Raw genomic sequence first — 144,179 nt, 5'->3', positions numbered from 1 at the left:
GAGCAAATCCTTTCTCTGCGACAAAGCCTGCCATTGTGTCTCCCATGCAGTCCCACTGATTTTTCCCAAAGGGCCTTTTAGAACATGTGCAACTTATTTCCATTCCCTGATGTGCTGAACGCAATAATAGCCAGAGAACCATGGTAACTTGCCTTCACCCCGGACTGGGACTCAGCACTCTCCAATGTTCCCTGAAAGCCATATCTGACAGCTGGACTCTGTGTATGTGTGTGTGTCTAGTGGGGGAGGGCAATCTCTGCTGCTTTTGTTGGAGGGTGAGGGAGGAATAAAGAGCTGAAGAAGTGACATGGTGTCAGTGTCCTCATTGACTCAGCTGTTCAGGAGCCTAATCCTGGCTCACAACTGGATGTCCAAGGGATTGAAAGAGAACTTTCCTCCTGGCTACCTTCCAAGTGTTTCCAAATGCACTTGAGAAAGTTCCATGTGATTTTTTTTTTCATGTAGCACCTGCTCTAACAATCCAAAAGCAACTTTTTTTCTCCTCTATTATACTTGTACATCTGTTATTTTGCTGACATGGAAGCTAACATAACAATCAGATTCATTACTTGCCCAATAAGTCGATTCCAACTAAGCTTAAAAGACCTCCGTGTATTCTTTGAGCATTTATCCAATGAGAGAACAAATTAAGAAATCCTGTCTTTAGAGGATTTTGGGGGTTAGATCAGTGACATATCATTCATACAAATTTGTATCATTTCGTGGTGGTATTGAGATGAAAGTAGAATGTCTGAATGATAAATAAGACAGTGAGAGATACCTGGAAATCTTTTTTTTTCACTTTTCCTTAAGAAAAAAACAAATTTTTGGAAAGAACTTTAAAAACTCCTAAACTTCCTGTCCGCAAAACAATTTTAACAGATGAAGACCTTAATGGAATGATAGTTCCTTTTTAAAAAAACTTATTCCTAATAATAAAAACAAAGAAATAGCTTCTTTTCTAGAGCTATTTTTTTCCCCTTAGAATTACAACACATACAACTTCACACCCTCAAAAAAGTAAGAAAAATAATTAAACAGAAAATCTACTTATATGTCCTTGGGTGGTGTGGGGGTGAGTGATGAAAAAAGGCAATTAAAAAACAACCTCCCCTGTTGAAGCACACGCCTTGGTTCAGCCCTAGACAACTCTCTTTGTGTGAGGCTGGGTGGTGCCTCACACTAAAGGGAAACATAAAATAAAGTTTCACTAAATAGATTATGTTTGGAGAGAAAGAGAGCAAATAAACTAGTTAGAAAGGGTGCTATGGCTGGACACACCAAGCTGGCTAAAGACATGCTGATGATGGAGTTGCAGATAGTTATCATTCCCAGCAGGAAAATTTAAATAAACAGGATAAACTTTATGTATGCTCACATACAGCCAGTTTATATAATGTGGACTTCATCTAAATGAGAAATGAATTCTGCTTTAAACGTTTGTTTCATGGTTAAAAAGAAAACTGGTGAAGCTTTTTTTTTTCCTTAGAAGTATTGCTCATCTTTTTTTTTTTTTTTTTTTTGAGATGGAGTCTTGCCCTGTCGCCCAGGCTGGAGTGCAGTGGCACATCTCGGCTCACTGCAAGCTCCGCCTCCCGGGGTTCATGCCATTCTCCTGGCTCAGCCTCCCACGTAGCTGGGACTACGGGCGCCCGCCACCACACCTGGCTAATTTTTTGTATTTTTAGTAGAGACGGATTTTCACCGTGTTAGCCAGTATGGTCTCGATCTCCTGACCTCGTGATCCGCCTGCCTCAGCCTCCCAAAGTGCTGGGATTACAGGCGTGAGCCACCGTGGCTGGCCTCTTTTTTTTTTTTTTTTTTTGAGATAGGGTCTCTTTCTTTTGCTCAGACTGGAGTGTCACTATACTCAGTGGAGTGATCACGGCTCACTGCAGCCTCAATTTTCCAGGCTCAAGCAATCCTCCCACCTCAGCCTCGTGAGTAGCTGTGACTACAGGCACAGACAACTATGTCTGTTATTGTTAATCTTAAATTCCATCCAGCAAACATAATTGAGTGCCTGTTATATAAAGAGTTGTGTTACAAGCTGCAGGGAATAAAAGCTGAATAAAACGTAACCCTCCTGAGGTGTTACAGGCTAATTGCAAAAAATGGAGGTAGGAAAGAATAGTAACATTTCTTAAACGTCTAGGAGTGGGAAAAATAAAATAAGTCACATAGTTACCATGTATTTTTAAAAAGGATTTGAGGGCTGGGCACAGCACTTTGGGAGGCTGAGGCGGTTGGATCACTTGAGCCCAGACGTTCAAGACCAGCCTGGACAACATGGCAAAACCCCACCTCTAAAAAAAACTAAAATAAAAACTAAAATAAAAATAGATAAAATAAAAAGGATTTGGAGCTTCAGCCAGTAAAGATACTGTTTGATTAAGGGTTCGGTATAATTTCTTTTTATTTTACTTTAAAAATATATTTTATTTATTTGTTTATTTATTATTATTATTTTTGAGACAGAGTCTCGCTCTGTCACCCAGGCTGGAGTGCAGTGGTGCGATCTCAGCTCACTGCAACCTCCACCTCCCTGGTTCAAGCGATTCTCCTGCCTCAGCCTCCCAAGTAGCTGAGATTACAAGCATGCACCACCACACCCAGCTAATTTTTTTTGTATTTTTAGTAGGGATGGAGTTTCACCATGTTGCCCAGGTTGGTCTTGAACTCCTGACCGCAGGTGATTCGCCCGCTTCAGCCTCCCAAAGTCCTGGGATTACAGGCATAAGCCACCACGCCTGGCTTATCATTAATTTTTTTTAGAGATGAGGCTTTGCTATGTTGCCCAGGCTGGTCCCTAACTCCTGGTTGAATTCCAACCCATAAGAAGAAGTATTCCAGGTCTAGTTAACAGGATGAGTTAAGGCTGCAAAGTTCAAGTTGTGTTCTTTTTTCCAACTAACCCACAGATATTTACCATATAACTGTAACAGTACAATTATGTATGTGTGTATACATATATATGTGTATGTATGTGCAGGTGATCTGCCTGCCTCAGCTTCCCAAAGTGCTGGGATTACAGGCATGAGCCACTGTGCCTGGCCAACAAATATCTATTGAGCACCTCTGATATAAGCCATGTCTAGGCACTGAGGAAACAACAGTGAAGAAAGCAAAATCTTCACAATCATGGAGCTAATGCTCTAATAGTAAGAAATGACAAAAAAAAAAAAAAAAGTAAATATGTATGTCCTATGCCAATAAAATCTATGGAGAAAACCTAATTAGGTAACGAGGAGAAGGCATACTTTATATAGGTGGTCAAAGAAGACATGACATTTGAATAGAGACTTGAAGTCAGTAAAGGAACAAGCCAAAGAAATATTTGGAGAAAGGACATTGCATGCAACTGGAACAGCAAGTGCAAAAGCCCTGAGGGAGATGTGTGCCTGGGAGTGTAAGAGGCAATGTGGAGACCAGACGGACTGGAGCAGAGTGAGCCAGAGGAGACCATTAGGAGTCAGAGGTGTGAGCACTTGGGGGATGGGAGTTGGACAGGCCTTCAAAGCCATCGTAAGCACTTTGGCTTTTAGTCTAAGTGCAGTAGAAACATTGGATGATTCTATACAGAAGAGTGACATGATCTGACTTATATTCATGTAGATGTGGGAGATGTGGGCCGAAGTGGCAGTGGCAGAGTAAGAAATGGGTATAATCTGGAATAATCTGAAGAAAGAGCTTTACCAATTAATTAGAAGTGGAGAGTGAGAGGAAAAGAAGAGTCAAGTACAACTTGAAAATTTTTGGGTTAAGCACCAGGAAGGAAGGCTGAAAGAAAGGGAACAATGGGGAAGCCATAAACCAAAGCTGAACCACAGTCTACAATGTTGACCCCAAAGTTTCCTAGATGCTCCGTGGGAAGTGACAGTTCTTTCAAGGAATGATGATGGCCCAACTCTACAGCACATGTCACTTGTGCAACTGCTGCACTACCATCCACGTGAGTGAAACCCACAGTTCCTAGAGAACAAAGACTGAAATGGCCTTCATACAAAGCTTTGCTCATAATGAAGGAGGCCAGATGCATTTTGGGTTTTCAGTTATTTCATACACTGTGGGTTAACAGCCCATAAAATTTTATTTATAGAAACCTTATTTTCCAATGGGGAAGAGAAAGATGATAAATAAGCAAGTAAATATATGATGTGTCAGGTGTTACATGGCCACTGGAGATCTTTGCCCAGCTAGCCCCATCTACTCTAAAATAAGAAAACATTCCTTTTTCATGACTGAACTAACATCTACACTAGATATCTAGATATAAATATATATAATGAAAGCCACAAGTATAAGCTACATACGCACTAAGGAGGAATAAGAAACAGGTGAAATTGGCCGGGCGCGGTGGCTCACGCTTGTAATCCCAGCACTTTGGGAGGCCGAGGTGGGCGGATCACGAGGTCAGGAGATCGAGACCATGGTGAAACCCCGTCTCTACTAAAAATACAAAAAATTAGCCGGGCGTGGTGGCGGGCGCCTGTAGTCCCAGCTACTCGGAGAGGCTGAGGCAGGAGAATGGCGTGAACCTGGGAGGCGGAGCTTGCAGTGAGCCGAGATGTGCCACTGCACTCCAGTCTGGGCGACAGAGCAAGACTCCGTCTCAAGAAAAAAAAAAAAAAAAAAAGAAACAGGTGAAATTAATTTTATTCATATATTTTATTTTACCCAATACACCCAAAATATTTTCATTTCAGCGTGTAATTAATATAAAAATTATTAAATGATATTTTACATATTATTTTTCATACTAAATCTTCAAAGTCCACTTGTATTTAATACTTAAAATGTGTATTTTATACTTATTCAGACAAATGGTCAGTAGCCAACTGTGGCTAATGGCTGCCATACTAAATAGAATAGATTTAGATAATTCACAGATTTGGGGCCATTTTTTCCACATTTAGGAACTACCAAAAATGATCCAGATGTTCTTGGATCTAAATAGGTTTTCTTCAGGTCATACATATATAAAACTATATAATCTGCCAAGTTTAAATATGTTTAAGATAGAACTACACACAGCATTCTATTGGCCTGTCAAAGGCATCATTCATTTGAAAATCACTAGAAAACAATCAAATGGAAAAAAAAAAAAAAGTTTTCTTTTCTCCGACTTACAGGAATATATCTTGCAAATGGAAGAGGATGGAGGAAGTCTCATTTTGTCATTTGTGTGTGTGTGTGTGTTAATGTGTGTACATGAGTGTGTGTCATGTGTCTATGTGTCTGGGTTCACTGAGAGATGGGTGGCCCTGTAGTTTAAGAGAAGTCATAGTGCCATGGAAGTAGCTGCAAAATTCCTGGCCCAAGGACATCGCAGGATGCAGCTTCCTGCCTGTCATTCCAGTGTGGAGGGACCAGGATAATTATCTACTTTTAAAAAAAGCCATATGGGGATAGATTCTTTCTGTCCCCATATAAGGACCTCTCAGATAAGGGATTTAGATTTCAGATAAGGGATACTCTGAGGCTCAGAAAGTTGAAGTAACTAGTGCAGGCTACATAATTTGAAAGTGGTAGAGTCAGTTTTCAAACAAAGGAGAGAATGAGTCTTGAATTCTGTAACTATAATCATTAGCTATAAAAAATTATTTCTGGCCAAGAATAAATTTATTTTGGGCACAGGGGATATTTAGTAAAAAGGAATTGTGAGTCTTAAAAACACACAAACTTGTAATCATTAGTTTGATTAGGTAAATGTGAAAATACAGAATCTAGGGGAGTGGGTGGAGTGAATGGGGAAGAAAAACGCAAATGTAGTCAAGCGCGGTGGCTCACGCCCTGTAATCCCAGCACTTTGGGAGGCCAAGGCAGATGGATCACTTGAGGTCGGGAGTTCAAGACCACCCTGGCCAATATGGTGAAACCCCATCTCTACTCAAAATACAAAAATTAGCTGGGCATGGTGGCGGGCGCCTGTAGTTTCACCTGCTCGAGGGGCTGAGGCAGGAGAATCGCTTGAACCCGGGAGGCAGAGATCACACCACTGTACTCTAGCCTGGGCTACAGAGCAAGACTCCTTCTCAAAAAAAAAAAAGAAACAAAAACGCAAATGCAAATGCAGGAAGGATAGCATGGATTCAGAGAGGGAAATGAGAGGACACAAAAGGCAAACTTACCTTCCTTTGCTATTTGGCCCAAGATCAACCCTATCCCAGTGTACGCTCCCCACGATCAGGGGGCCTACATCTCCTCAGCCTCTGCAAATGGATGGGTAAGAGGAAATGAGGATGAGCTTATTTCTCACACATTCCACCAACTAGCAAGTCAGGAATGATGGACATTCTTATTTTAGGACAACATACTGTAGTAAAGCTCATTAGTCTTGTTAATTGCACAATCAAACTTCCTGGGGGAAGGAGGAGAGCAGACATTTGGGGTCTACTCTGTACCAGGTACTTCACACATGCCATTTTAACTAATTGTCACTTACTTACATTTGTTTTGGAATGTTTTTAATTGCACATGCTCATTATAAAAAGCAATTATATATGACTCCAATTTACAGATGAAACCACTGAGATTCAAGGAGAGTGAGCAATTTGGTATGTGGTAGAAATTGGATTGGAAACTGAGCTTGACTTCTTTATCAGAAGAATCTCCTAAGTGACTTAGATAAGCTATGGATATTTTAACATAAGGTGAAAGGAAGGTGTGGAGTGAGAGCTCCTTTTGTAGAATGGGAATAATATGGGGCAGAGCAAAGGGCAGTGGAGGAATGGGGACCCCGTTGCCCTTAGTCCATGTGCTGATGGCCAGATGCTTCCATCTTCCTGCCTCTTGGCTTTCTTGTGTGTCTGTCCCAGTAACAATGCTTGATTGTTTTGTGGAGTCAAAGAGATAATAGAAAGGGCCTTTTAAAACTGTTAAGTAGGCCAGGAGCAGTGGCTCATGCCTGTAATCCCAGCACTTTGGGAGGCCAAAGTGGGCGGATCATGAGGTCAGGAGTTTGAGACCAGCCTGGCCAACATGGTGAAACCCCGTCTCTAGTCTCTACTAAAAATACAAAAATTAGCCAGGCGTGGTGGCGTGCACCTGTAATCCCAGCTACTTGGGAGGCTGAGGCAGGAGAATTGCTTGAACTTGGGAGGCAGAGGTTGCAGTGAACCGAGATAATGCAACTGCACTCCAGCCTGGGCGACAGAGCAAGACTCTGTCTTGGGAAAAACAAAACAAAACAAAAAAACCTGTAAATTAGTGTATGCTCATACTGCTAGTGATAATATATAGTGTTTGATGTGTTTAGAGTGCCTAGCAAAAGTGGAGGCTTTGGACACCTATTGGGCAGTATGCAATTGATATCTCAAGGGGAGAAAAAAAACCCTCAAAAAATAGAGCAGAGGCCAGGTGAGGGGGCTCACACTTGTAGTCCCAGCACTTTGGCAGGCCAAGATGAAAGAACTGCTTGAGGCCAAGTGTTTGAGACAAGCCTGGGCAGCATAGCAAGACCTCCAGAGTCTCTATAAAAAAAAAATTTATTTAATTAGCTGGGCATGGTGGTGCATACCTGTAATCCCAGCTATTTGGAAGGTTGAGGCAGGAGATTTTCTTGAGTTCAGGAGTTCGAGGCTGCAGTGAGCTATGATAGCACCACTGCACTCCAGCCTGGGCAACAGAGCAAAACCCTCTCTCTCTAAAACAAACAAACAAACAAACAAACAAACAAACAAACACAAACAAAAAATAAATCAAGCAGTACAATGAAGGGAGCTGGAAGTTGCCAAAGATTTGGATTCCCATACTTAACCGTGTTTCTCTAGTCCTGAATCATTTATCTTTCAATTTGTTCACCAGGTTTTGATGGGATGCTTCTGATGTCAGATGCTAAGTAGGCACTGGCAAGGTGGTACGAAGATCAACAATAGTGATCTCTATCTCAGGATTAGTGAGACAGCCTGCTGGCCAGGAAGGGGTTTTGTGCTTCCCAGGAAGATCTGGGAAGCAGGATCTGGGCCCGGTGGAGCAGGTACTGTAAAATCTTAATCACTGTAAAATCCAAACCAACCACAAAAATGAGTACGTGCAAATAATTCACACCAGGAAAACTCAGTAAGCTTTTAAAAAGACACAGATGATCCCTTTTAAAACAAAGCATTCTTATCCTCGAAAACTGAGATGAAAAAGAAAACAAAGCAACAAAACAAACACACAATGTGGAGCATGTAAGCAGAGCTTCCGAAAGAGTACAATAGGGGAGGAATTGTTTATCTTTGCTTTACTTAAAAGACTTCAACAGAGTTTCTTTGAATATGGAACTGTTTCAATGCTCTTAAACATATGTTCATAGATGAGGAACCACTTGATTGAGAGCATTGTGGGGAAACAGCTAACAATGAGGCACTAGGATTCACTATTAAAAGAAGATCAATCAGTCAAGAAGATAAAGGATTTCTGAGAAGACAATTGAAGTCAATGTGTAACAATACAGCTTTAGTCAAGTTTCAGTAGTTCATTCTTCATTGAAAATGAGTTTACTTGGCTCTGTATAGATGTGAGGGTACATATACAGCAAGCTGGAAGAATTTTCACAAAAATGTTAATATATGTAATTATGGTTTCCTCTAGTTTTAAATATACAACCACCTCTATAGAATTCTTCATATATTAAAAACCTTTCACATATTGCAACAGATATTTTTGATTCTTGGAATTTGAATTAGTCCCTCCAATTTAAATTACTGTCTCCTCTTTCCAGCCTTGTGTCTTTCCTTTATTTTTGAAGAAATATATCAGATTTCAAAACCTTGCCACTGGGTTGGGAAAGTCCCCATGGTCGAGTAGAAGGACACTCAATAGGACAATGTTGATCTTGTTCCAGCTCTACCACTATCCAGCTATTTTGGTAATTAATTTATCCTTCTTTCTCTCTCTCGCTCCCTCTTTTTTTTTTTTTTTTTTTTTTTTTTGAGACAGGGTTTCACTCTGTCATCCATGCTGGAGTGTAGTGGCACGATCTTGGCTCACTGCAACCTCCGCCTCCTGGGCTCAAGTGATCCTCCCACTTTAGCCTCCAGAGTAGCCGCAACTGCAGGCAGGTGCCACCACTCCTGGCTAATTTTTTGTATTTTTTGTAGAGATAGGGTTTCACCATTTGGCCCAGACTGGTCTCAAGCTCCTGAGCTCAAGCAATATGCCTGCCTAGGCCTCCCAAAGTGTTGGGATTACAGGCATGAGTGCCAGTGCCCGGCCCTTTTCCTCTTAATTAAAATGATAGTATAGGATTTCATAATTTCTAACGATCTAGGGTGTTCCAAAATTCTATTCAGTTTACTGTTTCTGTTTTAAAACATCTATGTCTAGGTATAAATATTAAGCAATTGTGAGTTTCTTAGTATTTATACCTAAGCATAGAACCCTCTTCTTCCAAACAAGTTTCCTAGGAAATACAAATTGAAATAGACAAATAGTAACAGAAGTGGAGTTTTAGGGCTTGCTTTTCTTCTCTTACATTGCTATTTTGCCTATTTTGATTTTTTAACTTCACTCTGCTTTCTTTGATGCAATGTTATTGTTTTTGCTGCCATGAAATACTTATCATGAATTCCTTCGTTATTTTACCGGAAAAAAAAAAAAAAAAAGTACTGAGTACTTGTGTGCCTTCCAAAACCTCTCTGACGGGACTCTAGAAATTTTACCCTGTTGTCCACGTTGCAAATGGTGCTGTTCAAGGTTCCAGATCTTCGTATGTACTGTTGCCTTTCCTGGATATTCTCTACAACACTCTTCATCCTTTAAAGTCAATGGCAAGTATCTCTTCTATAAAGCCTGTTGCTGAGAACTTCCACTTTTGCATTCATCACATTGCACTGTAGTTGTTTGTTTACACATCTGTTTCCTTAACTAGACATAGAGTTCCCTGAGGTCGGAATTCTTGTCTTGTTCAACTTTGCAGTTTCCTGCTGGCTGCGGAGAAGTCCAGAGCCAGAAAGGTGACCCACCCTAAGAAGTATGTAGGGGAGCTCAAGAGAAGGAGTTTCCTGCTCCACGTTTGCTCCTTCTTCTCCCTCTCTTGGCTTTATCTTTATCTACTTCTAATTCCTGTTATCTGGAAGCATTGTTTATATCTTTGTAAGTCATCTGAAAAAAATATTTAAACAACTTGGAGAGTTTAATAAGAAAAATATTCATCCATGTATTCCTGGGGCTTAACACAGTACTGGTACCTGGATGATATTAAGATATGAAATACATGAATGTTTAATAAATGATATGACAAATAGCAATATTTTAACACTACTCACTGTCCTATGCAGTTCATATGTATTAACTCATTTAACATTCCTAACTTAGAAGCAGACACTATTCTCATTTTCATTGTATGTACAGGTTGAATATTCCTGATCTGAAAACCCGAAATCTGAAATGCTCTAAATTCCAAAACCTTTTGAGCACCAACATGATGCTACCTGTGAAAAATTTCACACATAACTACTTTTTTTTTTTTTTTTTTGAGACAGAGTCTTGCTCTGTTGCCCAGGCTGGAGTGCGATGGCGCAATCTTGGCTCACTGGAATCTCTGCCTCCCGGGTTCAAGCAGGTCTGCCTCAGCCTCCCAAGTAGCTGGGATTACAGGCACTCACCACCAGGCCCAGCTAATTTTTTGTATTTGTGGTACAGACAAGGTTTTGCCATGTTGACCAGGCTGGTCTTGAACTCCTGACCTCAGGTGATCCTCCTGCCTCGGCCTCCCAAAGTTCTGGGAATACAGGTGTGAGCCACCACACCTGGCCATAACTACTTAATATAAACTTTGTTTCATGCACAAAATTACATAAAAATATTGTATGAAATTACTTTTGGGCTATGTATATAAGGTGTATATGAAACTTAAATGAATTTTGTGTTTGGGCTTGAGTCCTGGCTGGTAGCAGTGGCTTACACCTTTCACCCCAGCACTTTGGGAGGCTGAGGCAGGAGGATCATTTGAACCCAGGAGTTTGAGACCAGCCTGTGCAACATAACAAGACCCTTTCTCTACAAAAAATAATCATTTAAAAATTAGTTGGGCGTAGTGGAGTGTGCCTATAGTTCCAGTTACTTGGGAGGCTGAGGTGGGATGATTGCTTGAGTCCAGGAGGTCAAAGCTGCAGTGAGCCAGGATCACACCACTTCACTGCAGCCTGGGCGACACAGCAAGATTCTTTCTAACATAATAATAATAATAATAATAATAATAATAATGAGAATAAAGGCTTGGGTCCCATCCCCAAGGTATCACATTATGTATATGCAAATATTCCAAAATCCAAAACAATCCAAAATCAGAACTATTTCTGGTCCCAAGCATTTCAGATAAGGAATGCTCAATCTGTATAAGAAAACTGAGGCTCAGAAAGTTTAAGTAACTAGCACAGGTTACACAATTTGAAAGTGGTAGAATCAGCTTTCAAACAAAGGTAGTATGATGGGAAGAAGCAAATTTATTTCTCAGTTGAATCATTCCCAGGGTTTAATAGATTAAAGTTATCCTTGTTAACTTAATATTTAAGGACCATGGATCAGGTGCAATTTTGGTTTCACATACAAGTTGATGTGTGGTGTTTTCTTCTTTAATTTATAAATCTATTTTATGGGAGTTCATTTGGGAAAGTATCACCAAGGGCTGCTATATTCCTTATATCTCCACCTAATACTTACAGCAGGAGGCACATAACTATAACTGAACAGCACATGGCTCTGTCTCCTATGATAAATGTGCCAAAGGCAGCATCTGAAACTTTTTGATAATGAAAGAAAAATAAATGAATAAAAAGTAGAATCAGCCTCGAATTTCCTAATCTTCGTTTTAACTTGGGCTGTGAAATATAAAAGATGTTCCTCCCATAATTTCTTTCTTTTAAAAATTAAGATTTTTCATTGACAAATTAAAATTGTATATATTTATCATGTAGAAAATGAAGTTTTGAAATAAGGTATACATTGTGGAATGGCTGAATTGAGTTAATTAACATATACATTGCCTCTGGCCGGGCGCGGTGGCTCACGCTTGTAATCCCAGCACTTTGGGAGGCCGAGGTGGGTGGATCACGAGGTCAGGAGATCGAGACCACAGTGAAACCCCGTCTCTACTAAAAATACAAAAAAATTAGCCAGGCGTGGTGGCAGGCGCCTGTAGTCCCAGCTACTCGGAGAGGCTGAGGCAGGAGAATGGCGTGAACCCGGGAGGCGGAGCTTGCAGTGAGCCGAGATTGCGCCACTGCACTCCAGCCTGGGCAACAGAGCGAGACTCCGTCTCAAAAAAAAAAAAAAAAAAAAACATATACATTGCCTCACATGCTTATTTTTTATGATGAGAACAACCTCCAATTCTTTTTTTTTTTTTTCTTCACTTTTTAAATTAAGACAGGGTCTTATTCTCTTACCCAGGCTAGAGTTCAGTGGCATGATTACAGCTCACTGCAGCCTTCACCTCACCCTCCCAAGTAGTTGGGATTACAGGTGTGAGCCACCACACCTGGCTAATTTTTTTTTTTTTTTAAATTTTTTGTAGAGATCGGATCTTGTTATGTTGCCCAGGCTGGTCTTGAACTCCTGGGCTCAAGCGATCCTCCCACCTTGGCCTGCCAAAATGCTGAGATTACGGGTGAGCCACCTCATCTGGCTCCAATGACTTCTTAACTGAGTCTTTTCAAGAATACTATGAAGGCATAAAAAGGAATGAGATCATGTCCTTTGCAGGGATATGGGTGGAGTTGAAAGGCATTATCCTTAGCAAACTAACAGAGGAACAGAAAACCAAACACCACATGTAAGTGGGAGCTAAGTGATGAGAACACATGGACATATGGGGCGGGAACAACACACAGGGGCCTGTCGGAGAGGCATGAGTCAGGGGAGGAAGAGCATCAGGAAGAACAGCTAATGGACGCTGGGCTTAATACCTAGCTGATGGGATGATCTGTGCAGCAAACCACCATCACACACATTTGTTTACCTATGTAACAAATCTGCACATCCTGCACACGTATCCTTGAGCTTAAAATAAAAGTTGAAGAAAAAAGAAAAAAGAATCTTGAGTTCCAGGTCTTTAGGTAAAGTGGGCCTTTGCTGGAGGAAAAACAAGAGGAAGAAAGTGTCCTTCCCCTTTCTTGCTTTTTGGAATAGCTTCTTTAAGTATTTCTTGCTTTTCGCAGCCTCATCAACCCCTTCTTTCACTTCTAAATGCATACTCTTGTTTAAGCCAATATCACTAGACTGGCTCTTTGCTGCAGTTTCCTCCTCTGTAAAATGAGGGTAATAGTAACTACCTCACAAGGGAGAAATGGGGAGGCAGAGGGTGTAATGTAAACCATGCAGGTAGGAAGAGGCAACCACGGAAGACAGGACCAGATAGGGACACTAGCGGGGAAGCTCAGAAGATGAACATAAGTGAAGGAGATGATAGGTAGGGAAGGGGTGGCACAGAAGTAGGCTATTTGAAGTAAGGATCCTACTCAAAATGGAAAAAGGGTGGGCTAATTGCAAAGTTTATGCTCCTTATTAAGGAGCAAATGGAGGATGTGGCTCCTATGCTCCTGATGCAATCGGACCTTGCCAAGGTGGTGCTGGGGAAAGAGAACGTGGCCATGATCCCCATTCTCAGCTAACAACCAGATTGTTACCCCTTCTGCATAAATATTTTGGATGTGCTACTAATACAATGACATCATTATGTGATGTTATACAAGTTTGAATCATGCATTGGACATTTTTTTCTATGATGATCATAAGTTTTTTGTTTTTTTTTGAGATGGAGTTTCACTTTTGTTGCCCAGGCTGGAGTGCAATGGTGCGATCTCGGCTCGCTGCAACCTCCACCTCTCGGGTTCAAGAGATTCTCCTGCCTCAGCCTCCCGAGTAGCTGGGATTACAGGCATGTGCTACTACGCCTGGCTAATTTTGTATTTTTAGTAGAGATGGGGTTTCTCCATGTTGGTCAGGCTGGTCTCGAACTTCCAACCTCAGGTGATCCGCTCGCCTCTGCCTCCCAAAGTGCTGGGATTAGAGGCGAGAGCCACCACACCTGGCAGATCATAAGATTTTAGTCTGTGCCTTTGTATATTAAATGTTGTCCTCAGAAGAGAGACAATTGACCCTATCACTCCAGATAAAAACAGCAGAACGTCCCTGAGTCACCCTTAGGTGGGGCAATGTTGGCTAATTTGTCACTATTCTGATGAAACTTTCCCTGCAGTCAAATCCCTACAGTCATAAACCTAGGAGGGGCTTTAGAAGCCATATAACCTCTTTCTTTTAGCTTCTCAACCATCACAATCAGATAAGGAGATCAAGCCTTGGTACTAATTAAAGGATTTGAATAAGGAGAGTTAGTTTCCATTTCCGGCTCTGTTATTTGTTATTAGTTGACCAGTTAACCGTGGACAAGTCTCTTAACCTTGGAAACACTAAAGTGGTGCTTTCTGAGTTAAATGAATTTAAAAACTTTTAACCTCCTATCCTTGGTTTGTAAACAGTGAAGGATATGGACACAGGCTTTACAAAAGGCTTTGCTGTTTCTCCAGTGAGAGAAATTTTCTAAATGACCATCTTCAGGCCTATCAGGCGGTTTGTAGACAAGGTTGGATACATCATACATCGTCCATCTTGGTGGTGCCCTCATAAAATGAAACACTGAAACTCCAAAGGAAAGATAGATGGTGATGGCTTCAAACACAGACGTAGTTTACTGTGGTTACGTTTGAGGTAGATGGAAAATCCCATCTGAACAAAATTAATTTGGACAAATCCAGCCCCACCGCTACAGACCCTCCTGTCCCCAAGATTCATCCATTTGAATTAATGAGCAAACCTTTCCAAATAGGACCACCTCTGGGAATGTTAACTCATTGTAACCCTTCCAGTCCCTCATACCTTAGCGTGACATTGTTGAATGCAGGTAATGAGAACACCCTGACTGAGGTAAGTACTGAACTAACTGGGGAGACGACACAAAAGCTTTGTTCTCCTTCCCAGGAGCATCCCAAGAAAGACCCTTACTATTCCAGGGAAGAGAATGCAAGAGGAAGGGAAAAAAGAGATTGAAGAACAATGATGGTAAAATTGAGTTATTTCACTATTTTCTAAAAACAAAGGTAGGATTATTAAGCTAGATAGAAACACTTCATAATTATATATTTATTTTTAGTTTCTCCTTCTTCTCTCTTTTTTTTTTTTGAGAGAGTCTCACTTTGTAGCCCAGGCTGGAGTGTAGTGGTGTGATCTCAGCTCACTGCAACCTCTGCCTTCTGGGTTCAAGCAATTCTCCTGCTTCAGCCTCTCAAGGAGCTGGGATTACAGGCACCTGCCACCCCACCCGGCTAATTTTTGTATTTTTAGTAGAGATGGGGTTTTACCATCTTGGCCAGGCTGGTCTTGAACTCCTGACCTCAAGTGATCTGCCCACATTGGCCTCTCAAAGTGCTGGGATTGCAGGCGTGAGCCACAATGCCTGGTCTCTTCTCCTTAGGAGACCTAAATCGGTGTTTTCTAAAGAAAATCTGAGTCTCAATTGACCAAAGTTTTGCTTTGACTGAAAATACTTGTAGAGAAAGGAATGGGCTCTATCCACTAAGGATAAGGACGTTTGTTGTGACCCCTTTTGTGCAAATAGGATTAGAAATTTTTCCCTATTTTGAATGGAGAGTCTTTTACACGCTTTATTGAGATATAATTCACATACCATACAATGCAGCCATTTGAAGTATGCCTAGGCTAAATGCGGTGGCTCATGGCTGTAATCCTAGCACTTTGGGAGGCCGAGGTGGGCAGATTGCTTGAGTCCAGGAGTTCGAGATCAGCCTGGGCAACAGGGTGAAACCCTGTCTCTAATAAAAATACAAAAAAAATTAGTCAGGCATGGATGTGCGTGCCTGTGGTCCCAGCTACTCAGGAGTCTGAGGTGGGAGAATCACCTGAGTCCTGGAGGTCAAGGCTGCAGTGAGCCGAGATCATACCACTGCACTCCAGCCTGGACAACAGAGTGAGACCCGGTCTCAAAATAAAATAAAATAAAATAAAATAAAATAAAATAAAATAGTTTGTCACTATCTGGTTTAAAGAGTATTAAAAATAAAAAATAAATTAGATAAATAAAGTATGCCTCATTTTTGCTGGGTGTGGTGGCATGAGCTTGTGGTCCCAGCTACTTGGGAGGCTGAGGCAGGAGGATCCCTTGAGCCCAGGAGTTCGAGTCCAGCCTGGGCAACATAGCAAGATTCCTGTCTCTAAAAATTTTGTGTGAAAGTTTAATAAAAAGTACTTTGTTTTTGGTATATTACATTTTTAACTTTTAAAAATTGTGATTAAAAAAATTACCATTTTAACTGTTTTTAAGTGTACATTGAATAGAGTTTTTAAATAATTTAATTTTTAAATTTAATTTACTTAATTTTAAATAATGTTTCACGGGGAGCTCTCTGACTTACCTATTGATTATAAGTATGAATCTGAAAAAAATTAATGTATTGGAATATAATAGGTCAACTGAAAAGACCACAGAAATGGACACTTGTAAACCAGCAGCAACTCATTAATTGGTCTTAGGAGAATCTGTCAGCAGCCATGTGCCCTGTGACTCCAGACTCCCTCAGCATCATTCTTCCAGAAATACTGCTTCCAGGTCATTACCACAGAGTGATAACTTTTCAAAATAACTTTCCCTCAGGCAGGTTACCCAGCAAATTCTGGGTGTCAAGTACCTAGTAAGTTAAGTGCAATTAGAAGCAACAGAATGGAAGTTAGGAGCCAGGACAGCAAGGATCTAATCTATACTAAGATGAGTAGGAAGGGAGAGGTAGCAAAGTATTCCTCTCAGAGGTTTGGAGCTTCCAGTTGACCTAGCCAAGGTTCAAGAAAGAGCGGCATTTCTTAAATTGTGGCATGAAAATGGCACTGTTATTAGCCAAATATTTCAAATAAAGGGGCTCTTGCTGTTTTAAGACTTGGAGGACTCCACCTCTCCATCACCTGAATCTCCATCTCTTCTCCACCGCCTGAAATGTATCTCAAGGCCCCTGGGCTTCTCTCTTGCACTTGACCCTTCTGGGAGGGGATTTGGCCCCCTTTCCTTTCTGTCATGTTCTGCCAGGATATTAACATCATTACTTAGCTCTTTGTCATGTGTAGCAGTGGTATTGCTTTTTTTTTTTCTTTAACTTTTTATGTAAATGCCTTGGTCACCTGATAGGATCATGGACCCATCAATAGAAGGTACTCCTTTTGCAGTTTCAGTATCCTCACAGTTCTTAGCAGGGTGCCATGCTTATAATACTTGAGTAGTTCTTAACTGGGAGTTGTTTTTTTTTTTTTTTTTTGAGATGGAGTCTCGCTCTGTCACCCAGGCTGGAGTGCAATGGTGCAATCTTGGCTCACTGCAACCTCCACCTCCTGGGTTCAAGCAATTCTCCTGCCTTAGCCTCCAGAGTATCTGGGATTCTGCCACTATGTCTGGCTAATTTTTGTATTTTTACTAGAGACAGGGTTTCACCATGTTGGTGAGGCTGGGCTTGAACTCCCAACCTCAGGTGATCCTCCTGCCTCGGCCTCCCAAAGTGCTTGGAATACAGGCGTGAGCCTATGCACGTGGCTGAATTTTTTTTTTTTTTTTTTTTTTGACAGAATCTTGTTCTGTTGCCCAGGCTGGAGTGTAGTGGTGACATCTTGGCTCACTGCAACCTCTGTCTCCCAGGTTCAGGTGATTCTTATGCCTCAGTCTCCCGAGTAGCTGGGTTTACAGGCATGCGCCACGACACCCAGTTAATTTTTGTATTTTTAGTAGAGATGGGGTTTTGCCATGTTGGTCAGGCTGGTCTCGAACTCTTGGCCTCAAGTGATCCACCCAACTTGGCCTCCCAAAGTGCTGGGATTACAGGCATGAGCCACTGCGCCTGGCCAATATTTGAGTAGTTCTTAACCAGGAGTTTCTTTCTTTCGTTTTCTTTCTTTCTTCCTTTTCTTTCTTCTTTTTTTCGGGGGGAGGGGACAGAGTCTTGCTCTGTTACCCACGCTGGAGTACAGTGGTGACATCTCTGCTCACTGCAATCTCCATCTCCCAGGTTCAAGTGATTCTTATGCCTCAGCCTCCTGAGTAGCTAGGATTACAGGTGTGCGCCACCACACTCAGCTAATTTTTGTATTTTTAGTAGAGACGGGGTTTCATTGTGTTGGCCAGGCTGGTCTTGAACTCCTGACCTCAAGTGATCTGCCCGCCTCAGCCTCCCAAAGTGCTGGGGTTACAGGTGCGAGCCACCGCGCCCGGCTTAACCAGGAGTTTTTCATCAAAATTATGTGGTGAGCTTTTAAAAAAACATTTGTGCCCAGTCTGCATCACAAGGACTCTGGCTTAGAATGTTGTGAAAGCTCTCCAGTGATTCTGATGAGCGACGCTGGCTCAGAACCGCTCTGTTACTTGGCTCTAATGCTCAAGTCATTTAATGCTATTGAACAACCATTATCCAAGGCTTCCTTGGTTCAAGATTTCATAGTTGTATAATTTTTGTGTTTTATCCAAGTTGTTGGCTGAAAATAATAATAGCTAATAATTCCTGAGCACTTCCCAGGTGCTGTCTTAAGTGCTTAACATACATGATCTCTTGTAATTCCCACAACAAATCTAAGAGGAAGGTATCCTTCGCTTATATAGTGAGAGAAATGGAGCTTTCAAAATATTGATAACTAGATTGCCCAATGTCATACAGTTGGTGAGTAGCAAAGCCAGGACTCCAACCCAGGCATCAGCCACCTGGTTAGCTGAGATGGTGAGCTACGAGGGCAGATTTGAGCACCTCTAGTCATTCCACTTAAGCCCCTGCTGTGGGTCACTGACCTCAAGAGGTGTATTAATGAAGGTCTAAAGCAGATCAGCCCTGAAAGCCTGCATCCAGGGGAAGAGAGTAGCCTACTAACTATAACATAAGGTAGGCTCCAACAAGTTCCATAATAAAACTGCCAACTCCGGGAGTGGTGGCTCACACCTGTAATCCCAGCACTTTGGGAGTCAGAGGCGGGCAGATCACTTGAGGTCAGCAGTTCGAGACCAGGTGATCAACATGGTGAAACCCTATCTCTACTAAAAATACAAAAATTAGCCAGATGTGGGCGCATACCTGTAATCCTAGGTACTTGGGAGGCTAAAGCAGGACAGTTGCTTGAACCCAGGAGTCAGAGGTTGCAGTGAGCCAAGACCGTGCCACTGCACTCCAGCCTGGGCAACATAGTGAGCCTGTCTCTAAATAATAAAATAAATAAATAAATAAATAAATAAATAAAAATAAAACCCCTCAAAACACCAACAAAGAAATTTACCCAAGATTCCCTGAACTCAACTCTCATATTTTTAAGTAGCTTCCAATGATTCAGTAGTGTATTATAGATCTTTCTGTTGTCTTATTATAAAAAATGTGCTGGGATATCTGAAGTTCTGGGTAGCCATACTTCCCCCATGGCTATTCTTTGACCACATCCGAGGCTCCTAATCTTTCGGGTGCCATCATGCCAACCAGAGCTGGTAAGCTTAGGAATCCCTTTTCACAGCAATGCTTGTAAATGCATGAATAAAACACATAGGATTACCAAAGAAACTATATTGAGATGCTTTTTTTTTTTTTTTTTTTTTTGAGACAGTCTCACTCTGTCACCCAGGCTGGAGTGTAGTGGCCCGATTGCAGCTCACTGCAACCTCTGCCTCCCAGGTTCAAGCGATTCTCCTGCCTCAGCATCCTGAGTAGCTGGGATTACAGGCGTGGGCCACCATGCCTGGCTAATTTTTGTATTTTAGTGGAGACAGGGTTTCACCATGTTGGTCAGGCTGGTCTCGAACTCCAGACGTTGTGATCTGCCCACCTCAGCCTCCCAAAGTGCTGGGATTACAGGCGTGAGCTACCATGCCCAGCCTAAGATGCATTTATCATAAAATGTAATGTACTAATATCTACCTTTTCGATGATGTATTACATAATAATAATAGTCATTAAATAATAATGACTACTAACATTCCAAAGAAATGATGAGCGCCAGGCCCAGTGGCTCACGCCTGTAATCCCAGCACTTTGGGAGGCCGAGGCAGGCGGATCACAAGGTCAGGAAGGAGAATGAGACCATCCTGGCTAACATGGTGAAACCCCGTCTCTACTAAAAATACAAAAATTAACCGGGTGTGGTGGTACGCGCCTGTAGTCCCAGCTACTTGGGAGGCTGAGGCAGGAGAATCGCTTGAACCCAGGAGGTGGAGGTGGCAATGAGCCAAGATTGTGCCACTGCACTCCAGCCTAGTGACAGAGCTAGACTCCGTCAAAAAAAAAAAAAAAAGAAGTGATGAAGAAGTGATGAGCACAAATGAAGATGAGCATTATATCTTCAATAACTGATATATCCGTGATTTCTATTAATGAAATGATTTCTATTTCTATCATTGATATTGCTAGTAACACGGGTCTATTACCTACATTCAAAATAGAAGGAAATGCTAAATGTTAGTTAGAGGTTAGTAGAAATAAAGATGTGGGTTTTTTTTCCCCTCATCTGAGTTCCCAAGCTCCCTGAATTCTAACCCCAGGTTAAGATTTTCGTTCTAGAAAGCGATAGATGGTACAGTCATGTGAAAACTTCTGTTGCTTCCTAGTTCAAATATATTATGCCTAAGAAACTTCAGCTAAATATAATATGTGGCAGGGCAGCAGACTCACAAATGCTAGTCTTACTTGCTCTGGAATTATGTCAGGGGCCTGATTTCTTAGAGATAGTTTACCTCTCTGCCTTGCAGATGTGTGATGTCAGGCAGGTGTTGAATGGGAGAGCTGGACACCTTTCAGACAGCTTTTCCTCTGGACCACTTGTTTTCAAGATCCCTGAGACTTGGCTGGGTGAGGTGGCTCATGCCTGTAATCTCAACACTTTGCGAAGTCGGGGAGATAGCTTGTGCTCAGGAGTTTGAGACCAGCCTGGGCAACATGGCAAGATCCTGTTTCTATTAAAAAAAAATTAAAAAAATTATGATGGTGTGTGCCTGTAGTCCCAGTTACTCAGGAGGTTGAGACAGAAGAATCACTTGAGCCCAGGAATTCAAGGTTATAGGGGTTGGGGGTGGGGGGAACAATTTACCCCAATAGTGATCTTTCCAAACTCCTTTATATTATGTGGTCTTAGACAATCGCTCACATCTCCTAAAGGTATAGAAATCAATTCAATTCTGAAATTTTTCTACAAGGAAGCAGCCAGAGTATTGATTTCCAAGGTGCTAAAAGGACGTGGCCAGTCATTGGCAGCTCTTTGCAGTGACCGGACATACATATTCCTCACCCCACAAAGAGGTTAGAAAAATGTGACATTCTCCCTTGGGAAATCACAGAGCAGACAGGAGTCAGGAGCCATCACTGTTGAAGGCAAACTGAGAAAATCTTCCCTGTGACAAATCCAGTTCCAGGTTGGTTTAGACTTGCTGCGCATGGGGAGAGGCAGAAGGGTAAAGAGCAGTTTTCCCATCCGTGGGAGAGTCATGGTCCCACCTGACCCTTGCCCTTTCAGCCCCACCTTAAACATACACAGCCAAGTAATTCTCAGTTGTGGAGCCGACACTAGCTTTTACACACTTACCTCGGATTTTCTCAGTTAAATTGCTGGGTGTTTGTATAGTGTGTTATTTACTCTACAGCACTTTGTCTGTGTATATTGCATATAAACCATCTACTTAGTTTTCCTGCCAACTTCAGTGTGAGATAATTAAAATTTAAAAAAAGAAAAAAGGAAACCAAATGACAAAGTCTGAAATCTCATCCATAAAACAAAAAGGAAAAAAACACACACACACACAACCAATTGTATAAACTAAAACATGTTCTATCTGGTGTAGAATATTTCTCATTTTTTTTTTTTTTTTTTTAAGAAAAGGTCTTGCTCTGTCACCCAGGCTGGAGTGTGGCGGCACCATCATGGCTCACTGTAGCCTTGACCTCCCTGGGATCTAGTGATCCTCCCATCTCAGCCCCCCACTCCAGCTGAGACTACAGGTGTGAGCCACCATGCCCAACTAATTTTTTTTATTTTTTGTAGAGGTGGGGTCTCCCTATGTTGCCTAGTCTAAACATTTCTAAAATAGCTTTTGAAACAAAATCAGAACAAGAAAATATATTTTAATTACCAAGGAATTTTGCACAATTGATGGAACATAACTGCATAAAATCTTATGGTCATTTGATTTCATTAATGTTTCTTATTTATTTACCATATTACATTACACCACAATCTATGAACTTGAACAATTAACTGTGATCTAAGATTGTATTATAGTACAATTAGGTAAAAAGAAGTTTTAAATGTATTTGACTGGTGAATTTTCAACTTTTAAATTTTTACCATATAATCTATGTAAAACTCTTGTGTCGAGCATTCCATACTTCCCCTGCCCCTCCTACAAATAAGACCATGTCACTCTTCTACCTGACATGCTTCTTTAACTTACTTCTTTTTCCAAATTGCATTCCATGAGTTTGTTTTCATTTAAGCTCTGCACAATCGATAATCTGGCTTGATCTATTTTATTTCTTAGTTTTTTTCCTCGTGTCTGTTTTTGGGAATTTTTTCCTTTTTATATATTATTTTCTTCATGCTTTATTTTTATATTACTTCTATAAAAGATAGCTATAATTTGTATGTCCCGTGGTCTCTTTTTCAGATATTTCCAATGCTCATCCCCTCAAACAGTTTTCTGCAGCTCTGCTCTGCTTGCTAGACATTCTAGCTTTTGTCTGGCCTAGACTGTGTGAGCTCCTCAGGGCAGCGTTCTTGTCGCTTGGTGCTTTGTAATGTGTTCTAGGTACTTCTCACCAGATTTTGAATAATCATAACATGCAAACTGGTATAATCAGATTGTGAATGATAGTATATCCTGCAGATAACATTCTATAGCTAGGTTAGGGCGTGGTCACGTAGCACTGATGGCCTGAGGTAGAGAAAATAATTAAGCACAGGGAAAGTTAGAAATAAGTTTATTTGGCCGGGTGCAGTGGCTCATGCCTGTAATCCTAGCACTTGGGAGGCCAAGGTGGGCAGATTGCCTGAGCTTAGGAGTTTGAAAGCAGCCTGGGCAACATGGCAAAACCCTGTCTCTACTAAAAATACAAAAAACTATCTTGGCATGATGGCACATACCTGTAATCCCAGCTACTGGGGAGGCTGAGGCAGGAGAATTGCTTGAACCCAGTAGGTGGAGGTTGCAGTGAGCCAAGATGGTGCCACTTCACTCCAGTCTGGGTGACAAAGTGAGACTCTGTCTCAACCAACAACGAAACAAAAAAAAAAAAAAAAGAAAAGAAATAAATTTATTAAAAGGGTACAGGAACTCAAACCTCTTGCCATGGGCCTATTAGTGCCAAAGAGACGTTTCAGGCAAACTCTTGAGCCCTGGAGAAGACTTAACACTGTCAAATGTGTGCAGTATAGGCTAAACAAACAAAAAATAAATAACTAAGAAAGCCTCTTTCTGCTCATCTGGGCCTTGCTGGAAACTGTAAAAGAAAAACTATTCTGCCTGGCGTGGTGGCTCATGCCTGTAATCCCAGCACTTTGGGAGGCCGATGGGGGCGGATTACCTGAGGTCGGGAGTTCAAGACCAGCCTGACCAACATGGAGAAACCCAGTCTCTACCAAAAATACAAAATTAGCCTGGCGTGGTGGTGCATGCCTGTAATCTCAGCTACTCAGGAGGCTGAGGCAGGAGAATTGCTTGAACCCAGGAGGCGGAGGTTGTGGTGAGCCCAGATGGCACCATTGCACTTATGGGCAATAAGAGCAAAACTCTGTCTTAAAAAACAAAAACAAACAAACAAACAAAAAACAATGAAACAACAACAACAAAAAGAAAAGCTATTCCTTGGGTACAGAAAGTCAATGAATGTTGAAAAACACAGTGGTAGGCCGGGCGCGGCGGCTCACGCTTGTAATCCCAGCACTTTGGGAGGCCGAGGCGGGCGGATCACGAGGTCAGGAGATCGAGACCACGGTGAAACCCCGTCTCTACTAAAAATACAAAAAAAAAATTAGCCGGGCGCGGTGGCGGGCGCCTGTAGTCCCAGCTACTCGGAGAGGCTGAGGCAGGAGAATGGCGTGAACCCGGGAGGCGGAGCTAGCAGTGAGCCGAGATCGCGCCACTGCACTCCAGTTGGGTGACAGAGCGAGACTCCGTCTCAAAAAAAAAAAAAAAAAAAAAGAAAAACACAGTGGTAATACACTGCCCCACTTGGAAACTGATCTGACTATTCTGTGGTCCAAATGAACTTCTTTCTTGTCTCTTTACAGTTATGGCTATAATCGCCATGTCTACTAAGAGCATGGAACGTGACCAGTTAGAATCAGAAATTTGGAGACATTCCTCTTATCTAGTGTCAGGTCATTTCTGGTCACTTCCTCACAGGCTTTATTAAGTCTAGTGAACAGCTATCCCCCAAATCCTTATTAGGTATCTGGGGATCAATATTTGTAAATATCGAAAGAAGCCATCTTCATTCCCCCTCAAAACAACTAAGTAAGATGAATGAATACAAAATAGTCAAAATTTTAGCAAAATAAGGGAAGAAATTTAAAAATTAATAATGTTTATGGGAGGAAAAAAAGCTCTCCCATGGAGGTTGCTTGGGTGCAGAAGTTAGCGACACTCACAGAACAATGTGAACTCAGTGGGAGGGTGTTCGCAGCTCTGCCAAGGTGTGGAGAAGATGCCTCTCTGGAGGAAGTAAAGGTGGCAAAATGAAGGATGTTAACTTTTCAGCTTTCCTGGCAAGCTTTCTGAGGTGACAGGGTTAGACGAGATTCATCAGGACTGTCTGGCAAATCTCCATGATGCTAGTTCATGAAGGGCTTTGGTCCACTTTTCAATATAGCCTAAAATAAAATAACATAAAATAAAAACAATGGCCAGAACACTGTGGGAAAATGTTATACTTTTTGGTGGTTCAAGAAAAGGCAGGAAGCTAGCTTTAATATCTTTCAGGACAAAATGAGCATGTTTCAGTACAAACATTAAAATAAGGATTAAAACCAAGGAAACACTGATTTAATATCTTTCCTATTTATCGTCTTTGTATGAATCCTACCTTTTGTTTTGTTTTGTTTTGTTTTGTGGCCTTGCTCTGTCACCCAGGCTGGAGTGCAGTGGTGCAATCTTGGCTCACTGCAATCTCTGCCTCCCTGGTTCAAGCAATTCTCCTGTCTCAGCTTCTTGAATAGCTGGGATTACAATTACAGGCATGTGCCACCATGCGTGGCTAATTTTTGTATTTTTAGTAGAGAAGGGGTTTTGCCATATTGGGCAGACTGGTCTCAAACTCCTGGCCTCAAGTGATCTGCCTGCTTCGGCCTCCCAAACTGCTGGGATTACAGGTGTGAGTCACTGCACCCGGCCTTACCTATTGTTTAAAAAGATCTCTATAACAAACTATAGAAATGATCCCTGAGTTAATGGGTGCAGCACACCAACATGGCACATGTATATGTATGTAACAAACCTGCAGGTTGTGCACATGTACCCTAGAACTTAAAGTATTATATTTATATATATATTTATATATATATATTTATATATATTTATATATATTTATATATATATTTATATATATATACACATAAAATGCATCTATGACCCTAAACTAAAAAAAAAAATAAATAATAAAAAGGTCTCTATAAAAAAAAAGAAGGCCCTTAATAAACTAATCAGTGAATTCATGCTTTTAAAACATTACTTGGGATTAGTAATTCTGTCATTGTTTCTGACTGAATGATATATACGATAAGGAGAACATGAAGAGTGTCAGAAAAACAACAGTTTTCTCTCACTATAGTCTTTGTCCTCTCATATCAAATATTGCTAGTTTAAAAATTTTTTCATACTTACCTGGCAGGGGAGATACCATGATCACGAAGGTGGTTTTCCCAGGGCGAGGCTTATCCATTGCACTCCGGATGTGCTGACCCCTGCGATTTCCCCAAATGTGGGAAACTCGACTGCATAATTTGTGGTAGTGGGGGACTGCGTTCGCGCTTTCCCCTGGCTTTAAAAAAAAAAAAAAAAAAAAAAATTTTTTCTTGGTGGCTTTATATTATTGTTTGTTACATACCGTAATTTATTTCTTGTAAAACAAACCACAAAACGCATGACTAAGTTGCTATTACTTTATGTCTTTGAAGTGAAGTCTAAGCAATTGCATTTTAAAGTTCTGAAACATAAGTATTAAAATTGAGGTTAAAGCCACCGATCTTAAGTGACATTAGGTTTGAAGTGTTGAAGTGATACTTATGTGCAGGATTGTCACCTGTGAACTAAAGGTACATGTAGATGTTTATGTATACTGTATAAATGTACATATACATACACATGCAGTACCATACATTTTCTTCTTTATCTACTTAACTTTTTTTTGTTTTTTGAGGCAAGATCTCTGTTGCCCATTCTTGATGTTCTCCTTATCACATATATCACTGAGTCAGAAACAATGACAGAATTACTAATCCCACGTAATGTTTCAGAGCGTGAATTCACTGGTTAGTTTATTAAGGACCTTCTTTTTTTTTTTCTTTTTTTTTATAGAGACCTTTTTAAACGATAGCTAAGTCCGGGTGCAGTGACTCGCACCCATAATCCCAGAACTTTGGGAGGCCAAGTAGGCAGATCACTTGAGGCTGGAGTGCAGTGGTATGATCTCAGCTCGCTGTAACCTCCACCTCCCGGGTTCAAGTGATCCTCCTGCCTCAGCCTCCCAAGTAGCTGGGACCACAGGTGCGTGCCACAACACCCGGCTAATTTTTTTTTTTTTTTTTTTGTGGAGATAGGATTTTTCATGTTTCCGAGGCTGGTCTCAAACTCCTGGGCTCAAGCAATCCTCCTGCCTCGGCCTCCTAAATTGCTGGGATTACAGATGTGAGTCACTGTGCCAGCCCTCCATTTTTCTTAATTCTCTCCACACGCATGTTGTGAACCTGACCACATGTTCCTTTCTTGGGATTTCATGGAATATAAAGTGTGTAAGAATTGAGGAGGAAGATTTTTGGTCTTACAATTGATGATGGATCCTTGGGGAAAACCCAGTACTTTTGATATATTTGGAGTCCCTCAGTTGTACAGAACCAGCAAAATTCCCAGATTACCTTTAAAATTAATGTTAAGATTTTTTCTTCCCCTCTCAACTCAGCTTTTCCTAACTTGGGGAAGAACTGAGAAGAGAAGGCTTATGTCAAGATCTTACCTAGGGGTCAAGATCTTACCTAGGGGTCAAGATGCCATAAATCTATGCTTCCCCAGGCCTACTCCAGTAGGAAGCCTTCTTTGACTAGGTTCACCCCTTGACAATAACTTGTTCTTTTTCATCCCCTCAGCACATATAAACAGTTTCAACTTGGATTTGGCTTTTTTGACATGGTCATTTTTTAACCATCATGATATGGTTTTGTGGAGACCCACAACTCCCCTAAAATTGTTATTTTCATGGTTACAATCATCCATTTTCTTGTCAGTAAATCCAATAAACATCTGTCAGTCAATATCTTGTCTGTCCACAAGTCATCAGTATTGTTGATCACTCACTCAATCCCCTTGTCTCCTGTTTAACATTCAGTGTTTTTCACCTCTTATCCCCACGGGTTTTCCTCTTTCTTCAACTCTTCTATGTAAAGTGGCCTCCCAAACCTGCTCTATATTCAAAATTTGCTATCGTAATTAGCGACAGGCCCCATCTGCCCAGGAGGTATGATGTTATTGCCTGAAAGATAAGGTAATTAGACATAGTTACTTCCAAACTCTGTCTTTGCCATTTTGTGTGCTCTTATAAAAATGACTTCTCTGACTGTAAGCTTCTTCATCTACAGTTGAAGTAATAATAACTATGTCATGGGTTTATTATAAAGATTTAAAAAGTTTAGCCGGGCGCGGTGGCTCACGCCTGTAATCCCAGCACTTTGGGAGGCTGAGGCGGGTGGATCACGAGGTCAGGAGATTGAGACCACGGTGAAACCCCGTCTCTACTAAAAATACAAAAAAATTAGCCGGGCGTGGTGGCGGGCGCCTGTAGTCCCAGCTACTCGGAGAGGCTGAGGCAGGAGAATGGCGTGAACCCGGGAGGCGGAGCTTGCAGTGAGCCCAGATTGCGCCACTGCACTCCAGCCTGGGTGACAGAGCAAGACTCCGTCTCAAAAAAAAAAAAAAAAAAAAGATTTAAAAAGTTCATGAATATATACAATGAGCATAATGCCTAGTGCATAGGATGTATTTAATAAGTGTTGGGTTGCTTTGTCTTAATTTTTTCCCAGTTGCTTCAGCAAAGAGCTTGGAGTCATCCTAGGCTCTTCTGTAACTACCACTGAACTCATTGAGTTTCACAAAGTGTTCACAAAGTGCTGCTGATTCAACTTTGCAAAATGTTCTAAACGTCATGATATACCAATTCTCATGGTCTCATTATTCATTGACTGGATCATTGCCACCATTTTCCTGGTCCGGTTAAATAAGCCCCTACAGCCAGGCACGGTGGCTCACGCCTGTAATCCCAGCACTTTGGGAGGCCGAGGCAGGCAGATCACCTGAGGTCGGGAGTTCAAGACCAGCCTGACCAACATGGAGAAACCTCGTCTCTACTAACAATACAAAATCAGCCGGGCATGGTGGCGCATGCCTATAATCCCAGCTATTTGGGAGGCTGAGGCAGGAGAATCGCTTGAACCCGGGAGGCTGAGGTTGCAGTGAGCGGAGATTGCGCCAATGCACTCCATGCTGGGCAAGAAGAGCAAAACTCCATCTCAAAAAACAAATGAATAAATAAAATAAAATAAACCCCTACAATGCAGCTAAAATAAAGTTTAAAAAATGCAAATTTGGGCCAAGCGCGGTGGCTTATGCCTGTAATCCCAGCACCTCGGAAGGCCAAGGTGGGCGAATCCACTGATGTCGGGAGTTCAAGACCAGCCTGACCAACATGGAGAAACCCCGTCTCTACTGAAAATACAAAATTAGCCAGGCATGATGGCACATGCCTGTAGTCCCAGCTGCTTGGAAGGCTGAGGCAGAAGAATCGCTTGAACCCAGGAGGCAGAGGTTGCGGTGAGCCAAGATCGCGCCACTGCACTCCAGCCTGGGCAAGAAGAGCAAAACTCCATCTCAAAAAAAAAAAAAAAAAAAAAAAAGCAAATTTGATTTTGACTGAACCCAGTCTAGACACTTCAGTGGCTCCCTGCAGAGGTCACAGTTAAGTCTGTCTCCATAGCATGGTGGATGGAATACTTCCTGTCTGGGTTCTACACTGTATCTTCAGACTTAAATCCTGCTACTCTCCACCACTAATCATACCTGGATTTTCTTGAAAGACACTTACTATATATACCTTACCACATATGGTTCTCATGCCTTAAACTCTTCTTTCCATTCCCCTCTTCTGATTTAATTGCTTAACCCCTGGACTTCCTTCAATGTCAGCTCAGGCTTTGTCTCCTTGAGGGAGGTTTCCTGTTGAGCCAGCCTGGTTTAAATGCCCCTCCTTACTCTGTGCTTCCCATCACTATGTGAGTATTGTGCTCATAACATGGATTACATAATTTTTTTTTGCATTAATGATCTAGCTTTCCCACTAGACTGGAAGCCCCTTGGGAACATGTTATATCTTCTAGATATAACATGTATTTTATTTATACTATCTCTCAATGCATGTATGTTGAAGGAATGGAATGTTAAATAATTCATTAGAATGAAACGGATAATGTTCAAGAGCTGTGATTAACAAACAGAAGGAAAACCCAAATGTATTGAGATCAAAGTAATTGTTTCATCTGAGTGTCATTTTTGTCTTAGCTGAGATACTACTTCTTTTTTCTTTCTTTTCTTTCTTTCATTAAATCTTTGTTTCAAATCCTTTTTTTCTATCATATTAAAAGGAGGCTTCTAGACAAAGGCCTTCTTTGGGTGGTTACTGGCCTCACCCAGACAAGTTCCCACCTTATCTTTCATATTCCTTTTGTAGTATAGACAAATAAAACAGATGGAGAACAATGTTGTGAGCCAAAGAACACAGTGCGGTTGGAAATACTTGCCTCATGTAGCCAGAGCTGTGTTTACTGTTGTTCTAGATAACAGATGTGAATGCACTACAGAATGGAAGATAGGGTCCTCTGAACACACTGCCCTCTTTCTCACATCCACACCTTTGATCCTGCTGAGACTTCTGTGTGGACTACCCTTCCCCTTTCTCTGCTTTGTGAGCACCACTTCATTTTTAAAATTTTCACTCCTCTAGGAAACCCTTTTTTATTGGCCCCCACAAAGGAAGTTGCTTTCTCTTTTGAGGAGCACACTTTGGATATAACTCACAGAGGCACTCACCACCCTGCATAACAGCTGTTTCTTTGCTGTCTCATTAGGTTGTGAACTCAATAGCCTGTGATTATTTCACAACTGAATTCTCAGCACTAAGTTCAAGTTAAACCTGGCACACGTAGTTATTCAAATGTTTGTTGAATAAATATTGAATAAATGTGAAGATTTGTCCCTAGTCTGAGATAATGTAATATTTGTAATCATTGAGTCAGATGATAATGTCCTAAGCATGTCAATTTGGTAACATTAAGAAAAACGATAGGCCAGGCACGGTGGCTCACACCTGTAATCTCAGCACTTTGGGAGGCTGAGGTGGGCAGATCACAAGGTTGGGAGTTCGAGATCAGCCTGGCCAACACGGTGAAACCCTGTCTCTACCAAAAATACAAAAATTAGCAGACTTGGTGGCACACGCCTGTAATCCTAGCTACTCAGGAGGCTGAGGCAGGAGAATTGCTTGAACCCGGGAGGTAGAGGTTGCAGTGAGCTGAGATTGCACCACTGGACTCCAGCCTGGGGGATAGAATGAGACTCCATCTCAGGAAAAAAAGAAAAGAAAAGAAAGAGAAGAGAAGAGAAGAAAAAAGAAAAGAGAAGAGAAGAAAAAAGAAAAGAGAAGAGAAGAAAAAAGAAAAGAGAAGAGAAGAAAAAAGAAAAGAAAAGAAAAGAAAAGAAAAAAGAAAAGAGAAGAGAAGAAAAGAAAAAAGAAAAGAAAAGAAAAGAAAAGAAAAGAAAAGAAAAGAAAAAAAAGAAAAGAGAAGAAAAGAAAGAAAAGAAAAGAAAAGGAAAGAAAAATGGCTATGGCCGGGTGTGGTGTCTCATGCCTGTAATCCCAACACTTTGGGAGGCCAAGGTGGGTGGATCACTTGAGGACAGGACACACACACATCTATATATAGTTTGTTTCTTATAATTTCAACTTTTATTTTAGATTCAAGGGGTACGTGTCAGGTTTGTTACATGAGTGTATTATGTGATACTGAGGTTTGGAGTATGAATGACCTTGTCACCCAGTTAGTGAGCATAGTACCCAATAGGTAGTTTCTTCAGCCCATGCTCCCCTCCCATTCTCCCCCATCTAAGACACTCTTCCCAGTGTCTATTGTTCATGTCTTTATGTTCATGTGTACACCCCTGCCCCCCACCTTTTTTTGGAGATAGAGTCTCTCTATGTTGCTTAGGCCAGTTTCAAACTCTTGGGTTCAAGGAATTCTCCCATCTTAGCCTCCCGAGTAGCTGAAACTAGAGGCATGTGCCACTGCATCTGACATCCAAAGTGTATTGAATAGAATTGTTTAAAAGTCCGGATAAGCCAGATAAGCACTTTGATTGAAATGTGTTAGCTCTATAGAACAGGTTGGAGGTATGGAATGGTATAGTCGCTGAGGATGGGACCTTTGGAATCAATACTCCTGTATTCAAATTCTGTAATAGTTTTGTCACTTAGTGAGATTTGAACCTCTCTTGCCTACTTCTATAATCTGTAAAATGAGTACAATAATGCCTACCACACAGTTAATTAAAAAATCAGAATATGGGCCAGGCTCAGTGGCTCACGCCTGTAATCCTAGCACTTTGGGAGGTCAAGGCAGGCAGATCAGGAGGTCAGGAGTTTGAGACCAGCCTGGCCAATATGGTGAAACCCCGTCTCTACTAAAAATACAAAAATTAGCTGGGCATGGTGGTGCGCACCTGTAGTCCCAGCTACTCAGGAGGCTGAGGCAGAAGAATCACTTAAACCCGGGAGGCAGAGGTTGCATTGAGCCGAGATCACACCACTGCACTCCAGCTTGGGTAACAGAGTGAGACTCTGTTCCACCCCCTCCCCACCTAAAAAAATCAGAATATGTCAGCAAAACTCTCTGCAGATATTAAACAATAAATAAATAGTTCCCATTATTAGTAGGCCATGTGTTTCTGAAGTTCATCTTTGTTATGATACTGTAGTGTGATTTCGGTTTGAAAGTTTTGTTTTGTAATTTTCCCTAGTGTATCCCTGGTTTGTAGGTGCTGAGATCTGACCTTATTCTCTCTGACACGGAGCCCCACAGGGGCCATTTAAAATGAGAATACAATTGATATTTTAAAATCCAGGCTTTTTCACTATCTTCTTCCCTTTTAATCAACTTCTTTCCCTGCTTTCTTCCTATTGCAAGACTTTTATCACAATATTTGAAGTTGGGGACAGGAGAGTGAATAGATGATCATGTGTTCATATCCAAACTCTGTTCCAGATATTGGATTAGGCTTGTGTCCTAGGAGCTTTAACAGGAGAATCTCTGATGTGAAAATTGTCAGAATCAAAATGGAGTCACTTGTGTTAAAAATAACTGACAAATACAACTGGAGAAGCCCATGAAGGCAGAGTTCTCATGCATAAATGCTTGACAACGAAAACTATCACAAAGGACTGCAAAAAACACAACACTGCACAAAAGCCATTACAATCTTACATACACACACAAATATTTCTGTGTGAGGACATCTGCTCAGCAACTGCCTGTCCAACCTTGGACTAGTGTCACCTTTGTTATTGATTCTTGTAGTCAAAGATAATGATCTCAAAAGCAATTATGTAACCCTCCTCACTTTTCCTTTACAAACCTTTGTCTTCCATTACCTCCCTAATATACACATAGCTGACTATGGCGCACACATTCCCATTGAAAAGCCCTATTCCTAAACATTTTTTTGTGTGTGTATATATATATACATATATACATACATATATATATAATATATATATATTTATTTAGAATTCCTCTCTGTTATTTATATTGACAATGGCATAGTATATAGAGAAGAAGTTGATATAGAAAACTAGGTAGACAGTTGAACCAGAATATCAATTCAAAGGCATTCAGCGTAGGAGCAGAATTATCTGAAGTAACATGATAAAAACTGGGAAAGGCAGAGCTGAGAAATAAGGTTAAAGGAGAACAGAATTGTGTGTCTGGAGAGATTCCCTAATCCATGGGTCAAAATCACAGGAAGGTAGCATGGAATAGTGGAAAGGGCAGAGGCTTTGAGACCAGACAGGGTGTATGATCCTGAAGCAACCGGTCTCACCCTTTTGAACCCCATTTGCTACAGCTATAAAACGAGGATACTAGTGATCACCTTATTGGTTTGTTCAGATGGTTGAGGAAGAAAATGTGCCTAAAGCATCCAGTGCTTCCTAAGTACCCAAGCTTCAACTTTGACTGTTAGGTAGCTAAACCCAACAGAGCTCAGGGTGAAAGCAGGCTTTTCATCTGCATAGTCTCTGGTCATTTCTTTTGACTCATGTTTGTTTTCAAGAGATAAAATGAAAAATCAGATGAAGCATTGTTAACGTTTTTTTTTTTTCATTTTATTATTATTATACTTTAAGTTTTAGGATACATGTGCACAACGTGCAGGTTTGTTACATATGTATACATGTGCCATGTTGGTGTGCTGCATTGTTAATGTTTAAGACAAAAAGTGTCAACGAGTTTAGAATTTGCATTTGTTAATAACCACTAAGAGAAGAATTGGTTCTGATTGGGTGCTGCTGATCTCATTCTCTGATCCAATTCCTGGTTCTAATTGAGGTCAGAAAAATGGCAACTATGGGGCTCTAGAGAAAACATTGCCTCGGGATACACCTGCACTTTCCTTAGAGGCCTTGTGTCCACTTTTTCTGATGCAGTGAGAAACTCTAGTTTGTCTGTTGTGAAGAAACCACAAAGTTTGCAATACTCACATTCCCTTCATGTGCAGGAATGACCACAGACACTTAGTCATGAGTATTTAATCAAAGCACACTGAACACATGTTGAGAATACGGTTGAGTAATTTGGATATGTAAATAAATAGCAATACTTGTATAAAATAGCATTATATCAATGATAATGTAAAATTCAGTTGTTACTGATTTTATTTAATGGCATATAACTCCTTTCTTGGAAATAAATTCAATTTGCTTCAACCTAATTGAGAGCACTTCATTGAGGTGCTTAAGTCTTGACTTACTTTAGTACTCAGCTAGGTGCATGCTGAAAAGGGCAAAATAAAACTGATAATAAACAGTAACTGCACTGTCTATACACGTGCATAAAGCAGAAATATCTTACTGCTTTTTCATTAGTCACTCATCTTTTTAACTGTAGGAAATACTGAGGACTACATGTAGAAAGAGGAAGTGGATATTGATAACTCAGAAATGATCTCAATTCTTGAGAAACAAATGTTTGCTTGCTTGTTTCTTGCTTGTATTTTTAGAGGCACTTACCAGACTATTAACTGGGGTCTTTATAGGAAGGGTCTTATATGAGAGAAACAATAAAATGGGAACAGTTAATGATCAAAATTCAGCAGAGTTCTTTTAATTTATTCTTTTTCATTGAGTCCTACAGAAGGCATGATAGTGAATCAAGGGAAAAATATTTTTAAAATGTGTTCCTCACACCTTTTCCTTAAACAAATGGTTGTTTTGGCTATTTTTGCACCTTGACTTTCTTCCCACTCTTCTCTAGTTTCGTATGTTTGAGTACTGAAAATCTGTCTGCTTTTTATTGTCTTTCTAGCATGATAGACTCTTCTAAGTTGGCTCTTCCAAGTCAACATTGTTTTTATCTGAAATAATTTACTTACATAAAAAATATTTGACGTAGTTATTAGAATAAACTGCTTTAACCCAGTTGTGGAGAGAATCTTAGACTATGAGTCTAAACACCTGTGCTGGAGTCTTGATTCAGCCTCTCATTTTGTGATCTTGGGAAACTGAGTTATCCTCTTTGAACCTCAGGTTTCATATTCATAAAATAAGATGATGACACTTCATAATGATGATGAGGACTAAATGAGATAATGCACAAAAGCAGAACTGCTTGCAAATCCAGTTGTAAAGGTTTTAGATTTTTTTCCTTCCAGAGTGCAGGGATAGTCTCAATAATCTTTTTAATCCTCAGCATCTAGCAATGAGCAGGTCCACAGTAGGCCCACAAAAATCTGTGTTGAAGAAGTTACTGATATTTTCACAGGTGCTTGTGTTTATATAAAGGCTTCCTAACCCATCTGTGAGCTCCTTAGGGCCCAAGGTTGAACTTGGATATTCCTCCCAAATCCTGACTCTGTGCCTGGCATATAGACAACAGTTGCCTCCTAAGAATTCCAGAATAAGCTGGGTGTGATGACTCATGCCTGTAATCCCAGCACTTTGGGAGGCCGAGGCAGGCAGATCCCGAGGTCAGGAGTTCGAGACCAGTCTGGCCAACATAGTGAAACCCTATCTCTATTAAAAATTAGCCAAGTGTGGTGGTGTGCACCTGTAATCCCAGCTACTCAGGAGGCTAAGGCAGGAGAATCGCGTGAACCTGGGAGGCAGAGGTTGCAGTGAGCCGAGGTTGCACCATTGCACTCCAGGCTGGCAAAAGTGTGAGACTCCATCTAAAAAAAAAAAAAAAAAATTCCAGAATGAAAAATTGTAAATTGTGGCCCATGTTGGCAGCATGCTCTGCTTCTGAGGGAAGTAAAAAAATCTGCTCTATCATATATATTTGGGAATTCTTGTTTGTAGCCAGGTCAGTGAACAGAGAGGTCTTTAAACTTCTTTAATGACATGGAAACCTAGACAAGCATTCATAATAAAAGAATCATGCATAACGTTGGGAATAATAAATACTCCCAAAGAGATCACAGATGTTCTTCAATAAATTTATAAAACTACATCCGGAATAAAACCATATTCTCTAACAGCAGTAATTAGAATTATTAAACACAAACAAAAAAAACAAATAATTGGAAGAGATCATTGATCGTGGATAAACACGCTAGTGGCATTTGCCTAGCTGCATTTTCCACAGTTTTGTAAAAGGCATATGAGCCAGGGTCATGGCACAAGAGAAAACTGTGTTGTATTCTTAAACCAAGCCCTGCACAGGTCACCTAATTAGTTTCTCTGTTGATCTAAAGTCCAGAGCAAGGGGATAGAGCTGCAGATTCTTAATTCTTTTTCTGCCAGCAATTTATAAAGTGAAAAAAAGCAAGTCATTAACCCCTGTAGTTTCCCAAACTCTAAATGGGTATTATAATGTTTGCCATACGTATCTCTCAGGGTGGCTGTAAGAATTAAATTAGGAGGAAATATATGAAAGTATTTGGAAAACTAACATAAAACTCTCTTTACCCAGACATTTTGCAATGACTCTGGATATAGCTATTGCCATTTACAAGCTGCTATGTATTCTTTCATAATCTTCGGTTAGGACATTCCAACAACTGACATGCCTTCAACTTCAGTTGCTACGTTTTCTTCCTTCATAACCACATTGTTTCAGTGGTAAAAGTCTGTTATGAAAACCACCTCTTTATTTCTTGTGAAAGTTGGAGCTTGGCTGTTGAAAACTATGGTAATAATGTTTATTTAGTTTTTATTTATTTATTTTTATTTTTATTTTTTTTGAGACAGAGTCTTGCAAGGCCCACAGAAATCTGTGTTGAAGGAATTAGGCTGTCACCAGGCTGGAATGCAGGGGCATAATCTCAGCTCAGTGCAACCTCCGCCTCCTGGGTTCAAGCGATTCTCCTGCCTCAGCCTCCAGAGTAGCTGTGACTACAGGCGCATGCCACCACGCCCAGCTAATTTTTGTATTTTTAGTAGAGACGGGGTTTCTCCATGTTGGCCAGGCTGGTTTTGATCTCTTGACCTCGTGATCTGCCCGCCTTAGCCTCCCAAAGTGTTGGGATTACAGGTGTGAGCCACCGTGCCCAGTCATTTTTTTTTTTTTTTTGGAGCCCTTATTTACAGTTTTGATTCTCCTAGTAAAGAAAGCATCTGTCTTGTTCATTACTTTTTTCTTATCTGCTATCACAGGGCTGCTCACATAACACATACCTAGTCAGTAGTTCTTAAACAAATGAATGAACAAACTCTATACTGTTAAGTGATTTTTCCAAAGGAGTTTAGTATTTGGAAGTTTCTTTGAAACTGCAAGTTTCTTTGGAAAGTCAACAGTTTAGAAGAAAAATGTTTTAGAGGATGTAATCCGGTCATGAGAGAAATATTCAAACTAGTAGGTTAAGAACATACACATGAATTGCTGATTTGACAGATACCACCTGAACTGACATTGCTGGTGGCTCTGTTGTAGGCAGGCCAACAAGGCCTGGAGTTGAAACTGAGATCAGATGGCACAATGGCTCATAAGTGAAGTTGTTTGGGGACATGTGAGCTCACTAAACTTACTGTTTTTTTTTTTTTCCTCTTTTCCTTTTTCCTTTCTAGTGAATGACATTTTCACAAGATTTTAAGAAATGTGGTTGTATGTTAAGTGGAGGCCTCCCAAAGTGCTGGGATTACAGGCATGAGTCACCACGCCCAGCTCATTCTGGAATTCTTAGGAGGCAACTGTTGTCTATATGCCAGGCACAGAGTCAGGATTTGGGAGGAATATCCAAGTTCAACCTTGGGCCCTAAGGAGCTCACAATGGGTTAGGAAGACTTTATATAAACGCAAGCACCTGTGAAAATATCAGTAACTCCTTTTGATGTATGAGTCTTCCTTTATTTAACAGTATTTGAGTGCCTCATGAATCAGGAGTCGGCTACATATTCATGGCCAAAGGTGACTGAGACATGCTTTCTGTCTTTGTTGTTTTATTGTAAACGTGTGATGCAGATAAATAGACAAAAAAATACCCTTCGTGACAAGGACAATGAGGACACATAATAGGGTCCTCTTATGGAGACTAGGATAAGAGAGAGTGTCAAAATAGGCCTTCTAGAGGAGAAAATGTCTAAGCAGAAAATGGAGAGAAAAGATTGCCAGGTGTCATGAAAAGTGAACAGTGAGGCTGGTTCATGCAGGGGTGTGGGGGTGGGTGGGGTAAGAATTATTCCTGTAGGAGTCACCTGGGCCAGGTCACACATGATCTTGAAAGCAGTATCGAAAGCAGTATCGCATTTCATTGGACTGGATTTCATTGGACAGCCAATGGCAAGCCTTTGTAGGAATTTAAGCAGGGAAGTGACACTATCAGATTTGGCTCTTTAAAGATTCTCTTTACAGGTAATATAGATAATGGATTAGAGGGTGAGACTAAAGAGAAGGCTGTTATAGTTATCTAGGAAGAAATGATGATGTTTGGAAATGGAGTATTGGCAGTGTTGACAAAGAGAAGCATAGGAATCTCAAAGATCTCAAGGGGTGGAATCTAAGGCTAGCCACAAATCCAGGCAAGGATCATGGCTGCAGCTGTAAGTACAGTGCAAGAAGGACCCTGGGATGAGGGTCTATGAGACCACACATACTAGCAAAAAGTAGACTGGGAGATCTTGGAGGACAGAGCCTCTGCAAGGCTGGCTTCATAGTTAGATATAGAGCCTGTGCAGTCACACAGAACCCTACACTTGCAAGGGCCCTGTATTTGGTTGAATGCTCTGTTGTAGCCATTTTGAAATTCTTAATAATTTTTGGACAAGGGATTCTGCATTTTCATTTGCACTGGGCCTTACAAATTATACACCCTGTCAGGACACTAGCACAGTAGTGAAAACATAGAAGGTGCTCATAAAAGTCAGTTGAATGAAGGCATTCTTCTACTTGTAGGAAACACTCTCAGTGGGCTTGGGAGTCATGGGGCAAGGAGGTGCTAACAGGCTCTGCAAGACAAGAAGTTCCTCAACAGCAGCAAAGTCTTCTGTGTTCTACTGGGTAGAATAGGATAGAGAGGCCTGGAAAGAGTGTGTTGGCAGCTAAAACTGAGCAGATGGACCTCAAGGATTTGTAAGCTGGGTTTGCCTAACCAACCAACTGATTGAGCTTCTCAGATGGTCTTTTTAATTACTTATAGACATCAGTCTTTATTTTTATTTTATTTTAGGGATGCGGTCTAAATAGGTTGCCCAGGCTGGTCTTGAACTCCTGGCCTCAAGTGATCCCCCCGCCTCAGAGTCTTTATTTAATACTTATTTAGATCATCCAGCAGCAATTTTTTTCCCTACCGTAGTGACTTCCAGTTTCGTTTATAGGTTACTCAGATCTTCTCCGAATTGATTTTCTTTTGTCCTCTTTTCCATGCTGAGTATTATCTCTCTACGTCCAATTGTCATGTTGTATAATTATTTTTAAATGAAATATACTTACTGCTATGATTCCTGGGGGCAAATTATGTACTATATATCTTGCGAGCCAGTTTTTAGACTTAGAAATTATAGAATTATGGTTAACAAAATTTAATGACTGTTTGTGTTAGCTCTTGAATTTTCCTCTTCCAGGTGACTTCTGCAGCCACTTTAATCATAACTTTTATTGACCTGTGTCCTTCTGAGGAGTCTTATTCCTTCTAGGTCCTTTCCATTTAAAACTTTGCTGCAGGCCAGTCACTGGATAAACATAGCAACCAAGAAGCCAAATAATGCCTTTGCCCTGCTTTTATTTGTATTTATTTATTTATTTACAAACTCATTCTGTCATCTAGGCTGGAGTGCAGTGGTACGATCATAGCTCAGCACAGTCTCAAACTTCTGGGTGCAAGTGATACTCTCGCCTCAGCCCTTAGCCTCCCAAGTAGCTGAGACTATAGACGTATGCCACCACACCTGCCCGCCTTCCCCTTGCTTTTAGAACCTGGGAGGTAGGTGCCCCAAATGGAAAGAGCTTGGACTTTGGAGTCACTGAAAACTTGATTTGAATTTCAGTTCTACCAGAATAAGCTGTGTGAATTTGGGCAAGTTATTTAATTTCTTTGACCCTCAGTCTCCTTATCTGCAAAAGAGGGGTAATAATGCCTATCTCACAGGGCAATTGAGAAGAGTGATATAAAAAATGACCAATACACACTAAGAACTCAGAAATGGCAGCTAAGCCAGGCACAGTGGCTCCCAGTCTGTGTGTAATTCCAGCACTTTGGGAGGCTTAGACGGGCAGATCACTTGAGGCCAGGAGTTCGAGGCCAGCCTGGCCAACATGGTGAAACCCTGTCTCTACAAAAAATACAAAAAAATCAGCCAGATGTGGCAGTGTGTGCCTGTGGTCCCAGCTATTTGGGAGGCTGAGGTGGGAGGATCTCTTGAGCCCAGGAGATGGAGGTTGCAGTGAGCCGTGTTCATACCTCTGCACTCCGTCCTAGGTAATAGAGTGAGACCCTGTCTTAAAACAAACAAACAAACAAAAGACTACTACTATTCTAAATATATTCTGCATTTTCTTTTTTTTTTTCTTGAGACGGAGTCTGGCTGTGTCGCCCAGGCTGGAGTGCAGTGGCGCAGTCTCGGCTCACTGCAAGCTCCGCCTCCCAGGTTCACGCCATTCTCCTGCCTCAGCCTCTCCGAGTAGCTGGGACTACAGGCGCCCGCCACCACGCCCGGCTAATTTTTTTTTGTATTTTTAGTAGAGACGGGGTTTCACCATGGTCTCGATCTTCTGACCTCGTGATCCGCCCGCCTCGGCCTCCCAAGGTGCTGGGATTACAAGCATGAGCCACCGTGCCCGGCTGCATTTTCTTTTTGAAATGTCTTTTTTATTTTTATTTTAAAACTTGTTATGGAGATGGAGTCTTGCTATATTGCCCAGGCTGGCCCTGAATTCCTGGCCTTGAGTGATCCTTCCTCTTCTACCTCCCAAAGTGCTGGGATTACAGTCATGAAACCCGCACCCTGGCTTAAATTTCCTGTAGAAAGCCTGTCCCTGACACATTTCTCTTAATCTTCCAAATAAAGGCTGTGCTTCTTCAGTATCTCTTTGCTTACTCACCATGCTCACCTGTATTTCCCGCCTCCATTCCTGATTCGAATGCCTTTCTTATTCCTCTTGTGGGAACTCTACCTCACCTTCAGATTTTTACCTCATCTCTGGACTTCCCTGAAGACATCAGGTGACACTTATATCAGCATTCTCTGAATTGTTGCTCCACCTCTTGTATAAATCATTTATTGAGCATTATCTTACGTTGTTATCTTCAAATTATCTTATATTATTCTTATGAAAGAAGATGTAGGCTCCATTTGGGCAAGGACAACACTTTGAGAGCATGATGGGTGCTTGACAAATATTTATTAATTGTATAATTTAATGAATTAAAGAGTATAAAAATATTAGTCAAGCACCCATTATTCTCTCAAGAGTAATTAATATAAATTTATTAATTTATTCCATTACAGCTGTGTGTGTCTGTGAGTAACAGTGACATTGTGCTGACTCTGTCTTTTAACTAATCCAGGTTTTGTCAATTAAAAAAATCAGTTTTTACAACTAACATATGCCCATCAGTTGCACTCACAGTTACCTAGTATCATTGGTTCGTTTTTGTCAAAATATACAGATTCACTATTTAAGTCAATATCAGGAGAAGCAGTTTCATTTAGGTAGAGGTTTCAAAGCCAGCTGGATGCTAGGTACCATGACATCGTTCAGGCTACTCTGTGGTTTGTATGATTCAGATGTTTAAGTAATTGAAATAACTGGATTGTCACATGGTTGGTTTTGTTATTTAAACTGTATTATTGTTTGACTTGTAGAGACAGTATACTCCCTCAACTGTTTTACTTCTGGAATTGATATTGTTTAAAGAATGAATTGATATTCTAATAAATTGAACTGGGCTAAATATACTGGGTCTGTTAACAGACATAAATTTCTCAAAATTGTAGATCTTCCATATGACACTGTTGTGTAGCTAGCCATCATACATTTCTTAAAACTTTTAATAAGACTTGCTTCCCTTTTTATGGACACTGGGGACATTTTAGCCTATTTATACAATATTTTTTAAATACCAAGAAAATGTTCAGTCTTCCCAGACAGCACAATTTGTATAGTCATAAAAAGATTCCATTTTGGCTACAAAACTTTGGTTACAATAACAGGAGGTGGTTTTCTTTAACTCAGTCTGTTTTTTTTTTGTTGTTGTTTTGTTTTTTGTTTGTTTATTTTATTTTATTTTTTGAGATGGAGTTTCACTCTTGTTGCCCAGGCTGGAGTGCAATGGCGTGACCTCAGCTCACCACAACCTCTACCTCCCGGTTCAAGCGATTCTCCTGCCTCAGCCTCCTGAGTAGCTGGGATAACAGGCATGCACCACCACACCCGGCTAATTTTGTATTTTTAGTACAGATGGGGTTTCTCCATGTTGGTCAGGCTGGTCTCGAACTTCCAACCTCAGGTGATCAGCCACCTCAGCCTCCCAAAGTGCTGGGATTACAGGCGTGAGCCACTGCGCCCAGCAACTCAGTCTGTTTTTAAGTATGCCCTTGAAGGGAGTTTGTTGTTTTTTTCCCCCAAGTTTTGATGTTCTTTTGATTGATGTATTTTCAGAAATCACAAATAAATTAGTTCCCAGAGGTTGAGGGAAGCCCTCTTAGCAGCATTCAGAGAATGCATGTCTTGCTTTCCACATGTCAGTGCTGTGGCAGGTGGATGTTTGAGTCACCAGGTGACATCCTTGGAGCCAGCACCTCCTAGCTGTAGATCTTAGTACACTCTTTTTTCTTTCTTTTGTTTTTTGAGATAGAGTATTGCTCTGTTGCCCAGGCTGGAGTGCAGTGGCTCGAGCTTGGCTCACTGCAACCTCTGCTTACTGGGTTCAAGTGATTCTCCTGCCTCAGTCTCCAGAGTAGCTGAGATTACAGGTGCACACCATCACACCTGGCTAATTTGTTTTATATTTTTAGCAGAGACGGGGTTTTGCCATGTTGACCAGGCTGGTCTCAAACTCCTGACGTCAGGTGATCCGCTTGCCTTGGCCTCCCAAAGTGCTGGGATTACAGGCGTGAGCCACCGTGCCTGGTCGACCTTACTGCACTCTTGCTCTCTGTATCGAGGAAGTCTGCAGTATTCTGCACACATGAAGCTGATATTGAAACATACAAATTGCATTTGACTTTTTTCCTACAACCACCTAAATTCAAATTCCACCAAATTTGGTTTAAAAAATAAAAGCAAACAAATATTATGGTTTTAAGCCAGTCAAGTTCATTAATTTTACCTAATGACAGTCACAAACAATTAGTTTGACTAAAGTTATCATGGTTCAACCAGTTTTTTTTCGTGAATCTCATCCTGTCGCCCAGGCTGGAGTGCAATGACACAATCTTGGCTCACTACAACCTCTGCCTCCCAAGTTCAAGCAATTCTCCTGCCTCAGCCTCCCGAATAGCTGGGATTACAGGCGCACACCACCACGCCCTGCTAATTTTTGTATTTTTAGTAGAGACAAGGTTTCACCATGTGGGCCAGGCTGGTCTCAAACGCTTGACCTCAGGTGATCCACCCGCCTTGACCTCCCATAATGCTGGGATTACAGGCGTGAGTCACCACGCCCGGCCTTTTTTTTTTTTTTTTGAGACAGAGTCTCGCACTGTCGCCCATGCTGGAGTGCAGTGGCTTGAGCTTGGCTCACTGCAACCTCTGCCTCCCAGCTTCAAGCAATTCTTGTGTCTCAGCCTCCCAAGTAGCTGGGATTACAGGCATGTGCCACCATGCCTGGCTATTTTTTGTACTTTTAGTAAAGACGTGGTTTCACCATGTTGGCCAGGATGGTCTTGAACTCCTGGTCTCAAGTTATCCTCCCACTTGGCTTCCCAAAGTGTTGGGATTATAGGCGTGAGTCACCGCGCCTGGCTGTGACTTCACTTTCATGTTGATGTCAATACCAGGAAGTAATAAGGTTGCATTTGCATACCTCTTGGGGACTTAGTTTCCATGCTGAAGACTGTTGTTGTAACACTTAAATTGTGGTGAGCAGTTTAAATTATGTGAGCAGTTTAGCTTTTAAAAATTCCCTAAAATGCTTTGGTATGGAACTTAGACTCAAATAAGACATACTGGGCAGAGAGAAAATTGGAATACTTGAAATTTAAAATAATCAAAATTTACTGAACAAATATACTTTAATATAAGGTGAAATAACAGAAGAAAGGTAATACTTTATTTTCTTAGTGATTATTTGAAAATTATTCATTTCTTCTTTCCCTTGCCATCCTTTGCCTTTTCTAAATCACCTTCAGTGAAAAAAGTAATTTACTTCTTAGAACAATCAATTATGTATGCTTTTTCAGCTAAGGATTAAAATATGGGCATTCTTACACCAAAATTTTTTTTTTTCTTTTCTTTTGCCTACCTGTCTCAAGTCATCCAAGCCGTAATGCAGTGGTACAATCTCAGCTCACTGCAACCCCCGCCTCCCGGGTTCAAGTGATTCTCCTGCCTCAGTCTCTTCAGTAGCTGGGATTACAGGCATGCACCACCACGCCCAGCTGATTTTTGTATTTTTAGTAGAGACATGGTTTCACTATGTTGGCCAGGCTGGTCTCCAACTTCTGACCTCAAGTGATCCGCCCGCCATGACCTCCCAAAGTGCTGGGGTTACAGGCGTGAGTCACAGTGCCTGGCCTTTTTTTTTTTTTTGAGATGGAGTTTCGCTCTTGTTGCCTAGGCTGGAGTGCAATGGCACAATCTCGCCTCACCACAACCTCTGCCTCCCAGGTTCAAGCAATTCTCCTGCCTCAGCCTCCCGAGTACCTGGGATTACAGGCATGTGCCTCCATGCCCAGCTAATTTTGTATTTTTAGTAGAGACAGGGTTTCTTCATGTACATCAGACTATTCTCAAACTCTCGGCCTCAGGTGATCCGCCTGTCTTGGCCTCCCAAAGTGCTGGGATTACAGGTGTGAGCCGCTGCGCCTGGCCCCTTCCAAACATTTTCATTCTTATTTCCATAATTTTGGGTTTTTCTCACTCAATCCCCCTCCCTATTTGACAATAGTCTATCCATATATTTTTCATTATCTTTATCATTATCTACATCTTCATAACCACTTACTGATACCTATGTACCAGGCATGGTTTTAGGCTCTCTTTCTGTGGCATGTGTGATTCTTACAGCAGCCTACAAAGTTTCACAGACTAGGAAATCGAAGCTAAGATAGGATGGTAGGGAGAATGATGGCCCCCAAAGATAGTCACACTCTACTCTCCAAAACCTGTGAATATGTTAGCTTACCTGGCAAAAAGGACTTTGCAGATGTGATTGATGTTCAAACTTTGAGACAAGGAGATTGTCCTGGATTATTTGGGTGGGCCCAGTCTAATCACATTAGTCCTTAAATGGAGAGAGTATTTCCTGGCTAAGTTATAGTGCAATGTGAAAATGAAGGAAGATGGCTGGCTTTGAAGCCAGAGGAAGTGGCCACAGCAAAAATGCAAGCAGCCTCTAGAAGCTGTAAAAGGCAAGGGAACATGGCCAGGTACAGCAGCTCATGCCTGTAATCCCAGGGTTGGAGGCCCTGGATTGGAGTTCAAAATCAGCCTAGGCAAAATGGTGAGACCGTTGTCTCTACAAAAGCATTTAATAATAGCTAGGTGTGGTGGCATGTGCCTGTAGCCCCATCTACCTGGGGGATTGAGACGAGAGGATTGCTTGAGACCAGGAGTTCCAGGCTGCAGTGAACTGTGATCACACCACTGAACTCCAGCCCTGTCCCTAAAAAAGACATAGAAACAAAAAGAATTTGAGCCAAAATGTCATTTGCTGATTGAATTATGTGGCTTTCTTCTATGCCATGCTGCATTCTTAGTAGTATCTAGAAGAGAATTGATGTTTCTCTCAGCACGTCAATGAATCTAAGCAAATTCTCTTTCTTGATTCTTCTTTCCAGTCTCTGGGCTACTAATTCATCTTTGCTCTGTATCTATATCTAGCACAGTGTGTCTGCTTCTCCATAGAGCCCACATTATGAATGACAGTGGCAAAATTCTCAGTCTATGTGAATGTCGTGTAGTCCTCCATTAACAGTGAGTTTGAGAAGCAAAAGATGCAAACTGAAAAACGTAAGCAGATCCTATGACACCTATGTGGTATTTGCTAATTATAAAAAGCCGTTTGGTTCCATGTAGTTACAAGGAAAGACATATTCCATTCTATTATGACCAGCTTGAGGTTAAAATGCAAGTTAAATTAGTATCCAATTTATTTCACAAGGCTGTAGCTAAATTTCATACCCACGCACCATCTACCACTCTTATCGTTTCACTGTCTCTCTCTATTGTTCTATTTACAGAACAAAAACAAAGAAGGTGATTTGTAAATATTGACTAAACAAAGGACATTTTAGAAAGGATTCCAAGAACTCTCTGTACTTTCATTACCCTTACACTGAAGTTATCTTCTAAAGAAGCAAATAGCGTAGCTGAAAACATTCCCTCAGCATATATGCCTTGAGAGATTGGGTTGCTATAAGTTGAAATTCAATACAGAAAATGAAGTAGTGGAAGGCAGAAAAGGATTAGATGACTGAAATTATTGTTAAAATAGTACTGAACATCTTGTTTTGCACAAATATTTATGGAATAAAATATCTTCTTTTCCACTATAGGCATCCCTGAAAATTATATATGAAGGCTGAATAAATGCTTTGAGGTAAAGGGTTAACAGAGACATAAATATCAAATAGTTTTTCTTCTCTAAGAAAAAAGATTGCTAAATACTGGGATGGAATACTTAAGGAAATTATGAACTACCTCTTTACTTAAGTGTTCTTTTAAAACAAAATATGTTCCTTAATCATCAGTGATTATTAAAATGAGGCCGATTCTGAATTTTGGAGAATGGCCTGGTTGAGTCCTCAAGATTTTATTTCTGTATCATTATTCCATGATCACTTGTGGGATACTACAATTGGATAAGGAGCTATCTTGACCTTGAGAACTAAGAAGGTTGTCTTCTTCATATATAAAGGCATCTTTCTATCAGCATAAGCCTTTAAAAAGAGCAACTTTTTTCTTAAAGTCAACTAATTTATTAAAAAAAAAAGTCTGGTCCCAATAATTCATTACATAAAACCTGTCATCTAAACTTTTCTGATGTTAGCTGCTCACTTTTTCCAATCTATTGTATCAACACACAAAACATGATGCCAGGCAAGAGATTTGCCATGGTTTTCAGGTGAGAGTGGAGGTTACAGTAGTGGGGATGATTATCTTCTCTTGGTTTTGCCAACCTTTATAAACACTGTGGCAAAAGTTTAGACTTAAGATTGACCTGAGGACTCTTTAACCCTTGATCCATTTGTAATTTAACATTTTACAGCTGGAGCAAAGAGAAAGCAACATAGAAGTAAACATCTGGATTAGTCCGAAACCTTCTTTACTCTCAAATAACTCTGAATGAATTTATTTACCTTGAATAAATGCCTGTTGTCATTATGTATTTTAACTTGAAAATAATTATTTATTATATGTTTTTAAATCAAACTACATATCTTCTTTCCTATACAAGGTTGAGGTTTGGGTGTCTTTGCTTTCTTTCTATCTATAATTAGCTTTAATAAATATAGTATATGCTCAGAGAAAAATGTATTCTATTTCTGGGCACTTGAATGGCAGCAACTTCCTCTTTTAAAACAAAAGAATTGATTTCTTTTCAAAACACTTCATGGTGCCAGTTCCACTGCGTTCCCATTGTGCTGACTTTTTGCTCCTAGGGTTGATAAGCCAATCAATGATGCATCTATGCAGATCAGGCTGACTAACATGTTCTACTACTGCTCTCTTCTCACCCGTTGAGTAGGACCACCTTGGGGTATATATGTCCCATTTTGGCTTCCGTGTTTACATTCTTCTTTCTTCTGCTAGCCACATCCTGATTATTCTTTGGATAGTCACCCTTGTCCTAAATGGTGTTGTTCACATAGAGCAAATTTCACTTCCTAGTGTCAGAAAGAATCTATGTCTCAGATGGGGACATAATGTGTGGTTCATCTGCCTGGATGTAGTGATTGTTCCAGCAAGTTACATGACCCAAGATATCCAATATGTCTGCTCTAAGCTATTTGCTGCTATAATTGGAATAAAAGACATCTCTCTTGCTGGTTGCTAAGCAAGCAGGACCTAAGCGTACAACCTCTGAGAATAATCGTACTACAACAAAGATGATACTGCTATAAAATAAAGCCCCAAGTCTATCAGAGCTGAGGATGAAGGTAATTCCTAATGAAACTATCAGAGACCATGGATGCAGACATTCTATGTGAACCAAAACTTGTCTTATTTCCTGTGTCTCTTGGAGTAGCATTTCTCTCACTTGCAACTGAGTCAAGTCTTATTTGATGATTACAAGGATAATGAATCACAGAGGCATTTTAGGTGTATCACAAAGATCCCAAAGCAGATCAGGAATCAAACAATTTCCTTGTTTATTTCAGGAAATAGGCTGGGCACGGTGGCTCATACCTGTAATCCCAGTATTTTGGGAGGCCAAAGAGGGGGGGTGTATCACCTGAAGTAAGGAGTTCGAGACCAGCCTGACCAATATGGTGAAACCCCATCTCTACTAAAATTACCAAAAAAAAAAAAAAAAAAAAAAAAAAAAAATTGCCGGGCATGGTGGCCTGTGCCTATAGTCCCAGCTACTCGGGAGGCTGAGACAGGAAAATTGTTTGAACCCAGGAGGTGGAGGCTGCAGTGAGCCGAGATCGTGCCACTGCACTCCAGCCTGGGTGACAGAGTGAGATCCCATCTCAAAAAAAAAAAAAATTTCAGGAAATAAGCTCTGGTATAGCGTCAAGAATATTATACCACTCTTGTACCCACAGGAGACATCGCTAATCAGTTGAGCTCTGCTCTGAGTCCGGCATGGAGCCTCATCATCATGATTCAAGAAGTTGGAACAGCATATAAAATGATGCCATCGTGGTTCTAGTGCCTTCTCGGTCAGAAAGACAGAGGCACAACTTAGGAAACAGTCGCCTGTACCACTAAGGTGCCACTTGTTTGCACCAAGTGGTCAACACAGTCTGATGTCACGGACTGTGGAAGATCCTAACACCTAAATCAGGGCTTACATTCATTGTCTTTGCATCTCAATGGCTGTTTATAATACATGCATAGAGCTTTTTTGTTTCTTTGGCAGGAAACATGAGAAGCCGTGGCTTCCTTTGGGGGAAAAGGTCTAGAGAAAATGAAATGGTTAGCTTTTATTTCTCATTTTGTCATTTTTCTTAGGTTGAACTTACTAAATACACTAAAATTAAAGTGTAATAAGTTGAATTTTTTTTTTTTTTTTTGAGATGGAGTCTCACTCTGTCACCCAGGCTGGAGTGCAGTGGTGTGATCTTGGCTCACTGCAGGCTTCGCCTCTCAGGTTCAAGCGATTCTCTGCCTCAGCCTCCTGAGTAGCTGGGATTCCAGGTGTGCCACCACACCTGCCTAATTTTTGTGTTTTTTAGTAGAGATACGGTTTTGCCATGTTGGCCAGGCTGGTTTCAAACTCCTGTCCTCGAGTGATCTGCCCGCCTCTGCCTCTCAAAGTGCTGGGATTACAGTTATGAGTCACCGCGCCAGACCAATAAGTTGAATTTTTAAGCTTTATGAATGAGGTCTTTGAATGAGGTCTTTTTTGCCAGCTTTGTTAAGGTATAATTGACAAACAAAAACCGTATATATTTAAGATGTGCAAAATGACATTTCAATATACATGCACATTTTGAAATGATTACCTAAGTAACATATCCATCAGTTTACATAGCTTTTTGTATGTGTGCTGAAAACATTTAATATGTACACTCTTAGCAATCTTAAGTGTACAATATAGTATTACAACTATAGCAATACAACTATATAGTAATACAACTATAGTCACCATACTTCGTATTAGATCTCCAGAACTTACTCATCCTGCATAACTGAAGTGTTGTACTCTTTAACCAAGATCGCCCCACTTTCTTCACCTTTCAGACTGTGACAATTACCATTCTACTCTCTGCTTCTGTGAATTTGACTGTTTTAGGTTTCTTTTCTTTTCTTTTTTTTCTTTTTTTTTTTAAGAGGGAGTCTTGCTCTGTCACCCAGGCTGGAGTGCAGTGGTATGATTTTGGCTCACCGCAACCTCCGCCTCCCTGGGTTCAGCGATTCTCCTGCCTCAGCCTCCCAAGTGGCTGGGATTACAGGCACACATCACCATGCCTGGCTAATTTTTGTATTTTTAGTAGAAACGGGGTTTCACCATATTGGCTAGGCTGGTCTCAAACTCCTGACCTTGTGATCCGCCTGCCTTGGCCTCCCAAAGTGCTGGGATTACAGGCATGAGCCACCACGCCTGGCCTAGATTTCATATACAAGTGAATCATGCAGTATTTGTCTTTTTGTGCCTGGCTTATTTCACTTAGCATAATGTCTTCCGGGTTCATCCACATTGTTGCAAATAACAGGATTTCCTTCTTTTTTTAAGGTGGATAAGATTTCACTACACACATACATGCACACACTTTATTTATTAATTGGTAAACACTTGAGTTAATTGCATATCTTATCTATTGTGAATAATGCTGCAATGAACATGGGAGTGTACATATCTCCTTGCGATACTAATTTAGCTTTCTTTGGGTATATATCCCTAAGTGGAATTGCTGGATTATATAGTAGCGTTATTTTCAATGTGTTAAGGAAACTTCATACTATTTTCTGTAGCGGCGGTACCAATTTATACTCCTGCCAAAGGTGTACAAGGGTTTTCTTTTTTTCCACATCCTTACCAACATTTGGTATCTTTTGTCTTTTTGATAACAGCCATTCTAACAGGCGTGAAGTATAGATATCTCATTGTGGTTTTAATTTGCATTTCCTTGATGATTGGTGATGCTGAGCATTTCTCCACATATTTGTTTCCTATTTGTATGTCTTCTTTTGAGAAATACCTATTCAGATCGTTTGCCCACTTAAAAATTGGGTTATTTGTTTTTTTTTTTGCTATCAAATTGTTTGAATTCCTTATATATTTCAGATGTTGACCCTTCACCAGATGTATCCTCTGCAAATACTTTTTCCCATTCCATAGGTTGTCTCTTCATTCTGTTGATGGTTTCCCTTGCTGTGGAGAAGCTTTTTAGTTTGATGCAATCACATTTGTCTATTTTTTTTTTCTGTTGCCTGAATTTTGGGGGCTATGGCCAAAAAAATCATTGCCCAGACCAATGTCAAGAAGATTTTCCTGCAGGTTTTTGTCTGGTAGTTTTACAGTTTCAGGTCTTATGTTTAGTCTTTAATCCATTTTGAGTTGATTTTTGTATATGGTGTGAGATAAGGATTCAGTTTTACTCTTCTGCATGTGGATACACAATTTTCCCAGCACCATTTATTGAAGAGACTATCCTTTCCCTATTGTGAGTTCTTGGCACCTTTGTCAAAGATTAACTGACCATAAATATGTAGATTTATTTCTGAGCTCTCTATTCTGTTCTGTCTGTTCTGGTCTTTGTTATCTTCTTCCTTCTGTTCACTTTGGGCTTAGTTCATTCTTCTTTTTCTACGTCCTTGAGTTGTCAAGTTAGATTATTTATTTGAAACCATTTTTTTCTTAATGTAAGCCTTTATCACCATAAACTTCCATCTTAGAACTGCTTTTGCTGAATTCCATAAATTTTGGCATGTTGTGTTTCCATTTATTTGTCTCAAGATATTTCTTGCTTTCTTCTTTTTCTTGCTTCCTTTTGATTTCTTCTTTGATCCATTGGTTGTTCATGAGTGTGCTGTTTAATTTCCACGTATTTGTGAATTTTTCAAGTTTCCTTCTGATATTAATTTCTAGTTCCATACCATTGTGCACTGTGGGCAGAAAAGATACTTGATATTATTTCAATTTTCTTAAATTTGTTAACATTTGTTTTGAAGCCAAGCATATGATCTCTACGGGAAAATGTTCTACGTGCACTTAAAAAGAATGTGTATTCTAGGCCAGTAGCAGTGGCTCATGCCTGTAATGCCTGTAATCCCACCACTTTGGGAGGACAAGGAGGGCAGATTGCTTGAGCTTGGGAGTTGGAGACCAGCTTGGGAACTATGGTGAAACCCCATCTCTACAAAAAAATAAAAATAAAAAAATTAGCTGGGCATGGTGACATGTGCCTGTAGTCCCAGCTGCTCCGGAGATTGCAGTGGGAAGATTGCTTGAGCCCAGGAGGTCAAGGCTGCAGTGAGCCAAGATCTGCTACTTCACTTCAGCCTGGGTGACAGAGTGAGACCCTGTCTCAAAAAAAAAAAAAAAAAAAAAGTGTATTCTGCTACTGTTAGATTTGTTAGATGGAATGTTCTATACATGTCTGTTAGGTCCATTTGGTCTGTAACGTTCAAGTCTGCTGTTTTCTCATTGATTTTCTGCCTGTATCATCTACCTATTGTTGAAAGTCAGGTATTAAAGTCTACTACTATTACTGTAATGCTATTTCTTCTTTCAGTTCTGTTAATATTTACTTTACATTTAGGTGCTCCCATGAGTTTTTTTTTAAATTAAAAAAAGACAAGTAGATAATCTGTGTTCTTATTTGTATATCTTTGTAATAAAAAGCCTAATACATTGCCAGGCACAGTGGCTCATGCTTGTAATCCCAGAACTTTGGGAGATTGAGGTGGGAGGATTGCTTGAGCTAGGAGTTTGAGACCAGCCTGGGCAACATGGTGAAATCCCATCTCTACAAAAAAAAAAAAAAAAGCCTAATAAATATTTTAGTTTCTATATGCATATAATATACTCATTCATTTATTTTTATTTTTTATTTTTTCAGAAACAGCAAAACAGTGTTTCCCTTTGTTGCCTAGGCTGGAGTGCAGTGGTGCAGTGGTAGCTCACCACAGCCTTGAACTCCTGGGCTCCAGTGATCCTCCCGCCTTGGCCTCCCAAAGCACTGGGATTATAAGTGTGAGCCATTGCACCTGGCCTCATTCATTTATTCAACAAGTATTTGAGCCTGTACTTCATACTGGGCCCCGTTCCAGGTTATAAGGCACAGCCATAAGCGTGGCAGTCTCTGTGTTCAAGTGGCTTACATGCCAATGTCTATACTCTAGAGCTTTTCTAAGAATGTCACCTAGATTTTCTCATTTTATCTTTGCCACATGCTTAGAAGATGTTTTTATTTTACTAATGTGGAAGCTGTCAATGTCGAGGTGCTAAGTCCTTTGCCCCAGTCACATGGTAGTAAGTGGAAGAGGTGGAATTTGAGTAGTGGCAGTCTGACTCTAGAGCTTACAGATGGCATCAGGACACAAATGTCTTACAGTATCTGGGACAAAAAATCTCATTAATACTTGTTAATGCATAAATGTCTTTGGGAAAAGCATAGTTACAGTTGTTATTCAATCACTTGAATTTGGCCAAAGAATGTGAGAGAGGATTTTTCTTTTTTTTCCTTGAGACAGAGTCTCACTCTGTCGCCCAGGCTAGAGTGCAGTGGTGTGATCTCTGCTTACTGCAACCTCTGCCTCCTGGGTTCAAGCGATTCTCATGCCTCAGCCTCCCAAGTAGCTGGGACTACAGGTGCCCACCACCATGCCTGGCTAATTTTTGTATCTTTTGGTAGAGACAGGATTTCGCCATGTTGGCCAGGCTGGTCTTGAACTCCTGACCTTAGGTGATCCGCCCGCCTTGTCTTCCCAAAGTGCTGGGATTACAGGTGTGAGCCACTGTGCTTGGCCAGAGAGCAGATTTTTCTGAGCATAAAAAGCAAAGAGCAAGAGGACTAGAACCAGGGTGGTGGTGACTGGCGGAGGGAAGAGGGAGGAGGATGAAGCAGCCACCTCACTGAAGGGAATGGTGATGTAACCAACACTGGTTCAGCACCTTTTTGGTGTCTGCTACCTTGGCCATTGGCACGAAACACATTATATAGTTTAATCTTCACCACAGCTCAGTCTGGCTCCAAAGCCCACATTCTTGGAGCTTACCTCCAGCTCCATCACAATTTTGTCTGAACTTACTTCAGGGTAAACCATTCTAGCAGGCCCCAAAGTGAGAATATGAGAATTCAGAGGCTTAAAATCCAGAGAGTCCGTGCCCTCAAATAAAAAGGATATCTGCTTTGAAACTTTAATTATTTATTTATTATTTTTTTGAGACAGGGTCTCACTCTGTAATCTAGGCTGGAGTGCGGTGGTGCAATCATGGCTCACTACAGCCTTGACCTCCCTGGCTCAAGCAATACTCCCGCCTTAACCTCCTGAGTAGCTGGGACTACAGGTGCACGACACCCATGCCCAGCTCATTTTGAAATCTTTTTTTGTAGAGATGAGGTCTCGTTATGTTGCCCAGGCTGATCTCAAACTCCTGGCCTCAAGCAGTCCTCCCACCTCAGCCTCCCAAAGTGCTAAGACTACAGTCATGAGCCACCATGCTCAGCCTGAAACTTTAGTATTATTTGGTGATGACGTTCTGGGTGCAAAATTGTGGTGAGCTCCAAGTCTGGATTCTGTCTTTTCTCTATGACAATAGCAGAGAATTAGGTCTGCTGCCTGAAAAAGTACCTGCTAATTAGAGAGGCTAATGGGAAATAGAGGAGGACTCCCTTGAATCAAGGCTTCCTGGACACGCTCAGCCTTTAGAAGTCAAAAGCAGTTTTTTGGTCGTTTCTGATTTAACGCTGGGTATAAGCGTGTGTGTGTGTGTGTGTGTGTGTGCACGTGCGCACGCACACATGTGTGAACTATATGGTATTTCAGGGAAATTGTTCCCCAGGGAAGTATTAGTTCCCTCCTGGGCTGAAAAGCCTGTTGCCAAGCTGTTTCTTAGACAGTAGCATGAGGAACCAGACAAACTCTGTTTAAACAGTTGTTTTCTCCTGATCTCAGGTTAGCTATAGAAAAGTTCTTCTGCAACTATTTTTGAATTACCAGGACAAGAATTCCAGGCATATCCAGGCCATCCTTAAAAGCCTAATTCCACTTTATAGTTATGATATTTGCCTATGAGACCAAACATGACCTCACTTAACTACTAATTCTATCAGAAAGGAATCTAGTGTCCACGATGATTATTTTCAAGTGGATTACTTTAGAAATTGGGTTTTTATGGATTTTTAGCAGGAAATATACAACCTTTTGTCTGAACCACAAATTATAGCTCTGTATTAATTATCTACTACTATAACAAATCACTCCCAAAACCTTAGAGGTTAAAGCAATTCACATTTATTATTTCAATGGTCTGTGTCGGGAATCCAGGAGTAGCTTCTCTGGGTGATTCTGGCTCCAGGACTCTCACGGTCTGTGACTGAGGTCCTGGCCAGGGCTACAGTCATGTCAAGGCTCAGCTGGTTGAAGGATCTCCTTTCCAGCTCATTTCTGTAGCTGTTGAGAGGCTTTAGGAGGTCTGCTTCCAAGTTCACTGACATGGGTCTCTCAACAGGGAGGCCTTAAGAAGGACAACTGGCTTCCCCCAGATCCTAGAGAGAGCAAGGGAGAGCCCTGAGACAGAAGCAGCAGACATTTTACAACCTGCTCCGAGAAGTGGCACTCCATTAATTCTACCATATTCTAGAAGCAAGTTTCTAGGCCCAGCCTGCACTGAAGGGGATGGACTGCCCAAGGGGTGAATACCAGGAGAGACCAGGGGAGACCATCTTAGGGTCTGCCTACCACAAGCCCCTTACAGAAATCTTCCTATCTGTGGCTATTCTTGTTCACCAAATACAGGCATTTAGGTTCATTCCATTAAATAGTTGGTGAGGGCTGGGCACGGTGGCTCAAGCTTGTAATCCCAGCAGTTTGGGAAGCTGACGGGGGTGTATCACTTGAGGCCAGGGGTTTGAGACCAGCCTGGCCAACATGACGAAACCCTGTTTCTACTAAAAGTACAAAAAATTAGCCAGGCGTGGTGGCACATGCTTGTAATCCTAGCTACTCGGGAGGATGAGGCATGAGAATCTTTTGAACCCAAGAGGCAGAGGTTGCAGTGAGCCAAGATTATGCCACTGTACTCCAGCCTGGGCAACAAAGCAAGACCCTATCTCAAAAAAAAAAAAGTTGGTGAGACTGAAAAAATGCTGTTAGTAATGTAAAGCAGAGCTAACTTGTATTGTTACTAAGCAGACAAAAGTAAACAACGGGAGGTGTGTGTGAGAGACCCAAATTCTGAGAAATTTGCTTTTGAGAACATAAAGATAACAGGGCCAGTTCAATTAAATCAGCACTTTTTGATACCTACCATCTTAGTTCGTTTGGATGTGATAACAAAACACCTTACACTGCGTAATGTATAAACAACGGAAACTTATTGCTCACAGGCTGGAGGCTGGGAAGTCAAGTACCGGGATGCCAGCAGATTTCGTGTCTGGTGAGGGCCTGTTCTTCACAGATGGTGCCTTCCCTGGGTTTTTAAATGGCAAAAGGGGCAAACAAGCTTCCTCAGGCCTCTTTTCTAAGGGAATTTACCCATTCGTGAGGGTGAAGCCCTCAGGACCTTTTCACTTCCCAAAAGGCTCCTCCTGTTACATTGAGGATTACATTTTAACATATGAATTTTGAGGAGCACAAACATTCAGACGACACTACAGCTAATTCCATGTGTACTGCAGGCTCTGCCCTGTCTGAAGTCTTCTGATCTCCCCTCACAAAAAAGTGCATTGTCTTATTAGGAAAACAAGGCATATAGGAAATGAAATAATAGTATAAACCTTTACATTAATATAAAGCACTCTTGATAGTATGAAGGCATAGTGCTCTAGAATGGAGCCAGCAAACTTCTACTGATTTTTTTTTTTTTTTTTTTTTTTTGAGACGGAGTCTCACTGCTGTTGGCCCGGGCTGGAGTGCAACGGTGTGATCTCTCAGCTCATTGCAACCTCCGCCTCCCAGGTTCCAGCAATTCTCCTGCCTCAGCCTCCTGAGTTGCTGAGGTTACACGCCACCATGCCTGGCTAATTTTTATATTTTTAGTAGAGATGGGATTTCACCATATTGGCCAGGCTGGTCTTGAACTCCTGACCTCAGATGATCTACCCACCTCAGTCTCCCAAAGTGCTGGGATTACAGGCATGAGCCACTGCGCCCGGCCGTTTTTTTTTTTTTTTTAAAGATAGGATCTTGCTCTGTCACCCAGGTTGGAATTCAGTGGTGTGACCACAGCTCACTGCAGCCTTGGCCTCCTGGGCTCAAGTGCTCTTCTCACCTTAGCCTCCCGAGTAGCTAGTACCACATGTGTACACCACCATGCCAGGCCAGTTTTTTTTTTTTTTTTTTTTAAGAGATGGAGTCTCACTATATTGCCCAAGTTGGTCTTGAACTCCTGGGCTCAAGTGATCCTCCTGCCTCAGCCTCCCAAAGTGCTGGGAATACAGGCATAAGCCACTATGAGCAGCCAAACATTTTCTGTAAAGGTGGAAGCCACATAGGATATATGTTGTGTGGCCACACATGTTCTCTGTTACATATTATTCAATTTTTTTACTTGTACAACTTTTTGAAAGTGTAAAAACCATGACAGCGCGTGGCCTAGTACTCTTCTGCAGACTATTCTTTAGGTAGCGCAGCTCTAGGAAGTCAGATAGACCCTGAGAAATAGCCATGTGTTGTCTTACAGAGAAGCTCAGACTGAGATGGCACGTGGGTGTGAGCACATGCACACGCTTGTGTGTGAAACTGATGTTCTGGAGTCAAGTGCTTATTTAGGGAGTTATTGAAATAAGGTGAGTTAGGTTAAACAGTGAACTCTTTTCAATAAAAAGGGAGGAGTTTGGGTTGGGTGTGGTGGCTCATGCCCATGATACTAGCCCTTTGGGAGGCCAAGGCAGGAAGATCTCTTCAGCCCAGGAGTTTGAGAGCAGCCTGGGCAATATAATGAGACTCCATCTCAAAAACAATTTAAGAAATTGAATTTCTGTTTTTAAAAAGAGAGAGGGGTTGACTTTAAATCTGTAGGCCGTGAGGGATCACTGTATGTTTTTGAGCAAGGTAGTTATCAACAAGATGAAAACAGTGTTGTTTTAGGAATATCAATCAGAGGCAATGCATAGGGTTTCTAGGTTGATTGGTGTAGCATTCTTGGGCATCGGGTGGGTGGGTAGTGAGCGAGGACACTGGAAATGTAGAGGGTGGCTATATCATGAAGCTAAGGAGTTATAAAAAGTTTTTTTAAAGTAGAGCCTATCTTGACCCATTAAGATCAATGAAAAGGATTTTAATCCAGGCATAGCGCAATAATGAGGACCCGGACTGGGCTGGCAGCCAGGGCTCTATTCGTGTTGTTTAGTCAGGACTGGCTTAATAAATAATTAAATGGCTCCAAATGGTGATAAATGAATACTTCAGACCTGGAGATAGTTGAGTGTCTTGTCTTAGACTGGCTTGCGTCTGAGTAATAATGCATATTCGTAAGTTGTATATTATATACATGATAGTGTTTAAGGCTGATAATCTTTATATATCAGCCCCAAAGATATAAAACATTTTTTATATCTTCTGATATTCAAAAGGGCCCCCTGGACAATCCTCTTTTGGTGCTTAGATCTATTATGCAAATGCCATTATATAACTAGATTTTATCCCATTGATTAACAGACTGCCTCCTAAACTAGTTAGAATCTATAGGCCTCAAGATATGAACTAGATGATGTAATTTAGTTATGATCCAGAAATTCAAATTTATTTGAAAATGTTTGAAATACAAGATTATGATTGACTTGTGTAATATAATTTGGAAAAAATGCTCCATAACTTGTGTTTGGAAAACTGGCTCCTTTCTCTTCCAATAACCATTACAGAAGTTTCTGAGTTCTCCTTTCCAGTCTGTGTGGTACCTAATACACTGGAGCCCACTGGCAGCAATGCTCAGACATGGCCTTCCCAGCTCCTCCAGGGGCCCCTCCTTCCACTAGGTTCTCTATCCATCTTTCCTGGATTCGTGGGAGCTGTCATTTCCTATTCTTTGCTGGAGAGGGAACAGTCCATTCTCTTTCTCTTCTTCTGAGTTTAAGAGTGCCTGGGCTGGTGCATTAAAGCCAACTTTTTCTGTGCACACCTGCTGAGTTTTTGCACTCAGCACGGCAGCCAATTTGTTTAGAACAGTAGTTCTCAAAGTGTGGTTCCCAGACCAGTAGCATCAACATTACCTGAGGACTTGCGAGCGATGCAAATTCCGGGGCCCCATACCAGATCAACCAAATCAGAAGCTGTGGGTGTGGGGCTCAGCTATCTGTGTTTTAACAAGCTTTCCTGATGATTTTTATGCCTGCTAGTTTGATCATCATGAGCTAGAGGAACTCTTCCTTCTGAGTGTTCCATCTTTGAACCTGAGATTTACTCTTAAACCAGATCTCTGCATTTGTTGTAGCAAGAAATAAAGCAATGCAATCATAAAGGAGTCAGTTACAAGCAATGTCTAAGAGAGATTGAAAGGATGATTGGGTATAATAATGAGGGAATCTGCTTACTGGGAATTCCTACTCAAAGCTGTTTGGGGATACTTCCAAAATAAGCTTTTGCATGCCATACGGGAGTATTTTGCACATTGGAAAAGAATGCGCATCTGATAAGCAATAATGTGTTTACTTATCAACAAACACAATCTGTGGGTCCCAAGGTGCATGCAGTCAGCTGTAGCTGGTCAGCCTTGCCTGTCTAGGGACACCAAGAGGAGGAGTGCCTGTACCTGAATGGGCTGGCCTGGCAGGAAGCCCTGGGCACCCTAGTGGGCCCATGTTTGTTTTGGTTTGCTGATGGCACTCCTCCTTCCCCTTCCTATGTCGTAGTGCTTTTGAGAATAGGCTGTTTAAAATGAGATATTGGCCAAATCCAAATGCAGGGAGAAAAAAATATCTTGCCTCTTTCTCCAAAAAAATGTTATTGAGGCAGATTTTCCCAGGATCTAAGCTGTTCTTTGGCTGCAAATGTACCTTTGGAAGATGCACAGTGGGGTCTCCAGGCACAGAAAGTAAACCAGCTGGGTGTGCTCCACACAACAGACAGATTTCCACCGCTTGAAAAATCATACTTTTGTAAATCAAATTGCATTTTAAATTCAGCAGAGAAATTGCCATTTAAAAGGAATTACCCGGCAGATCTTTTGCCAAGAATGTAATTATTTCATTTTTTATTTCTTAAAAAAAAAAAAAAAAGATTTCCATGTGCAATAAAATTCAGTTAAGTAGAAATTTCCAGGAATTGGGGGCTTCTTGTTATTTATCTTACTATCTCCCTCCCTCCCTTCCTTCCTCCCTTCCTTCCTCCCTTCCTTCCTTCCTTCCTTCCTTCCTTCCTTCCTTCCTTCATTCCTTCTTTCCTCCCTCCCTTCCTTTGTCCTTCTTTCCTTTTCTTTCTCTCTTGACAAAGGCCTAGCTGAAAACCCATCCTGTTCCCAATGCATAAAATTGGTTTTTAAAAGTAGTGGGCAGTGGAAATTATCACATTGTTCTTGATGATTACAGATTTTGCAGCACGTTTATATCAGCTGGATAATGATAAACAGAGATTAGGTTGAATTTGTGCTGAAGCTAAAAGGAGACATTGAAGATGTATAATTACTGAAATATTAAACTCCTAGTTTTAGTTGTTTTCACTTAGTATTTTACTTAAAAACTCAGCAGAGAAGAATATTGCTTTACTTAGAAACTTTTGCTGGTTGGGTCCTGCAAAGTTTAACTCCAACGGGTTTACCTAATGAGAGTATATTTATATTTAGAAACACTAATAAATAGGAAGTGAACTGAGTTAAAACATCTGTAGGTTTAACATGCAATCATATTTTCACTACAAAAGCAAACATACAAACAAACAAACAAAAAACAGCTCTTTAAGCCAGATTGCCTTTTCTTTAACATTTTATGTTGTTTAGATAAAAGGAAAAGTGGCTCACAAGCAGACTCTGTTCAAACATGTGACTCAGGGCAGACCTCTGTGGATGGATGGGATGGAAAGGAAAGACAAGTTCAGAGCTTGGTTCACTTACTTACACTGGGATCAGTTGAAATTCAGCAAAGTTTATTATACACTTACTGTAACTATGAATCCCTAACTGGTGGTGCCACTGAGGATACAAAAATAAACAAGAGACAACCTGAGCCTTCAGAGAGCTCACAGTGTAAGGTGGGAAAACTCCTCTGAGATACTTGGGTGGGGTAGACATGTGTGGAGTCCAACCAAGAGAGAGTTAGTTCAGGAATCCTCAAAGCTGTGTAGGTGGTAGAGGGTGTTGTTGATGCTACTGAGGAACACTATGAGATGCTGATATATTTTATTTCACCACAAAAAGTAGACTTGATCTTACAAACAGAAAGTAGGACTGCTTAAATATATATTGTACTGTAAAATCACAACTGTGAACACCCAGGCCAAAAAATAACTCCTCGCTGTTGAGCTAAACAAGATCAACTGTTTCTCCATTTTCCTGCTAATGTTAATACACCACTAGTTAATTCATTTTGTCATCTGCTAGCATGTGTTACCAGACAAGCAGTAACAGGTGCCAAAAGTCTAAGGAAAATGAAGACTTTAGAAAATTCTATTCATTAATTTAATTTAAAAATGTGATTTGGGAAACGATGTTTCCACAATTTCTATAGCAGTTTAGTGACCCCAAGAGTTCTGTTGGAAGGGTGTGGGAGCATCTGGGGTGGAGAGGGAGCAAGCATTGATGTCCAGAAAGACTTATTGCCATTCCAGTCAAAGCTGGAAGCCCCTCCAGCAAACCCCCCCTCTGCTCTTTGGGGTGGGGCAGGGATAGAAGTTCCTACATGGTAGAGACTGCACCTGCTTAGCTTTATACCTGCCCTTGGCATTATTAATATTGCTTTAGAAAGTAGCCACTCAGTGGCCAGGCATGGTGGCTCACACCTGTAATCCTGGCACTTTGGGAGGCCAAGGCAGGTGGATCACTTGAGGCCAGGAGTTTGAGACCAGTCTGGCCAACATGGCGAAACCCTCTCTCTACTGAAAATATAAAAATCAGCCAGGCCTGGTGGTGCATACTTGTAGTCCCAGCTACTCAGGAGGCTGAGGCAGGAGAATCGCTTCAGCCTGGGAGGCAGAAGCTACAGTGAGCCGAGATCTCGCCACTGCACTCCAGCCTGGGGGACAGAGCAAGACTCCATCTCAGAAAAAAAAAAAAAAAGAAAAAAAAAAAGAAAATAGCTGCTCAAGCTAGAAGCTACAGTTGGGAACAGATTTCTCTCTAAAAACAATGTTATAATGACTATTAGGCTTAAATGAGGTAGTGTTAAAATAATAACTAAAAAAGATAAGAACGGGTTAAATAGGTTTTTGGGTTTATCTTGGAAGTTCTCCCCCTATTTATGACATTATTTATATGGAGTAGTGCTTTCTTACTTTTACGAATTCAATAAGCAAATATTTCTCACCAGAGCACTTTCTAGACACTCTGGGTTTCAGTTTCCTCTTCTGCTAAATGGGGATAAAAAGTGTTCTTAATTCAATAGCGTTGTTATGAAGATTAAATGATTCATAATACATCAACTGCTTTGATGGGTGCCTGACATATAGAAAGTGCTTAATAAATATTAGCTAATCATTCTGAGTATTATTGTACACCAATATGACACAGACACAAACACAAACAACTTTCTAGAACAGAATATGCTGGTAGCCTGGACCGCGTTGTTTGGGTTTCTTGGTGTTCTGGTCTTTAAGGGAGCAGCCGCTATCCTGCAGTTGGGGCTGGAGTACTTGATGAGCAGTTGTTATTTGTCATTGTGGTTTGTCTGGTAAGCAGAGCCTTTTCCACTTTTTCCGAGGCTGGAAGACAGCAGAGCAGGGAAGTGGTAGAGACCCGTGGCTGCTTCTGGAAACTCTCACCAGTGGCCTTGCCTCCTGGGAATTTGCAACCCCAGCCCCCTGCATGTTTACTTTAGGAGCTAGGGAAGGGCTGCAGCCCAAAGATGTGAGGGCTCCTGGCCTGTGCACCCATTTTCAAGGGCTCCTACTTTGTGAACAGGTGGGTCTCTTACCTCCTGGGCAAACCTAGCAAAGGCAAAGACTGACAATTTGATATAAAGACTTTCTGGCCTAATCCAGAGGAAGCAGGGAAGAGGAAACTTTTGACTTCTTTCCTTTTCAAAAATATGTTAAAGTCTTGCAGTTAGCTTCTTCATTTATGAAGTTCCAGAATTGTTAGATATCCGAAAGTAAACACACCAGCTTCCGAAGCTGCCAAAAATTGGGATGAAATTTTTACATGCTTCCTGCTACTAAGCCCTGCATTGCTCAAATTAGTCCCAAGTGGATTGAGGGGCAAAAGAACTACACTTTCATGCTGTTGAAAATTTTGGTAAAATAAAGCTTATTAATGCCTAAGTAAACAGTGAGGTACACAGCTCTGAAATGTTTATGACAACTGTGACCAGGGTAAATAGAAACTGTCCTTTGTACAAAAAAATGGGGGGCCATCCTCTACAAGTGATATTTGCTCCACCAGTTGGAGGCCACTCTTACCTTATTTGTCATATGAAAGACAAATATGAAAATAATGAAATGAGCCCCTCACCTTTCCGGGGCCCTGTGTTCATTTTGGATGGGGTTTCCCTATATGCCCACTGTTTGTCTTACCTCATGGTAGAATGATTTGTATCCATTCAACAACCTCTATATGTTTTCACTTTTCCTTAGTTTACTTTACCCATAAGAACTGGCAAAGAGAAAGTGTAGGGGAAAAAAGAGTATTGAACTTAACTGCTGAGATCACGCTTTCTGTATTAGTTCTGTTTCAGTGTCAAACATCTCAAAAGACTATAGGATGAAAATAGAGAACTTTGATGCCTCGGTGGCAGCAGAGTATTCATAGGGTTCTGGAGCCAGAATCTCAGTAGAAAAAGAAGAAGGCACATGGGGCACACTCCAGCGGAATCTTACTTCCACCAGCTAGATTCGGTGTTTAGCAAGAACAGGTCAGCTGTCATGGTAAAGTGACTATTGGGTATATTTGGGTCATGGTGAAGTGACTATTGGGTATAAAGTGACTATTTGGTATATATATATTGGTATATACCCAATATATAAATATTGGATATGTTTGGGAGGTGCTTGAACTCTGTGAGATACTCAACTGAGCAGATTAAGGAAGAAGTCCTATTACCTCTACTCAAGATTGATGACCTTCATTCAATGAAGAAAAGTTTACCTGCCTTGAGTTGAAATGATTGAGAATGAGAGTGAGAGGCTGTATTGTGCCATGGATTCACTGTGCATTTGGGATCCGTCCCATTCTAATCCTAGCTGTGCAACACTGGGCAAGTTGCTTAACCTTTCTGACCTCATTTTCCTCACTGTACAATGAGGAAATATATATATATGCTGATACATATATAAGTGATAAATATATAAGCTGCTTGTAAAATAAAATGATGAACATGTAAGGCCTCACATCAGTGCATAGAACGTTTCAAATACTCAATAACTGTTGGTAATATTCTTCATAGTTTCACTGATATTTCAAAAATAAGAACAAACATGAAACAGCAATTTTTTTTTCTTTTTTGAGATGAAGTTTCGCTCTTGTAGCCCAGGCTGGAGTGCAATGGCACGATCTTGGCTCACTGCAACCTTCGCCTCCCTGGTTCACGCGATTCTCCTGCCTCAGCCTCCCGAGTAGCTGGGATTACAGGGGCGCACCACCACGCCCAGCTAATTTTGTACTTTTAGTAGAGATGGGGTTTCTCCATGTTGGCCAGGCTGGTCTCAAACTCCCAACCTCAGGTGGTCCGCCCACCTCAGCCTCCCAAAGTGCTGGGATTACAGGCGTGAGCCATAATGCCCAGTGAAACAGCAATTTTAACAACAGGGAAAGAAGGAAATAAGTACATTTTTCTCTATTAAGATGTAAAATTAAGATGACTAATAACATCGTGCATGTAAATCATTTAAGATTTTGATTGGTATCTTTTAAGGAAAATGCCTATTACTTTTACTTTCTTAAAATACAGTTTCATACATCAAAGTCGTTTTATTTTCAAGAGTCTAAGGAAATGAGGAAATTAGAAAGGAAATAGCATATGAGTGTGACTGTATTATAAAACAAGTAGCAATCATGAATGTGGGAATGCATTTACCTTCTTAGTTTTTGTGGATATATGAAGATTTTATGAATACAAAATAGAAAACTCAATAACCCTACTGTTTAAGTCTTTGATATAAAGAAAGATATTGTTATAATTAAGCTATAATTTTCAATGATGTTATATTCCTTTTTAAATGTTAAAGCTAGATGGCTAATTATGTTATAACATTTATTTTTTAACTCTAGCATTGGCAAGCTGCTTTTAAGATTTTTTGAAGCACTTTTATGAGCTCCAGAATAATTGATCCCCAGAATAATTTTGTAAGGTAGTCAGAGCAGGTATAGTACTATTTTTTACATTCTACAAGTGGCAAACAAGCAAATGAGGTTGAATGACACAGCAGGTGGGGGTTGGATTGACATTCAATAATCCTTATGTTTAGAACTTAAATTTCTTTGGTTATTTGCAGTTCAAATCAGATAGTTTAGATTGATCCACCCAGCAATCTTTCAGGGGAGACAGAATCTTTTTTTAAATCTCCATTTTACTCTTTAATCTCAATCAGTGGCTCTTCCCACTAAATCATAGTGCTATGTATACATCAGTATCGGTGTTATGTATACATTATATTTTTTTGAAAAATGATGTCTTAATCTTCAATTTGATTATGTGGCAACTGTATTTCTTTTTTCTTTCTTTCTTTCTTTCTTTCTTTTTTTTTCTTTCTTTTTCTTTCTTTCTTTCTTCTCCCTCCCTTCCTTCCTTCTTCCCTTCCTTCCTTCCTTATTTCTCTCTCCCTCTTTCTCTCTTCTTTCTTTCTTTCTTCTTTTTTTTTGACATAGTCTTGATGTGTTGCCCAGGCTCGATTGCAGTGGCGTGATCTCAGCTCACTGCGTCCTTTGCCTCCCAGGTTCAAGTGATTCTTGTGCCTCAGCTTCCCAAGTAGCTGGGATTACAGGCGCCCACTACCACGCCCAGCTAAATTTTATATTTTTGGTAGAGGTGGGGTTTCACCATGTTGGCCAGGCTGGTCTTGAACTCTTGACCTCAAGCTATCCACCTGCCTCAGCCTCCCAAGTGCTGGGATTACAAGCATGAGCCACCATGCCCGGCCAACTGTATACCGTTTCTAATAAATACTTCATACTGTCAAATTGAAGCCAGACCCCAGAAGTGTCAAATTTACTGACTAGTTGAGTAGATACTATAAACTTCAAACCCACATTTGAGTGAAAACTGAAAATTTCCGTCATCCAGGTATTTGTAAACACTAGATGGTAAAAATATATTTACTTTAATTTTTATCTAAACATATACTTTTATGCATATGTGATATGAGTGACAACAGTCTGGGAAATGTTTCTGAGTGCCCTATTGTGAGTCTGTTGGTTTTGGATGTTTTCCTATACTTAAGTTCCTTTTGAGGGAGCTTTCCTTTACTCTTCAGAGTCTGGCCATGCTTGGGACCTGCTGTAGGACATATCCATCTGCTGGCCCCTAGTGGGGTCCCAGCTGGCATGACTTTCACAGGTTCCTAGAGAGAACCCATCCACAGGATGTGTGGAAAACTGTGGTGGGAGAAAAAGTCCAAAATCAAGGCAGCAGCTTTCTTGCCCAAGGCAGACTGAAGATAAGCCCTTTAAAAAATATTCTTGTGGCTGGGCACGGTGGCCCACGCCTGTAATCCCAGCACTTTGGGAGGCCAAGGCAAGCGGATCACCTGATGTCAGGAGTTTGAGACCAGCCTGGCCAACATGGTGAAACTCCATCTCTACTAAAAATACAAAAATTAGCTGGGCATGGTGGCACGTGCTTGTAGTCCCAGCTACTCGGTAGTCTGAGACAGGAGAATCGCTTGAACCCGGGAGGCAGAGGTTGCAGTGAGCCGAGATTGCGCCATTGTACTCCAGCCTGGGTGACAGAGCAAGACTCCATCTCAAAAAAAAAAAAAAAAAAAAAAAAAAATTCTTGTAAGTTTGTCATTCAGAAATAAAGGGTAATCACCTGTTATATTTATACTACTTCAGAAATGCTCTTCTCCCTTCTTACCCCCATCTGGCCTAAATCTGTTGAGTTACTTAAGTGATGGAAATTAAATGTTGTGGAAACTGGAATAAACATTTAAAAGAGTTTGGGAGACCTTACAGCCTCCTTGACTCAAGGTAAATATGAAAACAGTCAGCTCTTCAGCCATTGGTGACGTCTGGCTTTTATGAACACCTGTAACTTTATGGCCTGTGACAATTACTTTGAGGTGGGTTACCTTGTATTGTGTCATTTCTGTGCTTATATTTTTTATGCACACGACTTACTTTCTGAATTATGTTGAGGAATAGGACACATTTTATAGTTGTCCATCTTTTTGGTTCTTACATATTTATCCTGGCAATTATGCAGAGGAGATACTCAACTCCGTAGTTATTGCTGATAATAATTGCAGATTCCCTCTTGGAGGTCCTAATACTTACCATCCCACAGGCTGGGAATGAGGGTGGCATATCACACTTCTAAAAAGACTGTATGATTTTAGTACACTGATACATGAGTGTATAAACATGGTTGAGTTGAAAAAGAGGAGTCAGAAATTATTTTTAAAAATCAATTCAAGTTAAATATCAAAGAGTTATATTGTTCCCCAGCTCGAGAGTTCCAGTGAGATTCATCAGTAACATACATCCCAAACTGGAAAGATAGTTGGATTTTTTTTTTCTTTGTTGTTAGTTCACTACATTTTGGCCAGATACTTAGAATAAGAAACTTTTTTGGGAATTAAGATAAATTGCATAGCTGTGGTATTTTTTCATTTGGAAAGAAAGATGGAGAGTTCTATTACTCAAAAGACCAAGAAGCACGGAGGCCAAGAGATCCACACAAACTTCACTCAGTAGCCTAAGTAAATAGTATCTTACTTATTCCTCAAAACAAGCCATACTTGTTTTGTATATAATCACATACACTTACCATGCTTGTGTGATAGTCACACATAGGAAGTTGCTTTAGCTACCAGCACTAAATACAGTACTTTTAGCAGCTTTTTACCTCCGCTTCTCTTGTGTCCCTCTCCAAATTCTGGATTTACCTCCATCTTTATGGAAGGGGCATCTTGACTTTTGTCAGCTAAAAGTTCACTGAAAGCAGCCATTCTGGGAAGCAGCAAGGGAGAAAGTCCTACAGAAAGTGGAGATTCTCCCTGCATGGGTTAAGCTTTGAATCAAGCTGCAACATTTCTTCTCTTTTTCCTTGCTCAGGCAAAGAGGGGGATTTGGCTGCATTAAATCTTTTGTGTGTGTGTGTATGTGTGTGTAGCATATGCAATCTGCAAAATAGCAGCACAGACAGTTCCAGGGATTTTTTTTTTTTAAGAGACAGGGTCTTGCTCTGTTGCCCAGGCTGAGTGCAGGGGTGTGATCGTGGCTCACTGCAGCCTCAGCCTCCTGAGCTCAAGAGATTTTCTTGCTTCAGCCTCCCAAGTAACTGGGACCGCATGCACATACCACCACGCCCAGCTTATTTTATAAAATTGTTTTTGTAGGGATAGGGTCTGGCTATGTTGCATGAGCTGGTCTTGAACTCATGGCCTTAAGTGATCTTCCTACCTTGGCCTCCCAAAATGCTGGGATTACAGGTGTGAGGCACTGTGCATGGCTAGTTCCAGGGATTTTTAAAGACTATAGCAATAAAGTGGCCAATGGGCTTAATTACTATATTTGGATAATATGGGCCAACTTTCTCTTGAACTGTATAGATAGTATAGATATATTTTTGAACAATTGTCTTATTTTGCCAAGGCAGCCTGTCTACACAATGCATACAATCTTAGCAAACCTAAGGAATGCTACATATCAGAATACTACCTGTTTCCCTGTTATGTTCATAATGGCATTTAGGGATAGTTATACGGATTTTGAATGTTGAGATATGTTTGCATACTCTACATACCCTGAAAACAACTTCACTACAGGTATAAACACACTGTGTTTTGAAGGACATTGGAATTTCTGCCTTTCCCAAAATATCTCTGCTAAACCACACATCACCTTGGGTGGAAATCCCTTTCATTAGTGACGAGTCTAATTCCTCAGATATCAATTTGCTAAGTGCACTGCTATATAATTTAAATGGTCCCAGACTCACTTCCTCATTTGTAAATTAAGGGGGTTGTATAGACCCTACTTTCTCTGGTCTGATTTTCTGTGGTCCCTCCCTTCTGTCTCCCAACTAGAGAAGTTTTGTGTTTAGTGTTTTCCTGTATTCAACTTGCAAAGTGTTACAGATAATTGTAATTATACTGCAATCAAAATGTCAACTTCTAATCTTAGGAAAACAGATTCTAATTGACTAGCATTGCTCCTAAGCACTTTCTTATCAAGAAATTGTTCTCTATGCAAATCTCTGATAACCTTTCTCCTGTTGTACACAGAAGTTCTTAGCCTCCACTTGAACTTCTTTTCTTCTTTTAGACCTTTACATCTTCATTACATTCTATGCTTCCACTAGGCAAGCTAAAGTCTACCAAAGTCTAGTTGACAGAGCAATGCATTTCTTCTCTCAAGAGAGCAGAAACTTGGCTGAAAAGTTTGGAAAGCAACAGCAGTATAAATTTATACAAGTGCTCAACTGATAGTTTTAAAGAGAGCATTGAGGTCTCATTGGAAATAACTACTGAATTAAGGATGGTACCTGACTTGGGATTAACTCAAAACCATCTGTTTCTAAATTGTCACTTCTAAAAGCGACAAGACTAAACTTGGCACTTTTTGCCTGGATTGTATACAGTCACACATTCTAAAAGTGAATCATATCTGCTCCTCACTCAGAGTCACTTTCCCTTAACCCGACAGACTTTATCTTCCCTTCCCTGTCCCTGCCACACCTCCGCCACAAAAAGTGAAGCACAAAGTGGAGAAGTTTTGATGATTTCTTGGACTCTGTAATATATATTTCATAATATATAGTTTCATTCTGATTAATAAAGAAAGTGCACAATTGGGAGGAGGGCTTCTTCTGGAAATTCCAACAGATTATACTAATATTTATAGCCATTATGAGGAAGGAAGTGGGAGTGGGAGAGGGACAAAGGGAGGAAATGTTCCTTTTTTTTGGCAATTATTTTCAATTTGGATAGTGATTTGAAGCTTTCTCTCTCCAAAGTCTTTGTCTGGGTGTCCGTTTTATTACTTTTCTAAGCTCATGCTTGAACTGATCAGAGCTTTCTCAAGGTTTACTTACCTTTCATTGAGCCTGGAATTTGTGGTATTTGTATGAACACCAAGTTCTAAGTAAACCTGAGGCTATTTAAAATTTCAGGTGGAAATTATGTGCTCTTCAAGACTGAACTTGGCACTTTTTGCCTGGCTTGCTACAGTCACACATTGCTTGACAGTGATACATTCTGAGAAATAAATCTTCATGTGAGTATCATAGAGTGAACTTACACAAACCTCGATGGTATGGTCTACTACACCCTAGCATATATGGCATGGCCTATTGCTTCTACACTATGAACCCACACAGCATGTTACTGGACTGAATTCTGCAGACAATTGTTACACAATGGTAAGGTTTGTGTATCTAAACATACAAAAGGTACAGTAAATGTATGGCATAAAGAAAAAAAATGGCCGGATGTGGTAACTCACACCTGTAATCCCAGCAGTTTGGGAGGCCAAGGTGAGAGGATCGATTGAGGCCAGGAATTCAAGACCAGCCTGGGCAACATAGCGATACCACATCTCTATAAATAAAAAACAAAAAAATATAAATACATTAATTAAAGATTAAAAAATGCTACATTTGTATAGGGCACTTACCATGAATGAAACTTGCAGAACTGGAGCAGCTCTGGATGAGTGAGTGAGTGAGTGTGAAAGCCAAGGACATCATAGCACACTACTATAGATTTTATAAACACTGTACACTTAGGCTACACTACATTTACCAAGAGAAGTATTTCTCCAAAACCAAATTAACCTCCCTTTACTGTAACTACTTTACTTTATAAATTTTTATTCTTTTTAACTTTTTGACTTTTGTGCCCACAGTGGTGGGCACGAAAGGTAGGCTTTTGCTAAAAAGCTTCCTCTAAAACTGAGTATCTCTCTCTTATATAAATATGTGCCTACCCGCTCAAGATAATATAAGAAAGCAGAAAATATATTACCATACCTTACAAAAGATTAGCCAGGCATGGTGAAAGGCACCTGTAATCCCAGGTACTCAGGAGGCAGGAGAATTGCTTGAACTGAGGAGGTGGAGGTTGCAGTGAGCAGAGGTTGCAGTGAGCAAAGGTTGCAGTGAGCAGTGCCATTACACTCCAGCCTGGGCAACAAGAGTGACATTTATTTTAAAAAAAAAAAAAAAAAAAAAAACGAAGGAAGGAAAGAAAGACAGACAGACGCAGACAGATAGACAGAAAGAAAATGTATTACCATACTCAATCTGCTCCAGCTTAAAAAAGAAGTGAGACCTGGGCCAGGCACCGTGGCTCATGCCTGTAATCCCAGCACTCTGGGAGGCCAAGGGGGGCGGATCACAAGATCAGGAGATGGAGACCATCCTGGCTAACACAGTGAAACCCCGTCTCTACTAAAATATACAAAAAATTATCTGGGCTTGGTGGCGGGCGCCTGTAGTCCCAGCTACTCAGGAGGCTGAGGCAGGAGAATGGCATGAACCTGGGAGGTGGAGCTTGCAGTGAGCCGAGATTGTGCCACTGCACTCCAGCCCTGGTGACAGGGTGAGACTCCATCTCAAAAAAAAAAAAAAAAAAAAAATGTGAGACCTGATAAAATTGAGGTCATCACTGTATGAACTACTGGTAGACTTTAGCTTGCCTAGTGGAAGCTTTGAGTGTAATGAAGATGTAAAGGCCTAAAAGAAGAAAGAAGTTTCTATCTAGTGATGGTTTCTCCTCTGCTTTCCACTAGAAGTGTAGTTGTGCATCTACTTGGTATTTTGCTAATTTGTTTCTCTTTACTATTTCTCCTGAATTTAGAAAACCATTGATAAGACCCTCAAGGGCGTATTAACAAATAAGACAGAGAGCTTTACACCAAAAGTCCATGTGTTGACCTCTTTCTACAGAGACTGAGGAAGAGGATAAGCTGGTTTTGGAGCTTATCACCACTTGCGACCTTTGGCTTAGACAGGTGATCTGTTGTGATTTCTAGATATCAGGGAAATAAAACTCAGATCCTTGTGACATTCTCGTTATTATTCTTAATTCCAATGGATGTTTGTAACATTGATTCAGTTGTTTCAGTTCAGCCTGTTACAGATATGTAGTTGATGTGCCCAGACAAACAGCAATAACCTGTATTTTCTGAGGCTGTAGAAATGTTATGTTTGCAGAAAGAAAACACATTCCTCCCAATTTTGTCCGCATGATCAAACACGGAAGATGTGTATCTGTGGAAAATTGTCCTGAGAAAATTGAGGATATTATCTTACCAACACTATTATTAAAAAGATGAGAAGAAGAAACAGAAAAGCTTTTCCTAGATTTTTTCAATCTCCTAAAAACAATAGAACTTTAAACTCCCCACAAATGACCATTTTAGCTACACTAATGACTTACAAAGATTACACAACTTTGAACAATTTCACTCACTGAGACAGTTGAAAAAATAAAATGAACTGGGTGATAGTAAGGTTGCAGTAATTAGCATTTGACTCAGTAGGACTTTGTGGTAAATGTATGATGTGTGTGTGTGTGTGTGTGTGTGTGTGTGTGAGAAAGAGAGAGAGAGAGGAAGAGAGAGAGGTGACTCTTGGGTTCAGACTTGAGCAATTGGCTGGGTGCGATGCTCTATATTGAGATAAACTCCAGAGTGAACCCATGTGGAAGAAGAGGGGGTGACTTCTGTTTGGGGTCTATATTGAGTTTGGGGTGCTTAGAGATATGGGTGTGAAGTCCACAGAAGAGATTGAGGTTAAAGATATGGGGAACTTTGGAATCCTAGGAATGAAGAAAATAATCCAGAGAAAGTATGTAAAGCAAGAAATGCTAATACTTACTCTCTAAAGGAGAAGGATAGGAAGGGAAACTTGTAAAGGACACTGCACAGGAACAATCAGAAAGGTGAGTAGTAAACCTGCAGACTGGGGAGCAAGAGAAACCACAAAAAGAGTATTTTAAAGAGTGACCTGCAGTGTCAAATGCTGAAGAAAAAGCCACTGAGAAAATGACTAAAAATACCCAATGCATTTAGTCTTTTATAGACTTTGGTGGTCTTCCTGCAAGAAATCCTGGTAGAATCATAACAGAGAAACCTCTAGACTATGATAGATTCAGGAGGATGACTGGGAAGTGAGGCAACAAAGTAGGTACAGTCAAGTTTTTCAAGAAGTTCAATTACGAAGAGTAGAAGTGCTATAGGGCATGAGACAGAAGGGATTTGGAAAAAAGGAGGTCCCCCCCCAGTTCCTCACCATTAGATTTGAGCTTGTTTAATTACTGATCAGAAGAAGTAAGAAAGAGAGAAAGTTGAATATATAGAGGGAGAGATTAATTAGAGATCTGTATCCCTGAGAACATTGGGACAGGAATTTATAGTACACATTGAGGGATTGGCTTTAGATAAAAATGAGGAATATTATTATTTTTTCCTTATGAGAAGAGAAAAGGAGAGTTGAAAAAGAAAGTAGATTTGGTACTCAGAAGTTGACAAGTTCCCTTATTATGACTTCCATTTCTTAGTGGAGTAGAAAGAAGGGTTATCTGATTAAAGTGCAAGGTAAAGTGTAGTTGTCAGAGACTTGAGGGGAGGGGAGAGAATTTAAAGCAATTGTGGAAAATGGGAGCATGCTAGGTAATCACGGTAAGAATTACAACTAGGTTGGAGAGTCCAGCTGAGACTACTAATCACAGATTTATGGTACCAAATTGCCCCATTTTTATTTCTCTCCTGCATCATGCAACACTGAACCAAACCTGATTAAGTTACATGGAAGAAGCAAAGGGGTTTATCTAGGGTTGGGGTTTTGCCATGTATATGCTATGTAAAGATAATGGGAAAGAGGAATTTAGAGTATTGCTAAAAGAGGAGTAAGAAGTTTCAACCATGAATCTAAGCAGCATAATTATGGAAGTGAAGATAGGAAGGAGCGATTGAGAAAAGAACAAATGAAAGAGGACTGGAGGCCCTGATAAAGTCCAAACACTCATTCTAGATATAATATGCTTTTGATAGACACTCATTTGATAGTGTGGATACATAGTTAACTAGTTCCAAGTTCAAACACCAAAGCTCACCGGTCCCCTGCCCACATATTCCATTCCTCCATTACCAACACCTGTATTCCAACTGAAAAGGTCAATGTATTAAATCTTTTGAAATATGCCACCCTACCTCTCTGCCTTGTGTCCCACTGATATCCTGTCTCAATGTTTATCCATTCTTTTTTTTTTTTTGCCTTTTCGAATGTTATCCATCATTTAAAGCTTAGTTCTCACCATATTCATGAAACTTCCAGCTGAAGAAAGCAAGGCGAATAAATCTCCTGAAATTTATTGAGTAGCTATTATGTGCCAGGAAATGTAAATGTACTTGTACTTTTCACATGCAGTTCTAATTCAATTCAGGTATTGAAGCTCTCATCTTCCTTTTAAATGTGAGGTATCTTTATTATCTTTAGTACTATGTAGCATTCCTTTTTGTTTACTTGTATTGGGAGATTTTTGTATCTATGTCTTAACCTCATACTCAATGGTAATTTTTGATGGCTTAATTATGCATTTTCCATAGCACCTTTCAGAATATATTAGACATGGTAGGCATAAATTCTTGGTTAATTATGAACATGGAAATTTAGATCGCAGAGTAAGGAATATGGAAAAAAGAAAAGAAATGTAAATGCCAACTATCATTTTTTGTAAATTCATGATAAGTGCTGAGGATCAGGAAAAATGGAGAAATATTGTCTCATGTCCCAAAATAATTAATATTCCTTTTAAAAGTAAATAGTTTGCTACTCAGATCTGATATACTTTTTTTGGTTGTTGTTTAAATTTCTTTTCTTTTTTTTTTTTTTTGAGACAGAGTCTTGCTCTGTCACCCAGGCTGGAGTGCAGTGGTGTGATCTCGGCTCACTGCAAGCTCCACCTCCTGGGTTCATGCCATTCTCCTGCCTCAGCCTCCTGAGTAGCTGGGACTACAGGCGCCCACCACCACGCCCGGCTAATTTTTTGTATTTTTTAGTAGAGACGGGGTTTCACTGTGTTAGCCAGGATGGTCTCGATCTCCTGACCTCGTGATCCGCCTGCCTCGGCCTCCCAAAGTGCTGGGATTACAGGTGTGAGCCACCGCGCCCGGCCCTTAAATTTCTTTTATTTATTTTAGAATGAGACACTGAGGCCAGGTATAGTGGTTCATGCCTGTAATTCTAGCACTTTGGGAGGTTGAGGCAAGTGAATCACTTGAGCTCAGGACTTCGAGACCAGCCTGGGCAACATGGTGAAACCCCATCTCTACAAAAAATACAAAAATTAGTCAGATGTGGTGGTGTGTGACTGTAGTCCCAGCTACTTGGGAGGCTGAGGCAGGAAGATCGCTTGAACCTGGGAGGTCAAGGCTGCAGTGAGCTGAGATCACACCACTGCACTTCAGCCTGGGTGACAAAGTGAGACCCTGTCTCAAAAATAAGTCAATAAATAGAATAAATAAAATGATACATGGTCTTGCTATATTGCCCAGGCTGGTCTTAAACTCCTGGGCTCAAGTGATCCTTCTGCCTTAGCCTCTCAAGTAGCTGGTTTTACAGGCAAATGTGATACAATGGTAATGAGTAGAGACAAAGATTGATTTTTATTTGTTGTGTTTCTATATATTTACATGTGCTGATAATTCAATAAAATATAATTCAGTATTTGGCTTAATTTTGAAAAATTAATACTATATATTTAGAGTAGCTTTATATTAGAAGTTTATGTATTATTTAGAAATATGATATTTAAATTAAAGTTAGCTACAAATTTCTTAAGAAGACTTGACCCAAATAAAAAATAGTGGTGTTTATGTCAGCCGTGAATGCCAGTAGTTTAAATTTTAGCAGCAGCAGCATAGTAATTTGTTGGAGTTAAAGCACTGGAATTGGCTCATTAAATAAGTTTTGTAGTATCTAATTAAGAAACAGCTAGGAAATTCTGTTCAATAAACCATCAAAGCGTGTTTCTCTTCCTTTTCCAAATTCTGCTCCTTCTCCATTTTTAAGAGGTTCATAAGAATTTTATGTACATACGTTAAATTTCATTTTAAGGCTTTGCCAACATGATGTTCACTTCATAGACAAATTAAATCAAGTCCAGACAAGCTATACATGTCTGAGGTACTGTAGATAGTTTCTGCTGGAACCAGTAACAGAGCTAGAGTTTCTTATTTGCAAATGTAGTAACTATTTGAGAACACTATATGACATATTTGTAGGTGAAAACTATCAAGCTTGTTATACAAAGATAAATGTATCTCTTTTACAATATTCATCACCCTCTGCATAGATATCATAATTTTCAACCTCAATTAAATTTACTAAAAGAATGTTCATTTTAATGAAGCTTTACAAACTATTTCAGCATTTAAATGTTTAGTAGTCTTTTGCCATGGAAAAAGGAGAAGCTTTCTCAATTTTTCAATCATAAATTTATAGTGACAAATATACCATTGAGACAACAAAGGCTAGGCCATTTCATAATTTACATGAATATATAATATCTAGATCCCTACATATGCCATAAGGGTAGTCTACAGAAGCTACCAGAACATAATAGTACCTCGTACTTGTAAAACAATTACTACAACATGTTTTCATGTAATGTATCTTACTTTTTATATGTAAATATATTTTTCTTTATTACAATAAAAATACCTACACAATATAAGAAAATTGGAAAACAGACACATAAATAGAAGAAAAATAAAACAACATTACTTTGAGTTAAACCTTTTGGACCTCTTGGTGAGTATAATTCCGTACTCCCACCCCTTCTCTCTCTAGGTAAGTGTGTGTGTGTGTGTGTGTGTGTGTGTGTGTGTGTGTGTCATTATGTATACACATTGTGATTTGTTTGTATATTTAATAACTACGTTTTGTACATCATGTAACAATAGCTATATTCTTTATTTTTACATTATTTTTATAGCTGTATAGTACTCTGCTATATAGGTATATTCTAATTTATTTACCCAAATTCTATTATTAGACACTTTATTATTTCTAATATTTGGTTATTACAAATAGCACATTGGTAAACATCCTTTTATATACATATTTCTGCACTTTCTTAATTATTTCCTGAGGCTAAATTTCCAGAAAAGGAATAACTAGGCCACAGGTCTGGACATTTTTAAGTTTAATAATTACTGCCAAAAAGTATTGTAATCTATACTCTGACTAATGGCATATGAGAATATCTCTTTTCCCTCACTAACAAAAATTAAATGATTAGTTTTCATTGTCTCATTCTGGTTCTTATAATAACTCTACGAGGTAGACAGAGCAGATTAGGAGAAATGCTAATGGTCACACCTCCAGAAAGTAACAAGACTGGGAGTCAAGTTTCCTGACTTGTCTTACTACATACTTTTTTATCACATACTTCTTGCCGTCATACTGTCAATGGTGGCAATTCCAAGTGAACTGTCAGGAAAGAACCTAGACCAGGAATTCTTACACAAGCCACGGCCTGACTCATGTCTGTGTTGTTGGCAGTGCCCTGGCCTCCAGCCATGGGACTGTGGGTGGCACAATTCTTGTATTCTGAGAAAAAGGCAGTGTTGGCACACTGCTTGTCCAGGCCAGTGCTTCAGCCAATGGAGAAGGGAGGAGGTAAGGAAGTTGGAGTCAAAGAGGCAGTCTTGGGTGAGCAAATTATAGACCTTGTAAGAACACGTCCTTAAAACTTTTCAATTCTTGCTCTGTATTATAAGTAAAATAATTCAGGCTATCTATCTTACTGAATATTTTAAAGATGAGTCTGTTTTTATTATTTTTTAATTGTTTGATTCATTTATATCATTTAATTGGTAGAATTCTGTTTTTATTTTTACTTATACAAAACACATAAAGAGTCAAGTTCCCCTAAGTCAAAACAGTAGAAAGAGTGAAGAAAAAATTCCCTTTTGAATAGAAAAACAAGAATTTTTTTTCTTTCTTTGCGTATTATATGGTTTAATAAATTTTATTCAAGTACTTAAACAATTGAAAAGAAATAACTTTGAGTGCAATCATGTAGGTGTTTGCAAAGTTCTGAAAACTATTTGGCTATAGTATTGTGTAAGAAAACTGTCATGCAAAAGTGAAAGCAATATTTTTTAAGGGTAAATAAACCAGGTATAGTAGCAGGCACCGTGGGTCACTAAGATGAAACAGTTACAGGTTCTGTTTTAGGAACATTCGTCTTGTAGAGGTAAGAGGACTGCTTCAAGAATCTTCCTGACCACTAACCTTGGCTGGAGCACTCTCTTCTCTGCTTGAACATCACAGTTTTCCCCCCTTCATTAAATCTGCTTCATAAATTGAAGTAATCCATTTATTCGTCTGTTGTACCCACTAGACCATAAACCCCTTGAAGGTAGGAATGATTCCCTACTCCTTACAAGAGACTGTGAAAGGCAGGACATAGAAACTTAACAGGCAAAGTATAATTATACTACAGGAAATTTGTCGCATTTTATCATTCAGGGGTACTGATATGGTTTGGTTCTTTGTCCCCACCCAATGTGGAATTTTAATCCCCATATGTCAGGGGAGGGACCTGGTGGGAGATGATTAGATCATGGAGGAGGATTTCCCCATGCTGTTCTCACGACAGTGAGTGAGTTCTCACGAGATCTGATGGTTTAAAAGTGTGGTGTTTCCCTTCTGTCTCTCTCTCTCTCCTGCCACCATGTAAGACATGCCTTGCTTCTCCTTCGCCTTCTGCCATGATTGTAAGTTTCCTGAGCCCTCCCCAGCCATGCAGAACTGTGAGTCAATTAATCCTATTTCTTGATAATTTACCCAGTCTCAGGCAGTTCTTTATAGCAGTGTGAAAATGGACTAATACAGGGAGAAATTATTTTTCAATTATTATATTCATTGTCTTTCAAAAATATTGGAATATACTTTTCAAATTGATTAAGGTAAGTTGATATAACATAATCAATTTCAGGATTTTATTAATTTTGTAAACTTAGGCAAATCACTTAATTTGTGGCTTCAATTTTTCTCATCTGTAAAGTAAGAGTGTTAGACCAGACCAATAATTCTCAACTGATATTGAGGAAACCTACCCTGATATTCAGGGATGGAATAGAATACATTAGAATCTTCATTAGAGTATTTGTGATTTGAAAAAATTTATTCAGTATAATTATACAATTTTACAGTTGGGAAGAAAAAAGAAAGGTACTATTTCTGTAATATTAAACAGTAGAAAGAAAGGACCAGGAAAATATTGGCTCTTTGGTTTCTCAGAGGTTGAAGGCTAAACCGTTCCAGGAGGTTGTGTAAAATCTTTGGGGTAGCTGTGGTAGGGACTCTGACTTATTCTCTTTTATGTTATTCATTGAACTAAATAAAGGTGAAAGACACTGCATTAATTCCCCTCCCATCACCTAACATTTTTTCATGGCTCACATATACCTTGTTTTTTTTTGGATATATTGGAGGGTTACTCAGTAACCCTTTTTTTTTTTTTTTTTTTTTTGAGATGGAGTTTTGCGCTTGTTGCCCAGGCTGGAGTGCAATGGCATGATCTCAGTTCACCGCAACCCCCACCTCCCAGGTTCAAGCTATTCTCCTGCCTCAGCCTCCCAAGTAACTGGGGTTACAGGCATGTGCCACCACCCCAGGCTAATTTTGTAATTTTAGTAGAGAGACGGGGTTTCTCCATGTTGGTCGGGCTGGTCTCGAACTCCTGACCTCACGTGATCTTCCTGCCTCAGCCTCCCAAAGTGCTGGGATTACAGGCATGAGCCACCGCGCCCGGCCTCAGTAATCTTTTTTTATCATTTCTTTAAATTTGTCTTATTTTGAAGAATGGCAAAATTATAAATCACATTAATATTAGGTTCAGAAATACCACGAAGCTAAGTAAACCAGACATTGTAAGTTATCCAGGTGTCTCCGTGTAGACCTGTTGTTACCTCATTTACCTGCTCACATGATCAAAGAGAGGCTGATAGTTTCGTTTAGGTGTGGCTTAGAAGATTCTGTGAAAGAAGTGAAACTCAGCCTAGCATGTTTGGGTGACTGAGTGCTCTATTTTTAAGGAACTAAGGAACTAGAGGCTTTGATCTCATGGAGCTTGGGGTCTTTATGTGAAGGAGATTTTTTAAAGGGTTAATTAACTATTTGCTGTTTGGCATCTCAAAGATTTCCCCATACAATAAAATGCTTCCAAGTCACAACCCTCATATTTACATACATTTCTGGTATGAATATCCACAAACACAACGAAAGTACAAAGTGGTTTGAAATACCCAATTAAAAATATATACATACATACATGTGTATATATATATATATATATTTGAGATGGATTCTTGCTCTATCCCCCAGGCTGGAGTTCAGTGGTGTGATCTCGGCTTATGGCAACCTCCGCCTCCTGGGTTCAAGTGATTCTCCTGCCTCAGCCTCCCAAGTAGCTGGGATTACAGGCATGTGCCACCACACCTGGCTAATTTCTGAATTTTTAGTAGAGACAGGGTTTTGCAATGTTGGCCAGGCTGGTCTCAAATCCCTGACCTCAGGTGATCTGCCAGCTTGGCCTCCCAAAGTGCTAGGATTACAGGCATGAGCCACTGCACCCGGCCAAAATACCAAATTAAAATTTTAAAAACAAGGTAACAATGGAAGTGTTAGTCCATTTCAGGAGTTGATGCACAAGTTAAATCTTGCCCTCTCCTCTTCTCTGTGGCTCTCCTCAGCTGGCTAGTGGCGGAGGCAGCTGTGTTATTTATATTCTGTGGCTGTCAGAGGCCTGCTCCGTGCTCCTCAACCCATGTGGTACCCCGATGACTTGGCCACAGTCCAGTTGTCACAGGATTCCACAGCAGCCTGATCCTCCTTGCGCCAGTGGCAGGCCAGCCTGGGCTCCTTTGCCCCTCCACTTTGCCTGTGTGTACCTCAGATGTGCAGAAGCAGAACCTATTTTTCCATCTTGTATTTTAAGCTCTAATTCTAAACTACTACACAGCTCAAGACTAAGTAGGGCATTGTTAAATTTTGGATAGTGGTCTACAGATTTTGAGCGGCATTTAAAAAATACACTTTTAGCCCTAAATCTTGAAGTATCTCTGTCAGTCTGGGTCCTTTAAAAAGGATCCGGTCAAAATGGGATTAGATGGGCAAGAGATTTATTTGGAAAAACGGGCAGGGAGCATGAGGAGTCTGGAATGGCCTTCAGCCCCTGATGTGGGTCTGAGAAAGGAGAGCAAGAAGGAAGAACGGAGTTGGGAGGAGCCTCAGACCACAGGGCAGTTCTAAGAATGTCTCTGCCAGGCCAGTGCGGATCCCTGGGCTCCAAGACCTGAAGCTTCTCATTAGAGGAGTTCTGTGTCAGGCAGAGGTGGCCTGGTCCTACTATCTCCACTGCACTATGCCATTATCTGGGAGCAGCCCGTGGAAAGTAGCACCTGGCTTGAACGCTGCAATCAGCTTAAAGGTGGGGCATCAGAAGGCTGTCAGTCAGCTCTCTTCCCTGCTGCGGGTCCTCTGGAAGGAAGATTTGAATGGGGCACCTCCATGGTCACCACAGTACCCACAGGTGTACCCTTATATCCTAGGACCCTTGGCCTCACTCCTTCTGTTCTTTACTCCCCTCTCTAGACCAACTCATGGCAAAGTGTAAAAGGAGGTGACTCATCCCCTTCCTAGATTCTCAGTCCCCACAGAGCAAGTTTGGATAGGGAAGTTACACCTCTGGAGGCTCACCTTTGTTTGCCACGATTTCCTAGCCAATAAAACCATTGCTTATTAAATCCTAATTTCACAGACATTTCAGTGCTGAAATTCCCAGCACTGAGTTAAACACAGAGGATGCAAGATAAATAAGACACCTAAATGGGGTCATATCTTATAGAGGGTTATGCACACTTTAGCAGAAATTTTAATAATGTGATAAGAAGAGAAATAGACTGGATCAGAAGAGGACTCTCCTGACCAGCCTGGGAAAAGTCTGAGCAGAGTCTGCAGGGGCAAATACAACTTACTCAGACGAAAAAGGCTGTCAGTGGCCAGTCTAGGCAGAAGCCAGGAGGAGTTAGGAACAGGCTATAAGAAATGGTTGGTCTGGAGGAAAAAGGGTAAAACTTATGAGGTAAGCAGTATACAAATTTATCCTTGGAAATTTCTTTTTTCTTTTTCCTTCCTATTCAAAGGTCAATGCTTGGAAACTTGCACTTAGTTTTGTCAATAGTGTCTCATGTGCATTTTCTGAGTGCGAAGAGGATTTGGGTAGGCAAGACTAGAGAACAGCAGGAAGCTATTGCCTATTAAATTTTTATTTCTAGCCACTCACTGATGTGTTGGTAAGAAGACAGGAGTCCTGGGGAAAGACTGCCTCATTTACACTCCAAAGACTTGGGTTCTGATCTCCATGCCATGGCTTATCATAGTGTAAGCTAGTTATGTAACTCTAGAAATGGAAGTTTCTGCTGTTTATAAACTGGAAATAATGATACATGTCCTGACTCCTATTGGGTTGTTGCAAAGGTATCAACTGAAATAAGACAAGACTTTCTGAAGGCACTTTGCCAACTTTCAGAACTGTAAAAATTAAGGGACTGCTACTATGTGCTGTTCAGGAAATAACAGGCACCTGGGAAAACCCATGAAGTAAGGTTTTGTAAGAAGTTGCTCTGCTCCCCGGGAGAAAATGCCGAGCTCAACACTGCCAAGAGGAACAAGTCTGGGAAATTACGACATGAGGTAAAGCAAATGGGGCTTTTCGTTTTGTTTTTGGATACCACAGTTTCTTACATGTCGTTCTTATTGTTTACCCTTCCTCACCATTGGTGGTTTTGGAATGAAAGGAGATTGGGTTAGAGAGTATTAATAATGCAAGGGAGATGGCGAAAATTTACTTGATGTAAAAATCAACCAAACCACTTTAGTGTGGGGAGAATCAAATACTACACATTCATTATGTGGAAAACAAATTCAGCTTTGTGGTGAATCAGAAAACTTTTCTACTTTCATGGAACACTATCAGCTCCCATCCTCTCACACTCCCTGGGAGAAGTAGTAGTACATGATCAGATAAATGTAACTTGCCCTAATGCTTCTCTGCTGAAAGATTTTACAAAATCCCTCTCTTATTAGCTTTACTTTGTTGATGGTTTGCTGGACTTTCTATGAGGAGACCACTGAGAATATTATCAATCTACTCAATACTGATGAGAACTCGAGGGCACAGGCATTCTTATCAACATGTGTGTAAGGTCATGGAAAGTCTCCATGTCAACAGTCCTGCTAAAGTGGCCACTCCTGGAGTAGCAGTAAACTCCTAAGTTGTCTATTCTCTAGGCAATTTTTAATAGAGAAATCAGCAGGAATATTTATGAGTTCACCCAACTGGTTGATGCATACAAGGAAATTCCTGGTAGCAATGTTAATTACTTTTTCTTGAATACTCATTCACAGGACAGGTTGATCTTTGCCATTTTACACGAAGAAAAAATGAAATGACATCTTTTTTTTTTGAGACGGAGTCTCGCTCTGTTGCCCAGGCTGGAGTGCAGTGGCGCGATCTCGGCTCACTGCAAGCTCCGCCTCCCGGGTTCACGCCATTCTCCTGCCTCAGCCTCTCCAAGTAGCTGGGACTACAGGCGCCCGCCACCACGCCCGGCTAATTTTTTGTGTTTTTAGTAGAGATGGGGTTTCACTGTGGTCTCGATCTCTTGACCTCGTGATCTGCCCGCCTCGGCCTCCCAAAGTGCTGGGATTACAAGCGTGAGCCACCATGCCTGGCCGAAATGACATCTTTTAGCCTATCATATAGCCTGTAAAAGATGTTTTGGAAAATAATTTTCAAATAAAGTGGGTGGATGACACTAGAGATTGACTCGCTTAATATAAGCAACAACTACTTCTGACTTGTCTTATTGAATTTTAGAGTATGGAAAGCTAACAATGTAATTCTCCCAAAGCTCTTGCAGTTTGAATTTGAGGAGTAAACTGGGCTCCGTCATGCAAAGGCAAATATTAGTTTTCTATTGCTGCATGCTCAGATTAAGCAACTTAAAATAACATCATTGTTTGGCTCACAGTTTCTGCAAATCAGGAGTGTGGGCATGGATTAGCCAATCCTCTGCTCAAGCTCTCACAAGGCTTAAATCAAGATATTGGCCAGGGATGGGCTGGGCGCAGTGGCTCATGCTTGTAATCCCAGCACTTTGGGAGGCCAAAGCAGGCGGATCACGAGGTCAGGAGGTCGAGACCAGCCTGGCCAACATGGCGAAAACCCGTCTCTACTAAAAATACAAAAAGTTAGCTGGGTGTGGTGGAGGGCACCTGTAATCCCAGCTACTTGGGAGGCTGAGGCAGGAGAATTGCTTGAACCCAGGAGGCAGAGGTTGCAGTGAGCTGAGATCACACCATTGCACTCCAGCCCAGGCAACAGTGTGAGACTCCATCTCAAAAAAAAAAAAAAAAAAAAAAATGTTGGCCAGGGCTACAATCTTATCAGTATCATTTTCAGGCTTTTTGGTTGTTGGCAGAATTCCGTTCCTGTGGTCGTAGGACTGAAGTCTGCTTTCTTGCTGGCTATCAATCAGGGATCATTCACAGCTCCTAGAGGCTTCTTGCCATTTTCTGCTACATGGCCCTACCCACAACATGGCAGTTGTCTCCTTCAAAGCCAACAGGAAAGTGGCTTTGGCTTTGAATCTCTATTTTGTTTTAACTGCTCACCTGATTAGGTCAGGCTCACCCTAATGTAATCTCACTCTTGATTAATTCACAGCCAACTAACTGGACACCTTAATTATATTTTCAAAACGCTTTTTTGCCATATAATAGAATGTGATTATGGGAGTGACATCCCATTGTATTCACATGTCCTGCTCACATTCAAGGAGAGAGTACTGTAAAGGGTGTGTACGTCAGGGAGCAGGAATCTTGGGGCGCATCTCAGAATTCTGCCTACCACAATGTGCTGCTTGGGGCAGAAGTAAGCAAGGTGAGGTAGCGTACACACACGGGGAAATTGTAGCTTTCAGCAAGTGCAATGGCATGGGTAGTACTTCCAGGGGCGCTTTAATGGAGTTTTCACTTCTGTTTCCTAGTGCCATATGAGCCAAAAAGTCAGCAGCAACAGCAGAGGTGTTTTTGGTAGGAAAACTGATGTGGTTGGGCATTTTTCCTGGGTTTTCCTTGGCAGCATTCAAGACTAGTTTTTTGGTCTTCAATTACATGGTATAAGCTACTGGTTATAATAAGTACCCTTCTGCTTAAACTATCTATAGTGAATATGTTTATATGCAATATAAATCCTTTAATGCTACAATAAGATCATCAACTGGACCTCTTTTTATATCTCCATTAAAGTGTGTAATTCTGCATTGTTTTTGTAAATTCATAGAACTTTAGAGCAGGAAGAAAACTTCTGCTTCTAGAAAGAGGTTTTTTTGAACTATATTCTATAGAAACTTATAGCTCAAGTTATAATAATAGGCTTTTATTGGGGTGGGGGAGTATTCAATAGTCACGCTAACTTGGGTTACATTATACATGCTTAGAACTTACAATAATACCCATTAGCATATTAAAGACTCAGAGATCCTACAGAGAAAAAAATAACAAAAAACTCAACTCAACTATCTAGGCTGGGTGCAGTGGCTCAAGCCTGTAATTCCAGCACTTTGGGAGGCCAAGGCAGGTGCGTCACTTGAGGTGATGAGTTCGAGACCAGCCTGGCCAACATGGTGAAACCCCCTGTCTCTACCAAAAATACAAATTTAGCTGAGCATGATAGCACATGCTTGTAATCCCAGCTACTCAGGAGGCTGAGGCAGGAGAATTGCTTGAACCTGGGAGGCAGAGGTTGCAGTGAGCCGAGATCATGCCATTGCACTCCAGCCTGGGCGACAGAGCAAGACTCTATCTCAAAAAAAAAAAAAAAAATATATATATATTAGACTTTTCTCATTCCAACCAAGGCTTCCCAAGCTAAAGTGCAGATAAGAAAATCTACTAGTGGGTTAGTGGTAGGGGGTGAAGTCTTTAAACCATGCTAACTAGACTTCCTGACTCCCAGGAACATAAAGCTTATTTGTTACTCCCTACATTTGCCTGAGAAGTAAGCTCCAGTGAATACAAACACAGCCTCAGGAGGAAGAACAATAGATTAATATAACTAGTTCTGGCAAATCTATCCATGATGTATCCATGAGACCTGTCTTATCTCTTTGAGGAGCTTGCAACCCCATATATGTTCACCCACACACCACTCAGCAGAAGATAACTGCCCAGAGAGTAGGCCAAGGGGGACGTTCTCATGTCTCAGTTACTCACATGAGCGCCCTTCCTAGGTACCAAGGCCAAGGGCCCCCTGACCACAGGAAAATGGGACTTGTGAAATTAGCCTCCAGGACATTTTGCTTACTGTAGTGCAATTATCTTCCATGTAGACATTCTAGGCTTAGGATTTGATAGAAAATAAATTGCTCTAAAATAAGTCCAAAATTAAAAAGAAAAAATGTATTAAGGTCAGCGCAGAAGGCAATACAAATGGAGTACATAATAGAAACCTGATTCCTGAATCAGAATGCTTGTGAGCACATGTCCCCCGCATTCCATAATGTAAATCACATCACACACATCAGACCAAGAGAGATGAGCTTCCAGGAGGTGCATATTTTCAGCATGAAAACAAGGAGTCATTCGTGTGATAAGCACAGTTTATGGTCAGCTGGCTGGCCTGACGCACCTCGGCTTTTATTGTTCCCCAAGGCCACATGGTTGCATCTTGCAGAGGCCAGGGGTGAATGTGGACGTGCCCAAGCAGCTTTAGACCTTGAGACCCCCTTTGCTGTTCTTGGAAGGAACTTCAACTGAATAAAGAATCTAGGCTCCACCACATTTTTATTACTGGGAAAAAAATTTCCCCTTCAGGGCAGAGAGGTACAATCACAAGTTAGACTTCTGCTGGTCTCCTCCCCGCTCTGCAGTTTTCTCATCCTTTCTTTGGGAGACGGATTTCTAAAAGGACTGGTACACTGGTCAGAAATGGAAACCAAAACCCCACAAACAGTCCTCACAGCAATGTTTTGTAGCCACTCAGACCCGTAAAAGAAATGAAATCTTGGTCAGGCACGGTGGCCCACACCTGTAAACCCAACACTTTGAGAGGCCGAGGTGGGCAGATCACCTAAGATCAGGAGTTCGAGACCAGCCTGACCAACAAGGTGAAACCTCGTTTCTACTAAAAATACAAAAATTAGCCTGACGTGGTAGCTGGTGCCTGATATCCTCAGGAGGCTGAGGCAGGGAGAATTGCTTGAACCAGGGAGGATTGCGCCACAGCATTCCAGCCTGGGCAACAGAGCAAGACTCCATCTCAAAAAAAAAAAAAGAAATGAAATCGTAAACAAATCAGCCACTACATTAGTCATAAAGGGACTTAAACCACAACACACACCTACTACAATTCTATGGGAAAAGTTTCCACATATGTGCAATTCTCTGAGGTTTGTGGTATTTCCCAGGGCCTTGACTGAGGAATGACTACAGCCATACACTATGAAAGGCTCTCAGGCTTTGTGGAGTTGCATTTACTGCTTTTAAATAGTTAGGAAAAGATAATTTAGGAGTTTTGGTAATGGCATAAAGCAGTTTTGTTTTATTCTTACATGCCTCAGTCTGTTGAATAGACCATTCTCTGGCTTTTTTGTTTCAGCTATTGAGCCTTGACTCAGAGGCTTTCAAAGCTATCAGGCCAGTTGAAGTTGGTTGTAGGGATACTCTTGAGGACCACGAAAAAAAAAAACAAAAAACCCTGCTTTTTTGAAAACTTGGTAATGTAAGCCTCCAAGAAATGGGACATATTTCAGCTTTTAACTATTCTGTGATATGTTTAGAGAGGAACAAAATAATTGGCAAAATACTTTCCAAGCCCTAAATATTGGCTTGTTAGTTATCAAAAAGTAAAATCAGATTGTAAATGATATTTTCCTTTATTATTAATCCTCAAAACTTGGCTGAAACTATATTTAGTCTATAATTGATGAAATGCTATGAATATTTAAAGCGCAAAGTTTTAAAACATAGTCAATTTCGCTTTGTTAGATTGTATACAACCAGTAGACACACGCTAGATTTGTAGACACATATTTTTCTGTTTAGGTGATATGTCTGATATGTACATCAGGAAAGCCCAGAAAACTCTGACAGTGTAAGTCGCCCACTGCCTGTATAATGCTTCTTTTTTCAGTATTACACAAAAATTCACCAGAGTAGGTCTGGTACCTACTCCTCATTCTAGCATGACATGAGGCTCCACTAGTTGCAACATTCTTTTTTTTTTTTTTTTTTTTGAGATAGAGTCTCTCTCTGTTGCCTAGGCTGGAGTGCAGTGGCATGATCTTGGCTCACTGCAAGCTGTGCCTCCCAGGTTCACGCCATTCTCCTACCTCAGCCTCTCGAGTAGCTGGGACTACTGGTACCTGCCACCATGCCCGGCTAATTTTTTGTATTTTTAGTAGAGACGGGGTTTCACCATGTTAGCCAGGACAGTCTCGATCTCCTGACGTCGTGATCTGCCTGCCTTGGCCTCCCAAAGTGCTGGGATTACAGGCGTGAGCCGCTGCGCCGGGCCTTACAATATTCTTTATTAGAAGAAATGTGGGTTTATTTTTCTTTATTAGAAGAATAAAGAAATAAAAAAATAAAAAAATAAAGAATAAATATTTTTCTTTATTAGAAGAAATGTGAGTTTATTTTTCCCTGGGAATCATTTGTGCTAAAAAAATGAATTTTTTTTTCAAGAGTAATGTTTCCAGACTTGGGGTAGTATAGGATGAGTACATTTCCACTCCTTCTCTTTCTTTCATCTAATGGCCTAAATTAATTTCAATCTACCAAAACCAAAATGAAATTACTCCCTTTAAAATCCTGATTCATAATGATCCAAGGAATGAAAGAAAGATGTGGTGGGGGTTCCCAGAAGAATGTCCGGGTATTTTCCGAGTTATTACTGCATACCAGGGTTTTCAGTTTAAATTCTGGGAAGGAAACAAGAGGTGTTGATGGTGTGGATAAGGGTCCTCAATTATTTTTCTTCTTTTGTCAGTCTGTCACTTTAAATGTCTTCCTGGACCAAAGCAGGAATGGCTGCTTAGGATTTCAAATGAGCACTCAAACAATTTTATCTGGCCCATTAATGGACATGTTTTTGATAAGTGAATGAAGAGAGCTGATATCTCCATTTCAAAGGAGCCGGCAGAAGGCCAAGAGAGTCAGCTCTTAGGAACTTCGAGGGAAACACTCATAAAGCTTGCTGCTAGCCCTCCATGGTTGCCTTGAGCCTGGACTTTGAACTCTTCACTGCTGTTCTAACAGGTAAAGCCCCAGATGCAAATATTTGGTTTGACTCTTTCTTACTGTAAACACTGCAGCCCTCAGGATGATGTGATCTATAGAATTTGCAGCTGTTTGCACAGACGTTATCAAAACAATTTCAAATTCTACTTCCTTGTTATTTTTCAAGAATTACTAGCTTAGCTGGTGTTTTGGGGAAGAGTTTTGGTAAGGATAGGTGAGCAAGGAGGTTAGGGAAGGAAAAATGACAACAATACATGGGGATCCCAGGACTCTGTATACACATTCAGAAACAAGGTCAAAGAGAGCGTGGAGCAATCATCCAATGAATCCAAATTCCGTATCAGCCCACGAAAGGTAAATATTAATGAGCTCAAGGAGGGAACATCAAAGCTCACCTCCATCCAACACAGGTCGTTCCTCTTCTTTGCTTTTTGTCCATGGCCATGGGTTATGTTTCTTGACCACCTTCCTTGTTGCATTTTATTGTATCCTATCTTGTGTTTGCTGGTTTCCTTTTTTAAGTCGACCTTTTTCTCCCTTATCAAGGTAAATCTTTCCTCCCCCTATGGATTTTCAGCATCTTCATGGTGGTTCCATTTGGCATGAGAGCAGAGTTCAGCAAGTAGAAAGCATGAACTGTGGAATCAGCCCAGCTGCTTTCAAATTCTGGGTCTTTCACTTAGTAGCTACGAGAATGTTGGAAAGTTAATTAACTTCTCCGAGTCTCTGTTTATCTCTCAGAGATAGTCATACCTACTTTACAGTTTTGTTTTAGACATTAAATGAGATAGTGCCTATGAGGCTCACAGCTCAGATCCAGTTCCTTAAATACGTTTCTTTCCTTTCATTTCTTTGATATTCCCTTACCCCGGAACTCTCTGCTCCCACTTAGTATATATACTTAGTTAAATATAAATCTATATGCTTTTAGCGAGTAGATTGGAAGGTTTAGAAATGATGTAGTATCAGCTTGCCTCATTTTGGAGAAACTCAGTGCTTAAAAAGCCCCAGCCATCTTCCCTGGATCAGGAAGTTGTGACTTCTTGCTGAATATTTCTCAAGATATTTGCTTTAGCTCCCCCCTTTTTTTTTTTTTTTTTTTTTTTTGAGACGGGATCTCGCCCTGTGGCCCATGCTGGAGTGCAATGACATGATCTCGGCTCACTGCAACCTCTGCCTCCTGGGTTCAAGCAATTCTCCTGCCTCAGCCTCCCGAGTAGCTGGGATTACAGGTGCCCACCACCACATCCAGCTAATTTTTTGTATCTTTAGTAGAGACAGGTTTCACCATGTTGGCCAGGCTGGTCTTGAACTCCTGAGCACGTGATCCACCCACCTCAGCCTCCCAAAGTGCTGAGATTACAGGCGTGAGCCACTGCACCTGGCCTTAGCTCCCCTCTTTATGGATATGTTTACATCTAGAAATAGGTTTGTTGAGAGACAATAGTAAAGTGAAGAGTGGAGAAAGAAGACAAAGAGGAAGACGCCAGGCAAAATATCAATGAAAATAGAAAGCAAAGCCCTAAAAAACACACCAAATGGAATACACTTAAATTAACAAAATTTCATTTAGCAATGAAAGATAGCATAGAACCAAGTTGGAAGACTTGGGCAAACATGATCAAGTCTAGTGCATGCTTGGGTGTTGAAGAATATCTGCAAATGTAGATTCCCAGTGATCAGAAAGCCGAGGGATAGGGCAGAAAGTTTAATAAATATTTTCAATTAATCCTGTGAACTAAAAATATGTACCGCATGGCTGAGTCAGGAGTGTAAAGGACTTGTTGAAACAGATTTTAATAAGCAGCATGGAGGAGCAGGGTTTTTTGAGTTAATGACTGAAATCTTGAGATATGGTCTTGTTTAGAAGATTTGTATATGATAGGTGTTTATATTCTGTATGTTTTAATAATGCTATGTATGTATATAGGTACCATAATCCTTTTTATCAGCTCTATATGTTACTCAGTTTTTATTTTTTTCAAAGATTTTTTTTTTTTCCAATTAAAACACCATAAATAGCCTTTTTTTTTTTTTTTTTTTTTTTTTTGAGATGGAGGCTTGCTCTTGTCACCCAGGCTGGAGTGCAATGGCGTGATCTCAGCTCACTGCAACCTCCACCTCCCGATTTTCCTGCCCCATTCTCCTGAGTAGCTGGAATTACAGGCGCCTACCATCATGCCCCACTAATTTTTTGTATTTTTTATTTTTAGTAGAGACAGGGTTTCACCATGTTAGTCAGGCTGGTCTCAAACTCTTGACCTCAGGTGATCCACCTGCCTTGGCCTCCCAAAGTGCTGGGATTTCAGGCGTGAGCCACTGCACCCAGCCCCTTTTTTTTATTTTTTATTTTTTTTAGAGATGGGGTCTCACTTTGTTGCCCAGGCTGGAATGCTGCAGTGGTGTGATCATAGCTCACTGCAACCTCCAATTCCTGGACTCAAGGAATCCTCACACCTCAGCCTCCTGAGTAGAACTACAGGTGCATGCCACCACACCCAGCTAATTTTTAACTTTTTTGTAGAGATGGGTTCTTGTTATGTTACCCAGACTAGTCTTGAACTCATGACCTCAAGTGATCCTCCTGCCTCAACCTCCCAAAGCCCTGCAATTACAGACATGAGCGACTGTGCCCAGCCTATAAACATCTTTTTATTAAAAAAAAAAACCAACAACTTTAATAGTTAATTTTCCTAAAAATTTGAGAAAAACGTTGGAAATATATCCAACCTGCTCACTGAAAACTCCCAAGGACTGAATTAATAAACTGCCCATTAGACAATTTTCCCTTCTCTTGTTCCCACTGGTCCTTGCTTACTAACCCTGTTAATTTTAAGTGTTGAGAATATAGAGTCAGAGATGGAAGGAAGGTGTATTAAGGTCCTTAAAAAAGAAGAAAAGACACAGGCCCATCAAACATGATAACAGCCAGGTGCCTGTTCCTATAGACTTTTGTCCCCAGAAATGGTTGCTAAGCTGCATTTCCAAGGAAGCCACAAGGTATTTTGGCTCACATTTATCTGGCCAAGGAATCAAGTGCTGGTTGCTCAGGTAGGAGACCAGGCAGACAACTCAGAGACGTCTACTAGGATCTACTTCTCAAGGATACTGTTTGTCAAATAACCGGCATGAATATTTCCCTCAGTGAAACCCTTCCTAACTATTCCACAATTTGGCATTTCCTCTTCTGTGATTATGTGCTTCCCAAGCAATTTGTATATTTGTGCATTGAAACACTTACTATATTGCAGTGATTACCTGTATAATGTCAGCTCCCTACAACACGATACCAGGCTCATATTAGGGAATTGACTAGGTGAGTAAATAATCTGAAGAAAATACCTTTTTGAGTAACCAACTTTGATTACCCTAGGATGTAAGAGATCTCCCAGTCAACCTAGGCTATCAATAGCAACTGGATGCTTATTGTTTACTCACTAGAACAAATCTATTGAGTGTTCCCAGTGTTAATTTGCTTTTGCTTTTTATGATTTGCCATTTTATCAAGGCTCTCTTGACCTTGAATTTCTCTAAAATGTAATTCATTAATGTGAGAAGAAATGAGATCATTGCCTACGAGGTCCTGACTTTTTAAGATAAATTTATGAAATGCAAATTTTGTACAATAAATTTATATTAGATGTAATATTTTGATACTTATGTCCCTAAAAATAGTAGTTGGAAAAGTATTTTTTAATAGTCTTTTAAGGCTGTTTAGATATCGATGGAACATAAGGAGAAGAAAATGCCATGCTAAACGCTTAGTAGTTGAGTATGCATTTTGCTTGTGTCCTAACTTAGACCATGCTATGGAACAAAATAGACAACTATTCTGTATTATTTAAATTTGGTTCCTATTTTAGTGTTTAAAGAATAGCTTTACATATGCATTTAAACTTTTTTTTTTTTTGGAAATGGAGCCTTGCTCTGTCACCCAGGCTGGAGTGCAGTGGCGCAATCTTGGCTCAATGCAATTCCTGCCTCCCAGATTCAAGTGATTCTCATGCTACAGCCTCCCAAGTAGCTGGAATTACAGGCATGCACCACCACACTCAGCTAATTTTTGTATTTTTAGTAGAGACAGGGTTTTTCCATGTTAGCCAGGATGGTCTTGAACTCTTGACCTCAGGTGATCTGCCTGCCTTGGCCTCCCAAAGTGGTGGGATTACAGGCGTGAGCCACCACATCAGGCCTTAAACTTTTTTTGTTATCAAAAAAATTCAACCCATCTTTATGTATTACTTCCTTTTTTTTTGAATTACAATATATGTAGTAAAAATTACACAATTTATGTCTTAATTATGTATTATATTTCAAAAATTTTATCCTAACTTTTAAATAATATCCTAAGCTCTTTGAAGAAAGGAATAAAATTGGACCTCTTTTGAATCCTATAAACTTTGCCTAGAACTTAATAAGTACTGTTTGACTGATAAGCAATGGCTTCCATTTACTGAGTCCCATGTTATGCACTGTGTGTGTATGTAAGAGTGTATGTGTTGTATGTATCATCTATAACTATATATATAACTATATATAGTGTATGTGTATATAGTAGGTGTTTGTATAATATCATTTAATCCCCATGACCACCTGATGAGAGTATATTCTGTCTTCATTTTACAGATCAGGAAAACAAGGCTTCTAGAGGAAATATAGCTCAGATAATCTATTTAAGAAGCAGCATTTGAACTCATGTCTATTTTGGGTTTGAAGTGTTAATTTTTCAGTACACAATCTCATAGTCCTCTCTTTCTTCTTTCTTAAGAATTAATTAGTTGCTGACTCTTTGGGGAAGGTAGAAGGAAGTTTAAAATGACATATAACATTTTGACCTGGTATGTTCTGGAAATTAGGACTAGAATGTGCCCCTTTAGAGGAGAACATATCAGATTGACATCTGTTTAATGGCTTGCAGGGAAAAGAGGTAGAGCTTGTTATAGTCCCATCTGTATTTCTATGCAGCTGAAATTAATCAGTACAAGTTCAAAAAATGTATTTATCCTGCAGGAAAGCAAATAGAAGGGATGGATCTAGAGATTCACACTGATGGATAGCCATGGGCCCTGCTCCTGAGCCTGCTCTCCTTATGGGCACTGGGAGTGTTTGAAAATAGCTCTTGTATCTGGATTAACCTGTAGTGACCACCCTAGCCTGGTTCTGCAGGGAGGTGATCATGGAAGCACTCCCCACCATCAGGAAATGTATTTTGATTATGGCATGAAAATGAATGCCAACAGTTGTCTTCTGTGTTTTTATTAGGAGCTCTGCCTAGGCACAGACTCTGAATAATAAGTGAATATTAAATAATATGCTTAACAAACTTTTGAATATTTAAGCACTTAAAAATCAGTGGCCAGACATTAAGAATCAGTAGTTGCCTGTCCAGGTTATAACATGGGTTAAAACAGAAGAGAAAAAAAAAAATTCTAAGCTGCTTTTACGGTAATTTGGGAAATAAAATTAAAAAGTCTAAAGATAGGTGCAATGGCACACCTGTAATCCCAGCTATTCTGGAGGCAGAGGCAGGAGGATCCCTTGGCCCTAGGAGTTTAAGAGCAGCCTGGACCTGGGCAACATAGTAAGAACCCGTCTCGGGCTGGGTGTGGTGGCTCACGCTTGTAATCCTGGCACTTTGGGAGGCCAAGGTGGGCGGATCAGTTGAGGTCAGGAGTTTGAGACCAGCCTGGCCAATACAGTGAAACCCCGTCTCTACTAAAAATACAAAAATTAACTGGGTGTGGTGGCAGGCACCTGTAATCCTAGCTACTTTGGAGGCTGAGGCAAGAGAATTGCTGGAACCTGGGAGGCAGAGGTTGTAGTGAGCTGAGATTGTGCCACTGCACTCCAGCCTGGGCAGCAAGAGCGAGACTCTGTGTCAAAAAAAAAAAAAAAAAAGAACCAGTCCAAAAAAAGAAAGAAAGAAAGTGAAAGGGAGAGAGAGAGAGAGACAGAGAGAGAGGAAAGAAAGAAAGAAAGAAAGAAGAAAGAAAGAAAGAAAGAAAGAAAGAAAGAAAGAAAGAAAGGAAGAAAGAAAGAAAGAAAGAAAGAGAAAGAGAAGAAAAAATGTCTATGCCCAAGGTTCATGTTTGTTTTTTCTTCCTGTGTCTTTTTTATCTTTAATCTAACAAATGACTAAATAGGTTTGTCTAGAGGCAATGACAAGGTGGGGAGTGAGAAAGAAGTGTAGAAAAGCTGGCAGGTAATCAACTAAAGGGAAAACAAAAAGGAAAGTCATAATAAACAAGCTGAACTACACACATGTAGAGCAATAAAACTGCATCGAAGTTATGTTAATATTGAAAGAACCAATGAAGTCAAAGTTGTAGATGAAACTTGTTTGCTTAAGTCTGGAAGCAAATGTACCATTAATTAAGATGCAAATGATCTGACATGCTTTCTGAACTCTAGCAAAACTCTTCTATTTTTATTTATTTAGTTTTTGAGACAGAGTCTCTCTGTGTTGCCCAGGCTGCAGTGTAGTGGGGTGATCGTAGCTCACTGCAGCCTTGAACTCCTGGGTTCAAGCTATCCTTCCACCTCAGCCTCCCATGTAGCTGGGATGACTGGTATGCACCATCACACCTGGCTAATTTTTAAACTGTTTTATAGAGACAGAGTCTTGTTATCTTTCCGTGTTGCCCAGGCTGGTGTCAAATTCCTGGCTTCAAGTGATCTTCTCACTTTGGCCTCCCTAAGTGCTGGGATTATAGGTGTGTGCCACTGTGCTCAGCCAGAACTGTTAATTTTGTATCCATTTTAGATCTAGTTTAGTTTAATAAACATTAGTTTAGCTCCTGCTGTTTTCCAGACATGGCCAGAGGCTGATGACCTCATGTAAGCTGTGGAAGAATTCCAGTGTGGCTGGGGAGATAATAAGTAAGCAGGTCCTTTCACTGTAATAAAACAGGATGCAATAAGATAAAATGTTATTACAGAAGTGATTTCTAATGTAAAAAAAAACTTGTTTAAAACCAATGAAAACTATGTAAATGGCCAGATGTAGGATGAGCTAGGATTCTGGAAACAGATATAGTTCTGAGTCCTGCCTCTGCCTTTGTGTGGCTGAGCAAATTACTTTATTTGTAAAAGACTCATGTATAAAATACAGGCACTAAAAATACATACATCATACAGTTATTGGAAACTCAGTCACTGTTACATGTTAATTATTATTATAGTTAGTTATTGGTTATTGAATTATTACTATTTTACCATGATTACACAAAGCCATGGAAAATAATTACATCCAGGAAGATCATAAAATGCCTTGACTTTATATACCGTGGTTTTATCAAACATATATTTAGTCTTCCAAAATATACAAATGTTTGGCCTTTGCAGAAAAAGATGCTTATTTTTCTTTTGCCATTCCAATGTTTTGACATCATATAGACTCTAATGTTTATGTTTTGTTGTCAAGATGCAATTAGAACCTTCCAAATTACCATCTAAGGTGTTCAAAGTTATTTATGCTCACATTAGGTTTGACATCACTCGTTTATTAGTCACTTCAGTGCTGTTATGATTTTTGTATGATACAAAATGTGATGCCAAAGCCTTTATAGCAGATGTGTTCAATAGGAAAAAACTTTACCAGAAATATTCATCTGTGTTAGTCTCCCATAAATGTACTTCTTCTTGGTACACTTAACCTCTGTCTCCTTCAGCCTCTACCATCAAAACACCTCTGGCAAGGTCATCTCTCCCGCCCCGGGACACTGCGCTACCCTGCTGATTCTGTAAGGAATTTGGTATTACGGTGTCTGGCCCTGTCCTCAGGCTAGCTGGTCACCTCTTCTCTCCAACTTTGGACCTGTCTTAGCATTCCTTAAATCCATCCGGGTCTGATTGGCTCTTCCTTGGTCCCAGCTGACTCAGTCCCAAGGTCCTTCCCCAACATTGCCTGTGGCCTCACAACCAGCATCTTTGCTCTTGCTTTTTTACTTCCAACCGGGCATTCTTCTTGCATCAGTCTTTGTTTCCAGGCATTTCTCATTTAGTGTTCCTTCTCATGTTCTGTGGGAAATACACCTATATCTTCCAAACTTGTTTACTCCATTTGGTTCTCTCCAATTTTGTAAAGACTCATTTTGTCTGAGAAAACCCTACAGTCTCCCTTGTCCCTTAGATATGATTCATCAATGGAATCTCCCTGCTTTTCCTTGTTTAAGTGCTAGAGTCTAATGTAACCTCACTGGGAATTTTCATAACTTCTTGTCAACTCTGAGGTTTACAAAACTGTTGAGCTCACTTCCTCATTTCAGTGATTGTGGAACTAACCCAACATAGAACCAAAATTTAGGGTGGCTCTCATTAGAATGATTTCTAAACAAAAGTGTGAATGATGTTGCTTTCCTGTCAGATAATTTATTCACCACTTTCCCCCACCCCAGCATTACCCCCTTAGAAATCAATAGGCTTCCAAACAGGTTTCTCCCTTTCATCCTTCCTTCTCTGCCACACCCCCATCACCAACATTTCAGATCCTCTTAGCACATTTATTAGTTCATGAGGCCTCTTCCTGAAGGTCACACTAAGTGTTAATAGTGGTTTAGTGAGTTTCCCCAACCCACTAGGAATCTTTAGAAAAGCAAACAAATACACTTTTAAATGGGAAGTGAATTGAGTGGGGAGTGTACGCTCTTCAAGTAGGGGAATTTTGTGATTTGGGGCATATAAGCGGAGAGTGAGTGTGAGAGGTTTAGTGCTCTCCTGTACCCATCTAACACCCGGACCCAGGCCCATGTTTCTTTCACTGATTGTGCCAGACGTTTTATGTGTTCTTCCAACAGTACCAGTACTATTACTCAGTACTGAGTAACAGTACTCAAGTTTACTCAGTACTAAGTAATAGTATTCAAGTTTATCTAGAAACTCGAGTTATCACCATGTCCAGGTAAAAGAACCATCATCTCTGTTCAGCCTTGTCTCTCTTCTGTGGAATCTTCCCCATGTTGCGTAACTATCTTGGAGGGAGACGTGTTCTCTTCCATTTATATAACCTTGTTCTCTTCTAGAGAAACAGCTCTGTGTTAAAGACTCTTGAGGGAAAATGACATTACTGAGGAGATGATATTTAGTTGTCCCTTCAAAGCCAATGGGCAGTGATTCAAAAACATTTAGGGAAATAGAAGTAACTCTTTGTAAGCTAACCAAACAGTGACCTGAACTCTTTTACCTTGTGATTTCTTATGAGTGATTAGTTTAGTTGCCTGAAGATCAATCTTGAAATTAGCAGGCTATTTTGGATTATAACTAGATTATTTAGAGACTCAAACATTCCAGAGTTCCTTTAGTAGATGAGTTCTATCATGACAAGCAAACTAAAAGGTCAGTGGTCCCAAAGTGGGGTGCACATGATCTATTGAGGTACAGAAAAAGGGAATAATAAAAATATATAATTGTATCATTATTAATAAATATCATCTTTAAAAAGATGTATTTTTATGAATGATTTATATTACTCACAATAAATTAATAAAAATTATGTCATTCATAAATAAAAACATAGATATATGGTGGTACATGCTCAAATTTTATTTAAACTAGTAAGAAGGTGGGATCAAATACAGTGAAAGCTTAATGATTAGGTAACACTTTGGCTGTAATACCCTCTTCCCTCTAATCAATGCAGTATAATAAAGACAGGTTCTAATATCTCCTCCTAAAACTGGGAGGAATTTTAAACATTCTCCCTTCTACATCATCAGAACAATGCAGTTTTACTTTCACTACCTTTAAAAACATTAAGGAAAGTAGAGAACAATATTCAGATTAGTTATAAGATCAATTTTCCTATCTCCTTCTATAAGTTTCTAGGATTTTGTATATTTGATGTGTAACATATTAACTATGTTGTATTTTTCTATGCTTTTAGTCACAAAAAGATCCTTGCTTAAAACAAACATTTTCTAAAGACATCAAAGGCCGTGTAGAAAAACATAATACAAAAAGTATTTGCGAGCTGGGTGTGGTAGCTTCCCACCCACCTACAGGTGGCTCCCATGTCTGTAATCCTAGCACTTTGGGAGGCAGAGGTGGGAGGATCGCTGCTCCTCACCCACCTACAGGTGGCTCCCATGCTTGTAATCCCAGCACATTGAGGCAGAGGTGTGAGGATCGCTGGAGCCCAGGAGTTTGAGACCAGCCTGAGTAACACAGCGAGACCCTGACTCAAAAATTAGCTGGGTATGGTGGCTCATGCCTGTAGTCCTAGCTATTTGGTCTTGAACTCCTGGCTTCAAGCAATCCTCCCACCTCAGACTCCCAAAGTGCTGGGATTACAGGCATAAGCCACCACATCTGGCCTATCCTACCTATTTGGGAGGCCAAGGTGGGAGGATTGCTTGAGCCTGAAAGGTCGAGGCTGCGGTGAACCATTATTGCGCCGCTGCACTCTAGCCTGCATGGCAGAGCAAGATCCTGTCTCAAAAAAAAAAAAAAAAAAAAAGAATTTACAGTTGTGTGTCATAGCTTATTAGCAACAGTAGAGAAATTATAGCACAATATTTGCTTATACCACAAGGGAACACATATTTGTGGTGTCTATCTTTCATGTGTTTTTATTTTAGGAAATGAATGCTGATGTTAGGCAACTTAACCCCTTCCTTGTGACTTTTGCTCCTATTTCCAAGCTGGGTATCTCTTACACAGGCATTAACAAGTAGGTTGACTGTCGGGACAAGCCCAGGGATGGCATTGTTTGTATTTGCTGATAAATGACTCTGGGGCTGTGAAGACTCAGACCCAAGGAGTGACTCAGAAAGTCAGGGGCCCATGTCATTCTGCTCTGGGCTCAGACATGCACTGCAGCAGCACCAGGACTTGACAGCCCTACGGCTCGATCAGCTTTCAGTTTTCATTGCCTTATGATGCCATGAGTGGAACTATTGGCAAATCAGAGTTCACACCCCAGCTTTTCAGTCTTTCCCCTAATTCTTGCTCTATCAGAGGTCGAGGACAACAGTATAATGATTCATAGGCTCTACTTCCTGGCAAGTAATCATTTTCCCACAGTGAGTAATGATTTGTGCTGAGAGGGGTAAAGAATTGTGATTTGCTTTTTTCTGTGTGGGCTTTCTGCTGACAAAGGGTTGGCTAGGAATACTTTTTTTTCCATTTGTAAGGCCATTTAGAAAATGTTTTAAAGCATTTTAATTTTTTAAACATAGGCTCTTTAAATATATGTATTATTCATAGAGAACTGGAATAATCCCCTCATATACTTTGTTAAAAAACAAAGACAATTTTGAAATTTCCTTTTTTATGTTGGCATGTGAGGACTCGGTGTGCCTCATAGAAGTCAAGAGCTGTAGAGGCCCACTACAACCCCACTTTTTAGGTGGAACACTGAGACCTGGAGAAGTTACTTGAGTTGTCCATTTCCACAGAACTGGCTAGTGACAGAGACAGATTGAGGCTTAAATTAGCTCATCATAGGCTATGATTTTATCTAACTTTTGGTTTGCTTGTACCATGTCATAAGGGGAAATCTAGGTTTAAAGAAGTCTGTGACTTTCACAGCGAACCACATGAATTAATGACAGAAGGGTCAAGGCAGAAGCATGGTAATTGGTATCAGATGGACCTTGGCTTGAATCGTGGCCCTGGAACTGGATGATGTTGGCCAATTTACTTAATTTATCTGAGTATGTTTTCTCACTTTACAAATGAGAATGGGGATAATAATGTCAATTTCATGTCATCTGATGTAAGAATAAGAGATAAGGCATGCAAGGCTCCTGACACATGGTAGGCTTTCAATAAACAGAAGCTCTAATTATTTTTTAAAACTAAGTGACACCTGTCCTTGCTCTCTGGGTTTCCTTTTCAAAGCAGCCCTAGTTATACTTCGCACTATCTTAGAACTTTGCTTTGTCAGACTCAACAGTTAGTTTTCTCAAGCCACTACTGAAATTTTTCCCTTAGTACTTTGTGTCTGAGTTGTCTCATTTCCTGGAGGCCCTGTCACAGGCCAGTAGGCTGTTACAGAACATGATCTGAAACCTCACTGGCAACGGAAGTCCCCTTCAAAAGAGGCATTTTTCCCCCCTTCTGGAGTTTCACGCTTCTCTTTCAGATCATGCAGACAACCCCTCAACCGGAGGACACAGATGAAGGTCCTGCCCCGCCTGTCCTGTGGACAGTGTGGGTGCAGTGGGGAGGCTGAGGGTCTGGGCACATTTGCCCCATATGTCATCACTGCCACCATTTCTGCCTCTATACCTCTGTGTCCTTTCAGCTTCCCTACAAATGGCCTTTGTTTTTTTTCTCTTCTCTTTGGTCTCCCCCTTCCACCTCACCAGGACCAACTCTTGAAACATCCAGTGGAAATTTAGAGGAGTCTGTGATACGTGGGGGAGTGTTGGAGCTTTGCATTTCTGTGTGTTCTCACTTCCTTTAGAGCTCACAGGGATTTCCTAAGCAGTCTCTTCTGTGCCCAGTGGCCAAGACTGGCTCCCTCCCCCTGTGATGGGGAATTGCCACCTAGGTGCAGGTGGTTCTTCTTTTACTTCTTCTTTTCTAAAAAACACAGTTGCAAAAATATGTACCTTATGTTCAGGTCTTGCAATGAAAAAAATTGCTCTAGTGATTTTTGTAGTATTTTTTCTATAACTGAAATGCTATTTACATATCATGATAAAATATAGTCCATTTCATTAAATGGGCTCATTCCTTTAATTCAAGTGTGTGTGCGTGTGTGTGTGCGTGTGTGTGTGTGTGTGCGCGTGTGTGTTTATTGCCATACTTTCTAGATATTTTGTCACCAGGGAATTTCCCACTTGAGTATATGTTGTAACATAAGTGAAAATCTGCAATATTTTTTTTTGAGACAGAGCCTTGCTATGTTGCCTAGGCTGCAATATTTTTTAAACATTAATATTTAAATAGAGATTTGTACTAAGTGTTTTGAAAATCCTTTAAATCACATTAAATATCATAAAAGAGATTTTTCATAATTAGAAAATATAGCCTCAATCCCATCCTTTTATTGTAACGATTGGTTTCACTTTCATATATTAACTTTCATTTTTTATTCATGTATTATAGTTTCATTAGGGTAGGGTCTAAAATTTGTGCTATCAAAATGAAGCTAGCTATTGCCTCACATTTACTGCAATAAGCCCACCTGCTTCTCTGATTTTGTGTGCACTGTCCTCTGTGAACTGTAATGGACCAAGTAACTATGAAACCAACATCTTCTTCCCTAGAGGTTGGTCCCCTGGGAAGCCCTGGATCAAGCTCCAATTCTGGCAGCTTCTCTTTCTCTTAAGAACAACAGATAAAGTTCCAGCATGGCTTATTTTATTTATTCCACAAATATGTGTTGAGAGTGTACTAAATACTGAATGCTACTATGTTGATTGGGGACACAGGATGTATAATCACTTTGACATGGTGAATATGGAGGGAAAACACAGGGAGGAAACTATTTTGGTGATTTTGTGATTCTGTAAGTGGGTCAGAGTCAATTAGAGGAAAACATGATCTCTGTTTTTGGGTTCTGCAAGGTTGGAAGAAGTGGATGTGGAGATAAAGTAAAATGAGGGGGCATGGTAAACTGTGGCCTCGTGGTGGGGTGGAGTTTGTATTTCAGGATACATAAAGTAATGAGCCCTATGATTAATAAAGCTAAGTTGAATAAATAACCCATGGTTTGGATAGCTTAGTATCTGGGACAATAAACTAGCAGTTTTGTTTATTTGTTGGTGAGTGGGGAGGTGGGTATGGGAGATTTAAACTGAATTAGCAGGATTGAATCTCACTGAAAAGGAGGGAAAGACAATTCTAACAGATTTCAGGAAGACAGAGCTTTATTTCTTATGTAACCAAAAAGTCCCAGGCTGGAATTGACCTCAATTTTAGCTGAAATTAACTCCTCCAACAAAAGTTCTGTAAGTTTGCCTTTTTTCAGCTTTTGACTTAGCTTTCTTCCTTATTCTATTTTAGGCAGCCTTTCTCACATGATGGCAAAGATGGCTATAAACATTTATGGCTTAAATTCTACAAGTTTTGAAGCTTTGTTGGGAGTATATGTCCTTTTTGCTTTGTTTAGCCCAGCTAGGCCAGTCTCAATCCATATGGTTTGGATGGGGGCTAATCCTGGAGGCAGGTGGTGGGATTGGCCCTTACCCAAACCATATCGATTGAGAATGGCAAATGGTACTTCTTCAAGGGGAAGGAATGTGTTGTGTTATCAGGAGAGGCATGCTGGGTAGGTGAAAACCAAGAATGACCACAATACAGATCCCTTTAAGGATCTGTTGAAAGAAATGGACCTTCTCTCTTTAGAAAAGTACTCTTGGCTGGGTGTGGGGACTCATGCCTATGATCCCAGCACATTGGGAGGCTAAGGCAGGAGGATCACTTGAGCCCAGGAGCTTGAGACAATCCTGGGCAACATAGCAAAACTTGACCTTTATTGAAAAGATTAAAAAAAATATTAGCCAGGTGTGGTAGCACAATCCTATAGTCCTGGCTACTCAGGAGACTAAGACGGGGGCATCTCTTGAGCCCAGGAATTCAAGGCTGTGGTGAGCTATAATCATGCTACTGCACTCCTGTCTGGCCAGCAGAGTGAGACCCTACCTCAAAATATAATGATAATTATAAAATAAAATGTAGAACACATATAAACATAACATTATTCTGCTCACAATTTCAGAAGTTCACAGACCTTCTGAAGTTATATATATCCATACCCTAGAGTTCCATAGATTCTAGCTCAAAAACTGCTCTGTAGTGTGGAATAATTGTGGATAAGCACTGTGACTTTTTGGTCATAATATCTCCCACACCTAGTGGAAAGACTTACACGTATTAAGCCCTCAATACATTTAGTGATTACATGAATGAATGAACCAAGTAACATTTTTTTTGTGTGATCTAGTATACTGGTATTATGCTCATGTTTTACATATTTACCTTATTCATTCTTCTAACATTATTTTATGAATAAAGAAACTAAGCTAGGGAATAAAGTGAGCTGAAAACCTAGAATTGACAAACCTGGAAAGGAGATGAGAGCGGCTGAGAAGTTCAAGGGCAGAAAGTCTATAGGAGCAGGGGGTTAGTCTGGGGTGTCAGAGAATGTTGTGGGATTCACTGTTGTGGCTCAGCTGATCCTAGTTCACAGCCACAGCCAGGGAGGCCATCACCTCCCAGGCCTCAGGCCACTATGTGGCTGCTAACCCCCATGTAGTTCTTGTCAGAGGCAAAAAATTTTTTTTACCATTTTCTCCCTGTAATAGCCCCTTAAAATAATACTTTAGTCTCATATTTTCAGTTTTTACTTCAGAACCTGCACTTGAGCTAAAACTGTATTGTTGTGGTTGAAATTTATTTTCAACTCAATTATTAGATTCACTCATGGGATAATTCGAAGCCCCATAGATAGTTGCTCAAGTTAGTTTAAACTCACCATTGGAAGATCCCAGAACTGTCAAGGTTGTACTTCTGAAAAAATGGTGAAAACTATAGGTAAGCGCCTGGAGAGCAAGCAGATTGAACAGCAGATAAAAGAGAATGTCTCCAATCTTATGGTGTATTAAGTATTGGGTCAGCAGAAGAAAGTGGTTGAAACAATTACCACGTAGTCACCAAGTTTGGCAGATTTGAGAGATCACATGTTTAAAGAGAGATTATTTTTCTGTTTTCTCGCCCCAGGGCCCTTGTGAATTGATGAATATGAAGGCACTAAGAAAGCAGAAATAGAACTGAGAAGAATGAAATGACTGTCTCTACCTTTCTCGAATTGTCTAATATGGAAGGAATGAAAGACAGCTAATAAGCAACTGTCTGCAAGAAGTCATATGGCTTAGGTTCTGCTGAGCTATTGGTGGTTTGATTCCACGCATATGTATTAACTACTGGTATATGTATATACAATATATGTGTTTCTGCAAAGAATCGTAGACTTGATGCATTTTAAAATATTTCTTAAGGACTTACTACTGAGTGTCAGTATGAGAGGATCGTTTACTTCCTTTTCCCATTAATTTTGATAGCCTGGATTGAGCAACTTTCTTCTTACCTAGTTTTGTTTTATGAGGTGCATTAGCTTTTTCTTTGTGTGTATGTTTGTGTGTGTGTAGCTTTATTAACCATATTGTTTGGGCTTTTGATAAAGCAGAGATTCTGATACGGTATACATTTTGAACTAAGCATTTATTTATTCAGCAGGGATGTATATTTAAGACACTGTGTTAGCCAAGGGTGAGAAAGGGTGTGGAATGGTAGAGGAGCAAGGTGAGATAAGATGATTAATAGACACCAGCTGAGAATGTTATTTTATATGGCAGAAGGATGTTTGCAGATGCAATTAAGTTAAGGACCTTGAGATGGGGTATGTTATCCTGGTAGGCCTAATGTACACATCAGGGTCCTTATGAAAGGGAGGCAGGAGAACAGAATGCGTAGTGAGAAGGGTGAATGGACAGTATTGAGGACATTCTTAGGGACCCAAACAAGCTTGCTATGGTAGGGCTTGGTGGACTCTGTACTGGTGAGAAAGGCTAGGCCACATTGTGGAAGCAAATAAATCTGTGTCGTAAAGTGACAGAGTTTCTCTCTTGCTCATGCCAAGTCTGCTAAATGGCTGAGTGATTCTCAAGGGCATCCCTCACTCATGTGATGGCTCTGCTGTGTGTGCATCCCTGCTAGCCAGGCAGGTCAGGAGAATGTTAGAAATGAAACACTTCCTTCTGGTGGCCAAAAGAAGTCACATGGCTACATCTGCTAATAATTCGAAGGTGGTAGGACAATATAATATTCCCTTGTCCTAAAAGAGGGAAGCTAGAAATATTGGTAAGTAGCACATATATCTTCCCCATGATCCCAACTTTGTTTTTTAAATAACTTTTTAAATAAGCATTTAAAATAACTTTGGAATTTACATATATTCCTCAAATATCTAGTGATAACTCCATGTCTAAATCCAGAGTACCCACTTTCTTCCTTAAAGATGTTTGAAAGTCCTGCATTCTCTCGGTATTGTTACAGAGCCACATTTCAGTTGAATTGGTAGTGCTGAGAAAAGCGTTATTTATTTTATTTTTAGTTTAGTTTTTTTTAGAGACTGGGTTTTGCTATGTTGCCCCAGCTGATCTGGCACTCCTGGGCTCAAGTGCTCCTCCTATCTCAGCCACCCAAATAGCTGGTATTACAGGTGCACACCATAATGAGAAACGCATTATGATTAACCTAGTAAATTGATTTTTAATACTGCATTATTTGATTTTCAAGGGCTTAAAAAACCACTTCCAGAGAGCTAGACACAATGAATACAAGGAAGCTAACAATGAAAGTGAGAAATCACATGCTGCTGAATTGAGTATGTAGCAACATTTGTAAAGAAATGGCAAATCATATCTAATTATTTCATTGTGCTTACCTTTCCTCAATCAGAAAGTGTTTGGCATCTAGTGCATTTCTACAGACATTCAATTAATATCTACCTGCAGCAAAGTGTTGACAGTGTTTCTAAATTCGCAAGCCCAACATTTTGCAGTATTGGGCATAAGTGAAGGAGCTTTTCAGGTTGCTGTTAAAAGAAACTCAAAAAGATGCAAAGTAGATGTGAAACCTTCATATTTGACACTTCTATAGCAGATTGTCTTCTCTCCTAGAAGAGAAGCCAGGAGATAGACTAACTCATTTCTCTAATCCATATGTTGTTCGCTGAGGCTCCCAAAGCTCTGGGAAGTAGTTTACTTGCAGTTCTCTAGAGAAGGAGGCAGGGAGCTTGAGTGTGAGTCCAGTGGGGACTCTCTTTGGAATTTCATCTGATTGGAGGGTCACTGTCCATTTCTCTTCTCAGCAGACCTAGGAAAACACCAAGACTAACCCCCTGGAGGGAGCTAGCTTCAGGATTAATTAGGGCTTGATTAATTAATTAAGGGATGAATCAAGGGCTTAAACAGTAGTTAACTAAGAAATATGTATTTGTTTTATAAAAGATGAAATTTATGGAACAGGATATTAAGAATTGCTATTATTTTATAATATAATGTGTTAATGTAAGTTCTTTCCATACATTCTTTTGTTTAAAGCACACACACAAATGCAGATGAGGCCAGGTGCAGTGGCTCACGCCTGTAATCCTAGCACTTTGGGAGGCTGAGGAAGGCGGAACACCTGGGGTCAAGAGTTCAAGACCAGCCTGGCCAACATGGTGAAACCCCATCTCCATTAAAAATACAAAAATTGGAGAAATAGGAACACTTTTACACTGTTGGTGGGACTGTAAACTAGTTCAACCATTGTGGAAGTCAGTGTGGCGATTCCTCAGGGATCTAGAACTAGAAATACCATTTGACCCAGCCATCCCATTACTGGGTATATACCCAAAGGACTATAAATCATGCTGCTATAAAGACACATGCACACGTATGTTTATTGCGGCACTATTCACAATAGCAAAGACTTGGAACCAACCCAAATGTCCAACAACGATAGGCTGGATTAAGAAAATGTGGCACATATACACCATGGAATACTATGCAGCCATAAAAAATGATGAGTTCATGTCCTTTGTAGGGACATGGATGAAACTGGAAAACATCATTCTCAGTAAACTATCGCAAGGACAAAAAACCAAACACTGCATGTTCTCACTCATAGGTGGGAATTGAACAATGAGAACTCATGGACACAGGAAGGGGAACATCACACTCCGGGGACTGTTGTGGGGTTGGGGGAGGGGGGAGGGACAGCATTAGGAGATATACCTAATGCTAAATGATGAGTTAATGGGTGCAGCAAAACAACATGGCACATGGATACATATGTAACAAACCTGCACATTGTGCACATGTACCCTAAAACCTAAAGTATAATAATAAAAAAGTAAATAAATAAAAATAAAAAAATAAAAAAAAATAAAAAAAGAGTTAAAGACCAGCCTGGGCAATGTAGTGAGAGCCTGTCTCTAAAAAAATAAAAATTAAATAATTAAATAAAAAAATTAGCCAAGCATGGTGAAATAATAAACGTATGTTATTCTGAATCAAAAAAAAAATACAAAAATTAGCCGGGCATGGTGGCATGCACCTGTAATCCCAGCTACTTGGGAGGCTGAGGCAGGAGAATCACTTGAACCCAGGAGGGGGAGGTTGCAGTGAGCTGAGATGGCACCACTGCACTCCAGCCTGGGTGATAGAGCGAGAATCCGTCTAAAAGAAAAATGCAGATGAAGGGCGTGCCTTGACTGTCCTGTGAACAGTTTGTGTGCAGTGGGGAGGCTGAAGGTCTGGCCTCCTTTGCTTCTGTTGTCTTCACCGCCACCACTTCTGCCCCTGTGTCTCTGTGTAGTCTAAGGGATTGGTATTAATTATTTCCCATTTTACAGATAAGGAAACTGAAATCCAGAGAAATGGAGTGAGTTGGCCAAGTGCACACAACTCATTTCTTACCGTAGTATTTACTGTTCACACACTGTGTATAGACCCTTTAATAAGCTAATCTAAAAGATTAGATACATTACCTCGTTTCAGTGCCACTATAGCCTGGTGTTGTACATACCACTATCTTCCTGTTGAAGAGGAAGATTCTTAAATTCTGAGACATTGGGTACATGCCTGAGTTATGTGTAAAGCTTAGATTTAAATTTGGGCCTCCTGACTTGAATCTTGGCTTTTGACCATACCACAGCTGCACCTAGCTGTTGGAGGAATCAGAATGCCCAAGACCCAGATAACTCTAAATAACGCCCAGTCTGAGTCGTACTTCATGGTTAGGTTCATAAGTTCAGTGCTGAAAAGGCTAATTTTTCCTGTTTTTCTAGAGTCTGTTTGCTGGATTTAAGATATGCTATCTCCAGAAATATGACAAAGCAATTGTTTTGTTTGCTCATTTTTTGTTTTGTTTTGTTTTTCCTTCTTACAAGGTGACTAGTAATCCCTAGCACACCAGAAATAATTGGTACTGATGTTCCTGACAAGAGGAGTCTGCTAAAAGTGACCTTTAAATGTCTTTTGGTGGAGTGATTATTTAATTTAGGCAGTTTGTTTTCTCAGAAAGGAATTAACAGGTTCTATGGGCTTTGCTAGCTAAGACCTTTAGTTTTAATCACCTCCTTGAAAACATTCTCCTTAATCTATTCTGAGTAAGATGGTGGGTTTCTTTGTACTTTGGCCTTTAACTTTTTTTTTTTTGAGACAAGCTCTATCACCCAGGTTGGAGTATAGTGTCACGATCATAGCTCACTATAAACTTAAACTCCAGGGTTCAGCCATGGAACACAGGTGATCTTCTTGACTCAGCCTTTTGAGTAGGTGGGACTACAGGTCCACCACACTGTCTAATTTTTTATTTATTTATTTTTTGTAGAGACAGGATCTTGCTATGTTGCCCAGGCTGGCCTCAAACTCCTGGCCTCAAGATATTTCCCCCTGCCTTGGCCTCTCAAAGAGGTAGGATTATAGATGGGTCTTTAATTTTGAAATGCACAGATTAAGGAGGTTACTAACCACTGAATAGACCACTCTTTTTCTTATCTTACTCAGAATCTACTTGGAGAGAGTCAAACACAGAATCCCTTTGAATTTAATGGCCATTCCAGGTGATTTGAACAGCTAAATAAGAAACAAGTCCTCTTCAATGTACAATCTGCCAAGTATGAGGTCTGAATGACCATCATTATTATGTATTTAATGTGCATAGAAAATCTATCTGCAACCTTCCAGAGTGTACCAGAAGTTTGGAATGTACCTTATTATTGGCTCCATCTCAAACCAGTCATAAATCAAGGAAAATAGCAGTTCCAGGGGAATCATCATAGAGGCTTCTAGGCCCCCACGCTGGGTGAACCTGGTGAGAAAGGGAAGTCTGCTCTCACTGGACACTGGAACTGTTTGTCTCTGTCTCTGCTGTACTTTCCCTGCCTCTATCTCACTTAATAAAGAAATCATCTTTGCTTGATAACTAAAACAACCAATAAGGCTGAGAAAGGGCAAAACCCACATCTGGATTTAAATACAAGGTAAGAAATATTTTTCTCTTTGGAATATCCCACTCACTTTGGGAAAGTGATTTCATGTGATGTATTATTCAAGACTCTCATCAGCAAATATTTTCTGAATGTATACTATATTCCAGGTATTGGGCCAGCTGCTGGGGATTAAACTTTGAACAAAACAGATAGAATCTATGTCCTCATGGGAGTGGCTAATGGGAGAGTCAGAACAAAAAATAGCTGAGGATAATCCAGCAAATGATTTGGTGAATGCTATCAAAGAGAGAATACACATGCTCTGGAAACACCAAGGAGGTACCTAATACCTAACCTGTAGCTGGGGGTCTGGAAAGGGCTTCTCGGAAGAGGCGGACACTAAAATGAAGAATAAGCATAAGTTAAGACAAAGCTGGGGTGGGGTCAGAAAGAGTGTGATAGGCCAATGCAGCAGCATGAGCCAAGACTCAAAAATAAGAGAGAGCGTGGCACATTTGATGTAGGAAAGACATTTAGATGGGATAGAAAGAAGGCTAGTGTTGGGGCTGAATGAGGTTGCATAAAAGTTTGTAAGCCAAGTTAAGGAACTGATCAAATTTATATTTTAGAATGATCACTCTGACCACAGCATTACATGACCTGAAGGGGTTAAATCCATACATCTGTAGAGAGACCCGTTAGAACAGGACTGCAGTAATATGGTGAGAGACACTGGTGCCTAACTAGCCTGGTGATCATAGAGATAAAGGGATATATGGGAGAGGTAGAGCTGACAGCCATTGATAACTGGTGGTTAGCCAGGTCAAGGGGAAAGTGTCTGCTTTAGGTAATTGGCTTGATGATAATCTCATTTTCAAAGATCAGGAACACAGGCCTGAGAGTACATTTGGAGAGGAAGATGATTCGGGTTTGCGTCATGTAGGGTTTGAGGTGTCTACGGGACACTATATGCAGAAGTCCAGTAGGCAATTTGTTCTGTGGGCCTAGCACTCAGAGGAGAGTGCTAGTCTAAAGACAGAAAATTGGCAGTCACCAGTGTGTAGATGGTAATGGATGGTATGATCTGGGTGATTGCTGAGGCAGGAACATGGGCACATTGCTGAGGAGTGCAACGGCTAAGAAGATGGGACACAGCAGGAACCTGCAAAGGAGCCCAGAAAACAAGAAATAGGGAGAAAGCTATGGATCCGTAGAATCACAGAATTGAAGACAAACAATGTGAAACTAAGTACAGGCCCATTTACTAATATATATATATACATTATATATATCGGCCTCCCAAAGTGCTGGGGTTACAGGCATAAGCCACTGCACCTGGCCCTGCCAAGTCTGACTCATAAAAAAAGTTAGCATCCATCCCATTTTCTCCAAAAACTTATGTAAACTATTCTATCCACTTTCCTCACAATTCATTCACTCTTGTCAGAGCACTATTCCCAAGGCATAGTTTGGGAAATATGGGTGTCACACTGACACTTTCTTCTACATTGGAGATAGAGTCAGAGGCAACCTCTGTATATATATATATAATTTTTTATTTATTTTTATTTTATTTTATTTATTTTTGAGACAGAGTCTCCGTCTGTGACCCAGGCTGGAGTGCGGTGGTATGATCCTGGCTCACCACAACCTCTGCCTCCCAGGTTCAAGCAATTCTCCTGCCTCAGCTTCCCAAGTAGCTGGGATTACAGGCATGCACCACCACACCTGGCTAATGTTTTGTATTTTTAGTAGAGACAGAGTTTTGCTATGTTGGCCAGGCTGGTCTCGAACTCCTGACTCACGTGATCTGCCCACCTCAGCCTCCCAAACTGCTGGGATTACAGGTGTGAGCCACCATGCCTGGCCTCATATATTTTACTATAACAAATCAGTGTAGGCCAAAAGAAGTTAGAAATTGAAGCTAATGGAAATAAAGAATAGGCTTTCCTGTTAGTATCTATAGGGGTGTGTGTGTGTGTGTGTGTGTGTGTGTGTGTGTGTTACTTAGGGAAAGAAACAGGGAACTTGGAGAATATAATATTTATGTTCCTTTAGCTTAGGCATATATGGTATATTTAGTCACTTAATAAATTTTTTATTTAGAAATTATGTATGGAGCATTTTTCCTAGGCCAGTGGGGGATTAAACAAGAAATATAAGAAGTATCTGCCCTCTGGAAGCTTGTAATCCAGTTAGGGGTATCACAAGTGCACAGCATTCACCAGTAGCAGAGAAGCAAGAGCTTACACTGAGAATAAAGTACACAAGAATTTAGAGGACGCCAATGTTGATTTTCACCAAGAGTATGGGACAGAGAGACAAGACATAGGGTTGGGCATCTAGTTCTGTGCACTGACTAGAATTTTGCAAGTTTAGGAGTGTTCGAAAACTACAAGGAAGATAGAATCTTGGTCTTATTCTCCAACATGCCCTATGCCCTTTCTTGAACTCACCAGGGTAATGCTGCATCTTTTCAGAAATGCCTCTGGCTTCTCAAAGCAACATTTATCCTGGAGAGGAACAATTAGTCTTTGTCTTTCATTAGTAAAAGATTTAACGGCTCAGAAGGAAAAGCTAGTGGTGACTTTTCAATCACCCCTTCTACCTCCCAGGTTTTTCTGAGAAGTCCCCAAATTTCTTGTGGGAGAACACGCAATATATTTAGCAACAAGTTCCTCTTTGCCCTGAAGTATGCCAGAAACAAACTTTGAAAGCTCATGGAAAATACAGAGAACTTGTGGGTTTTGTTACTTGGCAACTGAGATCTGAGCTGTTAAAATAAGACATTTGCATTATTTTTTAATTCTAAAAATGCAGTGCATGTTATTTTCTTTTCTAGAGGGGTAACATAAAATTACTGTAGCTTGATTGTTTCAAAATCTCACACTTATTAGGCTTGCTTTCCTGTTCTGTTGCGTTGTGATCACACAGAGTGGATACCTCCTGGACTGCAGGTAAAGCAGCAAGTCTAGCTAGAGTTCCCAGAAACGTCACTAGAGAGCCAAGCAAACATCCAGAGAATCAGAATAATTTTTATCAGGGAATTAGGAAAACTCCCTTGCATATAGTGGAGGTGGAAGAGAAACCTGGAGAGACAGATCAGAGGAGTGACATCAGGCTGCAATGGTAGGAGGGACTCTTGCACCTGCTCCACTCCTGCTCCACTCCTACCTTCCCTCTTGCTGCTTGTCCCCACCTCCTTAGCTGCTGCCCCTTCACTTCTGAGGTTGCCTCTGACTCTATCTCCAATGTAGAAGAAAGTGTCAGTGTGATACCCATATTTCCCAAACTACGCCTTGGGAATAGCACTCTGACAAGAGTGAATGAATTGTGAGGAAAGTGGATAGAATAGTTTACATAAGTTTTTGGAGAAAATGGGATGGAGGCTAGCTTTTTTTATGAGTCAGACTTGGCAGGGCCAGGTGCAGTGGCTTATGCCTGTAACCCCAGCACTTTGGGAGGCCGAGGCGGGTGGATCACCTGAGGTCAGGGGATTGAGGCCAGCCTGGCCAACATGGTGAAACCCCGTCTCTACCAAAAATACAAAAATTAGCTGGGCATGGTGGCGGGCACCTGTAGTCCCAGCTACTTGGGAGGCTGAGGCAGGAGAATTGCCTGAACCTGGAAGGCAGAGATTGTTGTGAGCTGAGACCATGCCACTGCATTCCAGCCTGGGTGGCAGAGCAAGACTCTGTCTCAAAAAAAAAAAGAAGAAAATGAATCAGACTTGGCAGAATGATTGATTTTGGGTCACCTGAAACTCAAATGTGTATGTATTAGGTGTTTTTGGCACTTCTGGACCCAACAGTGCATCTTATTCCATCCCAGGGTTGTTATACAAGGTCTGGGCTCCTGCAGTCACTTTGCACATCAATGAGTCCACAGGAGGGAAGCTCCTGGGATAAAATGTTCTCGCTAATCCCAGCCACCAGCTAACTGCAACGTTATGGTGTGGTGGGGGCCCATTCATCAGAGTTTAGAAAGCGAAGAAGCTGAATAATGACATTGGAATTTTGGTAATATAAGCTCAACAAGGAAATGTTGTATTCTGCCTTTACTGAGTACATAATAAAAAGTGTTTTCTTCTAAATTACCTTACGATGATCCTACAGCAAATTCAAGAGGATGTACTTTTACGATATTGACACTTAGGCTAGAACGTAAGCTTTATTGGTTATGTTCACTGACACAGCTGCAAGAATGGTTTTTGAAACATGATGGGTTGGAAATAAATATTTGTCAAATAAATGGCTTAACTGAGTATACTATGTATATAGATACTATAAAATTGAGTTATTTTTCTGATATTTTATGAGGTTCAATTCTCACTCAAGTAAATGGACTATTTTTCTTTTTTTTTTTTTATTATACTTTAGGGTTTTAGGGTACATGTGCACAATGTGCAGGTTTGTTACATATGTATCCATGTGCCATGTTGATTTCCTGCACCCATTAACTCGTCATTTAGCATTAGGTGTATCTCCTAATGCTGTCCCTCCCCCCTCCCCCCACCCCACAACAGTCCCCGGAGCGTGATGTTCCCCTTCCTGTGTCCATGAGTTCTCATTGTTCAATTCCCACCTATGAGTGAGAACATGCGGTGTTTGGTTTTTTGTCCTTGCGATAGTTTACTGAGAATGATGTTTTCCAGTTTCATCCATGTCCCTACAAAGGACACGAACTCATCATTTTTTATGGCTGCATAGTATTCCATGGTGTGTATGTGCCACATTTTCTTAATCCAGTCTATCGTTGTTGGACATTTGGGTTGGTTCCAAGTCTTTGCTATTGTGAATAGTGCCGCAATAAACATACGTGTGCATGTGTCTTTATAGCAGCATGATTTATAGTAAATGGACTATTTTTCTAGATGAAGGTTTCAGATTATGGCCATTTGTAAATCACAAATTCTGCAACATTAGATATGGGTTATAAAGTTTTCTTATCTGTTATCGGTTCAACAAAATGTTTTCTAAGGATTCTTTTCATTTTAAAAGCCAACAGACCTATGAATGTAGGTTATTTCTCAAGCCTCTTTCACTTATAACATTCCATAATTCTTACAAAAACATACAAAAGAAGTACTACTTCTATTGGTTACTTGATACCTTAGGATAAGGTTTTAGAAAATTCTGGAAAAGCAATACCAACTCATCTTTGGTGGTTATCCAGACCATCACCACATATGGGAGAAATGTTCATTGTTGACCTCTGAAAAGCAAATTGCTCAGATGATTCATTAATGAGGAGCTATCATTTATTAATCACCTTCCAGACACTGTGATAGTACTATGCCAGTGGCAGTTATCGTGTAGTTGAGAAGACAGACAAAAACCAGTAACTAATAATTATAAATTGTGGAAAATGATATGAAAGCCCAGGGTCCAGATTACCAGGACAAAAAGTAGCTGGGTTCAGGTAGAAGGTGAGCTATTTTAGATAGGGAGACCAGGGAAGATCTTTCTGAAAAGGTCTCACCTGAAAGATGAGAAGGAACCAGCCATATAAAGAGCAAGGGATAAACATTTCAGGCAGAGGACACAGTGTGAGCAAATGAATCCAATTTCAGAGCTCCTTGCATTTACAGATGAAATGATATGACCCCCAGGATTTGCTTTAAAATAATTCAATGGGAGGCAGGGAGAAGGGTGTATAGGGATATAGATAAACATACAGTGATGACTCTTGAAGCTACATGATGGGTACATAAAAATTTATTATGCTATACTCTCTTCTTGCATATGTTTGTAATTTTTCATAATAAAATATTTTTTAAAAAGCCTTTGGAACTTTATTTGTGGGCATAGTCATCATCTAATTCAGTTAGTAGTTTTAGAAATATTACCCTCTTTCACTACTCACCATCTTAAGAATATCAGAACTGATGTTCTGGGGAGACTAGTACTTGGAACACTGAGAGGGGAACTCAGTAGAATCTATACCCTCATGCAGACTAATCTCTGTTCTAGACATGTATTTGCATACATTTTTATAAAGTGAGAGAAAAAGAGTACTTAACGGAAGTTTGACCAAGGTCAGTTTTTGAAAAAATCAACCAAATATATAAATCAAATAATGAAATATAATGTACATGCAATAAAATTCATATATTTTAAATATTCAAGTTTATGACACTGTAGAACATCACCCAGATCAAGATATAGAATAATTTTGACCTCCCCAGAAAGCTTCCTTAGGCCACTTGTGATTAATTACCTTTCTCCCCTACTTAGGAAGATGCTGATCTGATTTTTATTATTATAGATTAACTCTGCCTTTTTTTTCTTCTTCTTTTTTTGTTCTTTTTTTTAGACAGAGTCTTGCTCTTGTTGCCCAGGCTGGAGTACAATGGTGCGATCTCAGTTCACTGCAACCTCTGCCTCCCGGGTTCAAATGATTCTCCTACCTCAGTCTCCGAGTAGTGGGGATTACAGGCGCCAGCCACCACACCTGGCTAATTTTTATATTTTTAGTAGAGATGGTGTTTCACCACATTGGCTAGGCTGGTCTCGAACTCCTGACCTCAGGTGATCTGCCCCTTGGCCTCCCAAAATGCTGGGATTAACAGGCATGAACCACAGCTCCTGGCTGACTTTGCCTGTTTTACAAGTTCACACAATAAAATCATGCACTGTGCATTTCTTTGTATTGTCTCCTTTCACTCAGCATAATGTCTGTGTGATTCAACCTTGTGGTGATCTGTCATTTTTTTAAAAAAATGATTAAGATATTTTTTTAATGAACATTCCATAATTTGTTTATTCACTTGGTGAACATTGTGTTGATGCCAGGTTTGGGCCATTATGAATAAAGCTGCTTTGAATGTTTATGTACAAGTCTTTTGTGTACACATGTGTTTTTATTTCTCTTGAGTAAACACCTGGGAGTGGGATTGCTGGGTTTTATGCTTAAGTATGTTTTTGACTTTGTCAGAAACTGCTAAACTGCTTTTCAAAGTAGCTGTACCATTTTACACTCTCACCAGCAATGCATGAAAATTCCCGTTTCTCCACATCCTTGGCAACATTTGATATTGCCAATCTTTAATTTTAGTTATTCTAGTGGGTATACAGTAATATCACATTGGTTTTAATTTATATTCCCAAAATGACTAATGTTTAACATCTTGGATATTCACATGTCTTTGTGAAGAGTCTACTAAAATCTTTTGCCCTTTTCAATAAATTGTATTAATTGCCTTCCTATTGAGTTGGAAATGTGTTTTATATATTCTGGATATACTCCTGTATCCGTTAAGGTGTCACAAATATTTTCTTCCAGTCCGCTTTTTCATTAAAAAAAAATTTTTTTTTTTTGAAGACAGCAGAAGGATTTACTTTTGAAAAAGTCCAATTTAAGCACTTTAAAATTTTTAATTAAAAAATTATTTTTAGTGATTTTTCCTTTTTTATCTAAAAAATCTTTGCCTACCACAGGGTCATCATACATGTTCGGATCTATTTCAGAACTTTCTATTCTATTCCACCATCTTGATTGCTATAGCTTCACAGTTAAGTTTTAAAATCAAGTAGTGTAAGTTGTCTTTTTAAACATTGCTTTTCCCCCTTAGATTCTTTTCTTTTTCATGTATAATTTAAAATAATCTTGTGAATTTCTTTAAAAAAAAAAAGCTTGCCAGGATTTTGATTGGGATTACATCAAATCTGTAGATTAATTTGCTAAGAATGGAGGACAATACTGAGTCTTCCAATCCATAAACATAGTATTATCTCCATTTTCCACTTCTTTAAAAATTTCCCTAGCAATGTCTTACAGATTTCTGTGTAAAAGTCTTGCACAATTTTTGTCTAAATTTATTTCTAAATTTGTATGTCTTCTGAGACCTTTGTACATGGCATTCTTTTGAAATTTTATTTTCCAATTTTTAAATTTAGTTTCCAGAGGGTCATTTCTGATTATTATGTTGAGATTATCTAGCACCTTTGCCAACCTAAACCATGTCTCTACCAGTTTCATGAATTATCTATCACAAAAAAGACACGATTAAATTGACTCTATACTGCAGCTGAAAATGGAGGCACCTCAAGCTGAAATCATTTGCATCATACCAATACGATGTGCACAGTGCCTCCCAGACTTTTTGCCATGCCTCTTTTCTTAGATGGAAGAGAAGTGGATAGATGTCACCCTGTTCGTAACACTTCTTGGAAATGGGAAGGGGATACTTTTCACTTCTATGCTGAGAATGTCCCTAGAAGGGAGCATAACCTGAGGATGGTTGGGGGAGAAAAGAAGCAAAATCCTTTGCTCTGATGGCTCAGGGAATGCATACTGAATGTCCTGCGCTGTGTTTTTTTACAACAGTCACGTGCACTAGAGCCCAGTCTGGGCACTTTCTGCTATTTTCCCAGAAATATCTTAATTCTCTAGGTTTAAGACAAAGCTTTGTGACTTAGTAATTGAATAAGTTTGTGTAATTTGTTTGAGGGCACTCAAAATGTTGTTTCATTTTTCTCTTGTAAAATAAATAGGATAATAATCCTTGCTTGGATTACTTTATAGAACTTTTTCTGAGGATTAATGCCAAGACTTGTAAAAGCCCTTTGTAAATAGCAAATCCTTAATTAAACATTAAATATCAATATAGTTGTAACCTTTTTGGAATGGCTATACAGAGAACTTGGTTCCTTTTTTTTTTTTTTAAGGAGGCTGGTACCTTATCTAATAGGTAACTGCAGCTTTTTTTTTTTTTTTATAGGAATAAATGAGAGAAAGGGACATTAATATATATTGAGTATCTGCTGTGTCAGGCACCTTACATATATTGATTGCTTCTTTTAACCTTTACTACAACCACATGAGTCTGTCATAGAGATTCTGAGGTAAGAATCATTATCATTCCTTTGTAAATAAGAAACTAAGGCTCACAGAGACTGAGTAATTTGCTCAAGGTTGCTCAGTTGTTAATTATCTGACTCTAAAACTTTGCATTTCCACGGAACGAATTGTCTAATTGAGAAACTGGTGAGCACTGGAAATGAGCCTGCTAGGGGAACAGAGGGATACCTGAATAGGGAATGCAAGGCAGTTCAGAACTCAAACTCAGGCCACTGGATTTGCTGCCCACTGCTCCTTGTATGATCACCCTTGGGCACCACATCCATGCAGAATCTTCTAAGAGGCAAGGCAGGTCAAAGCTGAAACCACACATCCTAGATTATGATTGAGGTGTTTTTATAGAACTTGTTTATTTACAGCGTCTATACTAAAATTTATTTTTGGAAGCTGTAGTCAAATAATTTTTCTTAAGTGCTGTCACAGGATAGACCAGCAATAGATGCTGTGGAAGAAGTGCATGATGTAGCTCCTGACCTCGAGATGCTTTTCCACTGGATATGAATATAGGACATATCTCCAGGTAGATCATTCAGGATAATGCCCAGTCATCAGCAGGCAGTGCCATATGAATGCATAGCAAGTTATGCTCCAGGAAGCAGAGGAAGCAGAGAGCATGAGGAATGGGCTTCTATGTGTAGCTGGAATCTCACTTGGGCTTTGAATTCATAAATAGGGTTCAAGGAGGAAGCAGGGAGTGTATAGCTCTTGATAGGAAGTGATGGGATGGCGATAGGAATGTATGTTCCTTGTTTGAAGTACCACATGAAGGGCACGTGGCTGTGAAACCAACTTTGCAAAGATGATGACAGTGAGAGAAATCTAGCATGGCTGACTCCATCTTGCTTCTAGCCTCACAGGCTGGCTACTCTCACTCACTCTTGGGTATAGGCCCAGCTAACCATGGGAGTCATTTGATTTATAGTTGAACTTTGAAACAAGAATGGTAAGAGTCTCTCCCTAAAACTGACCCCTTCCTTGTTCAGGAGCTGAAATTGCCTTTGTAAGACTAATGAGAGGCCACAAGATTAGGATTATGGGAGAAGCCTGGATTCTGCTAAAATGTAGGTGTAGTAAATGATAAACAGACATTGATCTCCAGTTGGCTTTTCCATAATCCCTTCCTGCTTCGGGGTCAGGTGGCCAGAGGCACAAGATTTGTGACTTCCACAAATTCTCCTATAGATAACATCACTATTATAGAACTTGAGATTGGTCTTTTGAGATGTTTTTCAGGCTTTTGCATTCTGGCAACTCGCTGGCCCCATGACTCATGACTCAACCTGTCCTGTGGCCCCCACACAGAAGCTAACTCAGTGCACAAGAACCATTTTCCACACCCCTATGTTGTCGTTCCCAACCAATCAGCAGCTCCCATCCCTGAGCTCCCTACCTGCCCAATTATCCATAAAACTCTAGCCTCTGAGTTCTTGGGGAGGCTGATTTGAGCAATTATTCCCATCCTTCCACTCAACTAGCCCTGCCATTATTAAACTCTTTCTCTACTGCAATACATCAGTCTCAGTGAATTGATTTTATCTGTGCAGTGGGCAACAATTAGCCATTGGGTGATTATAGCTGGAGAAGTGCCTACCTTGTGGCAGTTAAACATGAGGTTTGGAGGGAGACTACCTACATCTAACCACCACTGACCACCATTGTCTTCGAGGTTCTGGTCAACTTATTAACCCTCTGTGCGCACATGTGCGTGCGTGCACACACACGCACACATAGACACATTTTCTCATGTGTTAAATGGGGACCATAATGTTGGATCTCCCAGTGTTGCAGGAAGGACTCATTGTAACAGAACATGAAAATATTTAACATGCTGCCTAATGTATAACAAACACCGAATAAAATAACCACTGTTTTCGTTAGTAATGGTCTTAGATACCTAGCTAAGGCAAAAATTTACTCGATTTCCTGTCCATCATCTTTCAAACTGACTTGGGTTTGTAATCATCCTTGCCTCCTTCCCCTCTTTTCAAAGTGTTATTTCCTTTGCAAAGTTAATCCTTTCACTTGATCCTCATTCCGTCACGTATTGTCTTCCTCCTCTCTTTGTGAGTGTCTTGATATTTGGGGTTTTATGTCATATCTTCTTCTGCTATTCATTTATTTAAACATTTTGCTTCGAAGAAAGAGGTAGATAAATATAAATCTTCCTTCCTGTCTCACATACTTACTATTGTAGAGATAGAAAGAATTTTTTCCTTTTCTTAAATTGAGAAAAGACCCTTTGTTTTAAGATTTTTACGCAGATTTTACACAACACAGGATAGGTAGCAGCAAATGACATTATGAGTGCATATATGTACATACAGCTTTTAGCCTGAAAATTTGGAAATCCCAACTCACATTTAGACAATTTCTAAAATGTACGCTCTTCAATTAAACAATATACTCCAAATGGGAAAAGCAACAGAAAAAAAAAAAAAAAGACTCATGAAAATATCAATGCTGGCCGATTGCAGTGGCTCACACCTGTAATTCCAGCACTTTGGGAGGCTGAGGCAAGAGAATTGCCTAAGCCCAGGAGTTTGAGATCAGCCTGGGCAACATGGTGAGATCCTGTCTCTATTTATTTTAAAAAAAAAAAAAAAAATCAGTGCTAAGGAAGATTGCTTGTCTGTATTCAAAATGCCAATCACCACTTTTAAATAGAAAAGAAAAAGGTACATTTTAAAAATGCATATTTTAAAAGTCTTGTCAAATAAATAAGCACAAATGTGTAATTTAAAGTTCTGATGTGAAAGAAGAATTTAGAGCTTTCCTAGCAATAGGAGCTTTGTTAAACAGTCGTGTGGCCAGTGGTGCCTAAGCCCACTGCCATCTCAGCTGCCTGCCAGTGTCACTGAATCTCTGCCATTTCAGACACACGGTAGACGTGGTGTTAACTTAAATGGTGCTCGGGGAAAAAAAAATACACATGTTGTGTATGGAGAAAAGCCCAAGTTCTTCCTCCTTTTTTTTTTTCTTTTTTTTTTTTTTTTAATAAGCTGCCAAATCTTGCTGCTGGTGTTTACATTAACAGAGGAATGTGATATTAATATTTAGCTCACTCTGCAGAAATATGTATTTAAATGGGAGAAATTTCAGCATGCAGGCTCCAGAGAAAGATTTCTGTCTCTCTGTATCTTTTTACACACACACACACACACACACACACGCACGAAGAATGTTTTCCAGCTCACATGGCTAGAAGCCCTCAATGAAATGCAAAGATTAACACATGGCCAGCAGAAGGAGGGGATCTAGCAGAATGGCAGTGTTTACAGCTACAGGGGATGCCCAGTGTGCATGAAGGCTTTGTGAGCCCTGTTGGAGATGGAAGTCCCACATGGACAGCTGCAGCATCAAATAATCCTGGTGACCTAGATTCAGCTATAGATTGTGGACTGCTTTGGCCTGTGCTGCTATCACTACGCCAGTAGCCTGCTTGCAGTTTCATAGGCTGCCGGGCAAACAGCGTTGACCCATTTCACCATGACAACCTAGGTTGCTCTACTAAAGGCTGTGCATAAGGAAATGCTCACTGTTGGCATTTTAAAGATTCCAAAATTAAGTTTACTCAGAGTTTTGAAAATCACGTTTAGAAGACCAAGCTAAAAGCTGATATTTTTTTTTGACAGTGGTAGAAGAGATGAAGAGAAATGTGGAAAAGTTGCTGTTAGCCTTTTCCATGTTCTCAACTCTCAGGAAAACTATTCATTTGATGTTTTACTCAGCCAAGTGTGTTGTAATAAATATGTTACTAACCAAAATAAATTAATAGACAATAAGTAAGCCAAAAGGCTAATGGATTAACTTCTACTGCCATATATATTCTGGTCTATTAAAACAGAATCTACAGAATAAAATAATTTAAAATCTTATGATAAATAAACGGAAGTGTTTAGAGGTGGATTTATTACAGCCTTGGCTCAATCTTGAACTGTACAGAATCAAGTTTCATTGGAGAACTAGAATAGTATGCCCCTTGGGGCAAAAGTGGGTCTGTACTTTGGTAAAGGAATTCTATTTAGTAAGTGCAATTTAGGAAAATCAGGACCTGGTATGGGCATGTGATTACATTAAAATGCGGCCTCTGCTTTTTTGACAAAAACCACAGTGCAGAATTGAAAGCATTTGCAGGTCTTTAAATTGAAATCCATGCATCATTCTCAGCAACACTTTTTTGCTGTTGTTAAATTAGCTCAGGAAGTTAACTCTTAGAATTTCCTGACTGACCCTGTCTATTGCCTACACAGAGAAAGCAAAGTCAAAAGAGGCCAAAGGATTGCTCCACATGACGCACGGTCTATTCTCACTGACAGATTCTGTCCTCGGGCCATAAGGGTCTTTACTTGGGAATGATAAAATCACACAGAGCCTGTACTTTTTGAGGAGATAAGCTGGAAGAGCAGTGTGTTAATCTGTTCCCACGCTGCTAATACAGACATAACCGAGACTGGGTAATTTATAAAGGAAAGAGGTATAATTGACTCACAGTTCAGCATGACTAGGGAGGCCTCAGGAAACTTACAATCACGGTGGAAGTGGAAGCAAACATGTCCTTCTTCACATGACAGCAGCAAGGAGAAGTGCAGAGCAAAGGGGATGAAAAGCCCCTTGTAAAACCATCAGATCTCGTGAGAACTCACTTACTATCACAAGAACAGCATTGAAGTAACTCCCCCCATGATTCAATTACCTCCCACCGAGTCCCTCCCATGACACATGGGGATTATGGGAACTACAATTCAAGATGAGATCTGGGCAGGGCCACATCCAAACCATATCAAGCAGCCATAGCTTGGCATTATGGGAATCAACCCAGTGCAAAGTACGGAAATATAGAAACAATACTAAAGCATATCTTTTAAAAATAAATCAGCCATTCACTCTTTTTTTTCCAGAGATTTCAGAGACTTTTTAATTCTCTCTTACTCAGCATTTTCCTTCAGATCCTAAAATAATTTTTATTCCTTCTGCAATGACTTAGCCTCCTTTCCAGTTCCTTCCTGTCTCAGAGCCTTACAGGAACAATGTCTATCCTGTGTTAAAGAACTGGCTTCCAGTTGGGCACGGTGGCTCATCCCTGTAATCCCAACACTTTGGGAGGCCGAGGAAGGCAGATCACGTGAGGTCGGGAGTTTGAGACCAGCCTGGCCAACATGTTGAAACCCTGTCTCTACTAAAAATACAAAACTTAGCTGGGTGTGGTGCTGCACACCTGTAATCCCATGTACTCTGGAGGCTGAGGCATGAGAATTTCTTGAAGCCGGGAGGCGGAGGTTGCAGTGAGCCGAGATTGCACCACTGCACTCCAGCCTGGGAGACAGACCAAGACTCTGTCTCAAAAAAAAAAGAAAAAGAACTGGCTTCCTTTTGGAGAAGCTTCTAATTATCTTTGCAACTGTGTATGCCTGCCACGTTTCACGCTAGAGACAGCTGTGAAGAATTTATTAGATTAACTAAGCATCTAAGCATCTAACACATTGCTGAAAATTAGATCAGGAATTAGAAAACAAATATTTATAAACAGTAGTAGGTATGGAATCAATCATTCAACTCTCAAAACAAAGATAAAAATCAATTATCCAATACACCAGAAAGACAGTAATAGTTTTTCATGGCCAAACGTGGATTTGTAAATAGGATAACCATACATTCTAGTTGACCTGTCTGCCTGTAGACCTGATATAATTATAAATAATGCCCCGTTTTGTATCCTCATTTGCATGATAAATTGCATGGTTTTCCTAATAATATTTTCAGTGCTTGGAACACCTTCCTTTAGTGCCTTTCCACAGTTAAGTTTACTGTGTTTGAATGGCTTTATCAGCAAGAGGGCTACTCTTAAGAAGCTGAGGCAACCATCTCTTGGCAGAAGTTCCACCACTTTCACAGTATGGTTGATGATAAATTTGAACTGATTACTGAGTGAATGAATTAATGAAATCAATAAACATAAAAGTAGAACTATAATAAAAGGAGTGTATCGGGGGCGATGATAGTCAAAGCTGGGAAGTAGGCAAGGTTTAGATTGGTGTCTAGATCTCTCCAGGATAATCTTATATACCTTTCTTTCCTCATTAATATGCTGTCTTCTAAACTTGGCTCTCTTCATCCCACTTCTCCCCTCCCTCCTCTTCCCTTTCCAAGGTTTTGGGTTTTCAAATCCTCCACTAGCACCAACATACATATGACTGATAAAAGCTTTAAAATATGTTTGCTTGCATTTTTGCAATTTGCAATTTTAAAAGGAGCAAAGACTTGAAAAACTAAATGAAACCTTCCTTGGTACAATTTCTGGCATCCATTCATAAAATCACACACTCACCCTCTTCATTTATCCTTCTTCCTGTGTCACCAGGCACTGATGGTACTTGGGTATCCAAGAAGTCAACAGATTGCTCTAGGGGATTCCCTAGTATAAATAACCTGACACACAAGGTAAAAACTGCCTTTTGGTTCTAACTGCTTTTCATTCCTTGGTTTATGAATATGAAACGATGTTATTTATATGCTTCTAAAAATGGCATTTATGGGAAAGCACACATAGAACCAGAGTTTGTATTATTTCATACTTAGAAGACAGGAAATATTTTAGGTCTGTGTAATGTCAGGTCTTTTGATGTAAAAGAACAATGTATCTATGGCATATTTAAGTCATTTCCTTAATTAAATTGGCATTCAACTGGCAGTCTAGTGTTATGATAGTTACTTTTGATTGTGTGAGGAATAAAGCCTTACAGTATCAATAAATTCTGAAGGATTGTTTCCCATATAACATTTTATATATAGGGTAGGGCATTTTATTAGATCATTCAAAATCCTTCCAATGGTTGTGATATGGTCTCCCTTCCACCCTTCAATCACTAATTTACTAACTTTTATGGTTTGCCTTGCCAGGGTATTCAAAGACTCGTGTAAACATTATCTTTGTAAATGCTTTCAGATTTCCAGCTCTGAACTGCTGCATAGCATTAATGGAATTCATTATTCAGACATGTGCTATCTTGTAGACAGAATCATTTTTGTTAATTGATCATGAGTCCATTGATGCTTATAACTACCAGGCATTTAATAATATAAGTTACCAGTCCATTTCTAGAACACTAGAGCATTCACTGATGGTAAAGATTCACTTGCTTTGACCTGCAAAAGCATGGTGTTGGGTTGAGAGTATTTAGTTCTAATGCAGGTAGGATACATGTAAGCATTTATTCTTGATACAAAGTTATCATCTTCCATTTGGAATTTTCATAAGAAATAGTTTATTACATGTTTTGCTTATATTCTATGTTGGTCATTTTACTGACAGATAATTTCTTTTAAAAATTACTTTTTAAAAAAATTATAGCTCTGCATTTATGTTTATTTGTTTCATTAATTCATTCACTCAATGAATATTCAGTTAATGACACCTCCCTCACCTAACAAGGCAATGTGTTAGGTACTGTGCCCTGCAAGATATGACTTCTGCTTTCCATTAAGTTTCAGTCTGGTGGGAGAGCTAAGACTTGTACCTGTACATATAATATTCCAGGCAGTGATGATATGCCATTGCTGTGATGCAGATCCTGTGTTCCAGAAAACTTGAATGGAAGGATTTCAACTATGGTGGGGATAACGTCTGAAGTTGAAGGATAGACTTCATTATGATAAAGATTGAAGGGCAGTGCTATGCAGTGTTGCAGAACCTATAACATGGAGGCTAGAAGGACAGATTGTGATCAGAAAATACTTCAAAATAAATTGTATTTTGTGTTCAACCTTGAAGAGTAGTAGTGCCTGAGACTGAAAGATTCATTAAGAGTCAGATTATTGGGCTAAGGGGTTTGGACTTAATTCCATAGACACTGAACTCAAAGATATTGAGTAGGAGCTTGGCAATTTCTCCGTGCTTTAAAAAAATAGATCTGGAGGGCAATCTGCAGGATAAACCAGAGGAGAGAGGGGCAAGAGAAGGAGGAAGGGAGGAAGGTCAGTTGGGAAGCTATTGCAATACTCAAGGTGTGGTGTGATAAGAATTGGAAATGAGGTGGGAGCAGTATAAATAAAAGGGAGAGAAGATATATTATGTGGAAGTGCTATTTCCCCAGAGAATTAAGTTTGCCTTGATTAGTGAACCAATAAAATTAGTTATGCTTATGCTAAACTTTCCAGGAATGTAACAACTTATTTTGCAGAAATTTTGCCTAAGATTTACCTATGAGTGTTATGAAAAGGACTCAGTCACTGACTTGAAAGACATATGTCAAATGATGTTTATCATAATCTTAAATCCAATATGCTTTCTTTTCCAACCCCCCACTGCCCATGATATTACCTGTCCAATGCTCATCAATCCCTCTGAGACTGATGACTCATTCTTGCTTGAAGATGGGGAAACTGGAGCCCAAAAGTTAAGTATACAAAGTGACACAAAAGCCCTATTCCCATCGCACCAGTTTTCTTTAGCAAGAGACAGGTCAGTACTCCTAACATGGCTACTCATCAGTGAAGTGGTTTAATCAGGGCAAACTTGTGATGACCTGGCTAATTTGGAGGTAATTAAATCTGAGCATATTTGGGGGACAGAGGTTTCTTCCTAACAAAGGATGGTCCTTGATTGCTGAAGCTGGCATGGATAATTTAGGAAATTTAGGAGAATGAGATTGGATTATTGTCATGAATTATATGACAATTTTTTGGTCCAAATTAAGAAAAAAAAAATAGATTTGCTTATTCTTTACTTTGTGTGTGTCCCAATCCACTTGTATTGATTCACCAATGGTAAGAGAAAATCGAGATACTGGACAGAACATAGAGTTCAGTTGAATACAAGGTTTGGCAACATTGCTGAATATACATCCCAGTAAATGACATCAGAAAGCATGATTTAGTTAAACAATTATTATGAAAGTGCATTGGCTGTGCATTATATATTTATGTGTCTACTTGGGAACATAGAACTTTGAATTTTTCATGTGTAAATGATGAGGTAGAAACAAGAAGAGGGAAGGAAGTTAGAGATTTTATCTAAAAGCAGAATTTTCTAAGTATTTATGCTTAAACTATTTTTTCCTTAAATTACTTAAACACTTACTCTTTAGTTGTTTGAAATGAAAATTATCCTTTTAGGGTTCTATTTTATTACTCAGTTTTGTTCGTACAGTGTTGTCCAAGAAGGCTGCACTGTAATGGGCTATGATTTACTTTTCTATCACAAACAAAAGAAGAATTACGGGACTTTGAAAGCTGACATGGGAGAAAAAGGAGGAAAAAAAGAAAATGTTTATACCTCCTCTTTTTGACATGGCTTCTTCAGAAATCGGATACTAAATATCTTCCTGCATCTGGAGGAGGGAAGAAAGAGACTATACAGGCAGTCTGTACATAATGTTGAAATAAAACCCTCTATTGTCTACCAAGACAATAGAACTAGCCTATAATAATGTAGTACAAGTAGAGCATAAATGACATAAGCCAGCAATGCAATCTTTGTTCCAGTGTAATCTTCCATATCAACCATCTACAATCTCCAGAGGTAAGAGAAAGGCCTTTCTTCCATTTCCTATAACTGGTCACCACTTCTCTCTCTCTCTCTCTTTCTCTCTCTCCTTGCTGGTTTTCCTTTGGGATGACTAATCATGTTTGACAGCATAGGAACTGTTCTGAATCTTGGCCCAAACTGTTTGTATGCATGAGAAAAATTAGTTAACTTCATTGTCTGTTTCAAAATTTACAGGAGGTGTTTACTTTGGTGTGAAGAGATATAGGAATACTGAGAAATAAGGTATGGGTGCCCACAGGAAAAGCACTGCTGGGGAAGATTTCATTTCAATTTCTATCAAAAAAGTTAATATCTTTTCATAAAATAGTAGATAAAGACACAAGCCATTACCGAAATAAAATATATATATATTTTATTCATATATATATATTATTCATATATATATTATATTCATATATATATATTATTCATATATATATTATATTCATATATACATATTTTATTCATATATATATTTTATTCATATATATTTTTTTTATTCATATATATATATATATATATATAAGAATAAAGCCAGAAGCACTGACTGGGCACACTGAAGCTGACAACAGATTCACTACTACCTGCTACTATGTGAGGCACTGGTGGGTCCTGCAATGATGAATAAGGCTGGCATACTGATGTCTGAATGGAGATTACATGCATAGTGGGCTTTCTGCTCAAATGCAAAGATGAGCATTTGAGAAATATTGCAACCCTTGGAATGTTTTCTGAGCCTAACTGAATTTGAGCTCCTAACATTGCATGAGTTTGTTCATTACTAATCTTGCTGAAACCTATGACTTTGGGTTACATGCAGAAGTCAAAAATAATAAATTCTCAAGATATGTCATGTCTTTTTACAATAAAATTAACCTTTTGCCTAAGAGAAAATTCAATCTGTTAAAAATAGATAATGAATGGAAGGTACTAGTCTGTAAATGTAAAGAGAAGATCGTTAAGAATTGAAAAATCAGGCCAGGAGCAGTGGCTCACATCTGTAATCCCATAACTTTGGGAGGCCAAAGTGGGTGGATTACTTGAGCTCAGGAGTTCAAGACCAGCTTGGCTAACATGGTGAAACTCCATCTCTACTAAAAATACAAAAATGAGCCTGGTTTGGTGGTACACACCTGTAGTCCCAGCTACTTGGGAGGCCGAGGCAGGAGAATCGCTTGAATGTGGGATGTGGAGGTTGCAGATCACTCCACTGCACTCCAGCCTGGGAGACAGAGTAAGACCTTGGCTCAAAAAGAAGAAGAAGAAAAAAAAGATGTCAAAAGCAACCAAAACAACAAGAAGAAGATTGTGTATTTAAAAAATTGAAAGGGCTCTGGAAGAGAAAAGTGTATGCTGTTGTCTTTGTTTTGCTTAAGAACAGGAGAGAAAGGAAAGAATTACAACACTCATAGCCCTCAACGGGCTACTCTCCTCACACTGGAAAAGGCTGGTTTAACATCTCTCTGGTGCACCTTTGGTTTTGGCATGTGTCTCAGTGTCTGTCATATAGACATGTTCAATAATACTTATTGAATGAACAAATGTTCACCTATTGCTGTAGGGGATATGACAGTGTATTAGTTTGTTTTGTGCTCCTATAACAGACTACCATAAACTGGGAAATTTATGGTATATAGAAACTTATTTCTCACACTTCTGGAGGCTGGGAACTCTGAGATCAAGGTGTCGACATCTGGTGTGGGCCTTCATGCTGCATCATAACATGGTGAAAGGCATCACATAGCAAAAGGGGAAAGAAAGGAAGAAAGAGAGAGAAAGGGAGATATAAAATGGGGCCAAACTCATTCTTTCGTAGGGAATCCACTCCTGCAATAACAAACAGATTTTCCTGATAATGGCATTGATCCGTTATGAGGGCAAAGCTCTCATGGCCTAATCACCTCTAAAAGTTTCCACCTTTTAATATTATTACACTGAAAATTAAATTTCAACATGGTTTGGGAAAGGACAAACATTCAAATCATAGCAATCAGTGAACAAAAACAAAGACCTTGATCTCACAAACCTTATAAACCATAGTTGGAAACATATATTAGATACATAAATATTTTGGGTTAAAAATATTAATAAGGAAAAGTGAAGCAGTTAAATGGAGAAAGTTAAGGAACTGTAGAATTATGGAGTAGTTTTTATATAGAACTATCATGAAAGACCTCTTTGGTCAGGGGATATTTAGTAGAAATCTGATGTGAGGGAACATGCTGGGCAGATATCTAGGAACAAGGTCTCTAGAGAGAAAGAATGGCAAGTGCAAAGGCCTTGGGGCAAGCATGTGTCTGGTAATTTTATAGCTATGAGGTCAGTGTGCCTGAAACAGTAAGTGGTGGCAGAGTAGGAGGTCATGAGATCGGAGAGGTGAAGAGTGGGTGAGTAGGCAAGTCATAGATAAATCTTTCAGGCAACATTAAAGAGTTTGAATTTTATTGCAAACAAGATGGGTATATTAGTCTGTAATACTCTTTATTTATTAATAAAGAGTATTTATTACTTATTATATCAATACACTGCTATAAAGACCTACCTGAGACTGGGTAATTTATAAAGAAAAGAGGTTTAATTGACTCAGAGTTTCACAGGCTGTACAGGAAGCATAGCTGGGGAGGCTTCAGGAAACTTACAATCATAATGGAAGGCAAAGAGGAAGCAGGAATATCTCACATGGCAGGAGAAAGAGGAAGAGTGCAAAGGGGAAGGTGCCACACACAACAACCAGATCTCGTGAGAACTCACTCACTATCACAAGAATGGCAAGGGGGAAGTTCAACCCCATGATCCAGTCACCTCCCATCAGGCCTCTTCTCCAACATTGGGGATTACAATTCCACATGAGATTTGAGTGGAGACACAAATCCAAACCATATCAACAGGTAGTTTATTCAGGGTCATAAGTGAAGCTGTGAGGACTCCCTATTTCAGAAGTGATCTTGAACAAAGGGAAAATAAGTCTACATTTCACCAAGAAAGTTTAGGTAAAATGTGCAAAATAATGTTTGGATTTTAAGGCATTTAATCATTGGAAAAGTTTATTAAAGAGCGATAATAAATCTCATTTCCTAGAGATCCTTAGAAAAATACAATGTTTATTTGACATAAAATACCACCTAGAGAAAAGAATCAATGTGCTTTTTTCCTCCAGCCACTTAAGCTAATCAACAATCAATTCAATTGACCAAGTAATCATACTGACTTAGTAATTGAGACCACCAGGAAAGCTGGAATATATTCAACTCCTGTGTCTATTGTTTTTCATCAGTAGGCACTTCCCAGGGGATATATCCTTTTGACTGTCTCCAGGACAGTGATTCTGCCATTATTTGACCCATGAACAACTTCAGTAGATCTTCAGTTATTTGTTCTAGAATTTGTCAGAATTCAGCTATCTGTGATCATAATTTTCAGTTGATGGCCAACACTATTTACCCCCAAAATACTCAATAGCAATAAGTTTGTCCTAGTGAAGAGTATTTTCTTTTTTCTTCTCAAGGGCACTAAGAGTGAGATCAGTGCACATTGATTCCCGTAACATTTTGGTGACCTTTATAGATTAGTGACAATTACTTGCCCAGCTGGCTGGTCCTACTCTTTTGTATTTATTTATTTTTAATCCTGCTCCTTCTATAATGACTCTACTCTTAATGTGGTCATATAAACATGTTGTAAACAACAATGCTGCATAGCACTTTCCCAGGAGCCATGTAAGGACTTCACAGGCCAGCTAAGACTCAGGCAGAGTGGCCAGGGGCATTTTGAAGAAGTGTGGGACTTGGGGTCTCAGACTCCTCCCCTACCTCCTTTATCATTCCCATGGAGACTTGTAATGTTCTCTTCTCTTCCCTGTGAATCATTGCTTGAGAGGCTTATCTTACTCCCTTTGCAAAGCACAGTGCCTGCAAAAGTAAGGGATTCATATTTGTTTGTTGGTTTTTGGTTTCTGTTTGTTTTAAAGAATGATGATGGATGCTCTAGTTGCTTTTAAAGAGTTAAATGATGTTTGCACTTGCTAAGAGGTCACAGTCTCCAGATGGTAATCTTTTCCACAGGGCTCAGGCTGAAGAGCCACACAGCCCTGCCCACCCTTTTCTTCCCTTCTATTGCCAGACTCCTCTGACAGCATGTTTTGTTAAGATTGGGACCATTAACATAGATTCTTTCCAACAGCAAACCAAAATTTCATGTGAGCAAAGTGTGAACTCAGTTCCGGGAAGGAAAAGTGAAGGATATCTTGCTCTAGTTCACCCCCACGAATTTCTGGTAGATCTATAAGCTACATGAGACAAAGAACAGATAAAAATTCCCTATTGTGAAGAGATCAGGGATGCTCGTGTAATTCTAAACTACCTATTTTTGGTTCTAAGCAGTCTATCTGTCTAAGTATCTCCACACATGTTTTTCCCCACCTCCCTGTTCATGGACCTGCCATTACACACTCAGTCCATGTGTCATCCAGAATTAAAAGCAATTTATTTATTCATGCATCTTATCTGTGGTATGTGAGAAGTTCCGTATGAGATCAGGCAGAAGAGTGGTGCCAAAACATAACATCCGTCATTATAACATCAAGACTTTTAAAAAATACTGTTGCGTGGTATCAGTGATAATTGGGCCTAATGATAATAACAAGTATTACATGGCAGTAGAGATATGGTATTCTATATGCAGAAAAGAATTTGGAAACAGGATTGAGGCAAGATGGTATGCATCTCTGGTTGGGATATGCTGGACAGAGAACTACGATACATGCAGTTACAAGTAAGGATGCTGGGTTCACACCTGGGCCTTGGATGTAGGAATTGCCCCTTTCCGGTCTGCCTTTAGGGTAGCCTTGAAGCTAGTAAGAAAACAAGTCTCAAAAAAGCCATTCTGTTAACATCTAGCGTTCAGCTTCAGAGGGGTTTCTATTGGGTGGCTTCTGATGTCCTTTCAATGTCACAGCCTTCAACTGCCTTTGCCCATCACTACTTCCCAGAAAAGCCGAGTCTCCCATTCTTTCCCCAGACACTATTTTCCTGATGCAACATGGAAGGTAGAGTGGGATGGTAGGAAGGAGAGGGCAAGAAGGAATCCCTCAGATTTTTTTTTTTTTTTTGAGATAGTCTCGCTGTCACCCAGGCTGGAGTGCAGTGGCGTGATCTCAGCTCGCTGCAACCTCCGCCTCCTGAGCAGCTGGGATTACAGGTGCCTGCCACCATGCCTTGCTAATTTTTGTATTTTTAGTAGAGACAAGGTTTCACCATGTTGGCCAGGCTAGTCTCCTGACCTCCTGACCTCAGGTGATCCACCCACCTGGGACTCCCAAAGTGCTGGAATTATAGGCATGAACTACCACATCTAGCCCCTCAGATTGTTTTTTGAAATCATTTTCACCGAAAGTTTTATTTAGACACTGATATATGCAATGGGAGCAACCAGATTTATTCATTTGGAGAGGAGGAGGCAGCACTGTAGCTCTGGAGGAGAATCCACCCCGGATGCTACTGTCGAACTCGAAGACCTTACAATGGGAAGGGAGGTACAGCCTTCTCTGAAAAGCACATTTCCTGTTCATAAAAGCTTCCTTGTATTGAGTGCCTATCAGGAGTTATCTAATTTAATCTGCATAATCGTTCTGTGATGTAGCTATTATTATCCCTATTTTATATATTGGGAAACTGAGATGCAGAATTCTTAAATAACTTACCCAAGATCTCATAACTAGTAAGTGGAAGAACCAGTATTCAAACCAAGAGCCCTTTATGTTCAAAGTGCATGTCTTTTTCCAGAAAATAAACTGCCTCTTGGCTCATACTTCTTTGGGGGAAATGTTAGAATAATAAAACTGATTCTAAGCTTTGAGGCACTAAGAGAGTGATCTTTCCACAGTGTGCACAATTTGGATGTCTTGGCCGTGGGTAGGCCTGTTGGTGATAAAAAGAGGGGGCTGATTAATTATTTCTCTGCACCCCAAGAATCTGTAGGTTGGTCCGTTTCACCCTTGCCCTTCTGGGGAAGTTAGGAACGAGATAGTGTTGGTCACTGTTTTGTGGTGATGTATCCATAGTAAATGCAGAACCCTGAGGTTAGCCTGGCTGAGGGGTAACTCCTCTGGGATTCAGCCCCTTACTCATTACATAAATACAAAAGTTTGAGCAAGTCTCCATGCTTCTTCATATGGGGCCAAGGGTGATGGCCCAACCTGAGTCTGGAATCCCACCTGCCCGAGAATGACACCTGGGACGTTGATGAGTACATTCTCTGTGCCAACGGCAAAGGCTGCACAGTGAGAAAAATAATCATTCTTCCCTAAGCAGTTGAAACCTGAGCTTTTCATTTCATGATACTAATCACCAAGTAAACAGCTCTTTTATGCTAACATCTGTGTGAGGGCTGCTTCCCACACCAGCCTCCTTCCGGCCTGCCTGTTCTCACTGAAATACCAGCAGCATCACGGGGACACTTAACCCTGAAGGTTATCCCTGGGCTCTCCCAGGGCCTGTGACATGTTCCAGAGAGGCTTGGTCTTAGGGACTTTTCATTTCCTCAAGAGGGTAAGTGACTCCTTTGGTGCGTAAGATGTGTGAGCTGCCTTGGCAGCTGCTGAGACCCATTCAGAGACCTCTGTGCCATTTGCCTGGATTCTGGAGTTTCATACTCCTGAAAGTGCCTGGTTAATTTGCTGGGAGAACTGACTGCTTGAGCATAACTCTTGGTTTGCTTTAACTTTCTTATTTGCCTGATATCAGCCAGTTCATGAAGCAGTTCACATACACTGTGCCAGATTTATAAAGTGTGAATTCAATTCTGTCCTTGGCCTTCTCTGCCCAACCCCCACCATTTCCTTATTGTAGCTTCTCTTAAAACAGCTACGTTTCCCTTCTAAAACCCTCAGTAAATCCTGCCAGATAAATGAATGGGGGAAAAACGACAATCGCTTATACAATTTCATATGTAGGCTATAAGCAGTCCCTGTTCTCTGAGATCCTCCTCACCGTGTTCCTAAGAGTCCAGGGCAGTTATTATGCTCCAGGTTTACAAAAGGAAAAACAGAGACCATTCCTTTTCTTTTTCGCTGCCAAAGGGGCGGAGTGGGGGGGGGATCCAACCCTGAAATTAAGTGAATTGAAAATGAAGTCAAAGGAACAGAGGCCTTCCGTCTCTAAGCTCAACACTTTGTGATTTGCTTGATTACACTTCCCTCAGCCCCTCCCTCAAATCTCATAGGCACAGACTCATTACCCCATTGGGATTTGGCTGGGGAGGCCTAAGGGACAATGAGAACATACAAGAATCTGGCTGGGCTGCCAGAGTTAACAACTTCTCATGTGCAATAAAACCAGACAGCATTTTTGATGGACCACATTCTCATTGCATTCAAAGAGCCTTGGAAAGCTTCCATGGCTGCTAATTTCAAATAAGCAAACATCCCAGAGGGATGTGAGGCAAAGATGTGTCCTTTGGATTCGCCCCTAATATTTGCAGGGCCCAGGGCAAGAGTACAAACGGAGGCCCACAAGCCATATGCCTAAATACTTAAAAGTTATGATGCAAGCTTGAACATTCTTAAGTAAAACATAAAATATGTTCTACCCTCCCTTCGTGACAAATGTATTTTCATTAACTATCTAGAGGCTGGATTTGAATTTAGAGTTCCCTGACTCTTTGGAGTTTCATCCTGGAATTGGATGGCCAGGGAAATCGGGCCTCACACTGCCTGGTCCACTACCCTAGGTCCTGGGTCTACCCCCATCTTTTCAGACCCTACCCCCATCCTACAATGCATGGGACCTCTCAAACTCCACCACACATGTCCAAGCTGCATTAACATCCTCATCAACAGCCACCTCTGGGACATTCCTTGGCCTAAAGGTGTGCCTAGTCAGGTCCTAAGAAGTTGGTTCTAGTTGATTTGGAAGGGAATTTTAGGGTCCTGGGAACTCAAAGCATGATTAAGGATGTGTTGGGGGTGGGGTGGGGGTATCTCTTTGGCCCCGTGGACTCTTCTTTTCATGAAGAGAAGTGCTGTTGAAAGAAGGCCAGGTTGCTCCCTTATAAGATGCAGAGCAGCATCCTCTCTTGCTTGGATTTATGGATGGTACATACACAGTAGGTCTTTCATTTTTTATTGTTTTGAGTCAGAGGGGTGCAGCGATGCGACCTCAGGGCACTGCAACCTCCGGCTCCCAGGTTCAAGTGATTTTCCTGCCTTAGCCTCTGAAGTAGCTGGGATTACAGGCACCCGCCACCACCTCTGGCTAATTTTTTGTATTTTTAGTAGAGGCGGGGTTTAACCATGTTGTCTGGGCTGGTCTTGAACTCCTGACCTCAGGTGATCCACCCGCCCCAGCCTCCCAAACTGCTGGGATTAGAGGTGTGAGCCACCTTCTGGCCTACAGTAGGTCTTTTATAAGGAAGGTTCCATCTAGAAAGTGGACACCTGCCACAATGTCTGCTGGTAGAGGAGCTGTAGGGCCAGGTACTTGCTTCATGCACTGAATGAGAATAGATATCTAGCTGCAGTGATTCTATTCTGGATGGACAGTGACATCACCTGGGGAAGATTCCCCATGACTCTACATAGATAGATTCTGATTTTTTTGGTTTAGGGTAGGGTGCAGGCACGTGTTTTCAAAAGGCTCTCCAGGTGTGATGGTTAATACTGAGTGTCAACTTGATTGGATTGAAGGATACAAAGTATTGATCCTAGGTGTGTCTGTGAGGGTGTTGCCAAAGGAGATTAACATTTGAGTCAGTGGGCTGGGAAAGTCAGACTCATCCTTAATCTGAGTGGCACAATCTAATCAGTTGCCACCATAGCTAGAATATAAGCAGGCAGAAAAATGTAAAAAGGGAGACTGGAGGCTGGGCATGGTGGCTCACGCCAGTAATCCCAGCACTTTGGGAGGACAAGGCGGGCAGATCACCTGAGGTCAGGAGTTCGAGACCACCCTGGCCAACATGGTGAAACCCTATCTCTACTAAAAAGTACAAAAATTAGCCGGGTATAGTCGTGGGCACCTGTAATCCCAGCAATTTGGGAGACTGAGGCAGGAGAATCACTAGAACCTGGGAAGTGGACGTTACAGTGAGCCAAGATCACGCCACTGCACTCCAGCCTGAGCAACAGAGCGAGGCTCAATCTCAAAAAAAACGAGAGAGAGACTGGCCTAGCTTCCCATCCTACATCTTTCTCCCATGCTGGATGCTTCCTGCCCTCAAACATCGAACTTCAAGTTCTTCAGTTTTGGAACTCAGACTGGCTCTCCTTGCTCCTCAGCCTTCAGATGGCCTATTTTGGGACCTTGTGGTCATGTGAGTTAATACTTAATAAACTCCCCTTTATATATATATTCCATTAGTTCTGTACTGCTAGAGAACCCTGACTAATACACCAGGTGATTCTATGTGCAGCCAGGACTGAGAACCACTGGGCCCACCCTAATGACTTTGCTTCTCATACAGCATGGCATTAAACGTTTGTACTCACTTGCAAAGAACTCAAAGCCATTATGACCCCAGAAAGGTTCATTTCTAGAATAACATCCTCCATATTGTAACCAACAATTAAATCTGTGCTTACAGCAGTAAGACTTGTCTGCAAAAGTTCTGCTAGTGGTAGGCAGAAATCTTAACTGGCATCTCCTTTGTGCTTCATGCAAGGTAAAACTCAAAATATTTAATATTTAACAATCATTATAGCAATCAATCAATACAAACAGACTAACTATAAAATACAGGTTGCTGATATGGTTTGGCTGTGTCCCCACCTAAACCTCATCTTGAATTGTAGCTCCCATAATTCCTATGTGTTGTGGGAGGGACCCATTGTGAGATAATTGAATCATGGGGGCAGTTTCCCCCATACTATTCTCGTGGTAGTGAATAAGTCTCATGAGGTCTGATGGTTTTATAAGAGGTTTCCCCTTTTGCTTGGATCTCTCATTTTCTCTTGTCTGCCACCATGTAAGACATGCCTTTTGCCTTCTGCCATGAATGTGAGGCCTTCCCAGTCATGTGAAACTGTGAGTCCATTAAGCCTCTTTCCTTTGTAAATTACCCAGTCCGGAGTATGTCTTTATCAGCAGCATGAAAACGGACTAATACAGTTGGCTTTACCGTTGCCTGATAAATTAATCTAGTTACTCCTCCCAGAAATCCTTTAAGATGTGCCCGTACCAGGTGACTCATAAGAAGGTGGGAGATCTGGGACTCAAACCCAGGTCTTTTGACTCCAAATCCTGAGTTCTGTCAACTCTACCAGGCAGCTTCGCATAGCACTTCCGGTTGACACAAACTGAGTTCTTTAGTCTAAAACATTGGCCTAAACCAGAAAACTTTAAAGAACTGTATTATCAGCCTCATTAAAAAAAAACCACCCTCAAAATGAATCACCCAGTCTAAATCCATACAAATACGAACGGGAAAACAACAGATCAGAGCCTCTAGTTGAATGACAATTGTTTCTGGGACTAAGAAGTGGCTCTTTCATTCTGAAGTTGATACATATATTATGACATATACTTAGAACTGTGCTATCCCTTAGCAATGGCTCACACTCAAGACCTGCAACATGCAGGATCTGTGATCGTAAGCTTGTAGGTACACTGTGACCCGTGTAAGTATAATACTTTGAAATCACAAAATCACAAGGCGGGGTGGGATCTTTCATGGTCATTAAGTCCACCTCTGCTTCTGGGAAAGTCTGCATTTAAGCCATCCCAGAGAGACAAAACTCCCCCACTTGGAATACAATTTCTTTCTCTCCTCAGCAGGGGAGCCTTCTATTCAAAGCCCAGGTCAAGACCTACCTTCCTGGCAAAGTAATTCATTGCGGATCTCTCCTCAGCAGGGCAGATTCAGGTTCTGGGGAATGGAATTTTATACAATTTGAGGGGTTTTCTTTATGATAAAGAATACAAAATCAGGTACAAAAGTGAATATTTATTTAGCATGAGAAAATGGAGTACAATAAATTACTGGAGCCTTTGAGCTTCAGGTCCTTTTCATGTAAGACCCCTGGCAACTTTCCAGACATGCTTGCTTAGAATGCTTCCTGACTGCAGCCTGGCTTTCCTGTTATACCTCTGAAAGTCCTCAAAGCCTAGCAGATTCCAACATGCTCAAGGCCTGGTAAATCTGCTTCTGCTCCTCAGCAAACATGTGTGGGGATTATTTATTTGTTGGTTTATCTATTTAGTTGCTTCATCATTTTAAAAGAATTTGAAGCAGAGAATCTAGCTCTTTACACTCCTGCAATGTAGCACACATTGATTTTGCACACACCATACTGTCATACTGTTCCTCACTTCTGCTGTTTCTCACTTCCCCTGCCCCAACAGTACTTGTAACCTGGCAAAGCTCCATTCATTCTTTAATACTTTTCTAAATGTTTCTAGGCCAATTATTCTCAATTGGGGGCCATTTTGTCGCCCAGAAGACATTTGGTAATATAGGGAGACATTTTTGAGTTGAGTACCCTTCCTCTGTGAGTTGAGTACCCTTCCTCTGTGCTTCCAGAACCAAATATACAGATTCTGTCTTTGCACTCAACATATTGATTATAACCATCTGTTTATGTGTCTCTTTCTCCCTTTGGATGGTGAGTCTTACAAAAGCCACTTTTGCATTTTAGCAACCTTAGTATCCCTAGAACCTAACAGGGAGCACACAGGAGGTGATATCATGGTCACTGAAAAGACAGAACACTTCTACTTTTATCTGAACCATACAGTTCAGCATGTTTACCTTATATTGTCTTGTTTTAAAATATTTCACTTGTGTAAATACTCTCATGAGAAAGACTATAAACTTCATATGGGAAAAGATCATGTCTTTCTTAAACTTTTTCTCAATTTTCCCACAATACTTTTGCAGTGCTAAGAATGTAAGAGACTCAATAATTATTTGTGGATTGCCGATTGGTTTCTTGTAAATCTCTATAAAGTGTTAAGTAATAGATGGATCAAGATAGGGTGGAGTAAATCAAGGAAGGTTTCTGATAGAGGGGTGCTCAAAACTGATTTTTGAAGCAAAAGAACATTTGATTGGAAAAGAGGGATTCCACATGGGAGACAGAAAATTAGACGTATTTAGTAATGTTTTTTAATTTAAGAAAAATCTGAGTTTATGACTAATATTTTTGTGAGATTTAATCTATTAAGTATAGGAACATCTTGAGGTTTGTTTGAATAAACTTTTTTTTTTTGGTAAGCGTTTCAAAGCCAATGTTGTGGTTTTAAAGCAACTAAAGTAGTATCTGATTGTCAGGGGTTACGCTTCCAAATGTTTCAATATATAGAACAACCTGATGGACAAGTGATTGCTATAAATTGAAATTACAGAAATGTTTTAAGGCCCTGAAAAATCTCCAAATAGCAGTGCTCTTTCTGTGTGCATAGGCCCTTTTGTGGGTAACAGAATCACTTATGGGCTCACCCACGAAGGAGAGGTTTTAGATTTCCTTTTTGTTTTCTTTTTTTAAGTTTTTTATTTGGAAAAAAAATAGAGACAAGTTCTCACTATGTTGTTCAGACTGGTCTCGAACTCCTGAGCTCAAGCAATCCTCCCACCTTGGCCCCCTAAAGTGCTGGGATTACAGGCATGAGCCAGCACACCCAGCCATGGGTTTTAGATTTTCACATTCATGACTCCCACTCATTTCTCTTGGCATGGTGACTGGGAGGGCGATGAGATGCCGTCGGATGGTAATAAGCACCCTTTACATAGCACCTTTTTCCAAGATGCTTTGTAGGTGAGAATCACAAGAACGTGGAGGCTGCAGAGAACTAATAGTTTTAAAAATTACATGAACACTTGCACATCTGTCTCACACTTTGTGGAATGGTAACTCATGCCTTATGGAATAGTAACAAGCAGGTAGGAGACACACATGGCTTTTTAGAAATTCCTTATGCCAATCCCAGTTAAGCCCAAATCCCACGCTTTGCTTCTGCTACTACAGGGGTTTGCAGGATATCAAAGAACCCAGGGATGTTGGTGGGTAGTAGGGAGGAGACATTCCTGAGGCTTGAGGCTTCCATTAGTTAGACAAAGGCTAACTCTCTGCCTTATATCACTTTCTTATTGATTTTTCTGGTGGATAAGAATGAATTTTATTTTTCAGTTTACCCTCTAGGCTGTGTGTTGAGTAATTATAGTGTGTTACCTCTATCATCTGATAGCCAGTGGGCCTCTCATATTTTTTCTCCCTGTGCATAAAGCACACTGTGGATCACATGGTAGGAACTAAGTAAATATGTCTTGATTGATTGATTTGTATTTTTTAAAGTGCTTCCTCTCAATACAGTTGAGCCTCTGCTATGTCTCCTTAACACTGGCCCATTCTAACTTGTCCAAGACTTCACATTAAATAGATGCTAGGTAAAATTTTGGCTGAAGGACATTCTTTTTCTTTTTTTTGGTGTGTAGTCTCACTCTGTTGCCCAGGCTGGAGTGCAGTGGTGTGATCTCAGCTCACTGCAATCTCCGCCTCCCTGGTTCAAGTGATTCTCCTGCCTCAGCCTCCCATGTAGCTGGGATTACAGGTGCATGACACCAGGCCAGGCTAATTTTTGTATTTTCAGTAGAGTCAGGGTTTCACCATGTTGGCCAGGCTGGTGGCGGACTCCTGACTTCAAGTGATCTGCTCTCCTTCGCCTCCCAAAGTGCTGGGATTACAAGCATGAGCCACCACACCCGGCCTGAAGGACATTTTAATATTATTTCCTTTTCATGGTAGTAGACACACCTCTATTACTCTCATTAGTTTAAGTAATTACAGAAGCTGGTTATTAGAAGCCCTGATTTAACTTGAGTTATATTTTATTTCAAACATGGAGTAGTAAGGCCTCCATGGAGTAAACATGGAGGAGTGGATTATAGGTAGCTATTGGTTTTATCCATCATCCCCTGAAAGCTTTCTCATCTTCCTCCTTGTGTAACAGACATTGCACCTCCAAACATCTAAGTAGGCAGTAACAAGAACTGGCCAAGTATTTCCCTGGCCGTGGAGATGCAGTTAAAATTTGGGCCTATGAGCCAAACAAAGGCAGTTAGAATCTTTCTCTGCTTTTGCTACATGGGAACCAGGAGAAAGGAGTGATCTCTTTCTGATGGGGTTACTAAACAAATGGGATGTAAATCTAGAACTTCCTTCAGCCACTTTCTTGGGCTGCTCAGAGGGAACTGTCATTGTTTTCTAGCATAAGGGAGCTCAACTACAAAAGTAGGGCTGAGAGATGAAGGAATGACAGAAGGGAAAGAAGAAGGAAAAAAGGGTCAAATATTGGACACTTGACATTTATACATTTATCCTCAGATTTAGCCATGCTTTAAGCCAGTGCCTCCCTTGGATTTTCATTTCCAGAGTCAATAACTATCCTCCTCCTTTGTTTTCTTGCTTATTCACTTAAATTGGTTATTTGCCACTAACCACTGAAGGAATTCTGATTAATACCATCTGTGGACTATATAGGTGGCTTATCCAAACCAACGTGGTCACATTTGGACAGAAGTATATTTCACTAGAATTTTGTTCCATAAAAGAGCTTTCACAATTGACTGTGGTAAGTCCTCAAATTGAGGAAGTGATCAACTTTTGTTTTATGATTGTTTTGACTATTAAATTTATCAATCATGTAATGCTCTTAACAGCACATGGCTCTAATTATTTGCTAACTATCATCATTATCATCATCACCATCATACTAGGTGTTTACTAAAGGTTACTGAGTTGGGGACTAGGTTGAGAAATTTCCTGGAAGCCAGATAGCGTTACATTTATATGCTGTGCAAGAATATTTTTGCAGGTGGTACAATGGGTTTCGTCTATGTTACTGTAGAATATGGAGTATAGTGTGCTTCATGAGATTTTTGTTGTGGTTGTTGTTTTAAGAAAGTCTTCTCTTGGCCAGGTGTGGTGACTCACACCTGTAATTCTAGCACTTTGGAAGGCTGAGGTGGGAGGATCACTTGAGCTCAGAAGTCTGAGACCAGCCTGTGCAACATAGTGAGACCTGTGTCTCATTAAAAAACAACAACAACAACAAAAAACAAAAAAGCAGAAGTCTCCTCTTTATTTGGCAACATTCTTAGAGCCTTTTCAAGTTAGTTACATAAGTGTATTTGGGAGGAGTTGGCAAGATTTATTTTTACACAGAAAAACAATGCATTATTTTGACCATATATACACAAGGTGAGACAAAAGGTAGCTTATAAATATGGGTTAAGACAACTTCAGAAACCAAACACATGCCTATTCTTTTTCACGAGTTGTAGTTTAGATAACCTATAA

General features: G+C 40.3%; 1 protein-coding gene, 1 long non-coding RNA gene and 1 other non-coding gene across 36 annotated transcripts; 2 read left to right on the top strand and 1 right to left on the bottom strand.

Annotated features, from left to right (window-relative positions):
• The first annotated feature begins 25,862 nt into the window (after positions 1–25,862).
• Positions 25,863–26,026, top strand: LOC129478203 (U1 spliceosomal RNA). The gene has a single exon (XR_008656349.1). It is a non-coding gene; the product is annotated as a U1 spliceosomal RNA (small nuclear RNA).
• Positions 26,027–50,269: 24,243 nt separating this feature from the next.
• Positions 50,270–105,254, bottom strand: LOC134732885 (uncharacterized). Its single transcript, XR_010116455.1, has 3 exons — positions 105,001–105,254; positions 71,223–71,375; positions 50,270–51,891 (listed from the first exon to the last, which is right to left on the bottom strand). It is a non-coding gene; the product is annotated as an uncharacterized lncRNA (long non-coding RNA).
• Positions 78,917–117,347, top strand: LOC129472315 (putative uncharacterized protein CCDC28A-AS1). Of its 34 annotated transcripts, none has more exons than XR_010116438.1 (8): positions 78,922–78,982; positions 82,841–82,964; positions 89,326–89,594; positions 105,246–105,400; positions 109,908–109,990; positions 110,084–110,559; positions 110,676–110,847; positions 116,824–117,347. XR_010116438.1 is itself a non-coding variant. In XM_063620200.1 (4 exons), exons 2-4 carry the CDS (start codon positions 82,912–82,914, stop codon positions 116,931–116,933), a joined length of 246 nt encoding a protein of 81 aa, XP_063476270.1. In that variant the 5' UTR covers positions 78,940–78,982; positions 82,841–82,911; the 3' UTR covers positions 116,934–117,347. The 34 variants fall into 34 exon arrangements, 5 of the variants coding, with proteins under 5 accessions (XP_063476270.1, XP_063476262.1, XP_063476259.1 ...); XR_010116428.1 differs by lacking the exon at positions 116,824–117,347 and adding an exon at positions 114,340–116,801 and having other exon boundaries at positions 78,923–78,982; positions 105,246–105,451; XR_008653876.2 differs by lacking the exon at positions 116,824–117,347 and adding an exon at positions 114,340–116,801 and having other exon boundaries at positions 78,946–79,018; positions 105,246–105,451.
• Positions 117,348–144,179: the final 26,832 nt, after the last annotated feature.

This window comes from Symphalangus syndactylus, chromosome 2 (assembly GCF_028878055.3).
Source record: "Symphalangus syndactylus isolate Jambi chromosome 2, NHGRI_mSymSyn1-v2.1_pri, whole genome shotgun sequence".
Taxonomy (NCBI): Eukaryota; Metazoa; Chordata; class Mammalia; order Primates; family Hylobatidae; genus Symphalangus; species Symphalangus syndactylus.
This window is presented reverse-complemented; position numbering and strand designations above follow the sequence as displayed.

Bases quoted from the DNA above. Each gene is read 5' to 3' on its own strand.
- LOC129472315 (XM_063620183.1), top strand. From the start codon at position 100,550: ATGATTCATAGGCTCTACTTCCTGGCAAGTAATCATTTTCCCACA. The intron at 100,595-109,907 runs GTGAGTAATGAT...TATTTTTTGTAG, and splicing joins CAAGTAATCATTTTCCCACA to AGACAGGATCTTGCTATGTT. The intron at 110,140-116,827 runs GTGATTTGAACA...TTTTTTAGACAG, and splicing joins GAATTTAATGGCCATTCCAG to AGTCTTGCTCTTGTTGCCCA.